The 121,896-nt window shown below is 40.7% G+C and overlaps 7 protein-coding genes and 1 non-coding gene across 10 annotated transcripts; 3 read left to right on the top strand and 5 right to left on the bottom strand.

Moving 5' to 3' along the window:
- Positions 1–1,239: 1,239 nt before the first annotated feature.
- Positions 1,240–27,927, top strand: pcca (propionyl-CoA carboxylase subunit alpha). Its single transcript, XM_058651186.1, has 23 exons — positions 1,240–1,343; positions 4,659–4,736; positions 5,505–5,552; positions 6,067–6,135; positions 8,672–8,785; positions 10,342–10,395; positions 10,870–11,001; positions 12,025–12,061; positions 12,421–12,499; positions 17,700–17,802; positions 18,171–18,265; positions 19,546–19,696; positions 20,287–20,430; positions 20,863–20,937; positions 21,343–21,411; positions 21,895–21,970; positions 22,056–22,269; positions 22,907–23,009; positions 23,195–23,293; positions 23,362–23,415; positions 23,615–23,755; positions 24,971–25,048; positions 27,072–27,927. The coding sequence occupies exons 1-23, from the start codon at positions 1,290–1,292 to the stop codon at positions 27,138–27,140; spliced, it is 2,136 nt and encodes a 711-aa protein (XP_058507169.1). The 5' UTR covers positions 1,240–1,289; the 3' UTR covers positions 27,141–27,927.
- A 1,544-nt stretch (positions 27,928–29,471) lies between these two features.
- On the top strand, positions 29,472–39,623 carry tk2 (thymidine kinase 2). The gene is made up of 10 exons (XM_058651188.1): positions 29,472–29,719; positions 32,251–32,288; positions 32,723–32,797; positions 32,979–33,032; positions 33,800–33,889; positions 33,983–34,056; positions 34,585–34,673; positions 35,052–35,131; positions 37,756–37,836; positions 38,562–39,623. The coding sequence occupies exons 1-10, from the start codon at positions 29,518–29,520 to the stop codon at positions 38,646–38,648; spliced, it is 870 nt and encodes a 289-aa protein (XP_058507171.1). The 5' UTR covers positions 29,472–29,517; the 3' UTR covers positions 38,649–39,623.
- A 334-nt stretch (positions 39,624–39,957) lies between these two features.
- Positions 39,958–46,638, bottom strand: si:ch211-189a15.5 (spermatogenesis-associated protein 2). The gene is made up of 6 exons (XM_058651187.1): positions 46,191–46,638; positions 44,976–45,085; positions 43,691–43,817; positions 41,648–41,776; positions 40,756–41,455; positions 39,958–40,213 (listed from the first exon to the last, which is right to left on the bottom strand). The coding sequence occupies exons 1-6, from the start codon at positions 46,536–46,538 to the stop codon at positions 40,110–40,112; spliced, it is 1,518 nt and encodes a 505-aa protein (XP_058507170.1). The 5' UTR covers positions 46,539–46,638; the 3' UTR covers positions 39,958–40,109.
- A 1,488-nt stretch (positions 46,639–48,126) lies between these two features.
- Positions 48,127–74,490, top strand: nvl (nuclear VCP like). Of its 3 annotated transcripts, none has more exons than XM_058651513.1 (24): positions 48,127–48,237; positions 49,467–49,541; positions 50,416–50,486; positions 51,158–51,210; positions 51,569–51,659; positions 51,748–51,805; positions 52,301–52,546; positions 53,770–53,872; positions 54,009–54,085; positions 55,291–55,425; positions 55,625–55,726; positions 56,102–56,219; positions 57,850–57,994; positions 62,937–63,243; positions 64,792–65,013; positions 65,396–65,500; positions 66,930–66,992; positions 67,358–67,477; positions 68,035–68,134; positions 68,625–68,731; positions 70,171–70,247; positions 70,364–70,455; positions 72,253–72,350; positions 73,616–74,490. In XM_058651513.1, exons 2-24 carry the CDS (start codon positions 49,485–49,487, stop codon positions 73,658–73,660), a joined length of 2,592 nt encoding a protein of 863 aa, XP_058507496.1. In that variant the 5' UTR covers positions 48,127–48,237; positions 49,467–49,484; the 3' UTR covers positions 73,661–74,490. The 3 variants fall into 3 exon arrangements, with proteins under 3 accessions (XP_058507496.1, XP_058507497.1, XP_058507495.1); XM_058651514.1 differs by having other exon boundaries at positions 53,767–53,872; positions 64,795–65,013; XM_058651512.1 differs by having other exon boundaries at positions 53,767–53,872.
- A 1,083-nt stretch (positions 74,491–75,573) lies between these two features.
- On the bottom strand, positions 75,574–90,245 carry degs1 (delta(4)-desaturase, sphingolipid 1). Its single transcript, XM_058651515.1, has 3 exons — positions 90,005–90,245; positions 81,423–82,165; positions 75,574–77,360 (listed from the first exon to the last, which is right to left on the bottom strand). The coding sequence occupies exons 1-3, from the start codon at positions 90,084–90,086 to the stop codon at positions 77,214–77,216; spliced, it is 972 nt and encodes a 323-aa protein (XP_058507498.1). The 5' UTR covers positions 90,087–90,245; the 3' UTR covers positions 75,574–77,213.
- A 4,953-nt stretch (positions 90,246–95,198) lies between these two features.
- Positions 95,199–109,297, bottom strand: fbxo28 (F-box protein 28). Its single transcript, XM_058651550.1, has 5 exons — positions 109,084–109,297; positions 106,689–106,798; positions 104,291–104,429; positions 99,915–100,110; positions 95,199–98,800 (listed from the first exon to the last, which is right to left on the bottom strand). The coding sequence occupies exons 1-5, from the start codon at positions 109,270–109,272 to the stop codon at positions 98,295–98,297; spliced, it is 1,140 nt and encodes a 379-aa protein (XP_058507533.1). The 5' UTR covers positions 109,273–109,297; the 3' UTR covers positions 95,199–98,294.
- Positions 99,675–99,801, bottom strand: LOC131474688 (U6atac minor spliceosomal RNA). The gene has a single exon (XR_009242442.1). It is a non-coding gene; the product is annotated as a U6atac minor spliceosomal RNA (small nuclear RNA).
- A 1,143-nt stretch (positions 109,298–110,440) lies between the features above and the next one.
- Positions 110,441–116,640, bottom strand: polr1c (RNA polymerase I and III subunit C). Its single transcript, XM_058651551.1, has 9 exons — positions 116,521–116,640; positions 116,258–116,329; positions 115,511–115,618; positions 114,747–114,879; positions 114,532–114,663; positions 114,292–114,444; positions 112,429–112,578; positions 111,369–111,485; positions 110,441–110,948 (listed from the first exon to the last, which is right to left on the bottom strand). The coding sequence occupies exons 1-9, from the start codon at positions 116,590–116,592 to the stop codon at positions 110,830–110,832; spliced, it is 1,056 nt and encodes a 351-aa protein (XP_058507534.1). The 5' UTR covers positions 116,593–116,640; the 3' UTR covers positions 110,441–110,829.
- Positions 116,641–121,896: the final 5,256 nt, after the last annotated feature.

Raw genomic sequence — 121,896 nt, 5'->3', positions numbered from 1 at the left:
TGCAGGTAGCACTGGACTGTTTTATGTGCGAAGCTGTTAAATAAATATAAGAAAAGAGCAGCGATCACTCCTCGTCTGCGTCTTATAAGTTTGAACAAGACAACACACACGGCGTCACAAAGAGTACTAAATGATCCCGGTGCGATTGCATGTTTATTGTGGGATGTTTCTGTTTATGTGTTGTCTAGTTAGTAAACAGTGTTGGGGTGTAATCAATTACATGTAACGACGTTATGTAGTTTATTACAAAATGTACGTAATTGTAATCCACTTCATAACTAGGAGAAAATGTGTCATTAAATTTCAGTTTTGCTTTTGGAAATTTCCTTGATTACAATTTTAGTTACATTTTAAAAATCGCCACAAAAGCTTGGATTTATCAAAGAGTTTTTTTTTCAAAGAAGTGCTGACCTTCCGTGTGTCTTTTCATGCCTCGCAGTTAAAGGATGATGGTTTCATCTCATTTCTGATGCAAGAACAGTGTACAGTGAACTAGACTCATAATGTATGGTTAAACTTCTGAACACATAAAAGAACACAGATTTTTTGAACAGTTTCATCTTTATAGCTTTATCTATTTTACAGAACATTAATGCCATCACTTATCTGGGTTGTCATATGAAGCGCTATTGTCTAAATTGTGCACATTTGTTTTCCACATGCTGTACACATATAATGCAACAGACACATGTTTATTATTTATTTACATTTCATCTCTGTTTTGTGATCAGTTTATTATTTGTGTAAAGAACAAATATGTGGTTCATTCCAAAATAATGATCTATGGTTTTAATCCACTTTTAAATTAAGAAGGTAATCAAAATGTAATCAAATGTAATGAGTTATATTACTTGAGAAAGTCATTGAAATAGTATAACAGGGTAACTTGTAATTGTAACCAACTACATTTTGACTCCCTCTCCTTTAGATTTATACATCTAGTAGAAATTGATGAGTATGGCAAATTATTAAGACGTGAAGATACATGTGACTACAGGCCTGTGTGTGCGGTTCTCCTGAAATACAGCAGAGGAAATCAGGAAAGACAGATGGAAAAGGACAATGAAAATCATCTGTTGTTATTTGACTTGGACACAGTTTTTACTTTGACCCCCTCTGTAATTGAGTTTGACTGACAGCACACAGCGTGTTAGGACTATGGGGGGCGGGGCGGGGCGCTGTGAGATCAAAGAGCGGCCCTGGATAACGCCTCCCTCTCCACCACTGCGTTCTCTGGAAAGCTACGACGTCATCACGTCGCGCCGAGTGACCGTCACAGCGGGGGTAACATGGCGGCGCACAGTGTCGCTCCGTCTCTCGGCAGGCTGCTGTTCGCGGTAAAGGTGAGCCGAACCTGAGCCGAACCTTAGCCGAACCAGGCACACACACAACCCGAGTGTAAGACACGACAGCGGGCAACGTAGCAGAGGACAGTGGTCAGTGTGGAGCACAGGCGAGCGGGCGGTGCTCACAGTGTTAGCGGGAAACACGGAGCTTGTTGACAGGAGAGTTCCACAGCGACAGGCCGCCGCTCTGTAAACACCAGCAAATGTTGTCAAATGAGTCTCAATCATCTTTCTGTTTGACTCAACTCAGATAGTTTAAGATTGAACGTTGAAGAGATCAGTTCATTGTGGTTAGAAACATCTCCAGCCTTCACTGGCTTCAACATTTAGATTTAAACATTCAAAGTCATTGCACGCATTGTATGTTAAAGTGTGTTTGTGCACTACATGAACAGAATATCGATATACGGTGAACCTTTGCTTTACTGAAGGAAACATTGTTATTGAACTATTGCTGTGTTCAGGCCTCTGACTCCTCCTGTCATGTACACTGCAACGTTACAATGGAGCCAATCACTTACTTCTGTTTGTAATCTGTGGTTGCAACTAATCAATTAATCGGGTTGAGAGTTTTTTTAATAATTAGAACAAGTTTTCAGATTTATAAGTAAGAGCCCTTACTTCCATGGATAGGGGATGAACAGCCGGACACTCAGGTGGTTGTTTATTTTGGAACACATAGTGAATAATGCTAACTCTGCACTATATGCTGGCTTCTCTGTCTTCACACATACACAGCGCTGCTTACTCATTGACTGTCTCTGTCAATGTCAAGCAGGTCACATCTTACTACAAAGCTGTTTCCTTCCATGTATGATAATGTTATTGGAGGTCAGAGGTCAGATTTAGTGACCTTAACAACAGATTGCTGGACCTTGAGAGCAACAGAGTTACATGACTCTCTATGACTTCTCTCCTTTATACAGTTAGTTTCTGACTGGTTATTGTTAAATTCACATATAGCTGCAGCTAACGATTATATTCATAATCAATTCATCTGTTGATTAATTTCTCGATTAATCGAGATGGTACATAAACTGTCAGAAAATGTAGAAAAATATTGGTCAGTGTTTGTCAAATCTGATAATGATGATGTTCTCAAATGTTTGTTTAGTCCACAAACAAAAGTGATTCAGTTTTAATGATTTCTTTGTTATATGGAGCAAAGAAACCAGATAATATTGCATTTAAGAAGCTAAAACGTAATCGATTAATAATTGAATATTCGAGTAATTCAATTTGACAATAAGGCCTTAGTGTGCACATTGCAAATTGCAAACAAATGATGGACATTATATCAGTCATGACAGCATGATTTAAGGAGGTCCAGATAGAGCGTTTCCTCATGTACAGGTCCACAGCATCATCATGATTAAGAAGCATTATAATTTATATATATATTGAAGTAGCATTGTCATTGTATCAATATCTGCAATGTGTGAAGTCAAGGACTCAAATCAAATGAAGAAAGCTGTAATTCAATGTCATTTAAACAACATTCATTTTCAGTGCAACTCTGGAGGACTATATACAATAATAAATAGTACATTGATAGATGGATAGATACTTTATTCATCTCACAGAGAAATTCACACACTGAATTGGACATTCAGCTGAGAACTAGAATTAATAAGTACTTTCACAACAATTATAATAATATTAACAAGTCAAAACAAAGACTTGCGTATAAAAATCAACGATATAAGACTTTTTTGCACAACTGAACAGGTTTTTGTGGCGCCCCAAAATCCTCGCAACACTGAGCGAACACTTAAGAGTTGTTCCCTCAGTGTTCTCAGTCTTCACTGAGTAGCGTGTAGAAACGGTAGAAGCCATCGAAAAACTGTCAGAAAACATTTGCCGGTCAAAATGCGACCTCCTCCAAAACTGATTAAAACTCAGTGGCATGTCGGTTTGTGGCTCTTGGTCCGGACAGTCCGCCTATTAGTGTCCTATGATGTAGACCAGCGGTCCCCAAACTTTATGCACCACGGACCGGTTTAATGTCAGACAATATTTTCACGGACTGGCCTTTAACGTGTGGCGGATAAATACAACAAAATAAAATGATACGACACGGCACAAAAACTGGTATTTTCTAAATAATAATAATAAACGTGAATCCACTGTGTATGCAAATTTATTAGCAGCGTCCTCGTAACATCGCGCCAAGAATGTGAGAATCAAATCTTAAAATTGAAAATTAACTCAAATTGAGGATTTGGAGAAGTAATATGTCACACAACACTTACTAGTGCAAAATGTCTTCATTCCAAAAAGATTTGTACCAATTTGAGTTTAAAATTCTGTTTACATGGACGCAAAAGGAAAGGATCTGACTGTGGCGTGCATGCATGAATCGTGTGTTCAGACTGAATGGACTATTTTGTCTAATTCTCTGGAAGCAGAAGAAGAGTTAACTGAATCATTAGAATCAGTTAATTATAACTATTTGTTCAGTACTTCCTCCATGACCGGAGCACAGACTCAATACAGGTCACGATCAGCAGTGTTGTCGCTAAATACACCAAACTCCTCTGTTATAATTGAGATTTTGACCTTTCCCTGGTACTTGATAACCTTGTTCTTAATAATATGGATGCTGAGACAGCCAGCATCTCCATTTTATTTAACTGTATATTTTATTTTTTTAAGTTATAGGTCACAAATTTAAGTGCCAACTACATCAATTCAATACAATACAATACAAATCTTTTTCAAGGAAAAAAGAGGGTACAATTAGGGAGGAAGAAGAAGAAAAAACCCTCTCTGTATCAGTAGACTCATAACTGGACTCTTTGTAACCTCGGGGAGTAAGTTATTTACTCCAGCATCTCCATTTTCATGTCTGTAACTGTAAGATATTTTTCATGAAAAATAGAAGCTGATGCCTGTGGAACAGCTGGATGAACAACAGCAGATGAAAAAATAAGGCAGCAACAGCAAATAGTTCATATAAGTGTTCTTTTTCAATTACCACAAGTAAATGTTTGTTCAGTTTCTGCACGGACGGTGTCAGGTGACAGTTTGCAGCAGTGAAGACGGTGTCAGGTGACTGCAGCAGTGAAGATGGCCTTTAACAACGGACAGCTTTGTGATGGAAAAACATGTAATGACCAACTAGGAGCAAACTTGTTATTCTCATCATGTTCATCTAACACTGGTCTGTGATATCTTTCTGAAATTGTTTTACTTCTACTTTAAGGAGCAGTGTGCAGAATTAAGTGGTGTTTAAAAGGGATGAAAACATTGAATTGGACAGAATGAGGTGATATTGGTATCCTTATATTGTGTATCTCTGTGTTTGTGCAGTATGGCTCCTTCCAGTCAAGATGCTGTGCACTGCACAGCAAGTCACACTATTCCACTGTCTACGATCCCAATGAAAAGGTAAGGCATCATTCTTTCACCTCTTCTCCTCCCATGAAACCAAAGAAAATCTAAATAATATAACAATTAAAACAATAAAATTATGTTGTTGTCATATGGAGCAAAGAAACCATAAAATAACCACATTTAAGTTGATTTTTTAATCATTCAAAAAACACTAGTTGACAATTAATTTAGTAATTGTTTAACAATAGATGAATTGATAAATATATAATATATATATATATATATATATAAATATATATAATTCAATGGAATAATGTAAAATAAAGGCTGAGAGGCAGGACTTGTTAGTCAAGCAAAGTTTTCACATTTTGAAGTCAAATATAGCAACTAGGGCTGCAACTAATGACTATTTCAATAGTTGACTAGTAATCAGCTACAGTAACGACTAGTCAGATTACAAAGTGCACTAGTCGTTGCAGCCCTAACAGCAAGAATGAAGTTGATTTTATGGTACTAAAACGAGATAAAGAAGGTTTCTTAACGTTTGCTTGTGTGAATTTCATTTTTTCCCGTAACTTTTATAGTTTTAATCATATAAGATATTTCTTTGGGGGGTTGTATTTGTACATTAAAATGTGGTGCATGTACAGTATGCAAACATTTCTGCTACTAGGAATGAATAAAAAAAAAAGGATGTGTATGCTTAAACAAAAGACTTTCACTTAACTTTGAGTGTGTAAAGAAAGTGTTTTCTGTGTTGTTTGTGTTGTCCTTGTCTTGCTGTGCCAATGACAAATGGTGCTGATCTGTTTCCTCCCACAGACTTTTGATAAGATCCTCATCGCCAACAGAGGAGAGATAGCGTGCAGAGTAAGACAAACAAATCCAGCTGAAACTGTCCAACATTCAATGGAGCTTTATTACTCCATTTTATTAATCATACATTTCCACACTAAGAGATTGTAAGCAGTGGGGATGGGCATGAGTATTCAACTATTCACTTAATTATATAAAGTCGCTCAGACAATTTTAAAATTATACAAAACAAATATTTGATCAGTTATTGCATCTGTAAAACAAATATTTCTACTCCAGTGACGACCTAATTTGTGGTGCATTTATTAACACAAGAAATGTAGTTAGTGGACTACATGTGTGTTTGCAGAAGTTATGAAAATGAAGAGGTTTCTTGAATGCATCTCAAAGCTGCTCCTCTAAGATCAACATGCTGTGAACCATGCAATACTTTCACTACCTCTCATGCACTGGAGTTTAGAGTATTTGACAAAAAGAAATGCCGTTCTCTACTTACCAGTATTCATCGATCATTATTTCAGAGTTCAGTTCAGAAGCATGAGTTTTAATGCTTGTTTTTTCCCATCAGGTGATTAAGACATGTAAGAAGATGGGTATCAAGACTGTAGCTGTGCACAGTGATGTGGACTCCAGTTCGGTGAGTCACCGTATGTGTGGTTAAAGTCCAAAGATCCTCATGTTTCCCACCATGTTTGAGTCATGAAAACTCCACTCCTGAAACAACAGTTCTCTTCACCACTGCTTCTCAAACCTTTCATTCCAAGTACAAGGGGTGCCACCATCTTAGTGATCGAACAACGTCACAATCTCTATGTCGAAACTTGACCCCTCTCCCACAAAATCACCTCCGTGGAAATATTTTGCGTTCCCCGTGAGAAACTCAGTGGGGTGTGCGATATATATCGTCCATGATAGTATCTTAATTGTTGTTTTAACGATGTGTGAAATCACAATATAATTTATTTTAATAATTTAAAAATACTCAAATTGATTATTGTAATAGTTTAGCAGGGTTCCCTTTTTAATCGCTACATTTGTATTTCTATTCATTATCTGTCAACATTGTTTATTAAAGGTGGGGACAACAATTATTGTGGCACGGTCAACTTGGGAAATACTTTGGTTTAATAATCCTATTTTTGTGTTTTTCCACTTGTAAACATTTCTCACTGTGTGCACCTTGGGTTGGATGAATGAAAGGGCAACACAACATGAGTCCATCGACTGCGCCATCATTTTTTTGGTTAAATTGAGGAGTTGCAGCAGAATGACGACCTGATTTAAATAAATGTTTTTTTTTAGCTGTACTTCACAAAATGTGGCCCTCGAAACGCAGGAAATGGTGTTTCAGAAGGTTATAAATTTCAAAATGTTCCACCCTACAATATTCACGACTGTGCTGCACTAAGTCCTCCCCTATGCTGTGAAAAAATCCTGATGAGAACCTTGTTTAGCAATAATTTAGTGATTGATTAATAGTCAATTAATCATTGCAGCACCAATTGCTCTGGTCATTTTTTGTTGATGCTGATTATTGTTTAACCTCTGGTGACTGCTGCTCATATATTTTTGTAATACTTATCCAAGAGCAGCCTTTCCAAAATGTACAAATCTCGTGGCTCAATTTAAATTCTGAAAATGATCTGGGTCTCATAAAACATTTAAAACACCACTCTGCTCAGCAGGCAGACCAGAAGATCAAGTATTCACCCCCCTTGAACTTTTCCACATTTTGTTACTTTACAACCACACATTTTGTGCAATAAACATTTTGATTTGTGAAAAAATCATGCCGGAGAATCGGGATCTCAATTCGTGATTCACGTTTTTTCCAGAATCGTGCAGCCATGGATGCATGGTTTTCAAAGTTATTTGCAAATATTAATCTGAAAAGTGTTGAGTGCATAAATATTCACCCCCCTTTATTGTGCCAGCCCTAAGTAAAATCCAGTGCAACCGAAAGCCTTAAAAAGTCAAATAATGGCCTCAGATGTTTGTTAGAGAACATAACGAACAAGGAGTTCACCAGACAGGTCAGGGATTCGAAAATAGAAGCAGTATGGCACAACAACAAACCTGCCAAGAAAATGAGAGCATACTGAGAGCTTCAAACATCCACAGCTGAGGTGGGAGACTCTGTCCACTGGAAAGCTTTTAGTCATACACGCCATAAATCTGGCCTTTATGGAAGAGTGATGAGCAGAAAGCCACTGTACTATGAAAAAGCCATAAGAAGTCCCGTTTGCAGTTTGCCACAAGCCATGTGGGAGAAGGAGCTTTGGCTAAAAATGACATTTTTTTACCTTCATGCAATATTTATGCACTTGCAAATCATTTTGAAAACCATGTGATGTTTTCCCCCACTTCAAAAGTATGTACTATTCTGTGTTGGTCTGTCAGAAAAAAAACCATTAAAATAAATATAGACTTGTGGTTGTAACATGACAAAATGTGGAAAGGTGCAAGGAGTGAATACTTATGCAAGTCTGCACTTTAAATCATCCTTTCTGGGCATATCCCAGGTACAAAACACAGCACTCCATTAGTTAATTAATCCCTCCACATATTCACGTCAACCTTTTAAAATCTATCATAAGTTTGAACTTAATTAAAGACTGAAAATGAACAGCATTTCATTATCTTTACACTGTTCTCTACACTCTTCTTACATGCTCATCGCCTCAGTCACTGGTATATGTTCATCTATAAAGCCGTTCTGGGTAAAATTCCTTTTTGACTTATCTTCACTTTTAATTTGGAAACATGGAGGTTTTGCTATTGGCTGTTCCAAAAGTAAGAACAGAATTGGGAAAGAAAGCATTTCGGTTTGCAGCTTTCGTTGGTTGGAACGATCCTCTAGCTGAACTTCATCTTTAGAATCTATTAATTCTGACTTATTTTCAAGATCTGGTACAAACTATGGACCTAGACTGTCTGTATACAAGTATGTTTTTATTTGGCTAATTATTTGTTGTAAAAGAGATCTGTGATCTCAATGGGACTAACCTGGTTCTGTTAAAGGTAAATCAATACAAATCTGTCTTAAATGAGCCGTTATAGTCCACATGTGTTACCTTCATAAGGCTCATTCTTTGAGCCACTGTGAGTTTCTCTGTGAAATGTGTGGTAACTGTGTCTTTCTGTGGTGTGTGTGTGTGTGTGTGTGTGTCCAGGTTCATACAAAGATGGCTGACGAGGCAGTGTGTGTTGGCCCCGCCCCCACCAATAAGAGCTACCTCAACATGGACGCCATCATGGAGGCCATTAGAGTGACTGGAGCACAAGCTGTAAGCACTGATTCAACTCCTCTCGCAGACTGACGAGCTGAGAACATAAAGGCGCCGCTCGCTGGCACCAGAGCGTCTTGTTTTCACATCCATTATGTTTGTTGACACAATATCTCAAAAATGTTGGAGGGATTTTCTTTGAATTGAACGCAGATGTTTTCTTGAACTCGAGGATAAACTGATTGGATGTTAGTGGGCAAACGTCTCCGTGAGCCTGCCTAGTGCTTTCTTTGCCTCGTGCTTTTTTCTCTAGAAACCCCAATTTGAAATGTGTCGTGTCAAAATATATTAGTGAATGCCATGGTTTCACTTTTTCATAAAAGATTGAATTGATTTACTCATGAAATAGCCTCAGAAAGGCTGTTTAAAAGTTGTATACACATCAGTGTGAGTACCTTGTGAGGCCTGAGCCAATAATAAGCTTTATTCAATACTTTTGATTGGATATTTAAAGCTAAAAGAGAGTGAGCTAAATACAAATGAGCAGCTTAGTCCTCTTAGAACCCATCTCTGTTTTCAGAGTCTACATTTAATGTATTTATTTCTTTTATTGGCTATGTAACTTGATGTGTGGCACTAATTAGTGTGTCAATGAAAGAACAGGACAGACATGACGTATATATCTCGCTGGTCAAATTCAAATGTGCACAAATGGTTACTTTGACCTTTGGAAGAACTGATTAGAACTGATTAGATTTTGATGGCCAAAAGTTAAATTAAGCACATTGACACATCAGGAATATCCAAAGGGAGTTTCACATCTACCATAAGCATTTACTTGGACTGAAAGAGTAGCTGTGCAGGATTTGGTGAACAGATGTTCTCTGGGGCATCTCAAAATAGTTTTAAATCTGGTGTAACTAATGCAAGGGATGCATCATATAGCCTATGATTTGATATGCACCTTGGTTGTTTGGTTTTAATTGCCCAGGGTATTTTATTTTTTTAAGGGTTTTATGCAAATGTTAAATAAATAATTAGGGGCTAAGGAGAAAAAACCCTCAATTCTTTTTTCATTTATTTTATTTTTAACAGTTTTACTTATAAACAAAACTTTTTTTTTTTTACCTTTTTGGATGGCAGCATCACCTGTTGTTTGAACTCAACATCCCCACTCACCCACATAGACTGAGGTGCTTGCACGTACAGCTACCGCTCTCTGTAATAATAGGTAATGTGTGACCAGTGTTTGCACAGTTCCTCTGGCGAGGTGTTGCCTTATCCCAGTGCGTGGACTTGCAGGCAAACACGGCGTCAGCTTGGACAGAAATGTCATGTGTAAGAAAACTGAACATATAGCATTTCACAAATATATACATCCCTGCCAACCTGTACACATGTTACGTACCAGGCACTCATTTTGACCTCAAAGTATACTGGTAAGATTTGATGCTCTAAAAGTACAAACAGTGAACACTGTTATTTGCTTTTTCCCCTGGCAAACTTACATAATTGGTATAATAATCATGTGTTATGTGCCTAAATGTTTCTCTACCTTTTATTGAAATGCTTCTGGAAAGAAAAACATCTAAGTCTGAAGTCTTTTCTGTGTGAAGGTTCATCCTGGCTATGGGTTCCTTTCTGAAAACAAAGAGTTTGCAAAGCGACTGGTGAGTAGGATCCTTTACTACAATAACACAAATACTGATACACTTTATGACCAGATATTGTTAGTGTTGTTATTATTATTATTATCATCTTTGTCTTACTGTAAAAAATAAATGATGTTATATATGTTACACTGTAATATATACAACATATGTTTCAAACAGTGTACACTGTGCTCCCCGATTCAGATGCACCTAAAGTTGACTTTCTGTGTGTAGCTTCATGATAAACAGTCATGCTCAGCAAAAATAACACATTCAAGACTAAAGCTGAACTGAGGTCAGATAAAAAGGCAGAAGTCATGAAAAACCACTTTCAATTAGAATCCATGGGATTCCAATTAATAGCAGTGTAATAGCCATTATGCCACATGGATCTTGTGGAGCTAGCCTATCAGTGAGTGTGCTCTTTGTTCTCTACATGCTATTATTATAAATCTGATCTAACATCTAACATTATAATTGTTTTGTTACCAGGCAGCAGAGGGCGTGATATTCATTGGTCCAGATACCCATGCTATCCAAGCTATGGGCGATAAGATAGAGAGCAAGCTAATAGCTAAGGCTGCTAAGGTCAATACTATCCCAGGGTTTGATGGAGTTGTGAAGGTATGAGCTCACCTACACTGCACTGCATGTATACAAGTACAACTTTACTTTTAATGAACACTTCAATGAGCTATACCAAAAGTATTCCTAATTCTGTGTCTTTACATTCCCCTCACTTACACATGCACACTCATACATGTACATATCACAATATTTACCACAATTTTAAACAAATGTAATCACAACAATGCAGGACAGACGAGCAAATCATCATGCACATCTCAGTTTGCTGTGTGTAGTGGGTGCACACAGCTCTGTCACACTGACTACGTGTCAGTACCTCATACACCCACACTTCAAACAACCTCAACTATCCCTGTAATAACATTAGAATTTTCCCGGGACAAAGAAGAATGCTTTGTTGATTTTTCTAAGCCCACCTGCCGTCTCACCTTTCACACTTAGTCCATGAAATGAGTGCTTTTCAGTCATCAGCAAAGATCATATTTACTATATTGAGTAAATGTGTGAAATACACAAAATATTATTAATTAAATATTGTGTATATTGATTAAATATACATGGTAATCCACTAAAATTATATTTCAAAAAGTCACTTTAAATTTTAAACCTAATTATTTGTATTATAGTAGAATTTGACCATATTTATGGTCAAATTCATTGTTTCTAACACATGTAAATGTCCTTGATTTACCATTAAAAAGCCAAAGAAATGAAGCAGGTATTATCTGTAATGAAAGGTAATAAGTGTATTTTAAGATCATGTAATGCAGATCATAAACAGTAGATATTTTATGTTAGTGTATTTACAGTGTATTGTCACTCTCACTCTTTGAGAAGCACAAACATGTCAAAAGAAAACTCTTCATGAGTTCAGAGAAACGACTTGTGTGTAGCTTTATATCCACATATACCTCCTATATCTGGATTTAGCCTAAAAATATCCAGATATATTGCTCAGCCTTACAGAAATATTGATTTGATTTATATCATAATATATACAAAAGTATATTGTATAAGATATTTCCCATATCACCCAGCCCTCCTTTTATCTGTTGCCAGACTGCTGAGGACGCTGTGAAGATTGCACAGGAAATTGGTAAGTCATTACTTTTTTAATATGTGTCCCACCCATTTGTTCCATAATAACCTTTGGCCTAGAGTTTAGTTGCTTGTCCTCTTTTTGGCAGAGTAAACTGAATTTGATGAGAGTTTTGAGATTGTTTTGTCTTTTAGAGGCCGACTCCCAGGGCTTAACGTAGGCTTAATTGAGACATGCTAAAACCATAACCTGGTAACATTGTGGAGCCACATTTAATTTCATGTGTCACGCTGCGTAGGCTACAGCAGGTACTTGAAGGTCATATTGGTGCATGTAAACCAAAAGCAACTGATTATGTTCCTTTTGAAAAGCATCCTCACAATTGTGGTGTTTCTTTATTCTCGTACTGTTGCTAGGTTACCCAGTGATGATCAAAGCATCTGCCGGAGGAGGAGGGAAAGGAATGAGGATTGCATGGAATGATGACGAGACACGGTATTCTCTTCCTCTCCTTCTGACTGTGTTGTGTCATCTATCCATGTCTACCCACATGTATCAATCAAATGATCAGAGCTTAAACAAATAGTATTCCACCTTAGAATGATGCTATATGACGCAGTGAATCACTGCTGATGATTTGACATCATTTTTCTACTTATGCTACTTCATTTATTTTAGAATTAGTCTTACTTTTATTTGCACACACACCAATTGGGGGCAGAGGTGGGTAGAGTAGCCACAAAAATTACTCAAGTAAAAGTACTGTTACTTAAAGATAATAATTACTCAAGTAGAAGTACTGTTACTTAAAGATAATAATTACTCAAGTAGAAGTACTGTTACTTAAAGATAATAATTACTCAAGTAAAAGTACTGTTAAGGATAATAATTACTCAATTAGAAGTACTGATACTTAAAGATAATAATTACTCAAGTAAAAGTACTGTTACTTAAAGATAATAATTACTCAAGTAGAAGTACTGTTACTTAAAGATAATAAGTACTCAAGTAGAAGTACTGTTACTTAAAGATAATAATTACTCAAGTAGAAGTACTGTTACTTAAAGATAATAAGTACTCAAGTAGAAGTACTGTTACTTAAAGATAATAATTACTCAAGTAGAAGTACTGTTACTTAAAGATAATAATTACTCAAGTAGAAGTACTGTACTTAAAGATAATAATTACTCAAGTAGAAGTACTGTTACTTAAAGATAATAATTACTCAAGTAAAAGTACTGTTACTTAAAGATAATAATTACTCAAGTAGAAGTACTGTTACTTAAAGATAATAAGTACTCAAGTAGAAGTACTGTTACTTAAAGATAATAATTACTCAAGTAGAAGTACTGTTACTTAAAGATAATAATTACTCAAGTAGAAGTACTGTTACTTAAAGATAATAATTACTCAAGTAGAAGTACTGTTACTTAAAGATAATAATTACTCAAGTAGAAGTACTGTTACTTAAAGATAATAATTACTCAAGTAGAAGTACTGTTACTTAAAGATAATAATTACTCAAGTAGAAGTACTGTTACTTAAAGATAATAATTACTCAAGTAGAAGTACTGTTACTTAAAGATAATAATTACTCAAGTAAAAGTACTGTTACTTAAAGATAATAATTACTCAAGTAAAAGTACTGTTACTTAAAGATAATAAGTACTCAAGTAGAAGTACTGTTACTTAAAGATAATAATTACTCAAGTAGAAGTACTGTTACTTAAAGATAATAATTACTCAAGTAGAAGTACTGTTACTTAAAGATAATAAGTACTCAAGTAAAAGTACTGTTACTTAAAGATAATAATTACTCAAGTAAAAGTACTGTTACTTAAAGATAATAATTACTCAAGTAGAAGTACTGTTACTTAAAGATAATAATTACTCAAGTAGAAGTACTGTTACTTAAAGATAATAATTACTCAAGTAGAAGTACTGTTACTTAAAGATAATAATTACTCAAGTAGAAGTACTGTTACTTAAAGATAATAATTACTCAAGTAGAAGTACTGTTACTTAAAGATAATAATTACTCAAGTAGAAGTACTGTTACTTAAAGATAATAATTACTCAAGTAACAGTACTGTTACTTAAAGATAATAATTACTCAAGTAGAAGTACTGTTACTTAAAGATAATAATTACTCAAGTAGAAGTACTGTTACTTAAAGATAATAATTACTCAAGTAAAAGTACTGTTACTTAAAGATAATAATTACTCAAGTAAAAGTACTGTTACTTAAAGATAATAAGTACTCAAGTAGAAGTACTGTTACTTAAAGATAATAATTACTCAAGTAGAAGTACTGTTACTTAAAGATAATAATTACTCAAGTAGAAGTACTGTTACTTAAAGATAATAATTACTCAAGTAGAAGTACTGTTACTTAAAGATAATAATTACTCAAGTAGAAGTACTGTTACTTAAAGATAATAATTACTCAAGTAAAAGTACTGTTACTTAAAGATAATAATTACTCAAGTAGAAGTACTGTTACTTAAAGATAATAATTACTCAAGTAGAAGTACTGTTACTTAAAGATAATAATTACTCAAGTAGAAGTACTGTTACTTAAAGATAATAATTACTCAAGTAGAAGTACTGTTACTTAAAGATAATAATTACTCAAGTAGAAGTACTGTTACTTAAAGATAATAATTACTCAAGTAGAAGTACTGTTACTTAAAGATAATAATTACTCAAGTAGAAGTACTGTTACTTAAAGATAATAATTACTCAAGTAAAAGTACTGTTACTTAAAGATAATAATTACTCAAGTAAAAGTACTGTTACTTAAAGATAATAAGTACTCAAGTAGAAGTACTGTTACTTAAAGATAATAATTACTCAAGTAGAAGTACTGTTACTTAAAGATAATAATTACTCAAGTAGAAGTACTGTTACTTAAAGATAATAATTACTCAAGTAGAAGTACTGTTACTTAAAGATAATAATTACTCAAGTAAAAGTACTGTTACTTAAAGATAATAATTACTCAAGTAAAAGTACTGTTACTTAAAGATAATAATTACTCAAGTAGAAGTACTGTTACTTAAAGATAATAATTACTCAAGTAGAAGTACTGTTACTTAAAGATAATAATTACTCAAGTAGAAGTACTGTTACTTAAAGATAATAATTACTCAAGTAGAAGTACTGTTACTTAAAGATAATAATTACTCAAGTAGAAGTACTGTTACTTAAAGATAATAATTACTCAAGTAGAAGTACTGTTACTTAAAGATAATAATTACTCAAGTAGAAGTTAAAGTACTCATGAAAATAATTACTTGAGTAAAAGTAAAAAAGTATGTGGTGAAAAGACTACTGAAGTACTCAAGAGTACAAGCACTGAGTTTCTCCGGATTTATTTTTGAAATATTCAGAGCAACACAAATGGTACAAAATAGACACAGCACAATATAAAACAGCAATGTTCAAATGAAGATATGTTAAATAAAATCAAAAATATTTTAAATAAAACAATAAATACAGTCTTTATAATCAAATAAATAACCCTGGAACTAAAACAATAATACATTCATTCTTTGGGAAATTAAAAGTACAATAAATTAGGTTTATCCAATTCAGATACATCGGCATGGTAAAAGTATTGGTTGGCTGCTCAGCTGACAGCTGAAACCTGGAGTGTACAACAGAGACCAGAGACCAGAGCCTGGAGTTAAGGGAACTCATGGCCAAGTGTGAGCCCTGCGTCCCCCAGCAGCAGACACGCTCTCATTAAAAACACACACAACAGTGAACGTATTTTAGCCACACTAAACACACTGGTGTCAGCTTTAAATGGTCATCAAGACAAGAAAAGTGCTATATACCATTTATACTACAGTTTTGCCATTCACACCTATTCACTCACACATTCACACATTCACACAGCACATCCATGAGACATCAGCATGTAGACTAGCGAGAATACCCAGAAGCTTCTAGTTGAAAGACGACTTGCTCTGCCACTGTAACCCTAACCCCAAAAACACAATTTATAAATATATGCTATCTTAAAGGGGACATATTATACCCTATTTCCCCCATTAAAATAGTTCCCTGGTGTCCTAATGAACATGTCAGTGACATGCCTTGGTCAAAATACCATAAGGATGAAGCATCATAGCAGTTCAATAACCCTGCTAAACCCGCCCCTTTCAGAACGCTCGGTTTTCGTGCATGGTCCCTTTACATGCAAATGAGACACAGGCAAACACACACCCACTTCTTCCAGGGGGTTTCTGATTTGTCTATTCGTCTCCCCCTCCCTCCACTAGTTCTCTGACAATATCAACATGGCAGCGTGCGCAGAAAACAGCCAGAGTGCCGTCACAGGAAGAGACGTTCTACATAAGGATCGAGCCGAACAGTGCCGAACTGTTAATCAGTTAAAAACACTTCGGAACAGCACCACTGATCGCCAGCGGCGCGCGGCGAGCTGCATAAGCTGGCGCTGTATGTTACTGTATCAGACCGGTGACTATGCTCCGGAGACCTCGTCACCGCGTCACCGCTGATCGCCACCGCGCCACCGCTGATCGCCAGCGGCGAGCGGCGAGCTGCCTAAACGCATACAGTGGCCGTTTAGGCGGCTCGCCGCTGGCGATCAGCGGTGCCGCGGTGGCGAGGTCTCCGGAGCATAGTCACCGGTCTGCACCGGAGCTGGCGATCAGTCGCATACAGCGGCCGTTTAGGCGGCTCGCCGCTGGCGATCAGCTGATTTTCACAGAGAGTGCAGCACCTCTGCACAGAGAGTGCAGCACCGCTGATCGCCAGTGGCGAGCGGCAGTTTATGCCGCTCGCCACTGTATATGTGACTGTATCAGACAGAGTCTGTGCTCCGGTCATGGAGGACGTACTGAACAAATATTTTTAATTAGGACGTGTCAGAATGGTCAGTTATGAGCTCTATGAGACATTTTCTTAACAATGTGTGTGTGTTTGTACGTCGGTGAAATACGTCCCCTGACTAAATACGGCGACCGCTGGCCGCAGTCTAGTGCGAACACACGAACACACGTTTGCTGACTTTATCCGGCACATTAGCTTCATATATCAAATCCTCTGTGGAAGTTTGTGTAAAACACTGTGCTCCACTGTGCAGCCACCAACAGCACACTTGTCCCTCCGCGTTGACATAATACCGCTCTTCCTCCCTCGCCTGCACTCTCGCAGGGACAAGGTGGAGCTAAGGTGGAGCTCTCCAAGTAAACTTACTGGTGGGGCGGTAACATTCGCGTTGAAATGCGCATGCTGACGTCATAAGCGCAGGGAATTCAACATCGAGTGTTTTATCGCCTATACTTACACTTAGGGGAACCACGAAAACATGACGGAGTATTCTTTTTCCACACTTTGGTGACTGGTAGGGCCCCCAGAGTCCCAAATATAAGTATTAAAATGGTTAAAAAGTAGATTTTGCGTAATATGTCCCCTTTAAGAGTTTGTTTATTTGCTTTATCCTTTTCCACCTGGAAACTTCAAAGTTTGTTTTGCATCATAAACTGCTCCCATACTTGCGTCCATGGGGAAAGTCATTGACACACACGTTGCTGGTCTTCTGCCTCTGTTGCTAAATGTTTTGCTCTAAGGCGAGATCAGAAACGCCAAACAAACAACACATTTAAACTTACTAATGGAAAGTATTACAAAAAAACATGTGTGTGTATGTGGTCTGTTTCAGGGATGGCTTCCGGTTCTCATCCCAGGAGGCAGCATCAAGCTTTGGTGATGACAGGCTGCTCATTGAGAAGTACATAGACAACCCCAGACATATAGAAATACAGGTCTGTTCTTATGTAATGTTATCAGTGTTTGAACTGTTTTTATGATCGGAATTATTCCATTTCTATTTATAAATGAATTGTATGCAAAATTCCTTCCAAAACATGTTAAACTCGTTTTCTTTATAAATGTTTTTCTCGCACGGAATCATCTTTCTGAAGGACCGTTCACAAACTCATAAACAGTGTGGAATGTTGATATGAAACTATACAAAAACAACACATAAAAGCAAATATAAGCCTTAGTTTTTATGTGTACTGTCAGAGTCAAGTGTTTGTTTTCATTTATTATCTGTTGAGAGTGGCGTCAACAGTGACAAAAAAAGTGACACAAACGTAAAGAGAAAAACAAATAAAAGTGTTTGTTGCAGGTGCTGGCTGATAAACACGGGAACGGTCTGTGGCTAAATGAGAGGGAGTGCTCTATCCAGAGGAGGAACCAGAAGGTGGTAGAAGAGGCTCCCAGGTTTGTTGCTTGTTTGCTTGTTTTAAATCAGCATGGGCAAATATAACTCAAAAGGCAACTGAATATAAACGTGTGGACAAAATTGTTAAATAAAGAAAAACCCACAATGGTCACTGAAATAACTGACAAAAGTAATAGTACCCAAAAATGTACTGAAAATTAACTAATTGACTAATAGATTTTCATTATTGTTTTAAAAAACAAACTAATGAAACTGGCCTGGACAAAAATGATGGTTCACTTAACTTAATGTTTTGTTGCACAATCACTGCAATCAAGTGATTTCTGCTAACTCTGCACCTGTTGACCAGTGTTTTGGCCAAACTGCTCCACCCGTCTCAGGTTTGATGGGTTCCGAGTCCAGACTGCATCGTTTCACCTCCTTCCACAGATGTTCAATAGGATTTAGATCAGGTCTCATAGAAGGACACTTAAGAATAGTCCAATGTTTTGTTCTGAGCCATTCTTGGATGTTTGTAGTTGTGTGTTTTGGGTCCAGAATCAGCAAAGCAGTCCCTGAACATAACCACGTTTCACAGTCGGTACAGTGTTGTTTTCTTTGTATGCTTCATTTTTGCACCTCTCAACATAGAGCTAATGTAAATTGCCAAAAAGCTCCAGGTTTGTCTCATGTGTCCAAAGCACATTCTCCCAGAAGCTTTGTGGCTCCTCATTATGCATTTTGGCAAATTCCGGTCTCACTTTTTTATGATTTACTTTGAACAGTGGTGTGTCCTCCTCAGTTGTCTTCCATTAAGTCCACTTAGGCTCAACTGGTGACTGACACTGATGTAAATCATTCTCTTTGACCATCAACTTTGGCTACAGTCTGTTGGACCTGAGGCTTCTGAATAATATGTTCAACTGTAGTCACAGGAACATCAAGCTCTTAAAACCTTTACCTTTAACATGCTGGTCTGTAGTTTTCTTTCTCATCTTCAAGAGTTCATTTTTAGTAAAAATGTATTACTTTTGTCAGTTTGAAGTTATTTCAGTGACCATTGTGAGTTTAACAGTTTTGTCCACATTTGTATCTTAAAGGGTTTTTGAAGTGTGAATACTATATAGTTATTGAGACATAGACACTTAATACTTACCTAATAATGTCTGTGCCAGCTTCAGATTTTTTATGCGCGTTAAATGATGAAATGATTTGTTTGTTAAAACTGTGGTGCTTCGCTTTTACACTAAATATAATTGTCTGTAGATTCAACTGGCAAACAAATCAATTTGCACTTCTGAGGTGATACTTGGTGTTTGACGTTGTCGTGTCCTTATAGCACTTTCCTGGACCCGGTCACACGACGGGCGATGGGTGAGCAGGCGGTTCAGCTGGCCAAGGCTGTGCAGTACAGTTCTGCCGGCACCGTGGAGTTCCTGGTGGACTCTAAGAAGAACTTCTACTTCCTGGAGATGAACACACGACTGCAGGTGAATCTCAGGGCTGTGTGTATATGTTTAAATGTTTAAATTTGTCATCTGTCACTGCACTAACATATGTCTAAGTGTACTTATAAAATCTGGTATTAGGGGAGGTAGAGCGGTGAATGAAAGTACTGCTGTGCTTTTAAAATCAGTAAGTGAAAGTGTCCAGCTTATACTTACACAAGTTAACAGAGGTTGATTATGTTAACCAGTGACATCATTGAGCCTAAGGCTGGGTTATATGTAAAAAAATAAGAAAAAAAAGAAGAAAAACAAATCTCATTTCACGTTGACACGCGCACATATCTCTATATTAATCAAATGAATATTTCTGTCAAGCTTAAATGTTCACTTTCACTAAAGTGAAATGTAAGATGTTTAGGAACAACCTTTTATGTGTATTTCACTTATGTGTTCAACATAATAAATATGATGATTATTAATACAACAGCTTTTTAAACCAGGAAAAGTCACAATTTGATGATATTCAAAGATGATATATATATATATATATATATATATATATATATATATATATAATATTATCGTGGCACTGTGTCTGTCTCCCATCTTCTCTCTTTGACCTTTAACCTCAGGTGGAACATCCCATCACAGAGTGCATCACTGGACTGGACCTGGTGGAGCAGATGATCAGGGTCGCCAAGGGTTACCAGCTGCAGCACAAACAGGAAGACATTCCAATAAATGGCTGGGCTGTTGAGAGTCGTGTGTATGCAGAGGTAGGCACTGCTTTGCATGAAGGACTCGCAGGTTTTTTTGGGATTAATGAACTGAATTCATCAGTTTCCAAACGGTGAACCTCACATTTTACAACACCTCTTTATGGCACACAGCATTCCATCTACATACACGCAGCATGAGCAGCTAGAAAGCTGGTACAGACTTTTTTTTACTGCTGCTGAAGAAGCCATTCTGTTTTTGTTTTTTTATGAAAATTGATCAGAAAAAGCCTGAAAAACAAGCATTTCTGTCAGCCGTCTCTGTATGGATTTAGAAAGAAGTAAGTAAGTAAAAGAATAGTGTGGAAAACTGTGGAAAGCTAGTTTATTTTCATGTGTATGAACTGATCTTTGAAGCAGATTGTTTAAAGAATAAACTGACACAACACTGTCAATGGTGGCTAACCATGTCACTTTGTTTTCCTCTGTTAGGATCCTTACAAGTCATTTGGTCTTCCCTCCATCGGACGCTTGTCTCAATACCAAGAGCCGCTCAACATCAGCAATGTAAGTGCTCACAAAGTAACACACTAACATGGTTTTCCAGGCCTGGAAATGGTTTGCAATTAAGTGAATGTTTTAATTAGGTATTGTGTGATTTAATATTAAATATATTGTATATAAGACTCCAAGCTGCATGAACCTAATTCACTTTTGATACAAGTAGTAGTATTATGTTCACTTCCAGGTGAGGTTGGCGAGCTCTAACAGGATGCTAATCTGTTGAAATGCCTGGGATTTAATAATGTGTATTAGTTTGAATACAGTAGTAAAGAATATATCAAATATCAGTATCAAATGTACTGCTTCATATAATGTCGCGCTCACACACAATCCACTCGCATCAAATTTGACCCAAAATGTTTGTGGTCCCACTGTAAACATGTTCTTGTGGACTCTGTGTTCTGTCAGGTGCGTGTTGACAGTGGCATCCAGGAGGGCAGTGACATCAGCATCTACTATGATCCCATGATCTCTAAGGTCAGTCAAGTTTCACACAGAACATGCACGCTCACTTCCTGGCTTCAATAAGCCAAACTGACCAAAGATGCAGAGAGTCTGCACAAGTTACCAAGAGTGTTTAGCGATGAATGCTAGAGTTTAGCCGAGGTTGTGCTCAGAGTGATGTTGTTGCTGAGTTGATGCTGTTGTTCCCTCATGAGGCTGAAATATCATTTTAACGACTAAAACTATAGAAAATGTAACTGTTGTTGCTCTGTGCATTCACTCAATTAAGGATGCAACTAATGATCATTTCCATTATAGAACAATAATAATAATAACAATATAATAATGGAGGTTATATTTGTTTTGTCCATAAATGAGAAATGTTGGTTTCAACCCTCATAATGACAAACTTCAGTTTACTGTGTGAAAGCATGTTTAAAGTATAAACCGTCCAAAAACAGATGGTGATTGATATTCTAGTTGAAAGCAGGTTATAAAAGTGGTATCTACCTGTAGTTGGTGACCTATGGAGCTACACGAGCTGAAGCCCTTTCCAAGATGAAAGACGCTCTGGACAACTACGTTATCCGAGGTAGACCAACTCTCTTTCTTCAGAAACATGACTTGTCCGCCTGAAACATTACTTTTTACTTTTAATGTCTTAACGTCTTCTCCAGGTGTGACACACAACATTCCCCTCCTGCGAGAAATCATCACACACCCTCGCTTCATCTCTGGTGATATCACCACTAACTTCCTGCCTGAGGTTTATCCAGACGGCTTCAAGGGTCATCAGCTGCAGGTGGACAGGCGCAGGGAGCTGCTGGCTTCAGCAGCCGCCCTCTACATCGCTGCTCAGCTCCGCTCACAGACGTTCCTGGGCCACCTGAGGTGAGGATGCAACAAGCTGTGATATACTCGTACTGAGTTGAGCAGGTTCTGTTAGTGTTTGGTTTTTCTGCAGGTCTCTAAACTTGAGTAGGTGCGTCTCCTTTTTTATTAGTATTTATAATTAATAATTCAGTTCCACATTCTCAATGAAAACATGGACAAAACATTTTTATCTACTTACCATGCCTCCATCAGTCAGTGCTGCGAATAATGATTCTTTTCATAATCAATTAATGTGTTGATTATTTTTTCACTTAATTGATTAAAATCAGAAAATGTTGAAAAATGTTGTCCAGTGTTTCCCAAACCTGCAGATAATGATGTTCCCAAAGGTCTCGTTTGGTCCACAAACCAAAATGATTGAGTTTTAATGATTTCTTTGTAACTTGGAGCAAAGTAACCAGAACATCTTCACATTTAAGGAGCTGAAAAATCAGAGAATTTGTTTTAATAAAAAAAATCATTGGCGAGTCATTTGTAGTTGATTGCAGCCCGACTTTGGTGTTTGATCACTCTGTATATAAATCACTCTCCTGCACCAAAGATAATGTGTGATTGTGTGAACTTGGCTTAAATTTAAGTGTGTGTGTGTGTGTGTGTGTGTGTGTGTGTGTGTGTGTGTGTGTGTGTGTTACAGGGTGACCTCCACCCCAGTGGAGTGTAGCCGCTGGGAGCTGTGTGTGGAGCTGGGGGAGGAACGCTATTCCATGGATGTTACCAAAGCAGGAAACGTTTATACTGTGAGTATTTAAAGGGTGTGGCCATTAGAATCCCCCCAAAAAATGATATATATATATATATACATCTATATATGTGTGCATTTAATGTATTTATTTATCAATATAATATTTCATCTGCAACTGCCTTTTAAATCAGGAAAGGTCATCACAGATATGAGACCCTTTATCCAAAATGTGTGTCATAGGTCAATGCTGATGGAGGGACAGTGGAAGTCAGTGGACAGTGGAACCTGTCCTCCCCACTGCTGCCACTCACCATCAATGGCTCACACAGAATGCTACAGGTAAAGCACACACACACACAGGTTGATGATGATGATGATGATGATGATGTTTGTGTCTTGTGTTGCAGTGTCTGTCTCGAGACGCCACAGGAAGGATTGTCCTGCAGTACCTGGGCACATCGGTACATTTGCATGTCACTGTTCACTGTTGAGCTGCTGTAGTGTGGTGTGGTGTAGTGTGGTGTGGTGTGGTGTAGTGTGGTGTGGTGTAGTGTGGTGTGGTGTAGTGTGGTGTGGTGTGCTTCACATTCTCTGATACACACAGATCTCCACAGACTGCACTGCCCCTTTAATCTGAAGCCACTGTGTGTGTCTGTGCAGTTTCAGCTGCGTGTTCTGTCCAAGTTGACGGCAGAGTTGGACTCGTACATGCCAGAGAAAGTTCCAGAGGACTCCAGCAGCATCCTGCGTTCACCCATGCCAGGAACCATAGTGGCTGTGTCCGTCAAACCCGGAGACACGGTAACACTGAACTTCTCTGAACACAATATTTACAAGAACAACAACAACAGACCTACAGTAACCATGGCAACCACCGAGTCATCAGCAAATCTCATGACCCTCAGTGATACAGTTACACTGATGTTTATCTGGGCTGTGCCACTGAAAACAACCTTTATCATATAAAGAGCTGAAAGTCCCTGCAACACAAGAACAACACAAATACAAAATAAAACAACAACACAAATACAAAGTAAAACAACACACAAATACAAAATAAAACAAATACAAAATAAAACAACACAAATACAAAATAAAAGAACAACACAAATACAAAATAAAACAACAACACAAATACAAAATAAAACACAAATACAAAAAAACAACACAAATACAAAATAAAACAAGAAACATAAAGCCGAGAATAGATTATTTTTAACTAATTGGTATCAGCCCAGAATTCCACAGTTGGGACATTATGTACAGTAATGCTTACTTCACTGTCGGGGGATGTGTAAATAGTGAATTGATATAAAAAACAAATATATTTACACAATAAACAGGGTTTGTACAGGTGCTTGAAATCCTTGAAAGTGCTTGTTGTATTTTCAAGGTTTGAAAGGTGGTTGGATTTAAGATAAAGTGCTAAAGAAACTGAGACTTGATATTTGGCTTATTAGATGGAGGAATATATAATATATAGAGACTTTTACTGTATAAAACATGATTAGTTGAAAAAGTTGAAAAATCATTTTGAATACGTATGTATTTGCATGATGGACGGACGGTCCAAAATCACCTTTTTTAACTGGATCTTACCAGTGAGACGTAAGAAAGTCACATGTCTAGTTACTGACTCCTCCTTAACTTTATTAAAGGTACAGTGTGGAAGTCTTTCCAGCATGGATTGGTGAAGTTGCAGCTGAATATCCCTCCCCTCCCCTCCCCTCACCTCACCCTTCATTACCAACCTATGTTACCTTCAGTTAGCATCATAATCCAAAAGTGTTTAGTTTTTGGGTTACTGTAAAAACCACTGTGGTCCCAGATGGCTGCGTCATTCTGGGGGAGTGGAAGAAAACATGCACACAGTTATAAAAGGGATTATTCATTATTTTAATCTTCATTTTCTTTCAAATGTTCTTAAAATGTTTGCAGATCAGGAGACGACAATGTCAGCATGAGCATGTGCTACACTTGTACCCTGTGTAATACTGTGTGTGTGTGTGTGTGTAGGTTGCAGAAGGTCAGGAGATCTGTGTGATTGAAGCCATGAAGATGCAGAACAGTTTGACTGCAGTCAGACAAGCAAAGGTAACAACATCAAACTTAAAATCCCTTGAAAGTTTTTGAAAATGTTCCTAAATAGACATGTGTCATTGAAAGTGCTTGATTTTTTTTTGCAAGAAAGAAGTTCATATTTAGCTAAATGTCTCCCTTGTTTGTTACAACGCCCCCTACTGTTTCAGGCCCTGCATTGCTTGACAAACATGGAGACAGAATTACTAGCGTGCTCTACTTCCATGCAGAACAGTGAGCGAGTAAAGTTAACAAAGAGAGAGCAAATGACGTGACGGCTGGGAAATGAAAGTTCCACCATCTCTGTCTCAGCAAAAAACATGAGCAGCATGATCAAATCAAAGTGGACGTCCTGGAAAGTCCTTGAACAGTCCTTGAATTTGATGTCAACCAGGGTGTTTTCTATTACTGTTTTCAATAGTGCTTTTACTTTTATTGGTTCTATTTTCGAGAATGAGTCAACAAAATAAGAGAAGAATGAATCATTCAGAACTAAAATTCTTTTGGCGTTTAATGTTAATAAAATATGTGTTAACAGAACTTTTTAATATGTTTTAGACAACACACTATCAGTGACTGTGATCATTTATTCAATATATGTCTATACTTGAAGGAGCTCCATGCTCGGACTCAATGAATGAATGAATCAGACAGAGTTCATAAACAGATAGATAATCTTTTAACTGACTAATGGTTACTCTTTACTCATGGTTGCATAACTTAAAGTGACTTCTAATATAACACACCTGAGGTCTCTCCTCATGACTGGGAACAGTGAAAATGAGACTTGGCCATGGGCAGCCCGTGGCCAAGACGGGCAGCCCGTGGCTGGAAAGGGAACTTGACTTGTAACCGGAAGGTCGCCGGTTCAAATCCCCACCCGGCCAAAAAGGGCTGGGGTACCCCTGAGCAAGGTACCCAATTCCCAATGCTCCCCGGGCGCTACTCAGTGTGGCGGCCTACTGCTCCTAATTCTAGGATGGGTCAAAATGCAGAGGAATACTTTCCCTAAGGGGATTAATAAAATTAAACTTCAAACTTTATGTAAAAAAACTGTTAACACAGTTAGCATCTGCACTCTTAAAGTGTATAACGGTATTTCAGAATTTAGCCAGTAATACAGGGTATCTGCAGGTTTCAGCAAGTCAGATTTACCACTTTTTAAGACCTTGAATGAAATTTAAGACTCTAAAAATAGCCGATAGTAACGTGAATGCACTCGATCTCCGACCCAACATCGTACGTGCACGTGGAGTTGAACATTAAAACAAAAAGACTTGTTGCCGCTGCTTCTGATGGACGGCGCAGGTCCAGAACCACTTATACAGGCAGTCTTGTCCTTTCCACAGATGAACGTCAGGGAACATCAAACGGAACAGATCTCCTATCCCCTCATTGTAAGACTGGTGCTTGACCACTGTGTTTAAAATCCACAAAACCTCACATTTCAGTGTTGGCGTCGCAGCAAATGCTGCTCTCAGGTCAGTGCTGGTAACAGAGCACTGGACCCGGGGCGGGTACAATATTTAATGTTGGCTACATATATAGTTTTTTGAGAGGCGTTCCGTCCACATGGAAACACTAGACTCTGTGAAAACGATGACGTCATAGTTCCAGCTCTCTCTTGTGCTGCCATTGATTGTCTTGTTTTTGGAGATTGTTTGACAGTTTTACCTTTAACTGCTGTCAATGAAAAGTCACTCAAATCAGTCTGAACAGATGCTACATATGAGTCTTTAGAGACACGTGTGTGTGTGTGTAACATTTTGACCTTGTGGGGACTTTAAAGGGCTATTTCATGGTTAAGACCTGGTTTTAGGATTAGGGTTAGAATAGGGTTAAGGTTAGTGAATGCATTATACCTGGTGTGTCCTCACTAAGATATAAAAACAAAGATATTATCTGTCATGTGTATGTACTACAGTGTTTTGGGTTGTTTTGGGAGTTCCATGTGGACGGAGATCTTTGTTAAACACTGTTGTGTCCGTCTGACCGTGGCCTGATACAAGTGTCAAATGTTGTGTCCTCCTGTGTCCAGGTTAAGAGTGTCCACTGTAAACCAGGAGAGACGGTGGGAGAGGGAGACCTGCTGGTGGAGCTGGAATAAAAGTCAACCTTTGACCTGTGTGTGTGTGTGTGTGTGTGTGTGTGTGTGAGAGAGAGAGAGAGATCTCAGCACCAGGATGAGCCTTACTCTTCATGTCCACAGAGGGTCACCTCTGACACTGTCTCTCATCAAACCTCTGTTTTTGTTTCCTCTGTGATTTCTAGACATGACAGTTGTGATGTTTGAGGTAGTGACGTGTAAACAGCATTGACTGAGGACACACATCGACTGTCATCCGTGTATGTTATGGTTAGAATTCCTCTCACTGTTGTTATTCAAGCGCAAACTAAGGTTGTCTACCCTGCAAACTCTCCCACACCAAAGATGTGATCTTCACATCACAGCACACCGCAGTTGTCGGTCACTGCTGCCGCCATCATTAACTCCAGATGTGTTCTTTTGTCTTCTCTGGCTTTGATGTCCTTTGATCAGGTTTACTCAAGTGACAAAAATCCTCCTGTGTCCCTGTGAGATAAAAGGGCTCCTTTCCTCTATGGACTTTGGTGTGGAAGTTTGCAGTCACTACATGGTTGTCTGATGATGAGATAAAGTAGGAAACACATTCTTAAGATATTATTAACTTGTCTTGATTCTATTAGGTGAGTTCAAGTGTCACTGTCAAATTCCCATTGTCACTTTAGTCCCACAGACAGCTGCTGAAGGACATGGATGATGCTGACCTGTCATTTTCATATTCTTCATTTAAAAAAACAAAAACGTGTTATAAATCATAACTCTGTGTGTTAAAGAAAGTAAACTCAACTAATAAAGTTCCTATTTTTCACAACACTGTTTGACTTCATCACAAACCTCGTTAAGAATAAAAATAAAGAGCTAAACACTAAAGTGGTGACAGAGAGAGAGCAGCATGTGAGGCTGCTGATCACATATATATATATATCATATATATATGATATATATATACATATAGATCTGAACGGCAGTGAAATGTGTTTGACTCATGAGCATTTAAACTGCAGGATGATCACACACTGTAAACAAACTAACAGCAGTGTGTGTGTGCGTGTGCATGCGGTCACTGAGCGAAGGATGATGTGGATGAATAAGGCTGAGACAAAAATAAATGAGCAGGGCAGTAAACGGTAAAAATACTGCCTTATGAAACACTTGATATGTAAAAAAGAGATCTTAAATAAGACCAGATGGATGCATAAGTAGAACAATATAAATACTTACAGAGCTCATTTTGGCAAAAATAAGTTGTTTTACCCTGTAAACTTTAAACCTAATGTATAAAAAGCATTCTATTTGTTGTTATTAGTTTTTGCAGATGAGCTCCTCAGTCACTGAAACCATCATATTTGCACTTTAAAGACTTATCTCTGAGTGTGAAACCCTCCATGTGTGGTAGAGGATCTGTGTTAGTCACTGTAACACCACATGAGTTTTCTGTGATCTTCTGTGATCTTCTGTGATCTTCTGTGATCTGTGTCCAGTGAAGGTGATTGAGTGACATCTGTGCGCTGTAGCAGCCTATGGCCAGTAGATGGTGCTAGGCTACTGTGCTTATATTAAAAGGGTGTTGCCTGCATTGAAGTCAGTTGAATGGAAGATAAAGTTTCATGGACTGATATCACAAATACATGAGCCTCTGACTTTATCACATACAGTACTGATAGTTCAGCAAATCCTGTCTTTACTTAGATGTGTCTATTTGAAGATTAAATAAAGTAAATAAAGTACTTTGTCCAATACAATTCAAACCATAAACTAAATACTAATTATGGATTTCATCCCACATCAAATTTAGACAAAAAGTTTAAGGAACTTTGACTCTTGGTTACTCCAAAAGTACTACATACTACTTGTGCATGAAGTACATAAAGTACTTTGTCCAATAAAATTGAAACCAAAACCATAAACTATTAATAAACACAGTGGATTTGATACTACTTCAAAAATAGACAAATAGCCTCAGTGTTGCATATTAAAGTGAACTTTGACCCTTGATTACTCCAAAAGTACACAGTGAAAGGACTGCATACTACTTGTGCATGACGTACAAGAAGTATTTAGTCCAATAAAAAAAATATAATTATGTTTAAATTTGTTTGCCAGTGTGAACTTTGACTCTAGATGTCTCCAAATCTTATGCATGAAGTACAAGAAGTACTAAGTGTAATAACATGTAACCCATAAACTATTGATCAAAAATGGTGGATTTGATATTACTTCAGAAATAGACGAATAACCTCTTGTTCAGTAATGTAAATGTAAAGTATCCACTCTTTTCTGTTCATGGGAACATGTATCTGATGTGTATCGATCGTCATTCGAAGACGAAGTCTGACGTCATCCTGATAGGTGCGTCACGTGACCTGACGTCAGCGGAAGTGTGTGTTTGCTTTGTTTTGAGATGTGGGGGATAGCAGGTGCTGGAAGAGCCGGTGCGTCGCTGTTGTTGAGGCGGGTTCCCAGACTCGTGTCCGCTCCCTGCGCTGCAGGATGGAATATTTGTTTGAGGTTCGCGGCCGGGGTCCAGACCGGGGTCCAGACCTGGGTCCAGACCTGGTTCCAGAGCAGAGCATACGTCCGCACACAGCCGCACCAAACCCCAGGTCAGTGTCACTGCCTGTGTGTCTGTGATGCCCCGAAATATCGTTTTTGTTTGACAATAAAAGTAATAAAAGTGTTTGAAATTGTAAACAAGAACTTCCTGTCGTGTTGGTTTATCGTCTGGAGCTAACGTTAGCAGTGCTAGCTAGCCTCGTGACGGTGTAAACAGGAAGTAGATTCATGTTTACTTATTTAATACAAAAAAAAACCCTCAATGTATTTGTTTAATCCAAAAAAAATACATACATATAAAGAAAAATAATCCAAATTACAACACATAATCCATAGAAGACAGATCGTAACACAAAGGTAAAAAAAAAGAAAAACGTATCATAAAAACAAATTCTAAGGAGTATGAAGGAGATACTATATTGTATAACCCAAATGGGCTGCAACAATTATTTGAATGATCTAATATCAATTAAATATCAAACCTGTTTAATAATTTAAACAGAAAAAAAAAATAATGATGCATTGACCTCTATTGATTGGATTATTTTGTGACTTTTGGGAAGTTGAATATGCCATGCAACAAGTCGAGAATGTCACGCGCGACGGAATATCATGGACACATGTACAGACACACACACGGAGTCTGAGTTGACTGTCTAAAGCGAGACTATATCTCTGAGTGCGACCGGATGCTGAAACATGTTTTCTTTGTCAAAATGTCATTAAAAAAAAAAAAAAAAAGAGGAAATGAAATGTATGATGGTAATGGGGGCGGGACTAGTTAAGCTTTGCTTCTCCCACTTTCCCTTTCGGTTATGTATATTGTGTGAACTGCACTGTTGTGTGATGAGTGATCTAAATGTCATGACCGAAATAAAATAAATAAATAAATAAATTTCAGATGTTATATTCTGCCAAATGTGAACATTCCCTGCACTTGGTGCATATAAATTCATCAAGAGGTTCTTGGACAAAAAATAAACAAGACATCAGAGAACGGCATCATCTTGAGGCCTGTGAAACATAAATCAACATAATCAAAAAGGCATTTCATAGTTCTCATATTTCTATCTGACTCATGAAGTCATATTAAATTCTCCTACTTTGATTTGATAAATGCTTCTTGTCCTCATCTGCTGCTGCTGCTGCTGTATACACACAAACAGATGACCAGCATCTCTCTATTAATCCAAGAGAGATGCTGTGAATTCCTTAAATGTCCAACAGTTTATATAACAGGCCACTTACTAATGGCACCAGCATGTGACTTTGGCCTTGTTGGGATCAAATGTATCCTAACAGGGCCAAAGTCACATGGTAAATGGTGTATATTTATATAGCACTAACACTTTTTGCCATTCATGCCCATTCATTCACACTCTTTCCCACACTTTAACATGGGAAACATGTGCAGTTAGGGTGTCTTGCCCAAGGCACGTAGACTAGCGGTGTCGAGAATCGAACCCACAATCCTCGAGTTGAAAGACGACTTCCTCTACCACTGAGCTAGCGTCTAAATAGAAATAATGAAATCATCATCAAGTGTACGTACAATGGTGTCATTGTAAAAACTGATGTTTTTCATGACCTCAGAATCAGGAGAGGGCTCACCTCCACAGAGGTGGCCATTTTAGACCACCATGTTTTTACAGTAGCCCACAGTGGACAAACTTAACACATTTTGAGTTTTGATGCTAACTGAAGGCTACATTGTTACAAGAACACACGTGGAAGGGAAGGTGAGGAGTATTCAGCTACAAGTTTCTGTTACTGTTTGTTTCTCACTGTTATTATTTGACCTGTTAGTAATACATGCTGAAAAGGAGCTGAGAGAACTTTCTGAAACTAAAAGACATGTTAGTCCTAAATGGAACAGCTCTTGGTGTAGTAATCCACAAGCCATGTCCCAAGTCATAATTATGGAGAATTTGTAAGTTACTTATTTAGTAGTTTTAACATATGGACAGGTGGGTTTATAGCAATTCTTTGTTATATATTTTTTATTTTTACAGTATTTGGGTAGTTTCTGTTGAGCAAACACAATCATTTGATGGCTTCATCCAACCACTAACCATGAGTGAAAGAAAAGCTTTTGTAGGGCTTTTGAACATTTGAGTTGAATGGAGGTCACTCTAAAGCTTGTTAGGGGGAAATTACTGTTTTTCGTCTTGTATTTACCCTAAAAAGAGAGTAAGTTTAAATAGCAAATACATTGTAACAATTGGTGACCTTCCTCGATGAATGTGTACATTAATGAATGTCTGCAGATCATGTAACTTGCAACATGTTGTACAACAGAGTTAAAAACATGAATGAATAATAGAATAAAAAGACATTTGAGAAGGTTTCATACAAATAAATCAAGAAAATAACCGATAGAATAAATAGTAAATTAGTTGCAGCCGTGGTAAATGTTGGTCTTGTGTTGAAGGATCGCTACAGTTTCAAGTCCAGTGCAATTGTGCTCACACAGTAGTTGGGTACACAGCCCTGTACCTTCTGAGCATGTCTTTATGTCTTTATGTCCCTCTGACTGAACTGAGAGAGAAGTCTTGTCTCACTATGTTGTCTTCCTTCACAGGAAAACTTGTGCGGATTGGAGAAGATAAGAAAGTAGTGGTGAGTCCCAGCAGTCATTTGTATTATTTCATATATCATGTGTCCTTTGCTCCTAGTATGAAGTAAAGTTGCTGTCAGACAGTGGACTCAGAGACTTTCCCCTGGCAACTATTTTTTTATTTTTTCTTAGGTTTTTCCAATCGTCTCTTATTTTTCTCCATTGCTTTTATCACTATCTCATCTTATCTTATTTTAATTTGTTTTTATGACTTTCTATGGTTCTCTTTTTATGAATTTATGCTGGTGAGCCAAAAGCTAATTTCCACCTTGGTGGACAATCAAGTTGTATTCTACTCTATTGTATTGTATTGTATTGTATTGTATTGTATTGTATTGTATTGTATTGTATTGTAATGTATTGTATTGTATTGTACCACTCACTTGTGTGGACATGCTTGTTAACAGTGTGTCTCCTTGCTGGTGACTGATTTCAGATCTGTGTTGAAGGGAACATTGCCAGTGGGAAGACGACATGTCTGGAGTATTTCAGCAAAACCAGCAACATAGAGGTACAGCAAAACAAAGTACAACTTATGATTCTTTTTAATATCAATGAACGTTTCATTTTATGTTGTTTTGGCAATAAAACAAAAAGAATTGTAAGAAATGCAAGCTTGAACACCTTGAATCGCTTTCCTTCCTTTTCGTGAAGGTCAATGTGCACTAACGTGTTCCGACTCTGTGTTCCAGGTTCTTACAGAGCCAGTGTCTAAATGGAGGAATGTCCGTGGACACAACCCTCTGGTAGAGTGCATGAGTGCATGAGTGCTCTGATGACTGACCATTCTTTTCAGGATTGATTCTCAGACTCTCATTTACTTGTTTACTCTCGTTTACTGTCGTACAAGAGCAAAGAAACCAGATCACATTTAAGAGGCTCAAATCACAGAACATTTTATTTTTTTGTTTCAAAATTGTTTTGTCCACAAACCAAAATGTTTGAATGATTTCTTTGTTATATGGAGCAAAGAAACCAGAATATATTCACATTTAAGAAGTGGAAAAAGTACTTATTTTGACTATTAGAAAACAAAAAACTGATTAATCAATTATCAGAATAGTCAATCAATATGTTGCTTCTATGTAAATCTAGAGGACAGTAAATTATTGATCAATGATGGCACAGAATCTGTGTGAGCAACCACTGTCACAATACAGTGTTAATGGATCATTAAATTCCTGGTTTTGAAAGCAAGAAAACTCTTTTTCAGGCCTGGAAATGTTGTCTTTGGAAAAACTACTTAAATGGTAACATTTTTGAAAACCCCTCACCTGAATATAAATTGAAATAAACAAACAAATATATAGTTAATTGGCCCTTTGCACAGCAGCAATTTTGAAAAGTCAGAGTAGGATAGGACACATCGGCATGTACTCTAGCTGAGCTGGGAATCAAACCCACAACCTTTGAGTTGAAAGACGACTTGCTCTACCACATAAACTGAACTGTGTGTGTGTGTGTAATTTGTGCAGTCGCAGGTTGTGTCATGTGTTTGTTTCTGTCGTCACAGGCTCTGATGTACCAGGATCCCGAGCGCTGGGGAATCACCCTGCAGACCTACATTCAGCTCACCTTGCTGGACAGACACTTGTCATCGATAGTAAGCACACGGACCCATGTTACATGGAGCTAACACACACAACACATTGGTAACTATGGAAAATGAGCTCATAATGTTCGTTGTTGTTTCCAGTCAGCTCCTGTCAGGATGCTGGAGCGCTCCATCTTCAGTGCTAAGTACATCTTTGTGGAGAATCTCTTCAGAAGGTAAGGTGACCTTCAGCAGCTCAAACAGCAGAGTCAAACTCTCCTGCTAACTGCTGACTGATCAGACAACTCGTCTACGTGTGGTTGTATGAGACTGACAGAGTATGCATGTCCCCTTTACCTAGAACCAGCACGAGACAGGCAGCCTCGTAACAGAAGGCTCACATATTAACATCTACACCAGCTTTTAGACGCTATATTCACCACTTATCTCTTTATTAGAGTGGTGTTTTTAGTCTGCAGGAATTTACATTTGGAGAAAACAGTTTTTACGAGTACAGTGAGTCTGTTTGAAGTGCTGTTGGCTCTGACTGTGACTGTGTGTCCTTACCTTATTCAGCCACACTTCAAAGTCTCTTACATCATCATCATGTAATCTCACAGTGTAGTTATTTATCATTGAACCTTTCTTAGAGCAACTGAAAAACGAGGTCCATCCAGAGATTATAATCCATGACAAACTAACCACAATGATGTTTCTATGGTCATAACAGTGCTGATGTCCTGTTGGTTCACTTGTTATTGCAGTGGGAAAATGCCAGAGGTGGACTACGCTGTTCTCAGCGAGTGGTTTGACTGGATCACCACCAACATATCCCTCCCTGTTGATCTGATTGGTGAGAAGAAACATCAGCACACATTTAATTAAGACTGCATATAGAATATTAAGTAGACAAAGGTCTTTCTAATATGTATAGAATTTTACATAAAACCAAAAAAAGCATTACATGCCTTTTTAAGAAAGATTTTAAGAAAATCTAAATTGCTCTTCTAATAGTCATCATTGTACAAATTGCCAGCATGTTAATCAACTTTGATCCGTGACTCTAATGAAGTTGTGTTGCATCCTTGAATTTGAAGGCATCCATTCTGGAAAGTCATTGAAACGTGATTGAAAAGTCTTAAAATATGATGTGTGTAAAGTCAAAGAATCCTCCGGTCTGTACATCCACAGAGTAAGTGTTGATCATTGTTGTACGTTCCTCTGGCTCTAGTTTACCTCCACACGTCTCCTCAGACCTGCCATGAGAGATTAAAGCACAGATGCAGAGAGGAGGAGAATCTCATTCCACTGGTGAGAAGTACAGAAATACTGTAGAACATGCCCTGTGTTTATTCAATTCAGTTTATTTATAGAGCGCCAAATCAGAACATACGTTATCTCAGATACACACGTTCAGACAGGACACTAACCCTGGATTTCCACTGGACGCGGAACGGCCGCGGAACGGCCGCGGCGCGGTAGCCGTTGCAAATCGCTTCCATTCTAATCAATGTGAGCATTCCCACCGGCCGCGCTGCGGCGCGGATCAGCAGCGGCCCAGAAGCGGCTCGCCGCGCCGCAGCGCTATCGATAGGAATCAGTTCTATTTTTTCCGTTGCCGCTGCTGAACCTCGTAAATTTCAACGAAGCAGATCGCACAAGACAGGAAGTCCGACACAGTATCAAAGTAAAACGCTTCCGCCCCCCTTTCAAAATAAAACACAATACGCAGGTCACAACTTCACCTCAACGTTACGTCATAACCGGTGCTCCCAGGTCAACAGTCATTTGATCCGAGGGTCTCGGAGACAATGGACGACGAGAGACTGATTATGGAAGTGGAGAAATGAAAGAAGCTGTGTTGTTGTTGTTTCCTTTATACACACAGTCTATCGCGGGATCTCGCGTCCGTTCGAGATTATCGCGCGATCTTCCGTGAATACCGCTGGCTCCAAAGGCTCCGCGCCGCTGCCGTAACGCGCCCGGTGGGGATTGACGTTTGGGAGAGGACGAAGCAGAACCGCGCCGCGGCCGTTCCGCGGCCGTTCCGCGTCCAGTGGAAATCCAGGGTTACCCTGGATTTCCACTGGACGCGGAACGGCCGCGGAACGGTATCCGTTGCAAATCGCTTCCATTCTAATCAATGTGAGCATTCCCACCGGCCGCGCTGCGGCGCGGATCAGCAGCGGCCCAGAAGCGGCTCGCCGCGCCGCAGCGCTATCAATAGGAATCAGTTCTATTTTTTCCGTTGCCGCTGCTGAACCTCGTAAATTTCAACGAAGCAGATCGCACAAGACAGGAAGTCCGACACAGTATCAAAGTAAAACACTTCCGCCCCCCTTTCAAAATAAAACACAATACGCAGGTCACAACTTCACCTCAACGTTACGGTGCTCCCAGGTCAACAGTCATTTGATCCGAGGGTCTCGGAGACAATGGACGACGAGAGACTGATTATGGAAGTGGAGAAATGTAAGAAGCTGTGTTGTTGTTGTTTCCTTTATACACACAGTCTATCGCGGGATCTCGCGTCCGTTCGAGATTATCGCGCGATCTTCCGTGAATACCGCTGGCTCCCAAGGCTCCGCGCCGCTGCCGTAACGCGCCCGGTGGGGATTGACGTTTGGGAGAGGACGAAGCAGAACCGCGCCGCGGCCGTTCCGCGGCCGTTCCGCGTCCAGTGGAAATCCAGGGTTACCCTGGATTTCCACTGGACGCGGAACGGCCGCGGAACGGCAGCCGTTGCAAATCGCTTCCATTCTAATCAATGTGAGCATTCCCACCGGCCGCGCTGCGGCGCGGATCAGCAGCGGCCCAGAAGCGGCTCGCCGCGCCGCAGCGCTATCGATAGGAATCAGTTCTATTTTTTCCGTTGCCGCTGCTGAACCTCGTAAATTTCAACGAAGCAGATCGCACAAGACAGGAAGTCCGACACAGTATCAAAGTAAAACACTTCCGCCCCCCTTTCAAAATAAAACACAATGCGCAGGTCACAACTTCACCTCAACGTTACGTCATAACCGGTGCTCCCAGGTCAACAGTCATTTGATCCGAGGGTCTCGGAGACAATGGACGACGAGAGACTGATTATGGAAGTGGAGAAATGAAAGAAGCTGTGTTGTTGTTGTTTCCTTTATTCACACAATCTATCGCGGGATCTCGCGTCCGTTCGAGATTATCGCGCGATCTTCCGTGAATACCGCTGGCTCCCAAGGCTCCGCGCCGCTGCCGTAACGCGCCCGGTGGGGATTGACGTTTGGGAGAGGACGAAGCAGAACCGCGCCGCGGCCGTTCCGCGTCCAGTGGAAATCCAGGGTTAGAGTCAGTGATGACATGTTTATACAACTATGATGTCATTTATATAAGCAGCAAATAATCTAATAATCACATGAATGACGGCTGAGTTCCATTTAGCTCGCTTAGTTTCAGGATGCATACTGGTTCACTGTCGCACTGTCCTGATTATCATGATTCGTTGTGATTAATCCCGAGTTAACTATGACATTAATGCGATGAATCACAATTAAATATTTGAATGGTTTGACAGCACTAATCGTGACGTATATTGATATCGAATGACATAAAAATGCACATTGTAGTAATATTCTGCCCTGTATCATCCAGTCCTACCCCACACTACTGTAACTATTTATGAAATCATGTGTCAATCAGTGTTCATATGGTTCATTGTGAAACTGTAGCAGGTCAGAGGACATCAGCTGAGGAGGCGTCTTTAATATGTCCTCAACATGGACTTACATTCACACATGTAAAAGAACAGTGTGTGTGTGTGTGTGTCAGAGACAGGGAGACATTTTACACCCAAACTCAGAAGTGAACAGAGAGATCAGATCACTGAGTATGGATGTAACCACAGGTCTGAACAGGTCACCAGTTTGACATCATGTGTGTGTTTATCTGCGTCTCATCACCAGGAGTATTTAGAGTCTATCCACCAGCTCTATGAAGACTGGCTCATTAAACAGACCTCCTTCCCGCTTCCTGCTCCTGTTCTGGTGAGTGACATTTCTCTTTGCTTAAAGGCGTAGTTGACGTTTATTTATTTTAGGTTTATTCAAATATTAAATGTGTGCTTGTATGAGGTTCTCACACAAATACCTTTGCCCGCTAAACCAAGCTCAGCCGAGTCTGCACATCCAGTTACTGTGTTTGGCTCCTGCTGCACCATAGACCTTCAGTCGGATTGAGCCAGACTTGAGCCAGGCTTGAGCCAGGCTTGAGCCAGGCTTGAGCCAGGCTTGAGCGGGCCTGGGCGCTCTTCACAGTTCCCACACCTGGATTAAACCTGGGAATATTAGAAGAAGCCACTCCACAAAAGACAGTGACGAAAACATCTGTTGGACTGACAAGGAGACGTTTATGCTCCGTCAGCTTTAAGAATTCAATATTTTACTGAAAAGGAGCGATGCATCACCACCTGATGATTCCTCACCAGTACTTTTATAATGTGACTATTGCTGCCAGAACACAGACACAAGGAAACAAACCTTTTCAAATGTCACTGTTACACCACCCTCCACCTACACATACTAATGAGTTCTTTTGTGACTTGTTTGGATTCACTGTAACAGGGAAGTAACACAGACCTGCTGGATAAGGCACAGACCAGCAGCTCATGTGTCCAGTGGCCATGCCTGTCTCATGTCTCTCTCCCTGTCTGTCTGTTACATGTCATTCAGCAGACTATAAAGTGCTAAGTCGCGTGTGTCTGTGTCTGTAGGTGATCCCTGCTGACCACGACCTCAAGGAGATGCTGCACCTGTACGAAGAAAACCGGGACAAGATCCTCGCAGCTACCTGTGTCTGATCCACAGACATTTACATTAAAGCTGCAGTAGGCAGGATCTTTAGAAAACAGGAAAGTGTTGAATGTTAATCCATAATTATGGAGTTTATCCCTTCAGATCAGCACAGACGGACACTTCTCCATCTCTGACAGGCTCCGCCTACATCGGCATGTTCGGTTGTGACTGTTCCATTGAAGTTCAAACCAGTTCATGCTGTGGCTGATGGGTGTGAACAGTGTGTGAACAGTGTGTGAACAGTGTGTGACAGTGTGTGACAACCAGGGCCCAAATGCCATAGAGTTAGTATGTTGTGTAACAACCACGACACAATGTTCCTGCACTAAAGTAGGTGAGGGTGGAGAAGCTTCAGGACAAAGAAACATTCCACTCATCCAGAGGTTTGTTTATGGCGTCAAATGCTCTGACATCTATCCAGTGACTTTTATACTGTTTTAAGTTTGATGTTCCTCTGTGTAATGTGATGCACAGCCTTGTATCTCTGTTACAAAGAGGATTCTTTCACATGAGTTACTTTTGTAATGACAACTGAGAACACACACACACATATAGTTATATTAGAGGGAGCCGTTCACAAAATCCACGGCTCGGTTCATATCATGGTTTTCAGTTTGGTTGTTTTTTTTCCTGTTTTTTTACACTCTTAAAAATACCATGTATCAGATCTATAGCCTAATAATTAGATTTTTTATTATCACGCATAAACTGCTGTGGTAGCATATTTGAAGGGTTGCTGCTAGCATATTATACAGTGTTTACATACAGTTACAGTTTTGTCCACCAACAGTAAATCTGAAATGCTCCCACACAGGAGAACCAAATATGTGTGTGTGTATATATGTATATATACACGTGTGTGTGTATATATACGTGTGTGTGTGTATATATATACAGTATATATATGTGCACCATTGCTAACAGCTTGTATTACAAATACATGTTTTGCCACATAAATAAAAGTGTGTATGTGAATATTGTGCAGTTGTGATTTGAAGTGTTTCTGTAGTTTTGTGTTGGTCAGATGAGCTGATGTTGTTGAACAAACAGTCATGTGACTGAATCATTTGCTGATTAGACAGAAGGATGTTATTCCACAGACATCACATGACACACTTTGGCTGCTTATAGCATGAACACCATCTCCTTAAATGCAATTTGAAGAAGTGAAATAATCATTTTAGGTTTGTATGTGTAAATGTGTGTATTAACCACAGCTGTGGCTCCTGATAGAATAAAGGATTTCAGGATAAATGTATACCTGTGTCTCCTTTAAAGTTATATTGGTTACTATGAACACAAACTAGTGAGACATTTAAAAGGACAGGGTTTTATTTCAAAAATAGAGTAAATTTGCACAAATTCTGTACTGAAGCATCATATTTGTTGTGTAGGTCTGTGATTTAATAACAGGTGACATACACTTCTTCTTCATTACTTGTCTCGTTTGTGTTATTTATCTCCTCTTACAGAAAGAGCACATCCATCTTCTCTGCCAGCTCGTCCAGGTCCTGCTGGTCATCCATGGAGCTCAGAGAAGGAAGCTCTGCTCTGTCCACTCTCTTGTTGTCTGTGAAGATGGAAAGTTTCACGTGTCATGTTTCATGTGTACTGCAGGCTGAATTTCAATAAATGTGGATATTATTATTATTATATTGTGACATGATATGAAAACCATCATATTGTGATAAAGTATTTGTGATGGTTTCAAAGGCTGTGACATTGATGATCATCATATTCATCATATTGAATACATTTGTCAAATAAACTATATAATATATAGTACTACACATTTATATTTAAATAAGTCACTTAATAACAATACATTTTATTGTTTCTTAACACATAACCCTTACTTAACATCATCCATCCATCTTCTACTGCTTCATCCTCCACATGAAGGTCGCGGGGTGCTGTGCTAATCTCAGCAGACATAGATGATAGATGTGGTCACACCCTGGACTATTATCTAGATCTCACAAACGGTCCAGGAGTGACGGTAAACAGACGTACGTGTGCTAAATCCTGTCAGCAACAACAGGATGTAACAGAAGAGAGTCTAACCCTAACCTGTCCAGGGTGAGTGTCTGTGTGTGTGTGTGTGTGCATTACCTGCTGTGGGCTGACTCTCGGCGGGTCTCTGACTCTCGGCGGGTCTCAGACCCTCTGCCGGTCTCAGACTCTCGACATGTCTCAGACTCTCTGCCGGTCTCAGACTCTCGGCGGGTCTCAGACTCTCTGCCGGTCTCAGACTCTCTGCCGGTCTCAGACTCTCGACAGGTCTCAGACTCTCGACAGGTCTCAGACTCTCGGCGTGTCTCAGACTCTCTGCCGGTCTCAGACTCTCGGCGGGTCTCAGACTCTCGGCGGGTATCAGACTCTCCTGGTTTTTGTCTCCAGCTCTCAGTGTGATGTGAAGTGACATGGCTTGAGGACCACTGACCTCACCACTGTCACTGTAGCTGCTGCTGTTTCCATGACAACCATCATTTGCAGCATCATTTTCATCAGCGTTGCTTTCCTCCTTGCTGCTGACTGTTGTAGGTGCAGCTTTTGAGGTTCTTTTGAGCAGCTCAGAAACTTTAATGTCCTCACTGTTGATATTGCCGGCAGCATGAACACCTCTGCCACCACCGCTCCTGACATTTTTGATTTTCTGAGGTTTGTCTGGTACCAGAGGGCGCCCTCTAAAGGCCAGGTCAGGGTAAGTCCTCTGCATCTCCATGATGGACTGGTCTGAACTGATGAGGTGACTCCGTCGAGGTTTGGGCAGCGGGTTCACTGTGAGTCTGGTGTCTGAATAAAGAGGAGCCTGCACACAGCGGTACACTCCTTAAAAATGCTATCAAACATTATATATCGTCACTTTTTTCAATAATCAAGTTTGAACTCATTTATAATGATAATGATTTATAACTGGACGTGCGCGCTCTGCAGGATTCTAAGGCGCACTAAATAAATCAGCTGCCCTTCTTCCTTTCTCTTGCTCTGCGCTCACTCTCACCTCTTTTCTGTCCCCCTCTTCCTTCTTCTTCTCCTCCTCTTTCTGTTTGCCTTCTGTGGTTTCCCTCCTTTCTCTGGGCTCCTCAGGTTTTGCAGGCCCTGAACCTCTCTGCAGAAACTCCAGCAACTCCTGCAGCAATTATCAAAGGCTGCCTTTTAGGACATATTTATCAATCTACTATTTTAACTTTAACATTAACAACACACAGGCTACTCCTGTGGTGGCAGGGGGGCCCCACATGAAATTCAGCTTGAGGCCCCATAAAGGCCCCATATGTTATGGAGCATTTTGCTCAAAAAGCCACTTTGACACAGCTGAATAATTGGAAAAACACTTTCAGCCTACAACAGTACTGATGTGAAATATTTGACAAACAATCCAACTGAATACTCGAATATATTCTGAAGTCCAACACATGAAAGCTGCTGATAATGATGCAGGAGTCACAGCATGTTGGACTAACGAGATGCATTCAAAGACCCTGGTAAATTTCATCACTTCTGTGGGATCTGGAGGAGCTTAGAGGACCAGGTTTAAGATGTGTTCAAGAAACCTCGTTCGATTTCATCACTTCTGCAAACAGAAATACAAGCCACGACCTAAAAACCCGCCTCTGCTGCCACCTTGTGATGATATCAGCGGTGTCACAAATCGAATATTGATTGAACGATGTCACAATGTCGACCGTAGAAAGCAAAGATGTAATCGACTATCCCACATGTGACCTTATTCAGTGGATTTACACATTTACATTCTAGGGATGCACGATATATCGGCATTAATATTGGTATCGGCCGATGTTCGTCATTTTTTAACATATCGGCATCGGTCCAATGAGTAAAACTGCGCCGATTTTAACAACCGATGTTAATACCCGTCTATTTGCTGTTTGTGTGTGTGTGTCGGGAAGGGGAGGCCATGCTGCATTTGTTTGAGCATGTGACAGTGACGCAAGTGCAGCACAAGGTGTGTGTGTGTGTGTGTGTGTGTGTGTTGAGGAGAGATAATGTCAGCGGTGTGGGCGTTTTTTCAGGGTGTTGATAGAAGATAAGTGAAAAGCATTATGCAACACTTGCAAAGTCGAGGTAATGCGAGGAGGGTTCCGCGTCAAGTCATTCAATACCACAAATTTGATTATGTCATTTGAAAAAACGCCACCAAGAAGTACACAAACAACCGCAGGAAGCTAACGCTAGTAACGTTAGGAAAGCAGCGCAGCTGGGAGCCCAATACAGCAAGTAATCGACCAAAGGAAGACATTGGCCAGGGCAATAACGATCAAGGTCATGGCAATGATTGCTCTTGACGACCAGCCCTCTTCCATAGTGAAGGACCGAGGGTAGAGCATATTGAACCCCGCAACAACCTGCCAAGTCGGCACTACTTTTCCAATGTTTTGCAATTTAATAAATATCTGGTTGCCATGAATACTGGCAAGTTTGATAAAGTAATGTTACATATTCTTAGTAGAGCTTGTCAGGTATTGTTTCTCATATCTGTTGTGTAGTTTTATTGTTAAGGGAAGTGGCGTGGTTGTTGTTGTTGTTGTTGACTTTATTTACGTACCCAGTATAGACACCCTTATCTCGGTTACAGTAACTTTGGCAGGGTATTATTTTTATTTATGTTCATGTTTGTAATTTATGATCCAAACTTTCTCACAGGAGTTTAGTGAGTTGAGGGCGTTAAACTGTACTTTAATTTAGTTACACACTTGCTACAAGTGCTAAAGGATTCTAAAAACCTTTACTTGTGTCTTATGGTCGCCCTGTAACCTTGTTATTTGGAGGTAAAACATGTTTTGAAAATAAAGGAAGACATTCAAAAATTCAGCTTGCATGATTTTCAGTCTGTACAAACTTTTATCATCTCAGAAACCTTTTTTAAAAAAAAACATATATCGATATCGGTAGATATCGGTTATCGGCCATAGCAGCAATATTAATATCGGATATCGGTATCGGCGGAAATATTCATATGGGTGCATCCCTACTGCATTCATATTGTGAATAGACAGATGCAATGGATGATTGTGGATCTTACCTGTGCTCCAACTTGATCCTTTTCTAGAAGTTCCAGCAGGTGAGAACATTGTACTCTGGCCAGCAGCAGCTCAAAGCCCACCAGGATGACTCTGTCCATGTTTGCATGCTCACAGAGTCTGTACTCACTGCAATCATCACACAGTCATCACTACTTAATATGCTAATATATGCTCCTTATACTAACCTGTAGTTCAGTATAATACTGGGCTATTAAAATGGACTAGGTAAGCTTCCTGATTAGCACACCTAGCAACAATGCTAATATGAGCCATGCTCAATGTCTCCTCTAGCTGGAGGCGCTAAGATTCATTACAGGCCCCACACACACCATCACACCTCGTACTCTGAGGTCAGCTGGTCATTATGGTCTGTGCGCAGACTCCTGTCTGTCTGTCTGTCTGTCTGTCTATCTGTCTGTCTATCTATCTGTCTGTCTGTCTGTCTATTTATGCATCAAATTCAGTGGCAGCTGGTGAAATGTTTTTAAAATATAAAGAGAAAAAAGCATCTAAAGAAAGAAACAGCTAACGCGGATCGAGGTGGTGTCTGATTGATTAAAGATCAGAGAGAGACACACACACACACACTCACACACACACACACACACACAGGGAGAGAGAGACACACACACAAAGGGAAAGAGAGAGACACACGCACGCACGCACACACACACAGGGAGAGAGAGACACACACATGCACACACACACAGGGAGAGAGAGAGACACACACACACAGGGAGAGAGAGACACACACACAAAGGGAGAGAGAGAGAGAGAGACACACAGGCACACACACACAGGGAGAGAGAGAGACAGACACACACAGGGAGAGAGAGACACACACACACACAGTGAGAGACACGGACAGGGATAGACACACACACACAGGGAGAGACACGGACAGGGATAGACACACACACACAGGGAGAGAGAGAGAGAGAGACACACACACAGGGATAGACACACACACACAGGGAGAGAGAGAGAGACACACACACACAGGGAGAGAGAGAGACACACACACACAGGGAGAGAGAGAGACACACACACACAGGGAGAGACACGGACAGGGATAGACACACACACACACACACACACACACACACACACACACACACACACACACACACACACACACACACACACACACACACACACACACACACACACACACACACACACACACACACACACACACACACACACACACACACACACACACACACACACACACACACACACACACAAGCAGACTCTCCTGCTCTGGTTCTGCTCCTTGCTTACCTGTGAGGGGCGTCAGGGTGAGGTAGGTAACCAATAGAAGCCAGAACTGACTGGATGGTGTCTCTGCTTAGAACTGGCAGCAGATGGTAAACAAACGGGCCGGTGTAAGACTACAAGAGAAACACAACATGTCATCTGTTAGATACACGCGTGTGTGTGTGTGTGAGAGGGTTCATGTTCACAGGTGTGAGCTCAGTCTATGTGTTGGTGTGTTCCACAGTTTGACGCTCTTACTGTGAAAGATGATTGTCCAAAGGTTGTTACACCCTGCTTCTAATTCTACGGTTTTGTTTGTTCTGTCAACACACAGGCAATTATGTTTCTTAAGAATTTGTCAATGGTGCCATGTATTCATTATGTGAATGTGTCATTATGCCTGTTTGGTTTAATTGTTGTTTGGTTGACAGATGGGAGAATATCATGGCATGCATGAACTGCTGTGCTGCTATATATTGTCTTATTAGGCGAAAGCACTTTAAGTTGGTCTTGACAGTTCTGCACAGCTTCTTAACATGTCTATTAAATTTAATCTGAGAATCTAAAATGACACCAGTTCAGAAATTGTAATCCACTGAGGACAGCACATGTCAAAATAATCTGCTTTGAACTCTTGAAATCACTGTAAAACACGTTATATACGTTTAATGATATGAAGAAAAGAATCATCATTATCCTCTACCACTTTATACTCCACAGGAGGGTCGCGGGGGTGGAGCCAATCTCAGCTGACATAGTTCACCAGTCCATCACCGGGACACACAAAGACATTTCACACATTCACACCATAATAATCATGACAAAAATTTGAATTGGCAAAAAAACGATGACAATTTAAAAATAGGACAATTAAATTTCAAAATGCAATTTGCTTTTTATTGTTTCAAATTGAAATATTGATTGGAAGGTTATTTATGGTGAAGCCCTGATAGAAACACACACACACACACACACACACATACATGTGCCTGGTGTGTGTCTGTCACTCTAACAAGCCTCTGTTGCTCATGTTGGCAAGTGGAAGCACCAACAGACAGACAGACACACAGACAGGCAGACAGACAGACAGAGCCACCAAAAACAATACTTCACTCCCACTCTGTGAGCTGAGTAAAGACCTCACATGTCCTCATCTCTTTCTTTCAGAGTAAAGAAAGAAAGGGTGAGTGAGTGAGTGTGTGAGTGAGTGAGTGCGTGCGTGGGTGAGTGCGTGCAGACCTTGAGTGTCTTGAACTCTTTCTTCCACGGCTGTATGAACAGGTTGACACACAGAGTCTCCAGCAGCTCCGTGGCCTTGATGACGCCTCTCAGGTGTTGACTCACACTCACACTCACTCCGTGGGTCTCCGTGGGTCTCACTGCCTGGTAGAAGGGGAACACAGTGAACGGGTCTTCAGGTCTCGGCTCCCTCAGCAGGTAGTGCGCCGCTCTCTCCGGCAGCCCGCTGTCCCGGAACGACCCAGCCTCCGGACACGACTCGAGGTACCATGTGACATATTCCTGATAGAGCTCTTGGCGGGAAACGTTGGCCCGGTCTCGCGCTGCGGTACCGTCCCGCTGCTGCATTTCCGTCGAGGTTCTCAGTAAACCTCTGTCAGAATGAGGAAGTAGCCTGACCAGCAGACAGACAGGCTGTCAGACAGACAGACAAACTGACTGTCAATCAGGAAGTGAAAGTGAGAGCAGAAAGGGGCGTGTCCACACACGTTTGGGGCCCTTAATTGAACTGGGTCTAGTTAGTGGGTTTGTTGTAGTTTTGCACTCTCCTATAACCAATCATGGAAATTAAAGGTTGTAACATTTTAAATATTATTATTATTATTACTGTTTAAATAATAATAATAATAATAATAATAATAATGTGACTATATTTCGGTCCATTTCCTCCTGGACTGTTGAACTGAGGTAACGCTAACAGTCAGAGCTACATCAGCTTCACTCTACTGAGCCAGAGGCTGGAGAGGTAACAGGTGTTTACTGTGACCCTAATGTTTCACTGCTTCACTGCTTCACTGCTTTGTTTTAGGACAGTGAACTGCCTGCCACTGATCTCGATATTCATTTTATAGGTATATCCTTTTTTCCAGGTAATTTTCTTGTGGAAGTCATCGTGCATTTGTGAGGTATTCAAAACATGAATTATCACTACTCAAACATGAATTATCACGTCCCCTCATTGTTGAATTGCTTTATCTGACTTTTTCTATTATTGATTGATGTGTTTTAGCATATGTATATGTATATACTGTATGTATGTTAAACATCTGTGCATGAATTAACACCAATCATTTGGATCGCCAGTCCATGACAGAGACAAACAACTATTCACTCGCACACTCACACCTATGGTCAATTCAGAGTGTCCGATTTGCCTTAACCCTTTAGCTAAAACTTTATAATATGAAACATTTTATTTCTTCCACCCCTGATTCTTTGGTTCCACCCTGTGAAGTGCTTTGAGTTATATTACTTTATGTGAAATAAAGTCTGATTTATGGATTGATTGACAGCCTAGGGTTAGGGTTAGTTCTCATAACTATTGTATGGAATACAGATGATAGAATAGCTAAGGAAGCTTGGGGTTCTACCGAGAAGGCAAAGTCATATCTTTAATTTTCGTAATCAGTATAGTGTAACACTGGCGACCTATCCAGGGTGTGACCCCAGCTTTCGCCTCATGTCATCTGGGGTTGGCACCTACTTGTCCAGCGTGAGGTTGAGCTAGTCCAGTAAACAGGCCACAATGATCAGAGTGTACACATACCTTTGTGACCATGTGACGAATACAATCTTAAGAACATTCCCTGCTTCTTATTATATTTATTAATGTTGTTTATTTTATGTACTATAGGACATTCTTTCTTTGCCGAGCTCTGTAAGCCAGCCCTGAAACAACAGGCCTTCTTTATTCTTTCATTTCTATATGTTTTTGACAAATAAAGATCTCATTTCCATGTTGTATGGTTGTATTTATGTGTACATGTGTAACCCTGGCATAACGTTTATTATTGTCTAATAAAAACAAAAAGAAAAACAACAATTTATACAATCAGACGATAATACAATAAGAGAAAATACAGACTGTGATCCCCACTCCGGAGCAGAAGGTGGCAGTAATGCGCCGATGACGCTGATCAACTGTAAGCTAGGTTCATTTCCGGGTCAAGCTGTGTGTTTCGTAGTCACGTTGCGGGAGAGAAGCTGATGTACAGCAACTCTAAAGTTTATCACATTAGTGCCTGTAGCTCATACTGGGAGTGCAGCGGTAAGAGCACACACACACACACACACACATACCACGTCACGTCACGTCACGTAAAACTACAACTCTTTGACTTCGTGTGTGTGTGTGTACGTTCAGACATAGTATATTCTCTTAACAGTTGCTGATAAATAATAATTGATAATGTTAATGTGTGAGCATTAGCATTAGCAGCAGTGTGTGGGCACTATCTAGTAAACACTGTCAATTCAATCAGTCGTCCCTTAATCAATAGGAAATCAGAAAATACAAATCTAAGTGTAGATGTTTTCGGTCTGTACCTGGTCTAATGTAGTCTGCAGGAAAACAATCAGAAACATTATTGTAAAGAATCTACAATCTACCTCTCTGGGACAATCCAGTCCACGTCTGACAGTTCTACAGTTTTACATCATCATGAGTTTGGATGTGAACCTGCTCCAATGTGTTTTAGATGCAGAAAAAACAGGGAAATGTCCCTTTTTCTGGAGGTTCATCTATTACTAACGTGGTGGGGGTCAGGGTCGGGGTCCACGCAAGTTTATTTCAAATGCCTAAAATGCATGATCAAAGGCATTCAAATGTCTGTTATATGGCTCAAAAGAAACAGAAAATATTCACATTTAAGAAGCTAAAAAACTTGTTTAAATGATTTCACAAACACTCAAACTGACTAATCCATTATCAAAATAGATTTGTAATTGATTAATCAAGTAATTGTTTCAGCCCAAAACAACTTGATGAGAGCAGCGATGAGTCTGTACTGCCGCATCACAGGGACATGATGTGTTGACCTTTGCCCTCGGGTTGGCTGTGGTGTCTTAAAGCAAGAAGTCCCACACAGAGACAGAAGTGGAGTGGATTCTGTCACTAATAATAAGAAGACTCTAACCATGGATCGAAGAGCACAAATGATTTTTCCTCTTTGTTCATTTACATAAAACCAATTAAAAAATGATTGGCCATGATTTGGAAAGGCACACACCTCTCTATAGAAGGCCTCACAGCTGACTATGCATATCAGAGCAAACACCAAGAAAGTGCGTGAAGAGCTCAGAGACGGGCACAGATCTAGAGAAGGCTACAGCAGAACAGTGGCCTCTATAATTCTCAAAGTATATTTATATTGCAGCAGTCATACTTGAAAGTAGTGATGTTAAATGACAGCTACATAGATGTTCACATGTTCATTGAGTGACCTTAAAGCATTTGCAGATGGAGTGAGGTGTTTGTTGTTGTGTTTCCTCCTGCAGGTTCATAGAAGCACAGACATGAAGAACAAAGGTGGTGGCTACATAGACAGTCGCCTCAGACAAAGAGTGGAGCAGGTACACATCTATCTGGGTTTGTTGTGTATGTACAGAGAAAGAAATACAGTCAAACCACGACTTGTGAATTCTGGGAATGGGAGCCAGTTCATTTTCACAGTTTTGTCAGTAATTAGACCAGGCGTTTGTTGTGTTGGTTAAAATGCTATTTTAGTTAAGTTAATTTATTCTGGCATTCATTGTTTACCTCCACATGAAGGTCACTGTGACAAAGGGTGGGGTCACACCCTGGACACGTCACCACTCCATCACAGGGCAAACACACAGAGCCAAACAACCATTCACCTGTGGTCAGTTTAGAGTGTCCAGTTAATCTCTGCATGTTTTCAGCATGTTGGAGGAAAGCAGAGAACCCAGAGAAAACCCACAAAACATTCAAACTCCACACAGAAAGGCCCTCAGTCAGACCCGGGTCTTCAGTAATTAGCTGTGGGCGACTGGACTTGCTTTAGGCCACGTCTCCATGGAAACACATCTACATTTTTTTTTCTTTTAAAAATATCCCCGTAAATCGTATCGTTTCAGGAAATACCTGCGTCCACACAGACGACTCAAAGTTACTTTTCATTGACATTAAAACAATTAATGACGGCACAGGAGAGAGCTGGTATACATGACACCATCGTGTTCGCTGTCTACACGGAAACATGAGTCCAGCATTTTGAGAGGTTTTCAAACAATACTGTTTCAGGTCCACTAAAACGCAGTGTGCCCAAAGTTCATTTATTTTCATATATAAATACTTTTAAAAAGATGTAATCAGTTCTAACCCTATCCCATAAAAACCCAGCTACGACAAAACACAGAACCTGACAGTATGAGACTCTTGTGAGACCTGAATATTGAATATCCCTGTCATGACTTGTGTTTTCAGTATCTGGCGTCCAGCAGCAGAGAGTATGTGGACCTTTCAGACATGGCTGTGGAACTACAAAGACTGTACAGGCAAGTTCTGATAATAATAATGATAATTAATTATCAGTGCCCTTATGCTTTTTCATGTAAACATTGTCATAAACAAAACAATGATGTTATTGCAGATACAGTAAACTATTATTTATTCATTGAAATCAAGGAAAAACAGAAAACACTGCTTCATGTGTGTTGTTGGTATACATTTATCATAACTTCATGTCTTTGAAATTACTGTTGAATTTGTAGTGTTTTTACTTACTTTATGATATACTGTACCACACCTGGTTAATAACAAACAAACAAACAAACATCCACTCGAGATGATGCTGTAATTCCAAGTCATCAACTCAGTCGACATACTAAAACTCTAGTTTTTACAGTTTGTTTAAGCACTCCTCTGTTTGTTGCTTTTGGGTGTGTATCTGCGTCATTTAGAAAAGAGAGTAGGAGAGCTCTCTGTAGGCAGACTGAGAGGGGAAGTAGCTCTTTCTGCAGAAACCATAGAAACAAGTTCATGTTTGTAAGTTAGACCTCCATAACTTACATTTTTAGTGAGAAAAGACAATTCTCTCCCTTCTTTAAGTGAAACCCCTGTCAGAATGAAATAATACTTGAACCATACCATAACACGACTACACCAAAAACACGTGTAAAAAGTGTATATTTTAATGATGTGTGTGATTTTGTTTCTCTTTTTTTAGAGTGGAATATGGCAGAAGAAACAAGACGGCCTTCAGGATTCAAGTAGAGAAAAGTAAGCGAATAGAGCTCTGATGTCTTCTTCACACTGTAAGGGTTATTTCTGCCGTGACATTGTAATATTTCTAATGTGGTCACAGGAGAAAAGAACAACACAAGTACAAGCAGAGTTCCCACGGGTCTTTGAAATCTTTGAAAGTATAACAATTTGGGAAGAAAAAAAAACTTGAAAATGGAAAGTGCTTGAACTTTTAGCAAGAAAGAAGTAAAGTTGATATTTAGGTTACGACGCCATCGACTGTGTTATGTACTAGACTAAACGTTGAGTCATATTACTGGTGGTGTTGATGTGATGTTTTGGTGTGCACCGTGTGTTGTGATGAGGGTTTCATCTGTTTCCTGTCCCCTCCAAGTTTATGAACTTGTCATGAAAGATTCTGGGCTGAATCTTCTTGAGAGCAAACACTTGGCAAAGAGAGCCAAGCACAGCCACGACGTGGATGGGTAAGCGACACTTTCTCACCTGTCTTATCCTCATTCTGTCTCTTTATACTGTATGTACATCTAATGCCGCACTAATGTGTGTTCACAGTGAGGGCAGCAGCAGCTCAGAGGACTCCACAGACACTGAACTCATTCTGGGAGACGCTGTAAGAAGTGAACTCAAGGTGTAATCTATCTGTATTGTGTATATAGAGCAGGAAGTGGGATCTGGTCACGTGTGATGTGGTCAGCTCTCTGCAGACAGACAGATGTTACCAGATGTCTGAACAGTGCTAAATGTGTGATATACTGTACTATATCAACAGTAGCATATGATATGGTTTGAAAACAATGGTAAGATAAGCTACTCCAGGTCGTATCTCTGTGACTAACATGCAAAATTCTAGTTGCAGCTAATGATTATATTCATTCTTGATTAATATTCCAATTATTTTCTAGATGAATCAGTCCTTGCCTTCATTAAATGTCCATCATCCATCCTCAAACTACTTTTGATCTAGTTTTCATGTTTCAGAAGCAAAGAAATCCGGAAATATTTGCAGAAAAACAAATTGATAAGCAAATGTTGATTAGTTATTAGCTCAGCACTTTGTGACAGTGAGGTCTAACCATGCTGGGCTGCTGCCTGTCACTATCCACAGCCCACCAACCACATGAACAGCTCTCTGACGTCACTGTACCGGAAGGGAAACCCTGATTCTGTTAGCAGCTCGCCCAGGAGAGAGGACCGTCCTGAGGGCAACCCTGTGAGTGCAGATGCTGCGGCTCCCGCTGCAGGGACACTGGTCTCCACAGGGGGCTGGTTCATCGACAGAGGGAGAGGTCATGAGAAGAGCAACATCCTCATCGACCTGTGTGACGAGGAGCCCACCAACACAATGACAAATGTACGCAACAGGTGATGTCCTCACATGCTTCTTAACCTGTGTTTCCAGGAGCTGTTTTCAAATCAAGGACATTTCTGTTCACAAAGACCAGACAACAACAAAAACTGCTAAAGTTACACACTGCAGTAAATAATTAAAGATTGAAGGTTCAGAGGTGATCACATGATCAGAGACAAAATAACACCTCTGCACTCTAGACTGTAAATCTGTAGTGTCATGTGTGTTAGACTTCGACCAATCACAGGGCACAAAGGAAAGGAGTGGGCATTGCTACTGAGTCTAAAACAGTCAGAGCATAAATGGATAAAAAATAGTGTAGGGCATGATTATTTCTTTATTAGAAAAAGTTGGTCTGTTACTGTCAATATTTTATCAATGATTGTATTTATTAAAAAAATCTTTCTCCTCCAAAAACGACCTCATTTGTGGTAAATATATTACCACAACAGCAGCCAGCATTTAGTTAGTGGATTCATCTGTCATCTTTGCAGAAATTATACAATTTATGAGGTTTCTTGAATGCATCTTGGAGATGCTCCTCTACGCTGTAGATCCTGCAGAAGTGATTACATTTACCAGGGTCTTTGAATACATCTGATTAACTTGAAAATCTGTGAACTCTGCATTACTTCCACTAGCTCTCATGCAGTGGAGTTTAGAATATTTTAAAATGTGTCAAATAATAATATTCAAATAGAATTTAGCAATGCCCAGCCTTAAAAAAACAAAACACGTGTTGGTCAGTAGAGTATTGTTGTGAGTCATAACCAAAACCTATGTTAACAACTTACAGATGAAACTGACAAACAAACTAGGGCCGCAACGATTGTTCGATTAATCAGTTATTTGATTGTTAAATTCATTTTCAAGTATTATGACTAACCATCGATAAATGGATTTGGGTGTTTTTTTTTTAATAAAATTCTGATTTTTCAGCTTCTTAAATGTGAATATGCTCCTTATAACAAATAAATCATTCAAACTGAATCATTTTGGTTTGTGAACAAAACAAGATATTTGAAAACATCATTTCCAGGTTTAAGAAACACATTTCATGGACCAAAAAAGTACTCGATTCAAAATAATCTTCAGATGAATCCATTATGAAAATAATCGTGAGTTGTATTTTTCTTGTGAACTTGCAGTGACATGAAATTGTGTGTTTGGTTGTTGTGGCTCAACTCATGCATGGACTGACATGAATGTGTTTGTGTCCACAGCAGAGCGACGTGTCCATGCTGGAGCCTGAGAAATCCCACAGAAAGTCTAAGAAAAGAACAAAGAAGTCGACTGAAACTATTGAGACTCAAACCCTTATAAAGAAAGGTAGATCAGTGGACTGTGTCATTGTCAGTCTGTGTGTGTGATGGTATGGTTTTTAAAATCAGATCTGAATGTGAGGTCCTTGAAATTCCATAATGTTGCATAACGTCTTATTTTGTTCTGATGAATTGTTTTACAGCAAAGTCAAAGTCACTAGAGCTGCAGTATCCCACTCTGAAGTTTGAGGACGTAGGTGGCAACGACGACATGTTAACGGTGAGTTAACTTATCTTTGTTCACTTTAGTCTAGTTTACACTAGGGATGGACATGAGTATTCTATGATTCACTTGATTATGAAAAGCCCATCAGTTACTGTGACTATTTTTAATATATTTAAAGATTCAAAACGTTTCTACTCCAATGACTAACCTAATTTGTGTAATTAACCCATTTAGTTAGTGGACTTCATGTGTGTTTGCAGCAGTGAAGACATTTACGAGGTTTCCTGAAAGCATCTTCAAGCTGCTCCTGCTCATTTCCAACAGAAATGATGAACTTTACCAGGGTCTTTGAATGCATCTTGTTGAAACCTGTATTCCTTTCACTGGCTCTCATGTGCTGGACTTTAGAATATTTGACACATAATGTTATTGAATATTCCAATAGCATTTTTGCTAGAAAATCCCACCCCTACTTTTATACCGTCTGATAATCTGGTTGTCGTAAGGTTTTGCAGCTGACAACAAATCGCTCATAGTCAGCACAACATTTGATGCCTGCAGTCCTACAGCAATCCTATGACTCTCTAAGTCATGTATGAGGGTGGGCTGAAAACCCAAGACCATTTCTTTTTCAACATAGTCTCCCCTGCGGTCTATATGGAATTGCAGCACTTGGATGCCCTTGAAGTTCTCATCCTGAGAGTAAAGAAGTCCTCAACTCCACTGCATGGACTGTCTTTTTGTCTCTGGCTCAAAGTGCAGAGTCTTGTCTCTGGCTGTGGCAGGACGTCCAGTCCTTGGGTCATCTTCAAGGCTCTCACTAACCCTCTTGAATTCAGCTGCCCACTAATGCACAGTTAATTAAGGCGGAGCATCATCCCCTACTGTAGCAACCATGTCAGCATGAATGTCCTTCGGGGGAAACACGTCTTTACTGCAGATGTGCCACATTTGCGTATTTTCACAAAATGTTAACATTTCAAAGTCCTCAATTATCAAACATGACAAACAATGCAGTTAGTATCAGGAAAGGTTGAATTGAATGCATGCTAAGTTTCATTCTTCTGGTATTCCTCCTTCTCACTCAGCCTATGAATCTTTCAGCCCACCCTCGTACTGTAAACTTAACCCACAGATTAACCTGTATGTTAACATGGAGGTGCCTTGCAATTTCATTTAATTGAATTTAACGGTTTTAACTATATGAGTATATATACTATGCATTTTCACTGCAATTTCCACATGTGACATTCTTGCAGGAGGTGTGTAAGCTGCTGATCCACATGCGCCACCCAGAAGTTTACCAGCATCTGGGGATGGTTCCTCCAAGAGGCTTCCTCCTCCATGGACCTCCAGGCTGTGGGAAGACCCTGCTGGCTCAGGCTGTGGCTGGTGTGAGTGCTGCCATTATTTGACCACACATCATGTGTTTTAACCTTGAGCACAGTCTGCATACTATTGCATTGTTCAGGTTCAGACTAACAGAGCTGAGAGCACCACCTGCATCGAGAATGAGCCTCAGTGTCTCACTGAAAACATGGCATAAGAATGAAAATGTGGTGAAGTGATAAAGTGATGTGATGTGTGTTTCAGGAGCTGCAGCTGCCCATGTTGAAGGTGTCTGCTCCTGAGCTAGTGTCAGGAGTGTCTGGAGAGTCTGAACAGAAGCTCAGAGAGCTGTTTGACTTGGCTGTGGTCAGTAGTGTTCTTCTTTTTCTTCTGTCACTGGAGCCAGATACAGTATATAGATACTGTTATTTCTTTTTCCATAGGATAGAACCACCATAGAGTCAAGCCATTACACATCACTCCACATCACTCTAAAAAAGGCGACTAAAAGTGCAACATAAACAACTTCTCCACCATCTCATATCTGAAATGTCCAGATATTCTTATTTCTGGAGCAGCAACGAGTTTCCAGAGTGGAACCATTTTTTTGGACTTGAGTTTTCTGGGTGGTTCACAGACAAAGAACTCGTTCCAGCTTCGGCACAGCACCAGACTCCCCCTGGAGCTGATGGGCTTAATAATGCTGACCGTGTCCTTCCCTCTGAACATGTGCCCTTTCAGAGCTCTGCCCCATGTATCCTGTTCATAGATGAGATCGATGCCATCACACCCAAGAGAGAGGTGGCCTCCAAGGACATGGAGAGGAGGATAGTAGCCCAGCTGCTAACCTGCATGGATGGTACGATGCTCCGCCTTCACTTTACCATGTAGTCAGTTTCACTCACGTTTGATTGTTTTATGAACAAATGAGAAGAACAAACTAAAGCTGGGGTAGGCGACATGTATTTGTGGTTATTGATCAGTCAATCTCTGATATGAGATACATGTGGATATAAAGCTGCACAAAGGTTTTATACCTCTCCATGTAGAGTGACTGTACATGATCTATTACATGATCTTAAAATACACTTCTTACCTTTCATTTCAGGTAATATTCTTAGTCTAGGGGGCCTAGGACATAACGTGATAAGGCCTCATCTTCCCCAAGTCCCAAGTGACCACAAACGATTTTTAGCTTTATATTCAAAAAAAGAATGATTTATTTACAAAAAGTAGGTTAAATGACAAAAAATAGATGAACTGAGGTCTAGGCTTCAGGGTGGACTAAGGCCAAAATAACAAACAAAAACAATTACCCTTACCTTAGCAACCGTAAACAAACCAAATGACAGGAACTTACCTCCCTAACTAAATAAACAGGAGAATACGCTGTAACAAAACACGGTGACAGTCCACCCCTACTACTGAAACAACAGCAACAACTAAACTACAGCTGAAGTGTGGCCTGTTGGGAGAAGAGGAGGATGAGGAAGTGCGTGCTGCTGTGCTGCCGTGCTGCTCCTTTGCCTTTTTGCCGTCCACCATATTGGCTCCTTATGTATCAGGTGGTGGTGATCGAGTACAGCCAATCGAGAGGCAGGGCCCAGAACCACTCCACCAATCCTGCCACGGCTACGACACACAGCAATTTTCCTAGGAGATTGATGACAGAAAAAAACACAGGGCACACACACGAAGCACACACAGCAATTCGACTGTAAAATAACCACAACAGTCGTAACACATTCTTTGGCTTTAATGATAAATGAAGGATATTTACGTGTTAGAAACAATGAAATTCACCATAAATATGGTAAAATTCTGCTATAACACAAACAATTAGGCTGAATATTAAAGAAGTGACTTTTTCAATTATAATTTTGTCAATTCCATGTATTTTTTAATAAATATAGAATATTAATTTATTATATTTATTTCACAAATGTATTTAATATTATGTTATTATTATTATTATTACAACAGATTAACAATGTAATAGCCTTTAAAACCACGGAGAGTAATCACAGATACCTTATCATGATATGACGTATGATGAGATCATGATAAATTCCCCCGCCCTGTTGTCACTGAGCAGTTTGGAGATGTTCTCCAATCACAGGGTCGTTCAGACTGAACGCACAGAACTCCTCAAACAATGCAACTCCTGTGACCTTATGAACAAAACTCCTGTGTTCCTGATAACTAAAATAAAGTTAGTTATAACTGATAACTAAAATAAATTTAGTTATAACTGTATAACTGATAACTAAAATAAAGTTAGTTATAACTGTATAACTGATAACTAAAATAAACTAAGTTATAACTGTATAACTGATAACTAAAATAAACTTAGTTATAACTGATAACTAAAATAAAGTTAGTTATAACTGTATAACTGGTAACTAAAATAAACTTTGGTGTGGCAGTGAGCACTTTACTGAAGTCAGTGGGTAAATGACATTTGTTTTTTGCTGCTTTCCTCCTGACAGACTTAAACAGTCTGACAGTGACCACTCAGGTCCTGGTCATCGGCGCCACCAACAGGCCAGACTCTCTGGACCCTGCCCTCCGTAGAGCTGGACGCTTCGACAAAGAGATCTGCCTGGGGATCCCTGATGAAGCAGCCCGTCTCAGGTCAGTCATAATAAAACAATTTAGCCTAGAATGAGCCTTTTCTATTTATATCAGGAGCAGGGTCAGCTCTACGATAGTAAACACACTGGACAAACTGAACCACTTTTGATGTTTGATGCTAACTTAAGGCTTAAGGCTTAAGATAGTTTCACCAACACACTTGGAAGAGAAGAGTGAGGTGAGAGATGTTCAGCTGCATGATCATGCAGCTTCATGAACACTGTGTGCAAGTTTGACACACTGTACACTGTGTAATTGGATTCAAGAACATCCTCTCGTCTCTCCAGTCTCTTCAGTCTTATCTACGGTGGCCTGGAAGTACAAACACTTTTACAAATACTGAAACAAATGAACAAAAGTTAAAACAAATTCTATTTTCTTTTATAACCCTGAAACCACAGAATGTCCAAAATGCTGTGAGCGACCTGGTAATGACACAGTGAGTGGTCAATTCTTGACTTCTGTGTGTGGTGATAATGGATACCTGAGTGAGGTTTTGTCCGTTTTGTGGGAAGAAAATGTACCTGGTTGGTCTTTGGCTTTTTTAGAAGACCTCGACCAGGTGAAAGGATCATATCTGCAACATTCGCCTCAGCTCGTCATTTATACTGTATATACTGACATATACTGTATGATAATAATCAAAATTGCTGTAAACTGAAAAAAAAACCTATGGAAAATACACAGTGTGTACATTGTGGAGCATTTTTCTGTGAACTGTATGTTTATTTGACATCATCAAACTCATAACAGGTAAACACATTTGAAATATTTCTACAGTTTTATTGCAAACAAATGTTTCTTTCACAGAATATAAAGCTCACTGTTATTAGGGTTCGAGCAACTTGGTTGCAAGAACCCTATTGTAATCGTAAGAGTTATTCTTCTTCTTCCGCCTTCCAAATGAATCGCGTTTTTGAGGCCCTGAACATGCCCCAAAACTCACCAATTTTTGCAACCGCATCAGACCTGGTGTAAATTTACGTTTATTAGTGTTTCGGGGAATGTGCGTTAAAAAATGAAAGTGGGCGGGGCAAATAACTGCTCCACCCCCTAAAACGCGTAGGCCTGAGAAGCACGTTTAATGTACATGCACGAAACTTGGTACACGCGTTCCTTAGGTCGGGCCGGTCAAAAAAGTCAGCGTAGCCGAAGCTCTAAAACGAACAGGAAAGCCGCCATCTTGGATTGAAAGTTCATTTTTTGATGATTTTGGCCATATCGCATCATCGGTATTTGAACGAACTTGTCCTAGAGCTTTCATGGGATCACCTTTAAACTTGCTGAGGTCACTGTGGACAAGTTGAGGATCTAAAGTTATTGAAAACTTTTTAATAAGTATCATGGCGTACGAGAAAGGGGCCGGCAAAGTTGATGAAAATTTAAATTTTTCGCTACAGGCAACAAAACTCTTATAACTTTGCGATAGAAGGTCACATCCCAACCAAATTACCTAGGGTTGATGATGGACCATTGCTGAAGAAGTCTGTGAAAAAAACGTACATTTTTAGCACAGCGCCTCCTTGTGGTAACAGAAAATACAAAAAATACACAATTTCGGTAATAACTTTTACATAGTTAATCGTATCAAACTCAAAATTTGTGAAAACGTTCAAAACACATGATAGATGATGCGTGCTTAATATGATAACAAATCGTCCAACGGTGTTGCCATGGCAACACTGCAAAGTCAGATATTTGTGACAAATAAACAAACTGCTACAACTTTGCGAATCCGAGTCCAATCTGAACCAAACTTGCTTGGATTGATGATAGTCCAGCCCTGAAGACGCCTATATGAAAATATTCACTTTCAAAAACAGCGCCCCCTGGTGACAGCAGACACTATGACGCCTGGTATTTGAATGAACTAGTCCTAGAGCTTTTGTGCGATCACCTTTAAACTTTGTGAGGTCACTGGGGACAAGTTGAGGATCTAAAGTTATTAAAAGTTTTTCAAAATGTCGCATGGTTTTCGAGATAGGGGGCGCCAAAGTTGGCGTTCATTCATATTTCTCACAACAAAAGGCAAAACTCTTACAACCCGTAAAACTTGTCCTCCTGAGGAGCACGTTGAATGTACATGCACGAAGCTTGGTACTCACGCGTTCCTTAGGTCCAGGCGGTCAAAAAAGTCAGCGTAGCCGAAGCTCTAAAACGAACAGGAAAGCCACCATCTTGGATTGAAAGTACATTTTTCGCAGATTTTGGCCATTTCGCACCAATGGTATGTGAACGCACTTGTCATAGAGCTTTAATGGGATCACCTTCAAACTTTGTGAGGTCACTGTGGACAAGTTGAGGATCTAAAGATATTAAAAGTTTTTCAAAATGTCGCATGGTTTTTGAGATAGGGGGCGCCAAAGTTGGTGTTCATTCAAATTCTTCACAACAAAAGGCAAAACTCTTATAACCCCTAACAATTGTCCTCCTGAGGAGCACGTTTAATGTACATGCACTAAACTTGGTACTCACGCGTTCCTTAGGTCGGGACGGTCAAAAAATTCAAAGCAGCCTAAGCTCTAAAACGAACAAGAAAGCCGCCATCTTGGATTGAAAGTACATTTTTAGCAGATTTTGGCCATTTCGCACCAATGGTATGTGAACGCACTTGTCATAGAGCTTTGATGGGATCACCTTCAAACTTTGTGAGGTCACTGTGGACAAGTTGAGGATCCAAAGGTATCAAAATCTTTTCATTAAGTATCACGGCGAACAAGAAGAAGGGCGGCAAAGTTGGCGAAAATCACGATTCCTCGCAACACAGATCAATTTCTTATAACTTTGCCATGGAAGGTCAGATATTGACCAAACTAGTGACAATCGATGATGGGCCCTTGCTAAAGATGTCTATGCAAAAACTGTAAATTTTGAAAACATCGCCTCTTGGTGGTGGCAAACACTAGGAAGTCTGGTATTTCGCAACACACAACAAACTCTTATAACTTTGCGATTGAAGGTCAGATCTTAACCAAATTTGTGATGATCGATGATGGGCTTTTGCTGAAGATGCCTATGCAAAAACTGTAAATTTTGGAAACAGTGCCACCTGGTGGTAACAGAAAGTACAAGTTCACAATTTCCCTGATAACTTTAACAAATTTCCTTGTATCAAACTCAAAATTTGGGAAAACATTCAAAACACATGGTAGATGATGCGTGCCTAATATGATAACAAATTGTTCAACAGTGTTGCAATGACAACACTGCAAAGTCAGATATTTGCGACAAAAAACAAACTGCTACCACTTTGCGAATGCTATTCCAATCTGAACCAAACTTGCTAGGATTGATGATAGTCAATCCCTGAAGATGCCTATATGAAAATATTCACTTTCAAAAACAGTGCCCCCTGTTGACGGCAGACAATATGACGTCTGGTACTTCGCTACAACAACAAACTCTTATAACTTTGCGATGGAAGGTCAGATCTTAACCAAACTCGTGACGATCGATGATGGGATCTTGCTGAAGATGCTTATGCAAAAACTGTACATTTTGAAAACAGCGCCTTCTGGTGGTAACAGAAAATACAAGTTCACAATTTCCCTTATAACTTTAACAAATTTCATTGTATCATACTCAAAATGAATGAAAACATGTAAAACACATGGTAGATGATGCTTGCTGAATATGATAACAAATCGTTCAATGGTGTTGACATAAGAACACTACACAGGATCCACTCTACTGAGTTGTTAGTCAGTGCAGTAACCTTTGTTCGCCACATGATGGAGGCATTTGCCTACAAATCTATCAAATCTAACATTTACAGTTTCTCATGCTGCTCTGAAAGGGAAAGATGGGGCAAAAGGTACTGCAAGAGGGGCCAAGGAAAAAAAAAACAGGGAAAATGGGAAGAGAGAAAAAGTAACAGAGGGAAAAAAGAGAAAATGCACCCTAAATTCTTATACCATCAGATGTTCTATCACAAAAATAACTAGTTATTTCTAAAATTCAGCTTCAATTCTGATACCATCAGTTGTTTTTCACAAAAATAACAACTTATAGACGAAATCACACTGTTAGACCTCAGACCCGCCCTGAACATGTCTGTAAAGGATGACCTCCTTACAGGAAGTACAACTCCCGAAACAGGAAGTAAAGTCTGACATTCTCCGATCCACACGAAACTTGTTATGTAAGTCAAGGTACCTTCCCTAAACACGTTTACGGACACGCCTTTCACCCAACAGGAAGACGGCCATTTTAAAAGGACACGCCTGACATTGCGCGGGGATGCAGCTGAAAATAACCAGTACCACAAGCGGTGAATGAACGGAAGATGAGGAAGAGGACTCGCGCTGCGACGTGGACGCACGGGGACTCGCGAGCCGTCAAGCTCGAACCCGTCAATTACCGCTTGCGGTACTAGTTATTATTATTATTATTATTATTATATTGATATCATTCTTACATTGGAATGAACTAGTGCCCGTGCAAAAGATTTATATTATATATAAATATATTTAACAGCATCTTTTGCATTACTTATCCAAACAACGTCAAACTTGGCTGTGCACTTACTCGTGCTCGTAGCAAGACACTTGTCAAGTTTGAAATCGATCGGATGAAAGATATGTGAATAACACACAGACTGATGATCAGCAAATATTAACATAAAGTCAGGCCAGAAAACCTGCAGACTCATGAGCATATTATTAGGAACAATAATAACGTGTTAAAAGTAGTTTTATAAACTCCACATTCTTTCACTCAACATCTTTATCTTCAGCTCTAATTCATGTGTTCATCACATTTATCAGAGATGGTCACACCGTCATCTGTGTCACGATGTCCGGGACGGTCTCCTCTCCTCAGTGAATTCACACAGCAGCTGTTAACACACCGATAATGAGATAATAAGATAATAAGCCACAAATAAAGCTCATATCAAACCGATGACAGTCTCTGGAACTAAACTTGATTTGTGCGATTTCAGGATCTTGAAGACGTTGTGTCGAAAGCTGAAGCTGCCTCCGGACTTTGACTACCACCAGCTGGCTCACCTCACCCCAGGCTATGTGGGCGCTGACCTCATGGCTCTGTGCCGAGAAGCTGCCATGAGCGCTGTTAACAGAGCTCTGCTTCAGATGAGAGAACAAAGGCAGACTCAGAGCTCCACCGCAGAACTGTCAGCAAGCGGAGGTCACGCCGAGGCTGCAGTGACAGACGAAGAGGTCAAAGAGCAACAGACAACCGACATGAAGACAGGCTCTCAGGAAGAGTTGGGACAGAGTCTCCTGCAGGTATGACCAATGAGAGCACATGTTGCACCAAAGGGAGGTGAAGATGTAGTTGAGGGTTTTTGAAGTGTGGTTGTTGGCAGTACTGACACACAGTCAGCATTCACTGTTTAGGCCACACACAGTCAGGTTTTATCTGACCTGCAACATCCTCACGAGTTACCTTAAGTTGACTCTTGCTCAGCTTTGAGTGACAGATCATCGGACACAATTGGAGTTAACATGAGTGCCTCAAAAACAGAACAATTCAGAAGAAATATTTCATTCTGCACCCTCACATTAACTGCATTTAATGAGTTAAAACACAGCTAGACTTTTATTTTGAAATGGTCATAAGAAAGTAGATGTATCAGTGACGGTACAGCTACATTTTATTTAAGCATTTTTACTTTCAAAATGTAAATGCTGTGCATGGTGGGTTTATTTATTATTATTATTCCTTTAAAAGATTTTATTTGTGGCCATTCCCTTGCTTTATTTATGTCAGTGTGGCCCTCTGGAAAGGAAAATTCCATTTTATTTCTATAGCACCAAATAACATGTAACATACATTATCTCAAGGCTCTGTACACAGACCACATCATGGAGAGCAGAGGAACACAACAGTTCACACAATGAGCAAACACGAGGCATCAGTGGAGAGAACCAGACTCACAGATGTGCAGCATCTGCCTCGACCGGTTGGGGTGAAAGTAAAATGTTGCCCACCCCTGGTGTAGGCCTTAATGTAGACATATGAAAGCGTGCTGTCAGTGAAAAGGCTAATCTAATATAATCTACACATGCTTAAGTGTATGTTAGGACCTGCTTTATCTTGCCATTTGCAACCATTCCAGGCTGGGACCTGAAGTTTGTCTCTTTGAAAGCCACTCACTCTCCCACACCAAGCGTTGGGGGTGGAACGGTTCGGTTCATGTCACGGTTTTCGGTTGGGTTGGGTTTTTTTCATATTTTTTTTACACAAGCAGTCACAGTTAGAACATAAGCTGCGTCTTCTCTTGACATTTATGCAACTGACCTGCAGCACTCAACAGGACACGCCTCCTCGTAGCAAATGTAAAAAAAAAAAGTTGACTGGGTTTACTGGAGCAAGGTTTACGCTACGCTGCGCGTCGTAAACCCAGCGGTACACGCGTGTCGCGAACCGTGACGAGCATATGGAACGGGACGGATTTTTAATGAACTGTTTCACCCCTAACAAGCGCCCACAGAGAAAATCAACTATTCCAAATGACTTTATACAGGAGTAAATTACAGTAAAGCGGGTTAATTTATAGTTATCAAAGATGAAAGTCTGATCTTAGATGTACCAATAAAAATGTACACAAGGCCAGTCAGTCAACACTTAAATAAAAAAGATTTATTTAAAGGTTTTGAAAGATGAGGGAAAAAAAACCCAAACTAAATGACATAGAGCTGCAACAATGAATGTGCTTGATTGTTTCTTAGATGTGAACATTTGATCATGAAAATAGTAGTCAGTTGCAGCCCTAGAATTACACATATATTATATATGGAATATCAGCAGTTTGCAGTTTATTTTGTGTCCAGCAGGGGGAGCTGTGGCACCTTCTGCACCTGTTAAAGTCCACAGACACGCTGTCAGAGGGTGAGCTGGCCAGTCTGTGCATCCTCATGTCAGACTTCCAGGCCTCACTGTCCAGTATACAGCCGTCAGCCAAGAGGGAGGGCTTTGCCACGGTGCCCGATGTCACGTGGGAGAATGTGGGAGCACTGCAGGACATCAGAGAGGAGCTGACCATGGCTATACTGGTGAACAACGGCTTTATGCTCCTCTCTGGAAGCTGTACCCTTTGTCACAACTTGTTTTAAATGTGCAGGCTAAAGTTACGCTTTGTATTTTCATTAGTTGTGGAAGAATTTGTCTTGTTTGAATTATGAGTCGGTTTCTGCCGGCCTAAAGTGAACTAAACCCCTAAACCACTTATTGTCAGGTGTGAACCAGTGTATATGTATATATGTTAATGTTATTTGTGTGTGTGTGTGTGTGTGTGTGTGTGTGTGTGTGTGTGTGTGTGTGTGTGTGTGTGTGTGTGTGTGTGTGTGTGTGTGTGTGTGTGTGTGTGTGTGTGTGTGTGTGTGTGTGTGTGTGTGTGTGTGTGTGTGCGCGCGTGTGTGTGTGTGTGTTCTGCAGGCCCCTGTGCGTTCTCCAGAGCAGTTCAGAGCCCTGGGGCTCAGCGCTCCGTCTGGACTGCTGCTGGCTGGACCTCCTGGATGTGGAAAGACTCTTCTTGCCAAGGTTAACACTGTTTTCTGAAAAGTTTGAATGCCTAATTTGAATGTTTTATATTAGTGTGATAGTTTTATAGTGATTGTTTTTGTGGGACAGTCATTTTACAGCACAGTACACAGGAGTTGTTGATCCACTGCTTACAGTCTCGTCTACTTTATTCTCACTGCTTATATTAAACTATTACAAACTGCTGACATTGCGACACATCTGCTTATTGCCACTGATACCTGCTCAACTTAAAGATGCACATGGGAGTAGTTTTACAAACACACATACGAGTAGTCAAGAGCAGCATCGGACCCTAATCTGGACCTTTAGACTCATACTTCAAAACGGCTGAATAGTTTGGATTGAGGGATCATTTGAGTCAGTTTGATTGTCACTCCTCAGTGTCAGTATTTCTATTCTATTATTAAGAGTTTAGTAGTGAAAGTGTCAAATGTCCTGAAAGCTGAGAGTGGATCCTCAGTTATTCATGAAGCTTGGTGCAGGTCCACTCAGCTTCATGACGCACAGACACGTATCATTCATGCAGAAACATGCACATTCTAAAGTGAGCTTTTTCATTATAGGGCGCAGCAATAAGTGGCTTTTATCTCTATGTTGGTACATGATTTTGGATATCGTCGTAATAAAGTATCTGTGATGACACTTTCTGGTTTTAAAGGCTGGAAAGAACCTGGAATTGACACAGTTATATTTAAACCAAGTCGCTTATTTAATTTGAAGAATTTGACCATATTTATAGGCAATTTCTTGTTTCTAACGCATGTAAATATCCTTCATTTAACATTAAAAAGCCAAAGAAATGAAATGTAATAAGTGTATTTCAAGATCATGTAATATTATTGTCACTAACTTTTCATGAGTCCAGAGAAACAGCTGTGTGCAGCTATGTATCCACATTTATCTCATAAATCAGGATATAGGCTAAAATACTCCGATGTTATTGATAAGCCTTATTTCATTCTCATTATGTGACGAGTACAGAGCTGGAATCAGGATGTGGTTAGTAGCCTAACAGCCTGGTAACGGTAATGGTAACTCAGAGCCACAGTAATGAATCTCACAGATACAGTAACCAGAGCACCAGCGTCTTGTGAGAAGTGCAGGTCTGCAAACACACGTGCCACTACTCAAAAGAATGAAAGAATCATAGATTGTGCAGCGTTGCCATGAAATGAATGATAAATAATAAATCAAATGAATCTTGTGATTTATGGGACAATTATGTGTTGGAACAAGTTTTTTAGCAACAGCTGCTGCAGCTTCCTGAAGATTCATCCCCAGAGTGAGGATGTCAGGGTCGTGTACTGTCGTGTACTGTCGTGTACTGTCGTGTCTGATCTGTTGTTATGGGCACGTTTACTACAAATATCCACGTATGTCCTGTCAGTGTTGTCTCTAATTTGGGCTCCTGGTTTTCTCCTGACAGGCTGTGGCCAATGAATCCGGTCTTAACTTCATCTCTGTCAAAGGACCAGAGCTGCTCAACATGGTGAGTCCCTGCGGTGGACCACATCCAGCACACTCGGTCTTTACCTTAGTTCTGCTCATGGTGTGTCAGCAGCTGGTGTTCCTCTGTGCTCTTTCATTGACTTTTCCCTTCTTATCTCTCTGTCACCAAAGCTGCAGCAAGTCTCTTTTTTGTCCTCACCACACACATGACCGCAGTATTCTAATATTAACTAGCTTAAGGAAGTCATCGGAATAAATTGCTGCCATGTTACCAATATTTTCTGTGACGTATGCTGTATAGTACAAACACTTTTTCTTTGTTTCCTTGTGTGTGTGTGTGTGTGTGCGCGCGTGTGTTGTGTGTGTTGTGTGCGTGTGTGTGTGTGCGTGTGTGTGTGTTCACAGTACGTGGGAGAGAGTGAGCGAGCAGTCAGACAGGTGTTCCAGAGAGGACGCAACTCGGCTCCATGTGTCATCTTTTTTGACGAGATCGATGCTCTGTGTCCTCGACGCTCAGGTCATGAGGTGAGAGGGAGGGACACACACGCGCACACACACACACACACACATGAAGAAAGGGCATTGTTCGTGCAGCATGGGATAAGATGCCAGGGGCGGACCCCTGCCTCTTGGGGCCCTGGTCTAAAGTGTCCCCATTGTCCCTGCTAGTTAGGTCATGCTAACAAGAGACAGAGGCACTAATGGCATATTTCCACTGCCTCACCTCAGCCTCACCTCGCCTCACCTCGGCTCAGCACAGTTTAGGTTGCATCGCCACTACAAAAAAAGTACCTACTCAACATGGGCGGAGTCATCCCTGCACAACACACACACACACACACACACACACACGAGTGAGTAGTGAAGTGTTTTCAGTGTAATTGAATCAAATCACTAGAATCAGTTCATTAAACATATTAGTTCAGTTCTTTCTCCATGACTCTGACACAGTCACTGGACTGAAACACACAGTTACCACATGAGACAGTTGTTTATCTGTGACTAACAGCACTATGTCTAGAGAATAATGCAGTCAGTTGCAGTGACCTCGTGTCTCTGTGTGTGTGTGTGTGTGTGTTCAGTCAGGAGCCAGTGTTCGGGTGGTTAACCAGCTGCTCACAGAGATGGACGGTTTAGAGACTCGACGGCAGGTCTTCATCATGGCTGCCACCAACAGACCAGGTACAGATCCAGACTTGGTCGTGACATCATTTCTATTCCATGTTTGTTGTGAATGAGTCTTTTATGTGTGTGAAAGTGAATCTATCCTCAGGTCACATTAACGATCATACCTCATATAAAGTCATTAAAAGCATCTACACAGTTAAATATTCATTTGTTATTGGTGGGATTGCTTCTATTCTATGTTGTTCTGTGAAGGGTTGTTTTTTCTACTTCAGTACAGTGTAGTAGTAACAGTTTTCTGTCCATTAACTGGTTCCACAGTCCTTCACTTCAAAATGAGCCGCTCCATTAGAGCATCATTATTATTCAGTCTATTTAGAATTTTAGAATATTTATTACTTATAATATCTCTACTTAATGAGTGACAGGCATTTATTTTGACCTATTTAGATTCATTTCATTTTTAGAAGCATCTTCCACAGCTGTTACCTGACCTGTAATCATTTGAGAATTTGTAACTGAATGAATTTGTTGACTCTTTCCTCAGATATCATTGATCCTGCCGTCCTGAGGCCTGGTCGCCTGGATAAGACCTTGTACGTGGGTCTGCCTCCTCCAGCAGATCGCCATGCCATCCTGCTCACTATTACTAAGGTGTGTGTGTTCACATGTAACACTATCTTAACTGGAAGAAAGTCAATAGTTCTCACAGTAACAGTGGTCGGCTTGGAAGGGCCTCGCCCCCCCCGGGGCCGCGGACATGTGCACTCGCTGCGGCTTCTCCGGCCGCCTGCCCCCAGCACGACTGTCGATCGGAGCAGACTGTCCTCAGTGCGCCCCGACCGCGCCGTGTCATCAGGGCGACGGGCGTAAATCGTCTTGAAACACGGACCAAGTCATTTTCAGGTTTTGATTGACAGATTACGCGCACAATAAGCAGAAATGTGCTGCACTCTGAACGTCTGACTAACCACACACTGACATTTACCTCCATTCTCTGTTGATGACTAATAATGCTATCTTCTCAACCAGGGGTGGGCAATTGTTTTCCCCCAGGGGCCACATGAGAAACAAAAAATATTGTTTAAATTTAAATGTATCTCTTTTATCTAAAAAAGCAGTTAATTGTATTGTTTTGGTGTTAATTTAGCAGCATACAAACACACAGTTACTAACCAACGCTATTAAAAATATCCAAATGACTACACTATATAATGAATACTATTATACTATACTACTGTGGTGTAGTGCAGTGAATATATTGTCTAACACACACACACACACACACACACACACACACACTAATCACAGCGGATGAGTTTACATACGAGTGATGGTGCTTCGCTGGTTAGATCATAAGACACTTTGAAGAAAAGTACCACGACCATCGTTCTTAACGTTGCCTCCGACTCCTTCGCCCGCTCTTCATCACATAAATTCTTGTAGTTCTCTCGGTGTTTGGTCACGTCGTAGCGATTCAGATTATAATCCTTAAACTCAGCGACTTGTGTATCACAGACTAAGCACACGACGTTACCTTTGACGCCTGTAAAGAAATATTTAGCCAACATTTTTAGGGGGTCAGGGATCACTGACTAGCGTCACCTGTCGCTGTGCAGACAGACGCAGATACGTGCGTCCGTACGTCAGGCTTTTCAAAATAAAAGCGACACAGTTGTATTGCATGCGCAGCATAAATACTTGTTCATCTGTGTTTATGACTGACACACCCAGGGCTGTTCTAAACTGTGGATCAGATCCAGATGTAAAAGCTGAAATGTTCATCTCTTGTCTGATTTTCATCTGTTGACGTCAAACCCAAATGTTTTCAGGAAGTAATGTAAAGTCAAGTAAAAGCAACAATAAAGGACTTGGCCTCACTGTTCTAATATTATATGAGGACACTGTACATGAAGCAGGTCGTAAGAAGAACAAACACAAGGTGTCATTTTTAATCATTTGCTGATTATTCAAAAATGAATTGCCCCAACTGGTTCAGTGGTTTACCCACTAGTATTTGTGCTATGCTAGGCTAACGTGCATTAGTTAAGTCCAGGTGTAAAGATGTGTAAAGACGGTGATGATTGTTGCAGGGTGGAACCAAACCTCCGCTGGAGGAGGACGTCAGTCTTGAAGAGATCGCTTTTGATGAGCGCTGTGATTGTTTCACGTGAGTCAGCAGCCGTCATTCTGTCACAATAACACTCATGAATGGATGAATGGATGAATGGATGAATGGATGAATGAATGGAGGTGGACTCACTGTGAGTGTGCTTTTTGATCCAGGGGTGCTGACCTGACAGCGTTGGTGAGGGAAGCTTCCGTTAACGCCCTGAGGGCCTTCATCAAGTCCCAGGACTCTCCAGCTGCTACGTCTGGTAACTTGAGCCGTTCCTCTGCTGCACACCTGTGCACTGTTAGTGTTTAACTACCTCTTGTTTAACACGGTTAGTGTTTAACTAACAGTGAAACTAGGTAAGGAAGCAGGAAGTAGTGTTTAGCACGCATTCCCATGGTTTCACTCGACAGTTGAACTCCACTGCGTTAAAGGCAGCGTGTGAAACAAGAGTCAAGAGTGCTGTGTTCCATTTACAGTATCTTAGTCGTTGGAAATCTTTAGCCATTTTAGCAATACAGACATTGTGATGCTAGTGGATAACAACCTCCACACACAAACATGAGACATGTTTGTGTTTTTACCGTGAATACGACAGACGTTTGACCTGGACATGGTCACACATCACTAAAGAGCAAAGTCACCAGTCACGTCCCTTCTTATCTATTGATGAGTTCCACGTGATCTTATCTGCTCCTGGACACTGAGTGAGGTTTTAACAGCCTACTGTTTTACAGTTAGCACAGTTAGCACAGTCAGCGCTAACCGTAAAACATGGTAAACGTGGGGAAAACGCTTGTGTTACATGTTCAGCTCAGTCTGGATTAGAGGCTTATAGAAGAACACAGAGGGTTATTACTTTATAACCCTCTGTGTTTAAGTCCAGACTTTATCTGTACACTGACACATTACTACATACACACATTGAGGTATGGCACGTTACATTGTAAAGTGGACAGCATACAACATTATAGACACAGATAGAGACACAATGGTCTGTATTTATGTAGTGCTTATCTAGTTTTGATAAGCACAGTGCACTAGTGTTTTACCATTCATACACACACACACACACACACATTCATACATACTGTTCTTCTGTTTTTTAAAAAAAATCAAACATCAATTTAGATAGATTAAGGTGTAGATTATTGGGGGAGCAGCTCGACCACTAAGTACTGTTAAACTTTTTCAGATGATAATAATAATACTTCAATGTGAGGATTAAAAACACTGAATAAGTATATAGCAGCTACTATACCAGGCAATGTGTCTCTTCATCAGCTCCATTAAACTATCAGTTCAGTTTCATTTGTATCGTGTCAAATCACAACATACATTAGTCTCTGTTAGAAACATTGACAGTATTATAGACACAATGAACCTTTGACATCAGTGGAGAGAAACAGAACTCCTCTCTAACATGTGCAGCATCTGCCTCGACCGGTTGGGGGGAAAGGAAACATGGGGGAGGGGGGAGAGACAGAAGAGAGAGAAGAGTTGTGCCAGGTTACAGGTTTAGACAAAACTGCTCAGACATGTTTCTACAACTACAATACATACATATATATGTATAAACATATATACTGTGTAAATATATACGTGTGTGTGTGTGTGTGTGTATATATACTATATATATTGTATACACATATATACAATATATATATTGTATATATGTGTATCTATATATATATACATATATATCTATATGTGTATATATATATATATATATATATATATACATATACAATATGTATGTATGTATTGTGTGTGTATACTGTATATACTATATATATACATATATACAATATATACATATACATATATATTGTGTGTATATATATATATTGTATATATATACAATATATACGTATATATGTATATATTGTATATATGTGTGTATATATATACAGTATATATATATATACTGTATATATATGTATATATATATATATACAGTATATATATATACCATGCCATACAGTAATGTGATCCTAACAGAAAAAGCATGTGTTATTGTTTGTTTACTTGTGTTTGTTGTTGTTGTTGTTGTTGACAGGTCCCAGCTGTTCCTCTGGCTCAGTGGCTGATATCAGAGTGAACAGACACAACTTTGAGGACGCCTTCATCAAAGTTCGTCCCTCTGTGTCTAAAAAGGTGAGACAGTGAAGAGAGCAGTAGGACACAGGACACCTGAATCATTGACTTCTTTAACGCTGCAGCCCAAATCACATTCTGAAGCATATCCACTTTGTATCTGGCTTTATTTGTCAGTCTGAAAAACCACATGAGACCTGATGTGGTTTCTGATGTGGTTTCTAATGCAGTTCTGATCTGATCTTTATGATCTGTTTCAATCTGAATGTCTCAGTTGCTCAGATAGGACGTCTGAGTGAGCCACATTACATCATCAAACGTCCCCAGCATACAATTCCAGACTAGACCAGAGACTAGACCAGAGACCAGACCAGAGACTAGACCAGAGACCAGACCAGAGACCAGACCAGAGACCAGACCAGAGACTAGACCAGAGACCAGAGACCAGACCAGACCAGAGACTAGACCAGAGACCAGACCGGAGACTAGACCAGACCAGAGACCAGATCAGAGACTAGACCAGAGACCAGACTATATTTTATTTCTTACTGACAAATATAGAAAGGTAGTTAAGTCAGTGTTAGAACGATAAATCACATAAACATGTAAGAAAACAATCAAACCAAAACAATGAAGATGAAGGAATAAGCAAAACAAAAGTGAAATAACAAGAGATAAGGATTTCTTTCACATGTGATCGTTACATTCAGATGAACTGTAGACAGGAAGTAGCTTCCAGCACTAAAAATAGAGCCTCTGAACACATGACTCAGCACAAATGTGTGTGTGAATGTGCTAAATGAAACTGAAAGTTTCAAACAGAACTTCTGTTAATATATTGTGTTTTTTCCCCACGCCTATTTTTATCATTATCATTATCATTAGTATGATGATGTGGATGATGATGATGATGATGAGCAGATATTTGATGCTTGTGGCTCTCATGTCACGTCAATGTTTACAGTAAAACATCCGTGTGCTCGTGTTGTCGTGTAGAACAACACCTCGGGTTGGAATGCAGCGACTCATTTGCTCTGGCAACTTTCCACATGTTTGAGGAAATGAAAGTGTTTCCTCCTCCACACGCTCGCTCTAGATCACATCACTCTCCCATAACCTTCCCTGCTATCAAGTGTCCTGGAGAACCGGTCCGACCCGTCCCACATTAAACTCTAATCGGCTAAAGACTCATGAAAGGACTTGTGGGAAAAGGTTGTGTGTGTGTGTGTGTGTGTGTGTGTGTCTGTGTGTGTCTGTGTGTGTCTGTGTGTGTGTGTGTGTGTTTGTGAACCTCAGTGACGCTGCGTTATGTTTCCTGTGTGCAGGACCAGAAGATGTATGAGAAGCTCAGAGAATCTCTCAGCAGATAAACGGCGGCTCCAGCGGCTCCAGTCCCAGCTGGAGAGAAGAACGTGTTTGTAAACATTATCATGGAATCACGATACTGATCACGACACTGATCACGATACTGATCGTGATACTGATCATGATACTGATCATCTGTCTTGTTTTAATAAATAAAAGTGTATCAACAGTTTTCCCGTGAGCCACTCTGTGCTTCATCACAGAGAACAGTTAGTGGCATTTATCACATGTTCACATCAGCTACTGTTCTATTATCACACACATTCACATGCAGCATTCTTAGTGAGGACACCCATAGACCATATGTAAAGACCAGACAAAGACAAGTACACACACACACACACCTGTGTGTTTACTTGCTGTTCTTTATCAAACACACCTGTGTAGTGTGTTAGTTGAGTTTGACACGCGTGTGTCGTGGAACGAGTCCGTGTTTACAAAGATCTATGTTTCCATTTCATCCACTGACCACAGGCACAGCTACAAGCGCTGGATATTCCATCTCACGCATGCGTCGGTCGAGTCACATGACCACTGTGGACTGGTGACGCTTTCTTCTGGTGTCACATGACGATCAGAGAGGTTTTTTCATTCAGCTTTGTTGCGCTTGTCGTTGGTAGCCTTGTTGGGAGGCCTCCTGATGGTGGATAAGTCAGAGCGGCTACTGCAGGCCTCCACTGAGCTACTGACCTGGGCAGCTCCCACTTGACCAGCCTAAGGTCAATGTAAGTACCAGGGAGGAGGAACCAGGCTGCAGACGTCTGGGACCTCTTGGTCAGGGAGGCAGTGGATGGTTTTCTGTCAGCAGATGATTGTCCCCTGTGGTTCTCCCTAATGGAAAAAAACAGCCCTCTAGGCCAGGATGCAGTGACACATGACTGACCAGAGACCCTACGCAGTCCCGCCTATCCTTTCATACTGCCTACACTACAAAGGGTCCTCCTTCCTTCTGGCCTGCAGGGATGTTCTTCCCACTGCTGCAGGCCCCCATGGCCCCTTTCCAACAGGACGGATCTCCTGTCCCAGTTGGGGGGGCAGATCTGGCGTCTGAGTGCTGGTCTTCTTCAGGGGGATACGTAGCTATCCTGGGGGGTGGTGGCTGCAGGTCTCTCCTGCCCTGTGCGACTGCTGGGAGCCCTACAAGTCTGGATCCGTATCAGCCCGCCGCTGGGGCCGAGCACTGGCTCAGTCCCCCACTCAGATTACAACCACATCTCATGACAATCCCTACACACACACACGCACACGCAATAACACACGCGCATGCACGCACGCACGCACCACTAGATTATAAGATAAATTTAAACTGATCCAGCTGCTGTAAGCCCGGATACCCTCTCTTAATGTCGTTACCGTTTACTACAGAAACTGTACCTGTTCTACACATGAATGTCAGTCTAAAGTTGTTTTATCATGTTTTATATCGGTGTAATTGTTTAATGTTGTTTATTAATTATTTAAAAACACCTTCTCACTCTCACCAGAAACGACACGTGTGCCAACTATTTAAAGTAAACAAGATATATTAAATGTGATAACAGACAAAACAATAGATCCCATCCATATAATGCATCTACATGATTATGATTTTACTCATTTGCTATATTCTACTAAAAACATTAGAGCTAGCTATTATTATAAAAAAAAAGCACTAAATAATATCTTATCAAAATAGTTGTTCAGTATGTCGTCCAAAATGTGACAAAAATGTCATTTGGACAACTCGGGTTCAACTGCTTCCGTATTTTTGTCACTTTCCCTTTTTGGTGCCATTGTTAGCAGCTCGTCATCAGACTTCTGCAGAGCTTTGTGACGAGCTGCTGCAGACAACATGTCAAACATGCAGGACACTGATCTATAATTTAATACTTGATTAATAAGTGATTGTGGATTCATAACAAATGTCACACAAAGCAAATTCATTCATTTATTTTATTGGCTTCAAACTTGTCAAAACATACTGATTCAACAGCAGCTGCATGTAATTTGGTTCTATTGTTAATTTCATAAAACACAGAGGATGTGACTTCAGCTGCAGGAAGTGAAACAAATAATAATAATTATAACAATAAAAGTCTAGTGATTTTTTTAAATCGTCAATACTTTTTCGGCATCTCATCAACGTGAATAAAGTCATTAGATGTGGATTAAGACGACAGAAGCAGGACTGAGGAGGAGAGACAGCGTTGAGGCACTTGATACTGAAGATACTTCAGCGTCACAGCGGCGCTGAATGGAGGCACCGCTCACGGTCGCAGGCGCAAAAGCAAAAGCAACGTGTTACAGACAGACAGCAGTTTGGGAACGAGGGAGATTCACTCGACTTTGGCCCAAAGAGGGAGGAAGTTATCGCCCACTAATCTCACTCTGACTTCAACATCCATCCATCTTCTTCGATGAGGGTCGACGCACACAAACGCACACACACACACACACACACACACACACACACACACACAGAGGGAGAAACATGCAAACTCCATGCAGAAAGGCTCATGTTCCAACCGGGGCTCAAACACGAGTCTTCTTGCTGCAAAGGCAAGAGTGCTAACCGCTACACCAACCGTGTGGCCTCTGACTTCAACATGTTGGACGTAGATGGTATCACAACCACACACACACACACACGCACACTTCTGCAGCTGTACACTATGAAAAGTATCTGAGCTCAAAGGTCCAGTGTGTGACCATCAGTGACATCTGGAGTGGGGATTGTAACAAGAGTCAAGAAGCTACGGTGGCCTTCACAGACCAATAAGAATGTCTTCAGCTGCTAGCACATATAAAAGTCTTATTCTATTCACTTAAAAACATACAAATAAACTCTGTGAAATGCTTCACACTGGACCTTTAAATGCCCACTGTTGTTTGCTTTCAACTTCTACCACATGACACAGTGAGTGGGCAGTGTTTAAGTTGAAGCCTCCACCACTGACATTCATTCATTCATTCATTCATTCAGGCTACATTACTGAGAACTGCTGCTAAAACTCCAGACAAAGGTAAGAACAATGAGCCACTGATGATGATGATGATGATGATGATGATGCTGATCACGAGCTGCACGCTAACATACAGAAGACGATCATGACTAAAACACTTCATTATACATGATGTTATAACAGCAGCCAAACCAGTGTCCACTTCACCAAAGTTCACTCACAGTAACAGAACTGAAACAATGCAAACATCAGGCCAATGTTAGACCAAACCACTCTGTAACAGAAAGGTATTAATCCATGACTTTGTTCCAAAAATAGATATATGGTTGTTTTTTTTACAAGTGTTGAAAACGTCGTCTTTTAAAACAAATCCTGAATCTGGCTCCACATCACCACCAAACTAATCCATTCTTAACTGTTGACGTCACGGACACAGACAAAAACATTGATAAGGTGAATTAGTGAAGTCTTGGTGCAGCCAGTCCCAGAAAGAACCTCTTACATTTCTACAAATCTCTAAAACATAGATAAAGCGTGTTTTAAACTCCGCCCCTTATGTCACGCGTTGAAAGGATTAATGGGCAGAAGATGGTGAGTCTATGACTGTGAGCGGCTGTTACTCCTGCTTCACGTCTCCCTTCAGCTTCCTCTTCACTCTGGAGTACGGACTCAGTGCGTCGTCCATGATGAAGTCGTACAGAACCTTCACCCACGACGTGTACTGAGGCAGGTCGTCGTAGTACTCCGCTGCTATTTTCTTCACCTGGAAACCAAGAAGAAACATGCTGTCTTTAGTTCTGCTCAATATTCCCAACCTTTTCATCCTTATTTACGTGTATTTATTAACTTATAAATACACTAAAATTAAGTTGCAAGTCATTTACCAAACTGTTACAGATATGTTGTTACATTATGCACAGAATTGCTCTTTGATTGATGACCATTTATTGTGATTTGGGTTAAGATAGATTGCCTTATTTAATAAATAGGTCCTCATATCGGGCATTAGATTTGTGTCAATATTATCAATTTATTTCTTTTATCTATTTTTCCTAGTTAAGCTTCATGTGTATATGTTTTAAATATCATATATATATATATATATATATATATAAATATATATATATATATATATATATATATATATATATATATATATATATATATATATATATATATATATATATAATAAAGTGGGTCCTCGTGTAGAAGGTTTGGGAAACAGCGTTTGGTTCAGTACCCTTCCCTTGGGTTACCAGAGTAATGGTATGATGTGGGTGGAGCTAGACCCATGACAGTCATCTGATTGGGCGACAGAAAAACATCACTCCATTGTGACGGCTGTAAATATCCTCTGGCAAACACCTGCAGTCTCTTCTCTGTCTTGTTAAGACCACCTGGACGTCCTCTGTTGTCGTCTGTTGTGTTGCGTTCAATGTCGTCTCAGCAGTATGACCTCAGACTACAACGTGGCCATAAGGGCACAGTCCACATCCTGTCTACCTAGTAAAGACCTTGGTATACTTATGCACACCGCGTGCAGCCCAGATCCACTTAATGATCAGGTACCATATCACCTTAACACATCACTCCAGTCCCAACACACAGGTTTACTTGTGGTTCCAAGAGTCTGTGAGAGCAGAATGGGAGGCAGAGCCTTCAGTTACCAGGCTCCTCCTCTCCTGTGGAACCAGCTCCCATTGTAGTCTGAGAGGCGGAGCCTCTCTGTATTTAAAGTTAGACTCAAAAGCTTCCTTTTTGATAAAGCTCGAGCTGGTTCAGAGAAACCTGGACCATGTCTTAGTTAAGCTGCTAAGGAAGGAATTGCACAGGTGCACTCTAGTTTGCCAGATCCAGTTTTCGAGGCTAATATTATTCACATGATCACCATTATTATGCTGATCATAATAATGGAGATTTTATGAAGTGTATATATATATATGTGTATATATATATATATATATACATACACACATATATATACATATATATATATACATATATGTACATATATACATATATACATATATATGTATATATATATACATATATACATATATGTACACATATATGTATATATGTACACAAATCTCAATTTTTTTTATATTTGAAAACATATATATATATGTTTTCAAATATAAAAAAAATGGCGATTTGATTGTGAAAAAGAATATTCGACTGGAAAAAACCAACACATCGGCGGCTGCTTACGACAGGTGTCGCACATGCACAACGTGAAGCAGCAGAGAAAGTGCTTTGGATTGAAAACGGAGAAGCTGATTAACGACTGTCCGACGCGATGGAACAGCACATATGACATGATCAGCCGCGTCTGCGTGGACCACACGCGTCAGTGAGTGAAGACGAGCGCCTGACAGCCTGACTCTGTTTTGTGGCTGCAGGGATAGACCAGTGAACTGTGGCACCACGTTTTACTGTTGTTTCACTTTGTTGTTGTTCTGTTGACTCTCTACTGCCCCCACGATTCAGAAGCGGCCCTGCATGGTGCACAATGGTGGAGGACACTTCACGGCCTGTCAATGTTTTCATGTAAGTTTCAGGTCATCAAAACAAATATTCCAGAGCAAGTGACATTACCTGTGATTTTGTCTAACATCACATCACCATCACTTTAGCAACATTAGCAACTCTTGCTACTTTGCTCAGATTATTTTGATAATTGATGAATCTGTTGATCATTTGGTTCATAAAATGTTAGAAAATGGCGATCAGTGTTTGTCAAACTTGGAAATGATGATGTTCTTTGTTATATAAATTGAGCAAAGTAACCAAAAGATTTAAGAAGCTGAACTTGTTTTAATTATTAAAAAACAAATGACGTAATCAATGAGTCATTGCAGCTCTAGTGTCAGACCTGTCCATCTGTCGAGCATTAACACGACATGATTGATGATTTCATGTTTACTTTAGTGTTCACATAGTGATTAAGTGAGTCTAGAGTGCAAACAGCCCATGACACTGAAAATCCTCTGAGGCTTACATGTAATAAGTACCAAGTGCTGCACATTTATAGTAATACAGTAAATATGTTAAAGGTTTGGTTAAACGTTGCTATTTTACGTTGCTTTGGTACGTTTGCGTCACTGAGGTAAATCCATCCATTCATCTTTTACCACTTTATCCTCCACATAAGGGTCCAAACACAAAAGTCAACAAGTAACACATTCAAACTTCTCCTGTGTGAAATAGCTTATTTAAATGGCCTTTGGTGCAAGAGAGTGAGCGGTTTACAAACTAGGATTAAAAGTCTTTCAGACAAACAACGAAAATGCTTTGTTTTGGCCATTTTTGGCCGAAATGTCTCAGTGCATATTTCATAAAAACAAATCTTTCTACTCCAGCAACTGACACTGAGTGTGACTTGTGGGTTGTAGGCACAGGGGGCGCACACGTCAATAATACTTCATACAAACACATATGAAGTATCCCTTTGAGACTCAGTGTAGAGTAGACTGAGTTTGCTGGTGTCATGTCCTCATCACACGTCAATAATACTTCATACAAACACATATGAAGTATCCCTTTGAGACTCAGTGTAGAGTAGACTGAGTTTGCTGGTGTCATGTCCTCATCACACGTCAATAATACTTCATACAAACACATATGAAGTATCCCTTTGAGACTCAGTGTAGAGTAGACTGAGTTTGCTGGTGTCATGTCCTCATCATTGTGGTCAGACTAAAATACCTCTCACACTGTCGACAGTGACATGTACAAGTCATTAACGGACGATGAACCAACTAAAGGAGGACGATACAGTGTGACCACCTTTTTAACAACAAGACATGATTGTTACACTTGCACAACTCTGTTTGATTTAGGATTAAGTTAAGCTCCGTCTTGTGACTCATCTCAACCCTAATGTTTTTTTCTTTTCTAGCAACACAGCATTTATTCAGCTCTACTTCAGCCTTAGCTCATATATTCACCTCGCTAACGTGAACGTTTTTTATTGAATAACAACAGGTTAGTGATTTCAGCTTCTCCATGAAAGTAAACTCAATATCAATGTTCGAACACATTGTTGTTTGTAAAAACACTGGACAACAATGAATCAAGAAAAGAACCAGCTGATTAACTAAGGACTGCAGATGAGTGAGCGATTGTTTGCTTCATGAAATCTCCAAAAACATTATCATGGAATTGTTTTTTTGGCTGGACGTTTTGGGTTTGTGGTGAAAGAATTCTTATCACAAAATACTTTTATATCATTTCAATATTAATATATATAACAATATGAATCAACTCAATATTTATATAAGGATATGCGATATGGCTTATACAAAATATCTGAATATGTTTAGGCTTTATCCTGATATACAAGATATATGGCAATATAAAGTGAACTGTTTAAAATATGTTTAAAATATGCTTATTACATTTCATTTCAGATAATATCTGCCTTATTTCTTTGGCTTTTTAATGTTAAATGAAGGATATTTACGTGTGTTAGAAACAATGAAATTGACTATAAATATGGTCAAATTCTGCTATAACACAAATAATTAGGCTTTAAATTAAAGAAGTATTTTTAAGTGAATTTTTAAATGTAGTTTGTTAATTTCATGTATTTGTTAATCAATATATATAATATTTTGTGTATTCCACAAATGTATTGAGTATAATAAATGATGATGATGATTATCAATACAACAGCCTTTAAAACCAGGAAAAGGCAACAAAGATACTTTTACTGTATGATTAAATGACAATATGCAAAATCTAAGACCATATCGTGTCTCATGTCATCATAGAGATGCAATATAGAGACACATATATATATACATATATATATATACTATACCATGGGCAGCCTGCGTCCTGGGATGCTGGGGAAATCATGGTGCTCGTTGTGGTAACCCACGTTGAAGGTGAGCAGGTTGAGGGAGCCGTAGTAGGAGTAGGTCTCATGGCCCTTGAGGAACATGTAGTGCTCGGCTATGAAGTGACCAGAGATGGGGTGCAAGCCCATCCCCAGCATGGAGCCGGCCAGCATGTAGACCACAGGCTTGGCGCCCCACAGCCAGTAGAGCAGGAAGTTAAAGGAGAGCTGGAAAACCATGTTGGTCACCTCCAGCTGGGAGATGGGTTTGGGGTTGATGCAGAGAGGCCGGATAGCGTAGAAGAGTGGCTGCAGAATAATCCAGACGAATTTTCGGAAGCGCGTGCAGAAGAACCAGCCCTCAAAGTCGGTGGGGATGTCCACATCGACACCGTCTCCACCCAGGTAGCGATGGTGGTCAAGGTGATAGCGTTTGAAGGAGGCGGAGTAGGGCAGGCCGATGGGCAGGTTGGCGAACATGGCGAAGTAGCGGTTCCACATGGCCTTGTTGTTTCCAAAAGCCGTGTTATGGGAGATCTCATGAATGGCAAGGGTCATTGAGTGGTTGATACAGCTGCCAAACGCATAGGTCCAAAACAAAACCCATTTCCAGTCCAAGTCTTTGATCAGGTAGAAAGCTAAAAACTGTATCACCACCATCATGCATACAATCCATTTCAGCCTCAGGTCGGGACCCATCAACGATTTGATTTCTGGATATTTAGCTGTAGAAGAAAACAACAGAGGAAAGTGAGATTCAGTGATTCCTGATACAAACTATGGATGGCACAATACCACTGTTTCCTGTCCCATACTGATATTATCAACTCCAGTATCGATACGTTCATTTTATTCCTTTTAACTATGAACACAAGAAATAATTCTCAACATGACATACAGACGATATATAGGATTTTTGGATTGTAGCCATTGATTTTGACCAATATTAGACCGAATGACAGTAAATGCAGATTAAATGCACATTATGTTGCTATGTGCCTTCACTGCTGCTGTTTTTATGGTGACAAAATGTTTTTTTGCTGTAAAAGATGATTTGTTCCTACATGTTTTCAATGTATTCATGTGCTCCAACTGCTTTAAGCAATGAGTATGAAATTGTACATATCACATATGCACCAATCAGCAACAGCATTTTAACTGAGTCATGTTGTGGGTTGTTTATTTCTTCTTTATATGAATATTTGTTATACAGCTGGAGAAATAGCTTGAAATGGCTAGCACAAATGTATAATGAACAGGTTCAAAGGTCTACAGTGACTATCCATATAATCTACTCAAGTTTGTGATATCAGAATAGGATGCAAACAGTGGTATCATGCCATCCTTAGAATGTGCTAGAATGAGAGGGAATACTACTGTAATAAAAGAAAGTGAAACAGAAGCCAAGTCACATTTGACTTACACCTTATTATCTGTTAACAAACTAACTGACTGATAAGTTTATTCAGGTAACTGATTAGACGGTGATTTATGGCGCTCACCACTGACCCTAACTATGCAGTTACACACTGATTGGAGGAGGCGGGGCATTTCAGGTGAAGACAGTAAAGAACCCAAGGACGCTGAGAGCTGGTGTTTGTTTAATGAGCCAGTCGTTGTGAAATCAAACACTATTCAGATGTTCAGAGTCAACAGTTAACGTCCCACATACTGTATCCTTCTCCACATCGCTCTTCTTGTCTGCACCATGTCATTCACTAAATAAAGACCTGCCCCTTTGTTAAACTGAACTGGGATGAGGGAGACTAGATTGTTGTGATTTCCCACGTAGATAATGATAATACATTTTATTTGTTGGCAGATGCATCAGAAGAGCTGATCTCTTTAGTTGGCTGCTCAAAGGGGTTAGAAGAGAGAGAATGTTTTAATGCTTTAAGACCAACTGGTGTGAAGGGAATGTCTCTGGGAGTTCATAATCTGCACTGTATGCACTATTCACTTTTGCGCAAAAGGGACTTTCCAGCATTTAATAGGTGCCATTTCACCGTGTACTCTAAGCGGGAAGACTCTAAGCGGGAATAGACAGGTGCGTAACTCCTTCTACAGTTTTCAAGATATTCAAACCATTCAAAATTCAACATGTTCAACTCAATTAGGAATCAATCAGGTGAATTATCATTACTGCAGCCACTCCCCCTCTCACTCACACAGCACTGTGGGCTACCTGAGAGGATGTCTGTGGTGTGTGTGCACAGAACCCCCAACCACAACCAAACCCCACTCCCCTCCGGGAGGAGCTACAGGTCTCTCTGCACCCGAACCAGCAGGTTGAGAGGAAGCTTCAGAACGCTCACAATGTGCTCAGTTTGTGTTTGTGCTGAACTCCACAAAAATACTCAGTTTTATTTGCACTTTTCCATCTATTTGAATGCCCTTTAAATGTATGTTTATTTCAACATACTCTGCGTTCCAAATTATTATGCAAATTGTATTTAAGTGTCATAAAGATTACATTTTTTGTTTTTCAATTAAACTCATGGATGGTGTTGTGTCTCAGGGCTCTTTGGATCACTGAAATCAATCTCAGACACCTGTGATAATCAGTTTGCCAGGTGAGCCCAATTAAAGGAAAAACTACTAAAGAAGGATGTTCCACATTATTAAACAGACCGCCATTTTCAAGCAATATGGGAAAGAAAAAGGATCTCTCTGCTGCTGCAAAGCATGAAATAGTCAAATGCCTTGGACAAGGTATGAAAACCTTAGATATTGTGTCAAGATGTGTGTCAAATTACCATTTTAGATTAAATATTTTCCCGACAGCCTGAAGAAATAATTGTTGTTTTTTTATGGATCTGCACTGATATATACTGATATTGCATGATATGAAAAAGTATATCGCGATAAGATTTTTTCCCATATCACACTACTGGAAGCTAGCTAATAGCAAGCTCAAGCATCATTCCATCCATTCACTTCAAAATATTTAATGTCAGAGAAAAAGTTTGGTCTCAATGCACTGTTCTGTATTTCATCAAATTTATCTACCAGCCACTGACGAGCTGTGGATGTGCAGTGCAGCGGACTGTGTGTGGATCCATCACTGAAATGTTTTGTTTATTCAAGTAAAAATATGTTTAATTTTCTCTTCTTTATTTTACGCTTCGAAATAGAACTATTCAAGTCATCTGGTGAGAATACTTGTATTTTTTAATATTGCAATATACAATGCAAAAAAACCTTTTTTCCTATATTGTGCAGCCCTATCATATATACTGGTTATCTACACTTATCCTTTGAGGGTCAAAGTGACTGATTAGACAAGAAGCACTGTACTGTAAAAGTATGTTCCATTTACCTTTAACAATGCGTGTGTGCACTGTAGTTGATAAGCCGATTTATATGTTTACTAAGTCACTAAACACGGCCACTGACCTTCACTCAGTCAGGAGGTTACCATCAAACTGAAACAGGGAAGCACAAGGTTCATTTTGTGATTAAGATCTCATGATGTCATTTAAAATACATATTGTGTAATACCCTACAAGTATTACAAATAAAACATATACAAATATTGGATCCAATTGCATAAATATGGGCTGGATTGTTGTTGTATCCTCATGGACACTCGGGGCTTGAGAGTGTGACCAAATGGTCGCAGTCTGGTTTGAGAGTGTGCAACCAGTACATTTTTATTTTTTACACATATTTTTGATAAAAAATAAGGATCTGTGTTAAAGAACTTTGAACCTCAAAATGTGATTGAGAACATGTCAGCGGTGTTGTTAGCCCTGTGTCCTGCGTCTCTGACACAAATCATTTGGAAAGGGCGCATTTGACTAGTACAGGGTCTGACTACATTAGCATGTTCCCTCTGGTTAACAACTATAGTTTGAGTCAGCTCAAAGACAAGTCTCAGCAACACCACATCATGTATCTCACACACACACACACACACACACACAGACAGACAGACAGACAGACAGGCCTCAGGCATGTGACCACTAGCACAAGTGGGCTCTTCTAAAACAAGCAAAGTTCAGAGTCCACCTCTGTGGGAACAGCACCCTTGCTTGTAGTTGCAAGTATTAACATGAACAATATCACTGCTGTTGCCACTAGTCGGACACTTGTGCTGATACGATACATATGAAGTACATGAGCTTTCCTAAACACCATGACAAAAACACCAAGTGCTGGAGACTGAGGCTAACCACACCTGAAAAGGACACCTGGACACAAAAAGGACTGTTGCATTAACCTAATTTCAAGGGTCAAAGAGCTGCCACTTGAAATCACTGATGTGAATCATCTGTCACAGAGCCCCCATCACATGGTCAGTGACTCAGTTCAGTCATCAAGCTTTTGAATGTTGATTAAACACAACAATACACAATAAGAGCTGACTAAAGTGTCTACTGCAGGTCTAAAAGTCTCTAAAGGCTGATGTGGAGCTGTAAATTACACGCTATCATGTCAATTTTGAAGATTGCTGTTAATTATTCATCAGATTAGTAGTTTTTTGGTCAATCGATCAATTATTTGGCTTCAAATCTAAACCACTTAATCTTGCACAAAAATTATTTATTTAAGCGATGCATTGGTTTGAAAAAAGTCACTTGAATTTGCCACAGACTGTAACTAGTGTCTAGAAACTGCTCTTTTTTTCAGAATAAAAGGCACTGAATTCTGCATGACATTATCATCTTTGTAAAGACACAAGACTATTTTTTAATCTAATTTTTTTATTAATCTACCAAGCCAGATATGCACTGGTGGGCCAAAACTGGCCCATGAGTTGCTGACCACTGCTCTGCTTCATTAAAAACACAGGCCTTTCCACAAGCACTGCCTGTCAGCCAAATAGCTGACTGATTACTAACGTCCAGCTGGTTAATTCATTATCCAATTTTGTGGCCAGGTGGTTCTTTATTGACCTCAGCAGTGGACTGCAGAAGGGCTTTATTGGAGACAGACTCTTGGTGGCATTTATATCTAATTACATGTGTTTAATATACTTTATAATAGGGGTGTCACGATACTCCAAATTCTTGATTTGATTTTCGATTTTAAGGTCATGGTTTCGATTCACTTCACAATCTTTTGTTTCTCTCTTTTAGCACAGATGGCTGCCATTTTTAGACTTGTCTAGTTAAGGATCATTGGTTTTAAAAAAAAATGTAATTTCCATTTCAAATGTCTACATGGTGTCCTGACTGATATAATGTCCACCATTTGTTTGCTCTGTACCACACTCAGGCCTTGTTTTCACGTTTAAATAATTTATTAACAATATGAATGTAACAATAACCAGTTAATGCGTAAATCCAGGGTTTTCCACAACTGAATAAGGTCACGTCTGATGCTACAAACACGTCTATAGCACTAGTTATCGCTTTATTTGAATTTTGAGTTTCATTCGCTCACAAATGATCGCTCCAAATGAGGACAGAAAAGTTACCTGTGTTAATGGAGTTGTTTTCATAGTCACGTCTATGTCCTTATAATGCATGCGGAGCTATGCTACACATGCATACACACAGGGTTAGGGTTAGGGTTTGTTGACACTGAACTGAAATATGACTTGAAGGCGAAAATTAACGCTGCGTTTGTGTGTGTATCTGCGTCATTACCTCGTTTATGAAACCCTAAAGTTTCAGAACAACAGTTCAGCCACTGCTGAGAAAATAGTGTTGTATTGTTTTCCTGGGCTCTGTGAAGCGGATCGGCACTTCCCTATGCTGATGATGTCATCATCAGAAATCCTCACCACTCCTCTCACCACCGTAGCGCCTCCTGGTGCGGGCACTAGTCCAGGCACATCCGGTTGCTTACATTCAACCGCAGAAGAAGAAGAACTACTCTTGTTGTAGCTGCTGAGCTGCAGAGCATCCACCGTGCCAGAGGGGAGGGGGTTTTTTTAACCATGAAAACAAGTTAATATATGTAAGTAGACCTCCATGACTAACATATATGTGACCGTGAAAACAAGTTAATATATGTAAGTAGACCTCCATAACTAACATATATGTGACCGTGAAAACAAGTTAATATATGTAAGTAGACCTCCATGACTAACATATATGTGACCGTGAAAACAAGTTAATATATGTAAGTAGACCTCCATGACTAACATATATGTGACCGTGAAAACAAGTTAATATATGTAAGTAGACCTCCATGACTAACATATATGTGACCGTGAAAACAAGTTAATATATGTAAGTAGACCTCCATGACTAACATATATGTGACCGTGAAAACAAGTTAATATATGTAAGTAGACCTCCATGACTAACATATACGTGACCGTGAAAACAAGTTAATATATGTAAGTAGACCTCCATGACTAACATATACGTGACCGTGAAAACAAGTTAATATATGTAAGTAGACCTCCATGACTAACATATACGTGACCGTGAAAACAAGTTAATATATGTAAGTAGACCTCCATGACTAACATATACGTGACCGTGAAAACAAGTTAATATATGTAAGTAGACCTCCATGACTAACATATACGTGACCATGAAAACAAGTTAATATATGTAAGTAGACCTCCATGACTAACATATACGTGACCATGAAAACAAGTTAATATATGTAAGTAGACCTCATAACTAACATATATGTGACCATGAAAACAAGTTAATATATGTAAGTAGACCTCATAACTAACATATATGTGACCATGAAAACAAGTTAATATATGTAAGTAGACCTCCATGACTAACATATATGTGACCATGAAAACAAGTTAATATATGTAAGTAGACCTCCATGACTAACATATATGTGACCATGAAAACAAGTTAATATATGTAAGTAGACCTCCATGACTAACATATATGTGACCATGAAAACAAGTTAATATATGTAAGTAGACCTCCATGACTAACATATATGTGACCATGAAAACAAGTTAATATATGTAAGTAGACCTCCATAACTAACATATATGTGACCGTGAAAACAAGTTAATATATGTAAGTAGACCTCCATAACTAACATATATGTGACCGTGAAAACAAGTTAATATATGTAAGTAGACCTCCATAACTAACATATATGTGACCGTGAAAACAAGTTAATATATGTAAGTAGACCTCCATAACTAACATATATATGTGACCGTGAAAACAAGTTAATATATGTAAGTAGACCTCCATAACTAACATATACGTGACCATGAAAACAAGTTAATATATGTAAGTAGACCTCCATAACTAACATATACGTGACCATGAAAACAAGTTAATATATATGTAAGTAGACCTCCATAACTAACATATACGTGACCATGAAAACAAGTTAAAATATGTAAGTAGACCTCCATAACTAACATATATGTGACCATGAAAACAAGTTAATATATGTAAGTAGACCTCCATAACTAACATATATGTGACCATGAAAACAAGTTAAAATATGTAAGTAGACCTCCATGACTAACATATATGTGACCATGAAGACAAGTTAATATATGTAAGTAGACCTCCATAACTAACATATATGTGACCATGAAAACAAGTTAATATATGTAAGTAGACCTCCATAACTAACATATATGTGACCATGAAAACAAGTTAATATATGTAAGTAGACCTCCATGACTAACATATATGTGACCATGAAAACAAGTTAATATATGTAAGTAGACCTCCATAACTAACATATATGTGACCATGAAAACAAGTTAATATATGTAAGTAGACCTCCATAACTAACATATATGTGACCATGAAAACAAGTTAATATATGTAAGTAGACCTCCATGACTAACATATATGTGACCATGAAAACAAGTTAATATATGTAAGTAGACCTCCATAACTAACATATATGTGTGATACAAGCATTCCATGCCCCCTATAAAGGGATGTGATTCAGCTCAGAATCGCTAATGGAAAAGCAAAAGAAACAAGTACAGTCGAAAAGTGCTAGAACTGCATAATGGCACCAATGATGGGTTATGTTAATCTGATGTAAACCCCCCACCCCCACCCCCACGCACCCACACACACACACACACACACACACACACTTTAGCCTGCAGCCACCAACTCTTGAAACGCATCTGTGCTGATCATTTCTGCCATTTTCTAACATTTCATTGACAAAACCATGAGTGTAGTGTGTCAGTCGGACAGAGTATGAGTACGAGTGAAGTCAGGATGTGGAACCGTTACAGCAACTTTCCTGTACGCGGCTCGTCAGTTACGTCGTGTCAGGGAGTGGCTAGGTCCACTACTGCTAACGTTACTGTGTTAAACTGCACTAACTGCGTGTAACCAGCGCATGAACAGCCGAGATGCTGGTGTTAGTTAGTTAGTTAGTTAGTTAGTTAGTTATGAACAAGGGCGTAAACTAATCACCGACATGAAGACTAACACGGGTCAGTTTTAGAAGGACGTGACAAATATACGGGCGGTGATGGAACCGTTAGCTAACAGGTCAGAGGAGTTACTGTGCACTCCATTACACGGTTAACTACTGCTAATGCTGACACAGTAGCCACCGGAGCACGTTAGCTTCGTTCTAATCCACATAAACGAAACTATAGGTGTATCCAAAACGAGCTAAAGGAGAAGCTAACTCACCCAGGATCTCCTTCCTCCTGTCGGCGTGCGGCTGGTCTGTGTATACCCACTCGAAGTCCTCACGTGCGACCCTGTTCCCCATCTTTTACGTCACTGTTTGGAGTTCTTGACTTGGAGACGAGCGTATTTTTGCAAAGGTGGTTAAACACAGCGTGAGCGAGACCTTCGTCCTCCTCCTTTCCTCGGCTCCTCAGCTCGGTCTCAGATCCTGCCCGTGCCCGTCTGCTGCTGAGCTCAACCCACAGAGGAAGCTCCTCCCCCCGCTGGGCCCGTCTGTCTGTCACACACTCAGCTCCTGCTCTAAAGTGTCAACAACTTTTCATTTTAAACTTTAATTCAGGCTTAACACTCCAGGAATGGTTGAGTAAATATATATATATATATATATATATATATATATATATATATATATATATATGTATATACATACATATATACACATACATATATATATATATATATATATATATATATATATATATATATATATATACATATATATATACACACACAAAACCTAGGGTGATCAAATTAATGTATAATAGTTGTATAGTTATATAGTTATAGTGATACATGATTTCCCATTTGTGTTCCCAGTAGCCACAAGGCAGGCACTCATCTTCAGTGGTGACCAAAAGTATTTTTGCTAAAAATAAGGATGAGAAAGAAGGGAAACTTTGATCTGTGTTAAAGAACTTTGAACCTCGAAATGTGATTGAAAACTCTGTGAGGGCAGCATTGCACCTCGTAGTGTACAGCCTGTCAAGATATATTGGAAGAAGAAGAACAACAGACATGTTCCTTGAAGGAAGGTCATCAAAGAACTCCATTTCCTCCATCTGTCAAGCAACTCGAAAAGGCAGACAATCGGGTATGAGACTGAGGATATCAGCTTTGAGATCAAGAATCCAGAAGGATTAAGAATCAAGGAAAAGAATAAGTATGGAAGAATGAGGATGGGAATGAAGGAGAACTTTGAACTGTAATAAAGAGACTGAGGAGGTGGAGAACTTTAGGCTGTGGTGAGGAGCTTTGGGCTATGAAGGAGAACTTTAGGCTGCGACTTGCCAAATAAATAGGACACAATAATGACACAATATCCAAGCATGTTGGGAAACTCCATTTTCAACACAGTGCAATATTGTATATTGCATCATATTGCTGAATGTGTGTAACACTGAGGAGGGTGTATTGGCAGACATTGATTACACAACCCATGTTTTTTTGGTGTTATTATTATTATTTTTGTATTATTTTGTTAATGCATGAGACAGCAAGTGTCAGCCATGATGACTCCACCACCAGAGTGAGACATCAGCGACAACACCAGAGCTGAATGTTCAACAAAGGAGTGTATTGTCTCTGCAAACAAGGCTCAGGGGGATCTCATCAAGCCCAGCTGGCACAACCGGGAGTTTGTGAGCATGTGGAAAAACAAAGACACTTACTGTCAAAGGAATGCACCGCTGTTTCCCAGCTGCTGTTCTATCACTGTCAATATCACAATGCTGTAAGGGTGATATCATGAAGCATTAACAGTGCTCAGAAGAAATGTTAGCCACTTAGGCTCACCTCTCTTTATTTCTGGGAATCAAATCAATGTTTGTGTTATTTTGCACCAAATCCCACAGAGAAAATCAGTATATCAGTACATCACAGCACTTCAGATGTCTTATTTTGTGACTTTAGGGTTTGAAAATTCTTCTTCTTCTTGATTCTGATTCTTTCCAAGACAGCAAGACAGCAGAGAGAGAGAGAGAGAGAGAGAGAGAGAGAGAGAGAGAGAGAGAGAGAGAGAGTTTACAAAGTGACGCAATCTTTATCTTACGAAGATAAATATAAGGTTTTGCAACATATTGTCAAGATTGCGTGCACTTAATCTGGTGTAGGTTTTGTGGCTCAAACATAACGTGCATACTGTGTAGTGTATTCTAGTTTCATAATGTGATCTTAATGATCGTGTCTTTGTTGGCTGCTGGTTAGGTGCACAGGTCCAGCATGCACAGACAAGTAACCCTGAATATGTGTCAGTATCTCAGGGCCGGCCCGCGCCTTTACGAGGCCCTGAGCTGAATTCCCCCCCCCCCCACTATCTCAGTGCAAATGACACACTATAAACTGCAGTTATAGATGTGTTATTTAGACCAAACCAGTAAAATGACAAACGTCATTTATACACTTTTAGATGTAAAGTGAAGCACTGAGCGTTGGAATGAAACAAGTAAAGCAGTTTAATGATAATAAATAATAATTAGGCCCCGTTCACACGAGGACGCTTGTGGGTAAAAACGATGAAATATTTTATCGGAAGTGCTTTTCGTTTAGACGGTGACAACATTCTTGGGGCTTAAAAACGCAAAAATCTGAAACCACCCTCCAGAGTGGAATACTCTGCTCGGATCTGCTCACGTGGCGTACACGTTTACATCACATACATGTGCACTACAGGGAAATAAACAAACATGTGGGATGTGTCTGACAGGACTCCCAGTCATGCACGCCTTGTTGCACCTTCGTTGTTTTGTAGTCCAGTGTAATCTGGAGTAGTAGTTCAACTTCTTCATCTGACCAGATGAAATTCTTTTTCCCGGCGGTTGCCATGTTTTGGTCTTCGCGGAGAGGAAGGAAGACGCGGCGCCACTTTTGCGTCTTCTGTTCAGACCGTCATCATGTAAACGTATCCTTAGAACAAAGTTCAACTCCAAAATAAAACCAAATATTAAACTATTTAAACACTACTATTTAACTATGTCTACATTTCTTTAATATGTTCAAATGTTTTCTCTGCACACTCCACGGCAGCTGTTGGCTTGTGCCTTGGTCCGGCGCAGGCAGTGAATACATGTCCATGTTCACAGAGGCAGTCATCTGTGATGTCATGCACTCTACCTTAATACTTGTGTCAACAGCAGGAGAAGGACCTTCAAACAATGGAGACTAAACATCAGCGGATCATGTTTCAGCATTTTGCTACATAGAGTAAAGAAGAGAGAGGGTGAAAGTGTCAGGGAGGTGATGTTCACACCGTAGCCTTCCACGGCTAACAGACGCTGAATAATTAGCATTTTCCACATTCCTTAGCTGGACTTATTCTCCTGTCTCTCTCACACACACACACACACACGTCACTTCTCTATGTGTTTGGAAATAAGTGGTTTGATACCAGTGCATTTCTGTTTATATAACAGTGCAGTGCATAGAGAGGAGAGGACGTGCTCACTGCTCTGTGAGTTTATAGAGCTTTTCTAGTCAATGTTTGCCATTCACACTCTGTACCACTGAGCCACTGCTCGTCCAGCAGACGCCGACTCACATGCACACTTTAGTGGGGACCAAAGCAGGTGCCCCCCTGTACCACTGAGCCACTGCTCGTCCAGCAGACGCCGACGCAGATGCACACTTTAGTGGGGACCAAAGCAGGTGCCCCCCTGTACCACTGAGCCACTGCTCGTCCAGCAGACGCCGACTCACATGCACACTTTAGTGGGGACCAAAGCAGGTGCCCCCCTGTACCACTGAGCCACTGCTCGTCCAGCAGACGCCGACTCACATGCACACTTTAGTGGGGACCAAAGCAGGTGCCCCCCTGTACCACTGAGCCACTGCTCGTCCAGCAGACGCCGACTCACATGCACACTTTAGTGGGGACCAAAGCAGGTGCCCCCCTGTACCACTGAGCCACTGCTCGTCCAGCAGACGCCGACGCACATGCACACTTTAGTAGGGACCAAAGCAGGTGCCCCCCTGTACCACTGAGCCACTGCTCGTCCAGCAGACGCCAACTCACATGCACACTTTAGTGGGGACCAAAGCAGGTGCCCCCCTGTACCACTGAGCCACTGCTCGTCCAGCAGACGCCGACGCACATGCACACTTTAGTGGGGACCAAAGCAGGTGCCCCCCTGTACCACTGAGCCACTGCTCGTCCAGCAGACGCCGACTCACATGCACACTTTAGTGGGGACCAAAGCAGGTGCCCCCCTGTACCACTGAGCCACTGCTCGTCCAGCAGACGCAGACTCACATGCACACTTTAGTGGGGACCAAAGCAGGTGCCCCCCTGTACCACTGAGCCACTGCTCGTCCAGCAGACGCCGACTCACATGCACACTTTAGTGGGGACCAAAGCAGGTGCCCCCCTGTACCACTGAGCCACTGCTCGTCCAGCAGACGCCGACTCACATGCACACTTTAGTGGGGACCAAAGCAGGTGCCCCCCTGTACCACTGAGCCACTGCTCGTCCAGCAGACGCCGACTCACATGCACACTTTAGTGGGGACCAAAGCAGGTGCCCCCCTGTACCACTGAGCCACTGCTCGTCCAGCAGACGCCGACGCACATGCACACTTTAGTGGGGACCAAAGCAGGTGCCCCCCTGTACCACTGAGCCACTGCTCGTCCAGCAGACGCCGACTCACATGCACACTTTAGTGGGGCCCGTAGCAGGTGCCCCCCTGTACCACTGAGCCACTGCTCGTCCAGCAGACGCAGACTCACATGCACACTTTAGTGGGGACCAAAGCAGGTGATACCAGTGTGTTATTATCTTTATCTCATCATCTAATCATATGTGTAGCTGCATTTAAACAATCCATTAGTGCTTGCAAATGAACAGTTCTTTAACAGAAATTAAGAAAATGGAAAGAATTACTTTGCAGAGTCTCGTGGAGAAGAAACACGAGATATCTTGTGGGAACAAATTCTCACCACAGTAATTAAGTTGTTTTTGAGTTCTTGGTTTTCTTGGTAAAAGTTGATGGGCTACATCTGAGTTTTTGTTAACAATGTTTATTAGGAAGTTAGAATATATTGTTTTAACTGAGGGTAACGATGAATGACATAATGATGTACTGTAGGTATGTGACTCCAGGTAATGACTCATACCTGCAATATACTGTATACAGCAGTTGAGACAATCTCCATTTAAAACACTTTAAAACTCTTTATCATTTAAATGGTGACCTCCTGGTCAGAACAAGGAGGTCACGTGATCTCCCCGTGTGTGTGTGTGTGTGTTTATGCGGGGGGGGGGGGGGGGGTTAGGTGTGAATGTGAGAGTGAATGATTGTTTGTCTCTCCTGGTGAACTGTCCTGGGTGTGACCCCGCCTATGGTCACTGATCCTGAACACACTGTACCTTATAGTGCAACAACAAAATAATAATTATGTGAAAAAATCAACAGCTCACAGATATGTGGATAAACTGAGTTTTAATAGTTTTGATTTGTACATTTGTAACGATTGTGTGAGCAACAAAACCGTACACTTAGCACCAAGTCGGCCAACCCAAACGATGGTTTCCTTGGTATACATACATGAAATAATTCACAATCTACACTTTAAAGTACATGGAGATTACAGTACACTTGTCCTAAACTGAGACGTAGTCTCAAATGAAGCCACTAAGATTTACACCTTCTTATGAGTGTTGTTATCATTCACCCGATATCACACTCACCAAAGTGTTCATGAGCGCTTCAGGTCGTCCACACAGCGCAGCCACAATATGAGCTCACAGCTGAGACTTTAAACATCATCTAAGAACAACAGTGTGTGTCATTTAGCGCCATCTACTGGTGAATTTGACATTTCAACCAACCTTCAAAATCTTGATTACTCGATTTATTGATTATTAATCGAGAACTAACTAAATTAATTGTTTGATCTGGGTTGTTTTTTTTTTAAATTAAAATATTAAAAACTACATTGAGCTTCTTATGTGAATAACTCATTTTCTTTGTTCCATACAATAAAGAAATCATAACAAAAATAATTCTGGTTTGAGAACATTGAGGGGTTTTTGAGACTAATTGAGAAAATAAATCCTGATGAATTATGAAAATAATGGTGAATAAAGCCACATATTCCATATGCACGGTGGCTTCCTCTTCCAGAAGAGTGTTCAGCAACAATTTATAGAATGGATGTCGTGCACAGAGGGAACAGCAGCACATACTGAAACTACGTCTCAAAGACAAAGGTAACATTTTCAAATTTTACCTTAAAAAGTCCACGTTTTGGAAATATGAAAGGATGAAATGGCCATGTGTGCCAAAAGACTCATGAAATCTTACACACCATGAAGTGTTTGTGTAACTCCCTGAGCAGCATCTGCACACACATGAGAAATATCTCAGGCGAGAAGCAAAGACAACACTGTCTGCATGATTCCAGAGAGGAAGTGAACACATTTATTCTTTCTTAAAAGTCAGGACAAAATGTGATCTAAGGATCAAATGGTTTTTCTGCCATTTTCTCTCTTTTAATGAAAAATGATTCATCTACAGAAACAGAGCGAGCTTAACCAGGGATTTGTTAAACTCAGTCTCATAATGAATCACAAGCTCAAAGAAAAAAGACAAATAACAGACCAAACACCGGCTGAGCGCTCTGCGGCGAACACGTGTTCATGTTCAACATGTTCCTTCGATGTCAAAAACCAAGAGATCAGATGGTGACTTACAGCCATTTTTATTCTTTACAAAAACTCAAACTTCTTATTCTTTCCAGTCGTTCAGACTTTGGCGAGCACGTGGCCAAATGATTTAAAATAATAGTAATTGGTGTGAAAGCATTTCTCTAAGTTAGAGACAGTTGATGTTTGGAGGAAGAACAAGTCATGATGTGCAGGTTTGTCAAATGAACAGAGACGACATTAAAGTCTGAGCTGGGAGTTCCGTCACCCCCCAAGTTTTTCTCTAAATAACTACTGCTGCGGATGGTAACGCCCTCTGAACTAAGACTTTCATCTCTGATGACTCAGGCATAGTAACCACTTCTGTAATTAACGTTTGTGCGTCAAATACCACACTCATCGTTATCGACTGGTGTACAGCCCAGCATCCACGTTTCTTTCCCCTGGGATGTCACTCACGGCTGCGAGCTCTGATGTAAATGCTGCATATCCTCGTTTAAAGGTGTGACAGCAGAGATATTTACAGTAACAGCAGCAGTGTTGGTACGGTGGAGTGGCGTGTTGGGGTTGCTGCGGTTGTTCCATGTTGGAAGTCAGAGTTCCGACTACAAATAATCAGAATCATCATAAACATAATCCGTGTTCACTATAGAATATTTAGATGTGTTGAAATGTGCAATATTTGTTGTAGACCTGGTGAGATATTAAAGAGAAATCACTGCTATGACCCTTTAAAGACACAGTCCAATAATAAATGGCCATTAGGTTGAGAGAGAGCACAAACCCTCCAAACGTTATTGTTGTGTCTGTGTTTAGACACAAGCAGAGCAGCAGTTTCCCCACTAATGCGACCCGATCACTGCCTGTAACAGGATTCACTAAAGTGATCAGACTCACAGTCAGGAGGGAAAAAACGACCACAAAGGAAAATAAATGACTCTCAGACTTCTTAGATGATTGTTAATATTGCACATTGCCGTTTCACAAAAAAGCAAAACATGATGATGAAACTGTCAGGAAAAAAGGTCTTTTTTCATGAATGGGTTTTTTAAGTGTGATTGTGTGAAGTACAGACACAGTCAGTGTGCGCACACACACACACACACACACACACACACAAACTGTCCCACACTAAAGTCTGCTGCTGCCTCATTTCATACAATTGTGCTGAAGTCATAAATATGTCACATGTGAACTTTGGTGTGGGAGACTGTGTGTGTGTGTGTGTGTGTGTGTGTGTGTGTGTGTGTGTGTGTGTGTGTGTGTGTGTGTGTCGCACCATAGACCTCAGCAGGTGTATGTGTGTGTCTGTTTTAAGAGACACTAACTGTGAGTGAAACATGTAGTCGTCCATGTTTTCACACTGGTCAACACCTCACTCACACACAACACATGTATGCAGTCATTTCAGAGTAAACGCCTCTGATCTTGTCGTCTTCTATATTTTCCTTTTTTGTCTTAACTTCTATGTCGAGAACCCAAACTAACCGAGCGGATCGTCATGACTCAGCGAGCCAGCGTTGCTGTGGGTGAACACGAGCGATGCTCAATATTACTGATACCATATTAGCATCAGGCTGTATTTGGCTTTAAACTGTACGTACATCAGCAAACTAGAATCCCGCTATGATAAATGATTGAGTGGGTGTGGGTGGTGACGCCGCAGACTCAGTGTTTCAGCTGTGGACAGCAGCATCCTTTTTTAACACTGCTGGCAAAAGCAACACAAACAAAGCATACAGGGAGAGATCTCTTTGTGCCTGGTTCGATAGACAGTCCAGGTACTGAGTGTTGGGGGCGGGGCATGGACACGTGTGATCGGTCAGACCTACAAACCTAAAACAAAACCTAACTATGTGATGCACAGTCTCTTATTACTTGCTGCGCAGCCGCTTGGACTGTCGTGGAAGGTCCGGGCTCTTTTTGGTGCGTTTAAGTGACGACCCTCCCTGATCTTCCGGCACTAAGGGTAACGAGGCTGCAGCCACGCTGTCGCCCCCCAGCAGCACAGAAGCAGACGTGCTGGCAGCAGTGGAAGACACGCTGCTGGACGTGGAGGGGACAGCCGTGCCAGGCCTGGCTCCTCCCATAGCAGCGGCGTTGCTGTCCATCAGTTCCCGGAGCTTGTGCTCCAGCTCCGCGAGGCGGGCGTTCTGCTCACCAATCACCTGGGTCTGTTCCAGAAGCTTCTGCTCCTGGTCCTGCAGCTGCTTCTGCTGCTCCAGCTGCTTGACGCGGATCTCCTGCATCTCCCTGCGCAGCACCGTCATCGACGCCCCGTTCACCTTGACCTGCTGCTGCACCTTGGTCATCTCCGAGCGCGACGGTGTGTTCTTGGCCAACAGGGACATGGTGGTCAGGGAGGTAGATGGACCTGCCACTGAGGAATCACCACAGAAAGTCAGAGGTCTTCCACAAAAACAGCTCAGCAGTATTTTTGTTTCCCTTCAAACATAACGGTAACAAGTGTGGCAGCAAAATAACAAAGAGACATTCAGTCTTGTACTTTGCTGCATTTGTGGAAGCCATTTGGGGCTAAACTAACTCATCTATTACACAATTAAACTGCAACTGCTTTGATTAGAGATGACAAGACCGATATCACAAACCCGAGTATCTGCATAATCAGAACGACACAGTCATTTTAGACCTTTGCTAAAGACTGTGTAACAATATTCTTCTCCCATTGTATTTAAAGTCATGTACAGATTAATAAAATAAAAAAGTGTGTATCATCTTCACCTTCTCCCACATCACACACCCACAATTTTCCATGAAATGAATTGGAAGCATCCGTTTCTCAGCTGAGCACATACACATACTATACTGTAGCTGGAAAGACTATGTACTGCCCCCTCCTGGTGTTTATAAGGAGGTGAAGTCAAAGTAGGGAACGGGCTCAGTGGTTACTGATCACATCAATGACATAAATGATTTGGTAAAATATCTAACTGGTTTTTAAATTCATGGTTCACTTAAATATTTGCATTTCATAGAATTAAATAATAATAATAATAATAATAATTATAATAATATTATATACTTTATTAATCCCCTTAGGGAAATTATTTCTCTGCATTTGACCCATCCTAGAATTAGGAGCAGTGGGCTGCCACACTGAATAGCACCCAGGGAGCAATGGGGGTTGGGTACCTTGCTCAGGGGTACCCCAGACCTTTTGACCTGGTGGGGACTTGAACGGTGACCTTTCGGTTACAAGCCAAGTTCCCTTTCCACTTGGCCACAGGCTGCCCCTTAAAACTTGGTTAGAGATGCCACGATGTCGGTGGCAATGCCTTAACCGTATATGTGTTGAAGGTCATATGACCTCTTCCATCCTTGTCAAGGGGAGTGCTAACCTTCTCTCCTTTCATACAACACACATCAATCACACATTACAACACAAATCAATCTTTGACCACAAAACTCGATCACATACGGTTTGTCTTAACAGAGAGATCTGCAGATCTGCACTGAGTGAAGCTGTCAGTTACCTGGTGTGGACCCGATGAGGCGGCCGGACAGGTCAGCTCCAGGCAGCTTCTTCTTCAGGATGGGGACGATCTTCTCGTCAAAGTACTCCATGGCCATGGAGGAGATGTCCCTGAGCTCCTGCAAGACCTCATGAGCTCGCTGAGGGGCTCGGGTGGAGTTCACATAACGCAGAACGCGATAAATCTCATCGATCACCTGTCAACACACAAACACATTCGTCACCAGCGAGTCCAACGTCTGCAAAGAAACTTAACTCAAAATATTAAAAAGAGTCAGAATGAAAGCATGACGAGCGTAAATGGAGTTAATATCTCCATCAGAGATTCATTGACTCATTAAAATGACTTAATAAGTCGAAGTCTGTGCTGCTGTCTCATGTATCTCATCTGAACTTGGCATGTCGGCATGTTGTGCCGTGTAGATTTTGGCATACAGCATTACTGCCCCCTGGAGCACAACATGTGGAAGACAGACTAATACACATAGCATTACTCCGCTAATATAAAGTAATTGGTACAAGTGGAAGGTCGCCTGTTCAAATCCCCGCACAGGTCAAGGGGTGGGGTGCCCTCAAAGGTTCCTGGGCGCAGATAAGTGCTGCCCACTGCTCCTGCGCCCCATGTAGGGCTGGGTACCAAACTTTGCTTCTTTTATAGTCGTGACCAAAATTCTTCGATAGTACCCGGTAGCGAAACATGCCTCGTTTTTCCGTCCCAAGTTTCGGTAACTACGGAGTTAATCACGTGATCAAGATCTGGTAATGCTGCCGGTGATTAGCTGTAACGTGCAGGAAGAACACAATGCTGTCACGCCCACAGACCGTAACTACACTGACGTGTCTCGTGATGAATGGGTTAAAAATGTGTGTGGCTCCATTTTAACAAAACTAATACCAATAGTGTGCGATGCAATATTTGTAAAATAGATATTGTCACTAAGGCTGGGAAGAGCAGACAATCCACAGCTCTACTGTGGATGATTTAAAACTCTGCTTCATCCATGAAGAGTAAGAGAGTACTGACCGCGCTGTGTCAGGGATTTCAACAGGGAAATTTACGTGTAGCAACATTTGTATTGTGTTTATTTAAATTAACGTTACTGCAGCATAATGTGCTTAAACTGGGATCCATGTAACGCTAACCTAAGATATTATATTAGTGTGTAGCTTTATGTTATGGCTACATAGCTAACTAAATGAGTGACCTCTGACCCTGAGGTGAGGAGGAGGACTACGCCAGTAGTGAAGTGAAGTGAACTTCTCTTCCCCCACTTCTATCAGGGATACCTGCTGAGCTCCCGGAGGAGACGCTGAGGTACGCGCGTGGAGGGCCTTTGTAGCAGTGTCCCCTTGGGAGTAGTAGGCCTATAACCTAAGCCTTTCAGTGTGTCATTTCGACCTCTGCTCCGCCCACTTTCTCCCACACACCCAGATCCACGCGCAGAGGTGGCGGGACAGGTCTGCTCATCAACCCCAACTGGACTTTCACTCCTCTATCTCATGATCAAGTTCTTTCCCTAATAACCTCTGCCCGCCCCACCTCCTGCCCCCTTGACCCTTTCACTTCTCGCCTTCTTCAGTCAATTGCTTCTGATCTTCTTCCTTTCCTCACCCACCTCATTAACACATCTCTATCATCTGGTTGCTGCCGTCTGAAATAAATAACTACAGACCTGTCTCTCTTCTTCCTTTTCTCTCCAAAACTCTGGAGCGTGCTATCTTTAATCAACTCTCCTCCTACCTTCACCGGTACAACCTTCTTAATCCTCTTCAGTCTGGTTTTTAAGCAGGTCACTTAACTGAAACTGCACTTCTTGCTGTCACTGAGCAACTCCACACTGCCAGGGCTGCCTCTCTCTCCTCTGTGCTCATCCTCTTGGACCTTTCTGCAGCATTTGACACAGTTAACCACCACATCCTTACTTCCTTCCTTCAGGAACTAGGTGTCTCAGGCTCTGCACTTACCCTACTCTCATCCTATCTTCAAAACCAAACATACAGAGTAACCTGGAGAGGATCTGTGTCTGAAACCTGTCCTCCAAGTACTGGGGTCCCTCAGGGTTCTGTCCTGGGCCCTCTCCTCTTCTCTCTGTAGAGCAACTCTCTTGGTTCTGTCATTGACTCTCATGGTTTATCCTATCACAGCTACATCATTCTCTCTTTTCCCCGGTCTGAAACACACATGTAGCAGAACGGATCTCCGCTTGTCTGACCGACATCTCTCAGTGGATGTCTGACCATCACCTGAAACTCAATCTCGACAAGACTGAGTTTCTTTTTCTCCCAGGAAAGGGTTCTCCCACCACAGACCTAACCATCACCCTCGACAACTCTGTGGTAACTCCTTCTCATACCGCAAAGAACCTGGGTGTGACACTTGATTACCATCTCTCCCTCACTGCCAACATTGCTGCAACAGCTCGATCTTGCAGATACATGTTGCACAACATCAGAAGGATACGGCCTCTTCTAACCCAGAAGGCGGCACAGGTTCTGGTCCAGGCTCTTGTCATCTCACGCTTGGATTACTGCAACTCCCTCCTGGCTGGTCTCCCTGCGTGTGCCATACGACCTCTGCAGCTCATCCAGAATGCAGCAGCTCGACTGGTCTTCAACTTACCAAAATTCTCTCACACTACACCGCTCCTCCGCTCCCTTCACTGGCTTCCTGTAGCTGCTCGCAGACTCTAGTGCTTGCATTCCATGCTACAAATGGATCCGGTCCAGCCTACATCCAGGACATGATCAAAACGACACCCCGGCCCGCCCACTCCACATCGGCAAACTGGCTTGCTGCCCCCTCACTGAGAGGATCGCAGAGGCATTCACAGAACTCAAGACTGTTCACTGTCCTCGCTCCCAAATGGTGGAACGAGCTCCCCATCAACATCCGGAGAGCAGAAAGCCTCCACATCTACAAAAGCACTTACTTGTACATCACTCTTATGAGTAGCACTCAATGAAAACAAAACAGAAGTCTTTCTTTTTGGGGGCAAATGGAGACAGACACAACCCTGTCATCCCCCTGGAATCTTTTATCAAACCATCTGTAAAGAATTTATTAGTCATAATGGACAAGGATTTTAAAATGGACAAAAAGACAAACTCAGTGGTCAAATCAAGTTCTGCGTCTTTCCTCCAGAGTTAAGTCCTTTTTATCTCTTAGTCAGTCAGTCATCATCTACCGCTTTTATCCTCAATTTTAAAATGGTAATGCATGCTTTTATCACCACAGGTCTCGACTACTGTAATTCGCTCTACATTGGTGTTAGCCACGCCTCTCTGACTCGCCTGTAGCTGGTTCAGAATGTGGCAGCTCGTCTTTTAACTGGTACTCGTAAACATGAGCACATCTGCCCGGTTCTAGTGTCACTTCACTTGCTCCCTGTGCATTTCAGGATTGATTTTATTATTAAATAAATCATTGCACGGGCAATCTCCAAAGTATCTCATAGACCTTTTAAAACCACTTCATTTATCCAGGACACTCAGATCATCCAACCAGCTGGTTCTGGCTGTCCCAAGGTCTAGACTAAATCTCAGGGGGGACAGAACCTTTTCAGTTGCAGCTCCAGAGCTCTGGAACGCTCTGCTGCCACATGTTGGGCTGTCCCCCACACTGCCCGTTTATAAATCACACCTCAAAACGCACTTTTATTCCTTGGCTTTTGGCTCAGCATGAGAGTTGCCTATTTTAATCCATCCTTTCTTTCCTAATGGTCTAAACACTTATTATTTTAATGTCCTGTTGGTTGTAAGTTGGTCTCAGTGTTTTCTTGTGTTGTTTTTATGTCTAACTGTACAGCACTTTGGTCAACTTTGTTGTTTTTAAATGTGCTTTATAAATAAATTTGGACTGGAACAGACGGTGCCCGAGGCTTGTTGCGTGAATGGGGTGAAGTCTGCCATCTCTGACTGCCTTGTTGATGTTTTTGTGATGATGTTATGTCAGATAGGGAGATAAGACATGATGAAGAACTGCTAAGAAACTTCTGTAGGTTTCTGTGAGTTCTTTAGTGAAAATGACTTGTCACTTGTTAGCAATTGTTCTCTTTGCACAGAAAAATAAAAACTCAAGATTTGTACCATCATTTTCTTTTTTAGAACTGATATTGTAAAACTGGTATTGGAAAAACTATTGTTGAGGAACCGGTATTGGTACCGGTATGAAATTTCTTTTGATTGATTCGCAGCCCTAGCTCTGTCTGTGTGTGTGTGTGTGTTTACTACCGGCGTGTAATAAGGATGGATTAAATGCAGGTCAAATTCACCAGCACAAAATTGCTGTGTGCAAACAATAATTCTTATTGTACAACTAAGACGTCACATCATGGCATGTATTAAAGGAGCGATGAATTGAAGTTGTGCTGAGCTTACCTTTCCAGGAATGAAGCAGCAGAGATTGGAGTCAACATATTTCATGAAGGTCATGTTGAGGAGAGAGAGGCGTGTTTCCACGGCGGCCAGGATGTCAGCGTGACGGGCCAGGGAGTGGTTCCTCCTCTCAGACTCTCGTCTGGAGACAATTCATCAAAAGACACACTATGTCCATCACACGTTCACATGTAACTTTGTTTTCTGAAAACTGAATCTTGTCCCTGCTTTTAATACAGTGGGATTAGTCAATGTTCTACAAACAAAGGCTCACAAATCCTGTTTTAACAGATAGTCAGAATGTCCGTGGTTATTCTCATTGAAGGAATGTCCCGTGACTTGAGTTTCCAACTTGGAAACTTAGAGCAACCCAACAAAGCATTCAGTGAGCGAATCATACCCCTACTTGAAACGACCTTCAATAACATGTTGGAAAAAGGAGAACTTCCACCGTCCTGGAAAGATCCCGTTATATCAGTGATCCCTAAAGGGAACAACAACGAGGCAGCAAGGGAAAAAAGGTGGAGTGGCATTGCCAAATTTGAGACGAGTGACTAGTGACTTTACACCAGACTCCTGTAGTTGTTGGAGATTAACCCCCGTGTTTAGGATTGTTAAGTAGTTTTAACTGATCTACAGTTCAGCTTGATTTGTGTGTGGGACGTCTCTTCCTGTGACGGCACTCTGGCCAGTCAGTGGACGGCAGTCTGACCAATCATTGCATAGTTACCTACTCAGCATGCTTTTGGAACCTCGCTGGAGCAGGTACTAAAAAGAGTAACCTGGTACCAGGTACTATTTTTAGTACCTGGTACCAGGTTACTATGTTAGTGGAAACACTACTTAAATTGTGGCGAGGCGAGCTGGTGGAAATACACCTTAAATGGAAAAACCTACACTTGTTTAAACAGATGGATGTTATTACTCAATTTACATTAAAAGTGTGGTATGTTATATACTGTAAACATAAATTGGAGACAAATGTCAGACTACTTAGATGGGCAGCTTATAACAAACATTTTAAACCAAATACTCTGGACCCAAGATTCAAACACTGGATATGAAGTGGAATAACAGCACTGTGTAAATAAAGGATGGGCATGTCATGAGTTCTGAGCAGATGAAACAAAGTTTTGATCGCAGTTGAGTAAACGGGATCTTTTCAGATTTGCAACTATGGTATAACTGAGAGAGATAAAACCAAATATGAACCAGCACAAAAACAGTGTAATTACAATTGTGACAGGAATATACAGAGTTATATCTGCATTACATCAACAACTATTGGCGAGTAAGGGAAACTTTATATGTGAAACAAAATGAGAAAAATGGTTGGGTGTGAATATTTCTGAGGATGATTGATGATGAACAGTCTACAGCATCATTGTGTACATGGAGAGAACACGGTTGGAAGAATACAATAAAATCCACATCCTGTGCAGCTGCAGCAGTCATGGCTTACAGAAGAGTGTGACAACTTTCTCACAACGTTGCGATGTTGTGGAGGTCCTGTATTATCACTTAGTCTTTGTGCCGTTTACACATAACAGTTTGCTGACTGAGGAGAGTCCTGACAGTGGTGTTTCAGTTCCTCACACCAGAGACACACACGATTGTTGTATGAACACAAAGTCTCCCTCAAGTTCCTGCTGCTGTGCTTCATAGAACGGCTTCAGAAAGTCTATCAAAAAGCCCAGTGTGTCCGGTATCTTTCTCGCGCTAATTGAAACGCATCACCTGACCGCTCATTAACACACAAGCCCGAGCGCGAGCACAAGCCTGAGTCAGAGCCCGTGAAAACAGATAGAAATTAAGCCCGAACCCGTTAAGTTGTGTGTTTTTTCCCCTCTGTGTGCGCTTGTGTACACAATGCAGTATATCTGATTTAACTGAGAGTTGGATACCCCGTTGGATACCCCGTCTCCACACTGAGACTAAAGTCGTGTGGGTGAGATCTTAATCACATTCTGTTGTGCACCTGAAAATTCAAGGTATTAGCCTATGTTTTTGTTTGGGTTAGGTAATGTCTTTAAGAAGGCATCTTGATTCTTTTCTTTTATAAATTGCACTTTACTATACATGTTGACTATTAGTGTTACAGAGAACTTAAATAAAAGTTTCTCATTGTTGTGCTGTTGTGTTGTTGACTCGACTTTGACAGGTAAGTCCATCTGAAAAAATGAGAAGTCATTAATGCCCTAATGTGCATTTCTCTAAAAAAAAAAAAAACCAAAAATCTTTTGCATTTGAATTCTAAAAACCTGACTGAATATAGCAGAAATGATCTCTCATTTCTTTGGAAACAAAGTCATTATGCGACGTCCCTACACAGTTGCATGTTATTTTGTGGTGAATCATATTTGTGTGAGTGAGCTCTGGTTGGTGCTGGTGTGACACTGACCTGGGCAGCTGGGCTTTGACTTGTCTCTGACACAGACTGTGGTAACGCTCCACCTTCAGGAAGCCCTGATTCAGGACACGCTGGCAGATCATGTCCATGCGCTTACACACCTGGAGGAGACGCACAGGAAAAAAGGAAGGATTTACACTATATACAGTGTGGTGCTGTTGCTTCTGTGGAGGTCACTGTGTTAAAAGAGACATGTGCGAGGCTGTTCATTCATTCATTCATTCATTCATCCATTCATTCATCATTGGCAGCCCATGGTCAAGAGTGCTCCTGCACCAGGTTTGTGTGTATTCACCACTAGTGTGTCATAAGGGTGAGTTAAGTGAGTTCGTGAAAATAAACCAAATTCTTATTTCCTTAATTAGTCCATTAGTCAAACAGTGAATGAATAATAAAAGTATTTTATGATCCGTTACATGTCCTCAAAAACACAGGTTTGTTCCAAGCTGCATTTTCAAAATGAGAAATGCACAATATTGGATATCTGATATGCCGATATATCGGAAATCCTTGGACCAATAACACGATACTTAAATTATTTCACTGCATCCCGTGGCGTCTTTTCACCCCGATTCACTTGTAGCTAAAATGGTAAATCACAAACAAGCCGTTTTCATCAAATTGTACAAGCTGCCTCAAAGAGCAGTCAGCCTGGCAGCATCACTCTTACAGCGACTGTTAAAGCTATGCCATTATTGTCCAACATGGCAGCTACCACAATATTAGGGCTGCACAATACATCAAAAATATGTGCAATATACACAAGAAAATATACAGTATGTACGTTGCAAAGACTGCCTTAACTGGGAGAAAAATTGGCAAAAAAACTTGCCCAAAAAAGTACATCACAGAGTTTGTGATGTGTGAAGAGAACTGGTTTGATTCCAACTGAATTGTTTATATATTATATGTAATTATATTGTTTACATGCATTTAAATAGTTTTCAGCGTTATCATTCATTTCAACTATCCATGTAGCCAGGGACATTTTTGTTCACCATAGCTGACAATGTTGTAACAGAGGCCTTTACTGTGTGTGTCTGCATAGGCTACTTACTGTCTGGGTCTATGCTGGCAGCAAACACTAAACATACTTACTACAATACGACTACTATCACATATTAACCTAGTGTCGTGCAGCCCAAACATCTAGATCTATTTAGAACTATAAAATAAAATGGCTGCAAACAATTTGGGCTCAGCCTGTCAATTAAGAAAGCCATCACAGGCATCAAAAACTCAACAGTAGAAGCACCATCACCTTAGAAGGCTTTGATGCAGATTCTGAACTTGCAAATGCTCTAAATTGCTTTTGTCAATCTGATATTTTAGATTTTTAGCAAAGAAATACAAAAAGTGAGCCATAAAGTAGCAAACCATCACCACTTTACAATTAACATACATATATACATACGTGACCTTAAAGCCACTTAAAGCCAACTATGACCAAAGAGGATTTTAACACATTCATTTACAGGCCAACAATAACGAGTGTTCCCTCAGAGTTGTGTGGATTTTGAGACTCCACTAAAGCATGTTAACACACACACACACACACAGTATTTTTCAATCACTCCTATCCATTCACACACCGTCAGCAGGAGCCATCTGACTAGCAGAGCCAGGAATCAAACTCTCAACCTTCCAGTTAAGTGGCAACTTGCTCTACCACTGAGTCACCATCACCAGTTAATGTGAGACAGCTCCATGTTTCAAAAAACCTTGGCCAAGATTCCCTACAATGTTTTGCATCAAGTCTGCAATTACTATTCACAATGCTAAAGGTCTCTGTTGTACATATTTTACATATGTCATCTAATCTGGAAAACGTGCAAAGCTTGAAGAAGGAGGGGCGTATCATCAACCTGCCGGCAAAACAAGGACAACAAGCTGAGAGTCAGCATCACAGAACCAGGGGAACCAGGTGGAACCAGGTGGAACCAGTGAACAGTGACACAGCTGCAGCTCCAGGAAGTGTCTAACCTCCAGGAGAGTGAGTGCAACACACACACACACACACACACACACACACACACACACACACACGGAGATTTAGTTCATCTTCTATCCGACTCTGTCTGTCTGTCTGTCTGTCTGCCTGCCTGCCTGCCTGCCTGCCTGTCTGTCTGTCTGTCTGTCTCTCTCTCTCTCTCTCTGTCTGTCTGTCTCTCTGCTGCTGCCAATGAGGTAAGAGAACAATAAGCACTGCGGGCCGCAGCTGCAAGTGCAGCGCAAGAGTGAGATGAACACATGTGTCCACAGTGAAAGGTGAAAAACCTTCACCCTGTCACACTAACGTTTCCCGGCTGTAACACGCAGGCAGCAGCGCGTGTGGCTAACACTAGCTTTGTTCCCCTTCCAGCTGCTTTGTTTTTGTTGTGCTTACCGAGCGCAGCAGGCTAATTTCATCGTAAGAGAGCATATTGAGGACGGTCTCGATGGCGACGATGGGCAGTCCCAACAGCGGGTTGTTCTGGTGCGGCTGGTCCGGTGGAGGGCTCGACTGTCGCGTGGACACTGAGTCCGAGTCCAAGGACCCGACACCTCCATCAGTCCTCTCTACGACGGCTGCCATCTTGCTTTGCAAAGGAGGAGGCGGAAGTGACGTATTTTTAAAGGAAGCTCGGTGCCATTTTCCTCAGGTGTTTTTCCCACTTTCATTAATAAAAAGTAAGAACGGGATATTATAAGATCTGCCTTGAAGACAATTGTGTCATGGTGGCCACTCGTGGTACTGCAACAAAAACAATACTCATGCGGCCCAAAAAGCAATTTTCCCATTGACCGCAATAGTAAGAGAGTCTTATAGATCTTTATAATCTATATCGTTTAATTCATATAGTGTTTCATAAACAAAACATTCCTAAAGGGCATAAAAAGCCCAGAATAATCTTATTTTTCAGAGTGACGTCACAGCTGAGGACGCGCACGCCAAAGCGCGGTCACGTGGCGTCTCGAGCACGGCGCTACTGTCAGTGTGAGAAATGTGAATAAATGAAGTCAATGAGGGCTTTTCTTTGACATTTTTATTTCTAGTTATTTATTCGTCGCTCATTTGCATGTATGTGTGTTCACAGCTGCTGTGTGGATTCACTGAATCCCGGACATCGTGACACAGATGACGGTGTGATGCACTAACACCTGCGTTTGTCTCATCATCACTATCTGTTCATGAAGTTACTGATAAATGTGATGAACACATGAATTACAGTTGCTATAAAACTACTTTTAACACGTTAATGTTCCTAATAACATGCTCATGTTAGAGTGTGCGGGTTTTCTGGCCTGACTCTATTTTATGATCATTATATTAACCATAATACTATTTATAACGATAAGTTAGCTTTATTTGTAAACCACCTATCCAAAAAAAAACCCATTGGCATTTAAACCAAAATACAGACAAAAAAATCCTATTCATGGATAATATTTGATGCAATTGTTGTTTCAATCATCATAAAAGTACTTAATGTTGTCATTATTTTCTTCCCAATTAGTGATAGTGAATGTGTTCTCTGCATTTAACTCATCTTTATTACACACACGCTTTTCTCAATGTGCAATATTCTTCATTAAACAATATTAAACAAAAAAGAAAAATAACTTTGCCATTGATGTTATTATTGAATTCAATCCATTATTTGTGTAATGACACGGAAAAAAGGCTCCTCAATAAATCAAGTGCAGTATCAAAACAATAGTATATACACACTTACAAAGAAGTCTACCAACCAAGATAATAGTCCACCTTACTAGCCACTTTATTAGGTACAGGTGTTAAACTGCTTGTTAAGGAAAATAGCTAACTAGCCAAACACATGACAGGAACTCATTTACGCATGCAGACACGGTCAAGACCAGCTGCTGAATTTCAAGTCAAGCAACAGAATGGGGAAGAGAGGTGACATCAGTGACTTTGGACAGAAAATATCCAGAGTGGCAGTTCTCTTGGTGAAATTGCCTCGATGATGTCAGAAATCAGAAGAGAAGGATTCACCTGGTTAGAAATTTGAGAAAGGTGACAAATATCCACGGGAATGGACGATAGAGAAGACCATGTCTCTGGACACAACACACGTCCAACCGTGTGCAACTACCTAATAAAGCGGCCAGTGAATGTACAGTCATCATTTCACTCCATGTCCGTGGAGTCCAGTTCACTCAGGAACCTCTGACACTTGCTCATGAGGACTTTGATGGCCTCTGTGACGAGGACATCTGGAGGCAGGATGCCCGTCGACTCCACAGTGACTGTGAGAGAGAAAAACATATGCAGTATAAATAAACCTTTATTCTTAATGCACATCAGGTGCAAGTATAAAAATACAAGTCTTTCTAATTTCAGTTTGAACTGTTACTAGGACCCAGATTAAGAGGTTTCCTTCAGAGAGAACCAGGCAAACTGTGTCTCATGGTGAATGATTCAAAATCCTCCCATGTGTGTTGTACTGAATATAAAACGAGTCCTTTAAAGGGACAGTTCAGGCATTTTAAGACAACGACGCAAGGGAAAGCTAATTTTACCCACAAATCATCACACCTTTCATTAAGAACTGTGTCAGTACCTCATGCAACCACACTTCAATACACAAACTATCCCTTTGAGGGAGAAATGGTATTAATTATTTTTCTTCAATGGGGAATTATAGACAGGAAGTATATTTGACTTACAGATGAAATGGTCTCGCACTCTTCCAATTTTCACCAAATTCTTCAGGTCGTCGTGTCGAAGGACTTCCCTGCTGCATGTGTCCAGACGACTGTTGACTACTTTGGCGACCTTTGACCCTGAGATGGAAAACACAAGGAGGCAAATGATTAAATATACAAACTGGAGACATTAAGTCCATCCTTGACGTACTGTATCTTGGTACATGTGCTATTTTGAAGTTCTTTATAAGTTTATGCTCACAATGTTACTCACTGAATATTTGTGTGTATTCCTGAGATCTAAAAAATGTCATGACTGAATATTCTTTTTTATATTTAACAGACTATTGAGTTTGAAAACATTGTCTTCATTAGATTTAAAATGACAAGAAGTCATGGTGTTTCCCGTCTTATCCTAACTGTCGATCAGTGGATTCTATATGGAGTCTATATATATATTGATAACAGCTCCACAGAAGTACAGCATCATGTCAGTCAGAACTGCACAGCATTTGTATCCTTTTCAAACACTTGAATCGGCCGCAGACTGACACACATCTGATCTCTGGCTGTGGACAAGAGGAGGGTGACTGTCACCATAGAACTTCTAGACTGATGTCGATCGAATCAGTCGCAAATAATACACATTCTTGATGTTTTGATGTGAAGATTTGGAGGGAAATATAATGGAAACTACAGCAAAGTAAAGAAGATGCAGCTACAACAAAGAATGAGAAAACTACGTACAACAGGGTGAAGACAACTGACTTTTTTTCGACTACAATGTGGAGCAACACAGTACAAGTAAACAATACCAAAAACCTGTGGTCATACAAAAGCTGCTACTTGCTTCTTACATGTTGTTATACTCGTAAATGATCAAACTTGTGGGGAAAAACCAGTAATATATGAGAGATACAGTTTATCCTGTGTTTACTTTTTAAGTTAAAGACACAACCTCTCAGTACTGGTAATGGGCGCCCCACATTGACCCACCTAAAATGATCCTTTTCCTCCTATTTACTTTGTTGGGATCTGGTCATGAGATGGTGAGGGTTTCAGTCAGGTTAGTTCTTCTTACCGTTAACATCTTCCAGATCTATAACTCCTCGTGAGAAGCATCGTTTTAAGCGTTCTGCCTTCTCTCCTTCCACTGGTTCCAGAATGGTGATCTCGGGCAGAAGGCGGTAACTGGCTGTGGCCACTGGAGAGAACTTAGCATGGTCTTTACCTGAACACAGACCAGAGTTTATCACAGTTTATCCAGTATGGAAGTATGTAATGACACATACACACACATACTAACAACCATTCACTCTCACGTGTGTGTGTGTGTGTGTGTGTGTGTGTGTGTGTGTGTGAGACTCGGATTAACCTCTGCATGTAGATTTTAGGGAGTTAAAAAGACCTACACCAGCTTGAGTATACAATATTTAAAATCTATAGTGTGTAAGTTTTAAATATAAAAGTGTTACATTCAAACCATTTGGAAGTGAGTTCACAGAATGCTGACTAAGGCCATCAGCCCCACATGACTCTCTGCGTTTCACAGCGTTTACCTGGTGACTAAACCTGGTGTCTAAACCTGGTGTCTAAACCTGGTGACTAAACCTGGTGACTAAACCTGGTGACTAAACCTGGTGACTAAACCTGGTGTCTAAACCTGGTGTCTAAACCTGGTGACTAAACCTGGTGTCTAAACCTGGTGACTAAACCTGGTGACTAAACCTGGTGTCTAAACCTGGTGACTGAACCTGGTGTCTGAACCTGGTGTCTGAACCTGGTGACGTCTAAACCTGGTGTCTAAACCTGGCGACTAAACCTGGTGACTAAACCTGGTGACTAAACCTGGTGTCTTAACCTGGTGTCTTAACCTGATGTCTTAACCTGATGTCTTAACCTGGTGACTAAACCTGGTGTCTAAGCCTGGTGTCTAAGCCTGGTGTCTAAACCTAGTGACTAAACCTGGTGACTAAACCTGGTGTCTAAACCTGGTGACTAAACCTGGTGACTAAACCTGGTGTCTTAACCTGGTGACTAACCTGGTGACTAAACCTGGTGACTAAACCTGGTGTCTAAACCTGGTGTCTAAACCTGGTGACTAAACCTGGTGGTGTCTAAACCTGGTGACTAAACCTGGTGTCTAAACCTGGTTTCTAAACCTGGTGTCTAAACCTGGTGACTAAACCTTGTGGTGTCTAAACCTGGTGACTAAACCTGGTGTCTAAACCTGGTGTCTAAACCTGGTGACTAAACCTGGTGACTAAACCTGGTGTCTTAACCTGGTGACTAACCTGGTGACTAAACCTGGTGTCTTAACCTGGTGTCTTAACCTGGTGTCTGAACCTGGTGTCTAAACCTGGTGACTGAACCTGGTGTCTGAACCTGGTGTCTTAACCTGGTGACTAAACCTGGTGTCTGAACCTGGTGTCTTAACCTGGTGTCTTAACCTGGTGACTAAACCTGGTGTCTAAACCTGGTGTCTAAACCTGGTGACTAAACCTGGTGTCTAAACCTGGTGTCTTAACCTGGTGTCTTAACCTGGTGTCTTAACCTGGTGTCTAAACCTGGTGTCTAAACCTGGTGTCTTAACCTGGTGTCTTAACCTGGTGTCCTAACCTGGTGACTAAACCTGGTGTCTAAACCTGGTGTCTAAACCTGGTGTCTTAACCTGGTGTCTTAACCTGGTGTCTTAACCTGGTGACTAAACCTGGTGTCTAAACCTGGTGACTAAACCTGGTGTCACTTCACTGAACAGATGTTTTTTTTCCCCAAACACAGTTGGACTTTCTTCCACTTTTTTGACCCCAAACCAGACTTGAAACTCATGTGGCTGCCAGGTCATTTGAGTACTACACTAAGATGTGTTAATGATTCTTTAATTCATTTTAATAACATTTTTGAAGAGTTATTTTTGATCTAGACACTAAAAACAAATTTTTACCAATTCCTTTGACACAGTGCATGACAATGTCCAGCTCCTGTCCTGGACGGAGCTGAGCAATCAGGATGTCGCTATGTACGGGTCCAATGTTGGCGTCTGCAAACACATCTGCTTGGTTTCCAATGGGGACCCACTTTATGTCCTTGGAATACACTGAGGAGACAGCACAAGAAGAAAAGATGGCATTAACGATTGATCCGAGCGCACCTACTGTATGTACACGTGTCTCCTGAAACCTACCCATGTGGTTCAGGTAGAGCTCTTGCGGATCAGAAGACTCTTTGCTGGCTCTAGGATTCCTGCTACATTTAACTTTTAGCTGCATTTGAATTGTGTCGATTTCGGATGCTTCTTCCTCTGCAATTTCTTCACCTGGAACAAACACAACGTGGTGATCTTTGCATGCTCCAGGTACACCACAGCAAAGTATGGTATAGTACACAGTGTTGTTTTACCAGTGTTCCTGTATTCAAACAGGCGGGGATCGGCTTTGATGGGGATGAGGCCTAATCTGTGGGCTAAGACTTCATCCTGGACGATGGATGTGTTGTTGTAGATAAATACCTTCTCTATAGCCATGGTGGGCACCTACAAGTACAAATATTTAAAACTACATTTATTTACTATATACTGTACATATATGAGCAAAATATTAAACGATAGCTTTCTGTTATACCTAGTTCCACACTACACAACTTCCCAAGTACTGGGGTCATTGTGAAGCTCACACTACACAACTTGCAGCCGTGAGTGATGATGAGGGTTTACTACACAGCGCTGACATTGCAAAAACACACGGTCACAAAAACAGGTGTCCTCAGGTCGAGCACACAAATGTTCCTGTAACAATTCTCGCAGTGATCTGTTATTGTTTGGGCTGTTGTAGTTCTCTGTCACTTGTTTTTTAACCTCGCAGCAGGATGTAGCCTAAAAATACATTTGAGTTGAGTTGAGTTTTTCTTCCACTTTTCATTTTTTCCAGCCTACACTTCACTGTCCTCTGATCAGCAACATGCTGGAGATTGTGGGGGTCTGACAGTGTTGGGGTAGTGTCTGTGTGCCTCTCTGGCCACGTCACATGACCCGCCTAGGTAATCCAGAAAAAAATAAATATTTGTATTACTGAGACACTAATGAGACAATGGTGGAACAGATGAAGAACGTTTGTGTTTGTGTGTCCTTGTGTGTGGCTAACGTATGAAACACCAGACTGACCAACCTCTGCCAGTAAGATCCGTCTGAAAGCATTAGCAATGGCTGCATCTATTCCCACCATGTCAAACTCCATACTGCTCTCATCCATGTGCACCATGTCAATTCTGAAGTTCTGCAAACAAAAACACACAAGATGTCTACATTCATACACTCAACACACACACATCACAAAACCAGTGTTGACTGAACAGAAAATAATACGATGAACTGCGTTTTTCTTTTTGGGGATAAAAAGTGACATATTTCACACAAAAGGTCCTGGGATGGTGGGAGGGAGAGAGAAGGGTGATAGTCAAAGTATCATTTATGATGGCCAACCTGCCCCACCCCCTGCAGGGGCACATCCTAAATGTCTAAACCTAAGTGTAAAACATATATTATCATGATATATATTATTATACATGTGTGTTATACAGGTACAGCTCATCTTTAAAAGCTGCTAATCTCTACAGTTTTTATTTTGACACTTGGTCTAACTAAAACACACCTGCACAGTGTTTGAACTGTTGTGTATTGTGCTCTGTGTGCTATCTGTGAGTAAACACTACACAACTGTATTATATTGTATTATGATAAGCTGCCATTGAGTTGATCCGACTGCAGATGGAAAACATTATATCATCAGAAATGCTGTTACTGCATTACACATACAAATACTCATTCTTATCATTGTTATTATTATTGTTGCTGCCCCACACACACACTATTCACCACTTGCTGCCAGTGAGCTACAGAATAAACATAAAGTTACCTTCTGAAATGTACTCATGTCCCACGTGTCGTCATAACCTGGATAGTTTCCAGGGAAGTCTGTAGTATGAACCTAAGAGCAATAACAACATGAACAAAACATTATAATAATGAGTAAACAACGTGTTTATGTGCAGCTACTACACACCAACACCGCGACTGTAGCAGGAGCGACCATTATCATGTCCACGCAAACAGTGACGTCATAAGACTCAGCGGAAAGTGTTAAGTGACGCACACATGACATCAGAAGAAGAAACTTACATTTTTTATACCGAATTCTCCAAGAATCACTCGATTCCGAATCTCTTCCACGTTATTCATGGTTGCAGACATTTTGTTGTAACGCCGGTGCCCCGCCCTCACTTCCGCTCCGGTCTGCTACGTCACAGACGAGGCGGATGTTAGCATACGTGCTTCACTGAGAAGGGTCTAGTTTAGCTGCAGACCCGCAGACCACTCAACGACACACCCCTTTACTCAATCAGATCAGAATCAGAATCAGAAGAGCCTTATTGCCAAGTATGATTTGCACATACAAGGAATTTGTTCTGGTGTCATTGGTGCGTAACAAGCATACAACATTTTTTTTAAAAAGTTAAGTGAAACAAGTATACGTATATATACACAGTATATACAGTAAATGTTTTTTTTTTAAAAAGATGAAAAAGAGCACAGTAAAAGAGCACAGTAAATAGCAGTACAGCTGGGCAGTAGGTGAGTAACAGTGAAATATTACCAGGTGCAAAAGTTCACAGTAATGACGTTAATGTAACGCATAAAAAAGATGTAATGATAATGTGACATGTAGAGGCAGAGGAGGAGTGTGAGGAGTCAGAGTGTCAGGGGGGGTCTCCGGGCCTTGTTGATAAGGCTAGTAGCAGACGGGAAAAAACTGTTCTTGTGGCATGAGGTTCTGGTCCTGATGGACCGCAGCCTCCTGCCAGAGGGGAGTGACTCAAAAAGTTTCTGACCGGGGTGGGAGGGATCAGCCATAACCTTACTGCACGCCTCAGAGTTCTGGAGGCGAACAGGTCCTGGAGAGATGGAAGATTGCAGCCAATCACCTTCTCTGCAGACCGAATGACACGCTGCAGTCTGCCCTTGTCCTTGGCCGTGGCAGCAGCGTACCAGATGGTGATGGAGGAGATGAGGATGGACTCAATGATGGAGGAGTAGAAGTGCACCATCATTGTCTTTGGCAGGTTGAATTTCTTCAGCTGCCGCAGGAAGTACATCCTCTGCTGGGCTTTTTTGATGAGAGAGCTGATGTTCAGCTCCCACTTGAGGTCCTGGGAGATGATAGTTCCCAGGAAGCGAAAGGAATCCACAGTGACAATTGTGGAGTCACAGAGGTTGATGGGTGCAGGTGAGGCTGAGTTCTTCCTGAAGTCCACAACCATCTCCACTGTCTTGAGAGCGTTGAGCTCTAGGTTGTTTCGGTTGCACCAAGTGACCAGCTGGTCAACCTCCCACCTGTAGGCGGACTCGTCACCATCAGAGATGAGTCCGATGAGACTGGTGTCGTCCGCGAACTTCAGGAGCTTGACGGACTGGTGACTGGAGGTGCAGCTGTTTGTGTACAGGGAGAAGAGCAGAGGAGAAAGAACACAGCCCTGGGGGGATCCGGTGCTGATGACCTGTGAGTCGGAGACATGTTTTCCCAGCTTCACATGCTGCTTCCTGTCAGACAGGAAGTCAATGATCCACCTGCAGATGGAGTCAGGCACGCTCAGCTGGGAGAGCTTCTCCTGGAGCAGAGCCGGGATGATGGTGTTGAAGGCAGAGCTGAAATCCACAAACAGGATCCTGGCGTAGGTTCCTGCAGAGTCCAGGTGCTGGAGGATGTGGTGGAGGGCCAGATTAATTGCATCGTCTACAGACCTGTTGGCTCTGTAGGCAATCACCAGCCATCACCAACCCACTCCTGGACCCACTGCAGTGGGTCCAGGAGTGGGTTGGTGATGGCTTTCAGGTGTGAAAGCACAAGACGCTCAAAGGACTTCATAACCACAGAGGTCAGGGCGACGGGTCTGTAGTCATTAAGTCCTGTGGTCCTTGGCTTTTTGGGAACAGGGACTATTGTCGAGGTCTTGAAGCAGGCTGGCACGTGACATGTCTCCAATGAGGTGTTGAAAATGTCTGTGAACACTGGAGACAGCTGATCAGCGCAGTGCTTCAAGCTGGATGGGGAGACAGAATCCGGACCAGCTGCTTTCCTGGGATTCTGTTTCCTGAAGAGTTTGTTGACGTCCCTCTCGTGGATGGAAAGAGTCAACACTGAGGTGGGTGGGGAGGTGGAGGGGGGGACCTTTAAGGTGGGCATTGGTGAAGATGCCCAGGCCCCTGCTGAGGTGGGGGAGGTGGAGGTGAAACACTGGAGCTGGGGATACTATATACTGGGATACTATATTGTATAAACGTGATATTATATTGTATAAACGTGATAGTTATATCACATAAACGTGATACTATATTGTATAAACCTGATAATTATATCACAAACGTGATATTATATTGTATAAATGTGATCATTATATCACAAACGTGATATTATATTGTATAAACGTGATAATTATATCACATAAACGTGATATTATATTGTATTGACGTGATAATTATATCACATAAACGTGATATTATATTGTATAAACGTGATAATTATATCACATAAACGTGATGTTCAAAGAACTTTTCCAATCGGCATTTATATATTTTAGCAGTTTGGCTATAACATTTCATACTTTACAAAGTGACATTAATTATTCACAAATTTCACAGAAAGTACATTTCTGTGTTCATAAAAGTCAACACGAGTATTTATTCTTCTCTATTCCTGTCGCACACAGGGATAAAAGTCTCTTGTCAACAAGTGTCTGTGAAATACGCGTGAGTAAATAAAGTTTCCATAAAAGAAGACGTTATTACGTTAGTAAACGTCATCACGTTTCAGACGCAGTCTCTTGAGACCCAATCAGAGTGTCGTGTAGTGTGAGGGAGTGTTTCGTTGAGTAAAGGGGTGTTTCGTTGAGTGGAGGGGTGTGTCGTTGAGTGGTCTGCGGGTCTGCAGCTGGACCTACTTGGAGAGCTGCAGGAGAAGGGTCTAGCTGCAGACCCGCAGACCACTCAACGACACAAATGTGACGTTATTTCTGTTTGTCCTGACCATGGATAACTGTGACCATCAAACTATTCAACTCATCCATTTGAGTATCAGAAACTCAAAATAAGTAAAGTAAAGTAAACTAATGCTGGAGCCATTTCATCTATGTGTACTGTACTTCACGTGTGTAGAATCTTAAGTCAATGTGTATTTTATTTTCACTCTTGTTGAGAATTTAGATATTGAGAAAAAGTTTCAAGATTCCTGCATTTTTATAGATGCCCCTGATAATAATGATTGTTCTCAGAAGTAATGTAACAATTTGCCTCTCAGACAGGGTTTAAAGAAATATTGTTTTGTGTGTTTCTTGAAACGTCTGAATCACTTTTCCTATCTGTCTTTTAGGATACAGTGTATACAGATGCCACCTTGACTGTGTGAAAAGCAGCCACTACCACTGTTGGTTTTGCACAACAATCATTGCGACCAAACAATATTTCATCAAGCATTTCATAACCTGCTGCAAGACAGCATCCACAGCAACTCCACTATCCACAGTGACCCTAGCACCTAGGGTCACTCCACCATCCACAGCAACTCCACCATCCACAGTGACCCCAGCAGCCACAGTGACCCCAGCAGCCACAGTGACCCCAGCAGCCCCAGCAGTAGCCCATCGAAAAAAAATATTGTTGGCAAAGCACTCTAAAACAACATGCGGTTTTTGTAGCAAAACAGTGCTTAGAAAAATGATATTATATTGTATAAACGTGACAATTATATCACATAAACGTGATATTATATTGTATAAACGTGATAATTATATTGTATAAACGTGATAATTATATCACATAAACGTGATAATTATATCACATAAACGTGATATTATATTGTATAAACGTGATATTATATTGTATAAACGTGATAATTATATCACATAAACGTGATGTTCAAAGAACTTTTCCAATCGGCATTTATATATTTTAGCAGTTTGGCTATTACATTTCATACTTTACAAAGTGACATTAATTATTCACAAATTTCACAGAAAGTTCATTTCTGTGTTCATAAAAGTCAACACGAGTATTTATTCTTCTCTATTCCTGTCGCACACAGGGATAAAAGTCTCTTGTCAACAAGTGTCTGTGAAATACGCGTGAGTAAATAAAGTTTCAATAAAAGAAGACGTTATTACGTTAGTAAACGTCATCACGTTTCAGACGCAGTCTCTTGAGACCCAATCAGAGTGTCGTGTAGTGTGAGGGAGTGTTTCGTTGAGTAAAGGGGTGTTTCGTTGAGTGGAGGGGTGTGTCGTTGAGTGGTCTGCGGGTCTGCAGCTGGACCTACTTGGAGAGCTGCAGGAGAAGGGTCTAGCTGCAGACCCGCAGACCACTCAACGACACAAATGTGACGTTATTTCTGTTTGTCCTGACCATGGATAACTGTGACCATCAAACTATTCAACTCATCCATTTGAGTATCAGAAACTCAAAATAAGTAAAGTAAAGTAAACTAATGCTGGAGCCATTTCATCTATGTGTACTGTACTTCACGTGTGTAGAATCTTAAGTCAATGTGTATTTTATTTTCACTCTTGTTGAGAATTTAGATATTGAGAAAAAGTTTCAAGATTCCTGCATTTTTATAGATGCCCCTGATAATAATGATTGTTCTCAGAAGTAATGTAACAATTTGCCTCTCAGACAGGGTTTAAAGAAATATTGTTTTGTGTGTTTCTTGAAACGTCTGAATCACTTTTCCTATCTGTCTTTTAGGATACAGTGTATACAGATGCCACCTTGACTGTGTGAAAAGCAGCCACTACCACTTTTGGTTTTGCACAACAATCATTGCGACCAAACAATATTTCATCAAGCATTTCATAACCTGCTGCAAGACAGCATCCACAGCAACTCCACTATCCACAGTGACCCTAGCACCCAGGGTCACTCCACCATCCACAGCAACTCCACCATCCACAGTGACCCCAGCAGCCACAGTGACCCCAGCAGCCACAGTGACCCCAGCAGCCCCAGCAGTAGCCCATCGAAAAAAAATATTGTTGGCAAAGCACTCTAAAACAACATGCGGTTTTTGTAGCAAAACAGTGCTTAGAAAAATGATATTATATTGTATAAACGTGACAATTATATCACATAAACGTGATATTATATTGTATAAACGTGATAATTATATTGTATAAACGTGATAATTATATCACATAAACGTGATAATTATATCACATAAACGTGATATTATATTGTATAAACGTGATAATTATATCACATAAACGTGATATTATATTGTATAAACGTGATAATTATATCACATAAACGTGATATTATATTGTATAAACGTGATAATTATATCACATATAATTGCACACAGCTGCAACCAATCTGCACCTAATCAGGTGTCTTTTAAAAAGCAGCACTCACTTTGAAGCGGCAGCTTCAGTGGCAGACTCTTCAGACGAAGACTCAGGAAGACAAAGACAAAGGAGTCTAAACCGGAGTCTCAGGAAGACAAAGACAAAG

Source organism: Solea solea, chromosome 15, assembly GCF_958295425.1.
Source record: "Solea solea chromosome 15, fSolSol10.1, whole genome shotgun sequence".
NCBI lineage: Eukaryota > Metazoa > Chordata > Actinopteri > Pleuronectiformes > Soleidae > Solea > Solea solea.
The sequence above is the reverse complement of the archived record's forward strand: the minus strand, read 5'-3'. Positions and strand labels throughout refer to the sequence as shown.

Bases quoted from the DNA above. Each gene is read 5' to 3' on its own strand.
- nvl (XM_058651512.1), top strand. From the start codon at position 49,485: ATGAAGAACAAAGGTGGTGGCTACATAGACAGTCGCCTCAGACAAAGA. The intron at 55,727-56,101 runs GTCAGTAGTGTT...GTGCCCTTTCAG, and splicing joins AGCTGTTTGACTTGGCTGTG to AGCTCTGCCCCATGTATCCT. The intron at 63,244-64,791 runs GTATGACCAATG...TTTTGTGTCCAG, and splicing joins TGGGACAGAGTCTCCTGCAG to CAGGGGGAGCTGTGGCACCT.
- degs1 (XM_058651515.1), bottom strand. From the start codon at position 90,086: ATGGGGAACAGGGTCGCACGTGAGGACTTCGAGTGGGTATACACAGAC. The intron at 82,166-90,004 runs GTGAGTTAGCTT...TTTCTTCTACAG, and splicing joins CAGGAGGAAGGAGATCCTGG to CTAAATATCCAGAAATCAAA. The intron at 77,361-81,422 runs GTATAGTATATA...CTTGGTTTCCAG, and splicing joins CAGGACGCAGGCTGCCCATG to GTGAAGAAAATAGCAGCGGA.
- polr1c (XM_058651551.1), bottom strand. From the start codon at position 116,592: ATGTCTGCAACCATGAATAACGTGGAAGAGATTCGGAATCGAGTGATT. The intron at 114,880-115,510 runs GTTGGTCAGTCT...TTGTACTTGTAG, and splicing joins GACGGATCTTACTGGCAGAG to GTGCCCACCATGGCTATAGA. The intron at 112,579-114,291 runs GTAAAAATTTGT...GTCTGTGTTCAG, and splicing joins GCACTGTGTCAAAGGAATTG to GTAAAGACCATGCTAAGTTC.
- fbxo28 (XM_058651550.1), bottom strand. From the start codon at position 109,272: ATGGCAGCCGTCGTAGAGAGGACTGATGGAGGTGTCGGGTCCTTGGAC. The intron at 104,430-106,688 runs GTCAGTGTCACA...AATTGTCTCCAG, and splicing joins GTCAAAGCCCAGCTGCCCAG to ACGAGAGTCTGAGAGGAGGA. The intron at 98,801-99,914 runs GTAACTGACAGC...GTGATTCCTCAG, and splicing joins CCTCATCGGGTCCACACCAG to TGGCAGGTCCATCTACCTCC.
- pcca (XM_058651186.1), top strand. From the start codon at position 1,290: ATGGCGGCGCACAGTGTCGCTCCGTCTCTCGGCAGGCTGCTGTTCGCG. The intron at 21,971-22,055 runs GTAGACCAACTC...CGTCTTCTCCAG, and splicing joins GGACAACTACGTTATCCGAG to GTGTGACACACAACATTCCC. The intron at 23,010-23,194 runs GTGAGTATTTAA...TGTGTGTCATAG, and splicing joins AAGCAGGAAACGTTTATACT to GTCAATGCTGATGGAGGGAC.
- tk2 (XM_058651188.1), top strand. From the start codon at position 29,518: ATGTGGGGGATAGCAGGTGCTGGAAGAGCCGGTGCGTCGCTGTTGTTG. The intron at 33,033-33,799 runs GTAGAGTGCATG...CTGTCGTCACAG, and splicing joins TCCGTGGACACAACCCTCTG to GCTCTGATGTACCAGGATCC. The intron at 37,837-38,561 runs GTGAGTGACATT...CTGTGTCTGTAG, and splicing joins CGCTTCCTGCTCCTGTTCTG to GTGATCCCTGCTGACCACGA.
- si:ch211-189a15.5 (XM_058651187.1), bottom strand. From the start codon at position 46,538: ATGCAGCAGCGGGACGGTACCGCAGCGCGAGACCGGGCCAACGTTTCC. The intron at 45,086-46,190 runs GTCTGCACGCAC...TTTCTCTTGTAG, and splicing joins AAGAGTTCAAGACACTCAAG to TCTTACACCGGCCCGTTTGT. The intron at 43,818-44,975 runs GTAAGCAAGGAG...TGATGATTGCAG, and splicing joins CACCCTGACGCCCCTCACAG to TGAGTACAGACTCTGTGAGC.